Genomic DNA, 116,844 nt, shown 5'->3' with positions numbered 1-116,844 from the left:
GGGAAGCAGCCTGATGCTTTGGAAATGCCCCTGGCTGCAGGGACAGAAATGTGATGCAATGGATCCCGATCAGCCCATGCAGTTGCTCAGTGCCATCTTTGCCTGTTCTCTCAGCTGTGGCAAGGGAATGTGACAGTGAGATGGCTGTGAGGGCCAGGGCTGTGCACATCACTCTTAGCTACCTGTTTACCAAGGAGTTGAGTCACTAGGCTGTTTTGTGCTAGATGTTCTATGTGTACTTAAGTAAAACAAAATAAACAGCTCTTTCCTCATGTCCTTGATGGTCCAAGCTAAATAGTGCATAGCAGTGTCCTGTGTTATGAAGGTGAAAAATGATGAGCAGTGTGAGGTTTTAATGAAGCCTCTAGCATTTAGCTTGTTTGATGGGGAAGGGAGCATGTTACTGGGTGAGGTTCTAGCTAAATATTTGGCTGTCACAGTAAGGGTGATTTTTGCCAAGGGAAGAGGGAGACCAGAAGTTACAGCAAAGCTGTTGTTGACGATGAAAAATTTATGAAGGGACGGAAGTGATTTGTTTGCTGAGGTAGGAGGTAGGTGTGAGATGCTGTGTGCAGAGATCTCCTCCATGTGGCGGTGGAGCAACTGCCACAGATTGGATTGACCTGGATTGAACAGGCTGCAGCAGGCATTAAGGATGACACTTAAGGAATGGATCTGGGTCACAAAGAGCACTGCAAGGATCTGAGCTGCCAGCAAGCAGAGGACCAAGAATCAGCTGCTTGTTTGAAACTGGAAGCACAGAGGGGCTGGAGGATGGCTTGACTTCACTGTCACTCCTAGACAATACAGCAACACTGCAGGATGTATTTACTGCTTTGTCACATAGTTTTATGTAAAAATACAAATGGAGTAGTACTGTTTAAAAGTTGGTCCCCAGGGACCAGGAAATTGCCAATGGATTACTGCAGTGAACAGTGTTCTTGACCCAGGGCACAGCTAGATGCTTCCACCAGCAGGGAGTGAAGCTGTGTGGCACCTCTGATGTGCCCATGACATGACAATATGCCTGGAAACATCAACTCTGCCTTTCTCTCACCTTGAGCCTCCCACCCTGAGGTATGACCTGTTTTGTGCTCCAACCCAGAGTTGTGAGAAATTTGAGCTCTTCTTTTGAGAGTGCCTTTCTGTAAGTATTTACACCAATGGGACTGTGTAAGCCTTAGGACTCCAATCCGTGTGACTGTGGCTATTTTTTTTGCCTTTGGTTGTGCTGCTAAAGGCCACTGCATTCCTCTTCCTGTGCTGTCCTTTGTGCTTCCTTTGTTGCCAGGCCAGCCAGGGCTGATCTTCCAGTCCTGACCACAGCAGCTGGGTCTAGCTCCTCTTCCCTGCACAGCTGCATCAGTGACCAGAGGGGGCTTTGATAGCGTTGCATGGCCCTGTAGGCAGGTGCAAAAGAACTGACAGATGGCTACATAAAGTTTAAAGGTCTCTTTGAGTATCTTATTTCCTTCTTCAGATGTCACTTGGAATAAAAAAAGAAGGTATGTTCTAAGCAGAGGAATTGTGGCAGAAGTTGTCACCTTTTTCATATCCTGCTTCCAGGTTTTTCCAAGTCCTGTGGCTTCTGACTTTTTAACTTCAGGTTTCCAGGTTTGGCTGAAGAGGGCCTTAGTTGGTGAGGAGATGGAAGTGGGAGGTGATAGTGATAAATCTCTCTTGCCATAATGAAAAAAATCCTCTTCAGTCAATGCATAGAGGAAATGACTCCTTTCAGCAGGACCATCAGAATTTTCACATCTAACACAAACTTTTACATGCTTTTCTGAAATTCAGTAGCAAACTCACCCCTTCTGGTTCTAGTGGTCATACCCTGCACAGCCTCAGCTGTACCAGGGGCCACAAACTGTCACAGCATCCTCTCTGTACCAGGAGACACCTGGTCAAGGTCTTACCAGTGCCTGCCCAGGCCAGGCTGCACAGTACTTCAGGGAGAAACTAACAGCACTCCTTTGGCAGTGTCCTGGTGCTGTGCCGCTGGCTCAGATTTGCTTCTCACAGCTGACTACTGGGGGTTTCCCAGTTTCCTTAGTAGAAGCATCAGTGGTGTGCAGAAATGGACTTTGCTCTGGGGCTGCAGCACTTCTTTCCAGACCTACCATGTGTATGTGCCAGAGCTACTCTGCAGCAAACAGTGAGTGTTCTGCAGGTTCACATTCTCACTTTGCTTTACTTCAGCAGGAACTGCAATTAAACCAGTACTTGAGCAGAGTAGTTATGCTGTATTTGATGATAAAACATAGGTTCTGCACTATGTGCAGTACATATACTTGTAGTTTAAATAGGCAGTTTGAGAAATTTGGGACTTTCAAGTGGGATTGTGCTGAGGCATCATTTCACAAGAGTCCGTCATCTTCTAGTCAGTGACTTGAAGCAAATTTTTAGTAAGTGCATGGAAACTAATTATTAGCATCACAAATTAATTATATGCCCTCAAGGTACAGGCTCAGCACTAACTCCGGTTCGGTATGTCAGTAACTCCATGTTCTAAGTACTTTGAGTGCTCTACAATTTGGCAGCAGAGTTGGGTCCAAGAGGCAGATTTTCCCAGACTGCCTTCTAGTCCAGCTGTTTATTGGTCCCAAACGAGTTGCACATCTGTCATGGTGCTGTTCCTGGCTTCAACCCTTGAAGCAGCTGGGTGGGAGGGCAGAGCCTGTAATGATGCCTGCATTGAAACATACTTTTATTAATTATTTACTTATAATTTATTAATCTTGATTTCATTATCCCTGAGTGATGCACTTTGTGCTGTGCACAGCAACTGCTCTCTGGCCAGGTGAGTGGGCCTTCATGCTTGAAGGATGCTCTGAAAAACTCTGGTACATTGTCCAAAGCCTCTTCCAAAAGAATGACCATTGCTTCAGAGGTCAAGCCTGGCATCTTGGAGGACAAGGAGAGCAGCACCAGCAAGTGGCTTTCCGTTCCTGCATTCATCTTGGGCAACTTTGGGGTGCAAGTCACTTTATTTTGTCTGTCCACACTTTGCAGAAATGCACGGAAGGCAACTTTCCAGAAGTTACAGCATTGCTTTGGTTCTTTGCTTCTGTGAGGGCAGCACTGTGTAGTTGACTTCCTGGGAATGACCAAGAGCCAAACCCTTGCTGCTCAATGTTGGTTGAGCAAGGCTGCAACACCTCTGAAGAGGAGGAGCGGGGTCTGTGCTCTTCTTTGAGAGAGTTGCCTCCTGTGGTGTCAGGAACTAAGCACAGATGACTCAAAATGTTAAAAACCCAGGAGTTTTATTTCAAAGTATAAATTCCAGGCTTGTCAGACAAAACCCCACTAACAGTTAACACAGACACAAACTAATCTACAGTACATACAAAAATGGGGAAAGCCGGCAACTGCCCAGCTTAAATTGGACATTAAATCAGTCCTACATTTTTTATTTTGTATTTACAAGTCCAGCTGCAAAACAAAACAAGAAATCAGACTTGGAATTTTTCAACAAAGGATTTTGCACATTTGACTTCTGATAACCAATAAATTACTAAAGCTAAACAGGAATCTCTGAACAACTACTACTCAGCTATCTTATTTACAGCTACACCCTATTAGTTTAAGACAGCAGTACAAATATACATATGTGTGTGTATATATATATACACACGCATATCTATACATATATATATAGGCATATGTATGTAAAAGAAGAAAAGAATGCTCAGCCTGCATAATGACAAAGACACCTTTTTAAATTAAAAGGGATGAAAAGGAAAATGTATTGATTTGCTTTCTCCTAGCTATCTTTTATTTTTTCCTTCTCCTTTCAGAAGGTGTTTGGAAGGGAATTGATTTGCATGGCAGGGCTGGCTTAGTGTCATTTAATCTCTTCTCCCTCCAGTGTTTTCATACAATGCCCACCCCTACCCAAATCAACAAATTAAAAAAATATATATTTAATATATCAAGCTTCTATTTAAAATATCTGCATAGATATTTTTGACAAAAGAAGAATACTCAAAGGGTCTATAAGAAGGCAGAATCACAGCGTGATTTTGTACAGTGTACGCAATACTCATCCAGGGGAATGGCTGTCTTGGGAGCAGGATCAGACCTGACCCATCCCTTTATATAACATCAGCTTTTATTTACTGTACATTTAAGACTAACAGCATCAAGAAAGAGCTGAAGTGGCTATTTCTGTTACAGTACAAATGATGTTCAGATCCTACTACTGAGCTGAGTCATGGTCCCAGTGAAGACTGAGGGGTTCTGCCTTAGTTTTCAAAGGAAGCAGGGTAAGACCCCTTGATTTTACAGGGAGAACACCATGAGTGTTTCCAGCCTTGTGCTAAAAACCTTGGGAATGGGTGTCACAGTGCTTGTGCTTAGTGATCTAACATGGCCAAGGGCAGCACAAACAATTCCAAGGAGCAACGTCAGACCAACACATAGGGAAGCTGCTCAGAGCATGGAAATAATTACAGTCAGAGAGATCTGCATCCTTGTGTTTTCTGAAGCTGTCACTGGAGACAGTACAGATGCCATACCTGCAGTCTGCTCCCTCCTAGCATTTATGTTTTTGTATCCAGTAGTTTAGCCGTACTGCAATATAAGAGGCCAGTGAAGCTGTAACTAGGAGAAATGCAGCACACCATTTTGCCGTCAGCACTCCACAGCAGGGCTCCTCTCCAAGTATATGAACTCACTCAACTTACTTTCAACCTGGACATCCAGATGCCCTTGTATCACACACAAAGAAAACAATTCAAACCTATAACACACCAGAGAGGAAATCAGGATGGAAAACACAGCTGTAGTCAATGCTGTGTTTGCTAAAACATGGGCAACTCGGTTCCAAGGCAGTACTGCTGAAATGTCATGTACCCAGAGGCAGCAGCAAAACACAGAATCACAGAATTCAGAGTCAGGAACAACTTCATACCAAGCTATTGAAAGATGGAAAATTTTGCATTAAGTGCAGAGAAGAAACCAAACTCAACACTTCCACTTAAAAGCCATATAGAAATTTTTAGCGTATTTAAAAGTGGATTATTGGAAGGCTTCAGCAATTGATACTTTTCATTAATGAAGAGACCAGTATTAGCACACCTGTACTGAATGTTGCCAAATATTTTGGTAATACTTTCAAATAAAGTCTGTAACTGAAACAAATTGTTTCTGGTTGATTGTTGCTAGCAGAAAGCGTCTCGATAGTTTTAATCTTTCTGGGAGGTACAGGATAATAAAACCATCAGCCACTCAACTACATGGGAAAAACTGCCATGAGGTAAGGAATTAAGCACTACTCGTGTTTGTCAGCAAACTCACTGCAGAGGTCTGCTCCACAGTGACAGTGCACAAAACTGGCGTAGTTTTCTCTTTGGGCATCAGTGATTGAGGGACCAGCTTCCTTGGAGGTCTCCACACCAAACCAGGCATCTCAAAGTCAAGCCATGCTTTATCACATACTTCTCCACCAGTACTTGCTAAAGATACTGAAATCCAACCTTTAACAGCCCTGCTGGGATGAAACAACAGGGAAGTGATCGTTCTCCCCATAGCTGCAACGTCTTTGGTTAACAAGGGTGTCTCACAAAATCCTGCCAAAAACCCAGAACTGCTGCCATACAGACTAGAAATTGATCTGTTAAGACAGAAACCAGTTTTTACAGTCAGTTCAGTGAAGAACTAAATCTTTTGTAAATGAGTCTTCTTTCTCTAATGATGCAGCCCACAAAACCTCCAAATGGAATGACACACCATCCCTATTAATACTTCCACTGGAGGAAAGAAAATTCTCCAATGCAGGACTTGCACTGCCTATCCCAAAGGAGACAAACCTAACAAGGGATATCTAAATGGAAGCTCAAGCTATAACAAAGCTCAGGTATAATTTGGGCTGGAATCACAAATAATTGGAAGTTCTAGGTTGTATCCTCATGTTTATTTTAACTTTCAAACTGTAAAACTTCATACTACTGATACAGCCAAAGGCTCTTTGGTACCACCTCAAAGACACATTAACAAAAAATTGCCCAAGGACTTGACAGCCACCAACTGGAAATAACTGTTCTAATCTCTATTACAGACCCAAATTTAGTCTATTTCCACAAACAGACTAAGCGCATTTTTAAGTAATTATTCCTTAAAATAAGCAAACAAAACATTTACTTAAACACAGAAAAATTCAAGGAATTTTTGATAATAGCACCAGAAATACACGGACAACTACAGTTCAAAGGAAAGGTTACACATTGTTCATACAGTGTGAACCTTTGCTGAGGATACTTGGATTTAGCCAGAATTTTTGCTTGCCGAAATCAGCTTTTAAATGCAAGTTTCCACACAGAATATCCGTAACTCACCTGAGAGAAGTGACACTCCCAGCTACATGAAGAAGTGCAGTAAACCAGACAGAGGCCTACAGTGCCATTTCTTTCACTGTAAAGGTTCTAAACAAAGGAACAACAGCTACAGAACCCATAATCTCTCAGCATATTTCATCAACCCTGTTTGGGGATTTAACTTCTCTGATAATTTTTCAATCTTGCTTCACACTTCAACATGCTGGTTTTGAGAAAGAGAGCACTGAAATGAAATAATGTCATAGTCTGCAGCATTGCTATATGGTGAAGTGGATTTAAAAAAAATCTTTCCCCTCTAAACCCACTGTTTGGTTCTGCTGGGTAGGAATGCAGCTGAAAATTGCCAAAATTCAATCCTTGCATCTACTTTGTTGTCCAGGTGCGTTACAATTTTGTTCTGCAAAAAGCAAGTTTAACATGTCAATGATGGTGGGGGACATGCACCAATTTATTTTCTCAGCTCAGAAGCATCATGAAAGCATCTATTAACATTTACAGTCACTCAGAAGGTTTAGGCCAGTGTCTACAACAGTTTCTAAACCCCCTTGGCTATGTCTGCTTTCTGCAGAGGCAGGCAGGTGATGGGAGAGAGAAGCACACTGGGAAGCCAGCTCCTCCTTTTGTACTCACTGAGCATCCAAACGAGTGCAAACAGGTAGAAGCTTTCATGGCACCACACCACGAGGGTTTCTTCTTTGGCTGAATTGCAGCTTTCCCAAAAGAACCAGGAAAGGCTCTGGAGGAAAATAATGTCTGTATACTAAATATTCTTGACAGGACAAAAACAACTATTCAGGAATTACAGTAAGGAAAAGGTTGAGTGATATTGCAGATAAGAACAAATTCACCATCAGCAGGTAACACTTTCTTGGCTTGACATAAATAACAATTACTGCAGGCCTAGAAAATGAGAAGCACTGATAACAGACTAGAAGGGTAAAGGGAAAAATAACTCCAAGCAAATAACAGAACAGCACAAGGTATCTGGCTACATTTTATTTCTGAAATTATTCTTTAAGGCACAAAATAAATCTAAAAAATAGGGCTGGATGTATGAGGGGAGGAACAGAGAAATTGTCAGAACTATAGAGGTGTAAATGGAGTCTTTACAATCCAGTTTCAGATCTGGGAATGCTCCCAGGGTGAGTGGAGGAGGATAGTGAAAATAGAGGAGCATTCTTACTTAGTGAAAATAGAGGAGCATTCTTACTTAGAAGAAGTAGGAGGTTGTGGGGTGATTTATTATTTTTTTCCACCACCTCCAAATTTACACAGGTACCTGGCCAGACTCAAGTGCCCTTCCCTCCCCTCAGAGAGCTTATTACAGTTTGTAAGGTAAGACCAGACCACCTCCAGTACAAAGAGTGAGACCTTGAATCACCCTTCATATCACAGTCTGCTCACAGAATGCTGGAGGGGCAAGAGGCAGATCGTTTTTGGCCTTGTATTGGTGTCTCAATAGACATTACGGATGTGTATGTTTTACTTCAGACAAACTGCAATTTACTATTTTGTTTCCACTCTGAAGCAGAATCCCAGGCATTCAGGATGCTCTTGGATAAAGGATAGTAGGGATCTAGATGAAACACCTGTCATGAAAGGAAAAACAAAATTTTCAAAAGGCCAATGACATGAAGTATTTAGAAAAAACAGGCTCTCTTGCTGCAGGTCAGACTTTATTTTTCTTTTGGTTCTGAGTGCATGTAGTGTGTATCACACAACTGTCTAAAATAGTCCTGCAGAGTGGATTTAAAGGTGAATTACATGCATGGGGTCAACTCCTCCCAAAACTGGGGTAATTTTTGATAGCAGGACAGGTTTAGAGGGTCCAAAGATCTCTAGTTTAACTGCTCTGGGAAGAGATCACATCTGTGGACTGGGGATCACAGAAGGGTCCAAAGCGTCCATAGACATCCTTAGCCCGGACTGCAAAGTAGTATTTGCTGCCAGACACGAACTGTGTCAGAGTGCATGCCATGGGCAGCGGCAGCGCCTTCACCTCCCCGATCTTCTTCCACTGCGAGGGCATGGTGGCACTGGGGTCCTCGTGGTAGGCATACAGGTGGTAACTGTCCACAGTGGCACAGCTCCGGTCCACCTCCATCACGCTCCACGACAGCACAATCCCATTCTGGCTCTGTACCCGGGCCAGCTTCAGCTGTGGCTTTTGAGGTGGAGAAGTGTTGGCAGCTTCGGGGGGCAGACGTGGTGGCTGTGGTGCCTCTGGAAGTGGGGCGGGATGTATGGGGCGTGGTGGCTCCTAAGCAGCATAAGAACAATAAGGGAAAGGTCAGAATCTACAGCAATGGAAGGAGGCTTTAATTCATCATTCCCCAGGTAACTGGAAGCAGATGAGCCTGCAATCCCCCAGCCATCACAACTCAATGTCCCTGCCCTCTGCAGAGGCAAGGCAGCATCTGCAAATGATGGGAAGGGGTGGGAACAAAGATGCCATAAATTCTTATGTTATTCTTACATAAATCCCTAGTTGTGAAAACCATTATTGCCACAGTAATTTCCCTGTATCTTCTTTGCTTCCCAGCCAGGAGGGGATGAACTCAACCCTGTGCCCTTTACCAGGACTGGCAAGCAGGTTCACAATGACTTTGAACCAATCTATGTTTGAGCTGCTGTTCCCATGTTACCCGACACCCCAGGCAGGGCATTAAGCTGACAACTCATGATCTTTTCTACAGACAGTTATTCAGTCACAAAAGGAAGACAGGGTAATGATGCCACATAGATTCTATCACCTTAAACTGATCACAAAAGCTAAGCCTCACTTTCCAGAAAATTCTGAAATGAGGGCACAAATGTGTCTTTCCTGTGATACTTCTTTTTCGTACTGCAAAAACAGTCTTATGTCTCTAATTTATATTAGATGAGTTTAGGAATGTGGTTACTGTGCTTCAAGCCTGAGATCTTTCATGTTGGAACTGGAGATAGTTTTTGGCATCTTAAGTGTTCTGTGTGATGTTTGCTTCATTTATTCTCATTTTTTATCACTGGAGAGTGCATTGAGTTGATTGTGTCTAGACTGAAAGGATGGTAAGCCACCTTCTTGACAATAGTCACCATTTCAGGACACCGTAAGTAATGTGACTGCCCAACAGTGAGCGTACAGGCAATGTATTTGAAATGAAATTAAATGTGTCAGAGAAAATTCTCTAATTCTAACTAAAAGGGGTTTTAGGTGATGCAGAAGCAATCACCCTCAATGCTGACTAAAAACCTCTGGAGTTTGGGAATTGGCAACCTTGGAGATTTGGTCTGTACCTTGTTCTCCTGAGTTTTGCAAACAGCTGTATTAAAAACTGGTTATGCAATTCATAATCAAACCATGACAAAACATTTTACTGGCAGCTCTTCTGTACCCTTGACTCCATGAGTCTCCTGCAGACAACTCATGCACTAATTTTCAGTATTTTCTCTTGGTAATTTGGAGAAGGGCAGGGTGAGCTAACAGATTGCACAGCTTTTACCATTCTGGGCAGGAATTGCTGTAGGTGACTGGGTGGTGCCATGCACAAAACTGGCTGTGAAGTGTCAACAAGGCATTTCACTGTTCTGCAGCTCACACAAAGAGCAGCCTGAGGGTCCCAGTGCAGAGACAAGGCTGTAGATTGCATCAAGTGATTGGAAAGCCCCACTCACAGTCTGCACTTGCGGCGGCGGTCGATGGTGCACTGTGAGCTGAGGAGCTCCAGAGCCCAGAGCCAGCCCGTTGTTCACCACGTAGGTTGTCTGAGGCATTCGCACGGTCACACCTGCAAGGAGCACAACGAACACTGTGAGTATTCAATACTTACAGGCAGTTAAACAGAACATTGGAAGACCAACTCCTTGGTTCAGCTGCATAAAGCCAAATTTCAGACAAGACTCCTCCAGCTGCCGGCAGACTGATGAAGCACTGTGTAACAATAAAATTACCTCCCATCCCCTGAAGCTGTAAAAATGAGACAGTGCGAGCGCTTGTATTTGCAGAAGGGACAGAACATTGTTTTAGCACTTTGTAGCATGAAAGAAATAGGTGAGGAGGAGAAGTGTGGGAGATACAGGGAGCTTAAGTATGAAAAGAACAATTACATCATTTTGGGATTCAGAAAGGAAAAGAGAAATGCTGCTGCAGCACAATGTTACCCACTCAGAAGGTTGTGCTGTGGATGGCACTGAAAGCAACAAAGCTACGTCACTGCCTAAGAAGCTTGTCCTCCCTCCCAGAACAGACTCATGATGGACACTACTCACAGGCATCACCATTTCAGTCATTCCTACAGCAAACTGACCTGCCTGGAAGGAATAAACTAGACAGTTTTATAGCCTTGTAAATAATACCCAAAACTCTTGTAGGCTACCAAGTTTTTATTCATTTTATACCACATCTAATTCTCTTAAGTAACACTTTATCTATTCACTTTTGGAACATGTATGTTCTGTGAACTCAAAGCTTTTGCTCATTGTTATGGATTGCCTGGATTATCCCTCCATTTCTGTCCAGAAATACAAGATTTGAGGCAATCTCTACGATACCCTAGTTCTACACTTGTGTAAGACTGAAGCATTCTAATACTCCAGAAGACAAGCTCTCAGAGCAACACATAATCAGGAAACCACAGTTATTGTAGGGCAATTTCTTCTCTTGATAAACACACATCAAGCTACAATCTATAGGCGATGAGTGTCAGAAGTCTGTGTAATCTGTGAGTCTGAGGCAGGGAGCTCAGAGTGCTAAATCTTAATGCTTTAATTATAAAGTGCTAAACACTGGGTAGGCGCTTTATATCTTTTTCTTATTGGAATATCTCTAAGAAGTTGATGAAGCTGTGCAAACTCCTGTGGGATAAACAAGTCACCTGAGCTGGCTATTTCTCCTCTCTGAGAACCTGGTAAAATAATCTGGTTTAGTATGACTGTAGTTCTGTCTCAGGAAATTACAACCACCTGAAGATGGTCAGAAATGCCTTAGTAAGATACAAACACAGCATCACTTCTAGGTAGGGATACTACTCACTTGAGGCAGAAGTACAAAACTGCAATTTGCAAAACACTTTGGATGGGTTCTCACAGTCAATTTTTCAAAGATTAAGTGCAGCAATCTTACTCAAGAAGTGTCTGCTACTGGCACTAAAGGCTGTTGTAATGATACTATAAATCAGTATCCATCAGTAGCAGCATCACTACCAGGACATCACAAAAGTAGGTGCATACTCATAAAACAGGGAAATTTATGTTAAACATAAAAGTGTTAAAATAACCATAGTGCAGAAATTGTGGGGAGCAAAAAAAGGACAGTTAAAACCCACCACTTTGTAACAAAATATCATTTAAGTTCTTTATTTTTTGACATCTATTACTCATTTCAGAAAATGAGTTTACTGCTAGAAGGTATCAGTTATGCATTTGGAAAGTCAAGGGGAACATGCCAACATCTCAAGGAAACTCAAGCATATATCAATTTCTGATAAATCAGGTGAGAAATTTCATCTCTTGAGGCCTTGAGAAAGGAAAGAAATTTTCTGAGCACAGGACATCAGAGATTGTTAAGGAATTATATTAGGATGCCTGATAGAAATGTAACTTTTAGACAGGAAATCAAACATAATTTTCTACATAAGTATGTTTTAAACTTCCACCACAATAAAAAAACTGGTCTCTATCTTTCTCAGAACAGTGGTGCTTGTTATATTACCTCCCACTGCCTTGTAAAGTATGGGGCATGTCAACCACAGATGCTTAATTGGCAAAGCTAGTGTCTGGGATTACTTAAATCAAATTTTTCCTCATTCACATAGCTGCAAGTAGAATTTCTTAATAGCCTAAGAATTTTCTCAATTCTACAAACTGGGAAGAAACCCCTAAACTCTCTAACTAGAGCCAGTATTGCAAAAAGACCAAACAACACACCCAAATCAAAAACCTAAATGCCACATCCATCAGGTAGAACATACCAAGCTGTGTCCTGGTAAGAAGTGCATGGAAGGAATCATCCCTTACCTCCAGTCTGTGGAGTGACTGGCCTTAAGCCTGGGCTGGTCATGACAGCTCCTCTTACAGGATTCTGAGCTGGTGGTGCAGGAATAGTGGTATAGACCACCTGATGGTTAGCAGGGGTTCTTGGGATAGGAAGCTTGGGATTAGCTGGAGCCATGGGCCGATGAGTTACATTCACCGTTGTCGAAGCTGAAAAAAAGACAGAGCACACCCTAAACCTGAATTCCATGACTCAAAGCCATATGCCTATTCCAGAGTACACATCTCCTTTGGAAAACTGACTCATCTGACCCACGTAAAATAAAAACTGTCTATCTGCTTTGGGTACTGCAAGAAAAGTGAGAACAGCCTAAACAGTATTTTCATCTGAAATATTCAAGTCAATATATATACAGCTTCCCAACAGAAAAGGTAAATATAATATCTCCCCCACTCCCTGCAAAGGTCTGGCGTGTAAGACAAGAACAATATAAAATCCATCAAAGAGTCTGCAGAACACAGCAGTCATAATTCCAATGCCAACTGATCTTCAGCAATCATATACAGAAAAAGAATAAAAGAAAGAAAAAAAAAAAGAGGACCTACATTTCTTTAGAAAAGGGAAAACATAATCACACTACAAAGTAATATTTAACTAGGGCTAGAACTTCAATGTCAGCCTTGCCATTCCCTCTGCCAAAAGAATTAACTTCCAAGGGACAGACGTAGGAGTGATGCTGATAATGTTTTTTTCCCCATTACTTAAAGAAGGTACAGGTTTCTTCTCTTTAATTTTTACCAACAGTAGTATATTTAATAATTTCCATGACTATCCTTAGCAGGATTTCTTCCTCTCCATGCAATTAAATTGATCCTAACTTCTTTCCAAATCAATAGTACTATCTTTCCCCTTCATCAGTTTAAAAGAAAAAAATGTTATGGGAAACTGACTAGAATGAAAGATTATGAAGTGACTCAAACATTCTGAATATTCACTTAAAAAGATTAGCAAAATGTAGAGCACCCAGCAGTCTAATTCAAGAAAAAAAACAGCCACTGCACTCACACAGTGATGTCAAATGAAGTTACCTGTGGGTAATACATGGATGGTGGTCTGGGAAGGGCCACTTGTTGGCACACCTGGCTGCTGCACAGGGCTTGGCTGCAAAGGTGGCAAAGGCTGCAGGGGTCGAGTCAAGGGCTGGGTGGGTATGCTCAATCCTGTCACAGGTGCCTGACTCTGGTTCTGCTTCTGCTTCTTGCCATCTGCTTTAAAACAAACAAAAGATATAGACAACAGCAAACAGAAATTTTAATTTCTGAATCACAGTTCCAAGCATCACAGAATTTTACAATCCCTTCTTCCCCTATTTCCAGACTGGTGAGGATATTCAAAGCATGACATTTCTCTGACCTTTTTTGCTTATGCAAAGGAATCTGCAGAAAACTCATTTAATTCTCCTCACTTTCATCACTGCAATTTCCCCTGCCCAGACACACTCCACAATGTTTTATTCTATTATCATGAAGTCTGCATATTTCAGAGCAATTTGGAAACCTGAATTCAAGGGAACACAAGGGAAAAATCTTTAGAAGTTGTTATTAAAAAAAATCATCTTAAAACCTTTAAAGGCCTGAACACTGCAATACTCAAATTTTGTTCCCTAAATAAGTCTTGTCTACCTTTGATGTTTACATCTTTTTATTTGCTGACTCCTTTCAATCTGTTAGTCAGTCCTCTTTCTGCTATTTTGAATTTTCACGGTATTTACTTAAAAAGAAGGAAATTATTTTATTATTTATAGAAAACTTTAAAAAGAAAATTTGTTTTGCCACATTGACGCCCTCCTCAACATGACTTACTGACTTGTGATACTGACAAATATTGCCTGTATCTGTAGTTTACTACAGCAATACTTTTTCCTGCTTTAGTTTATTTGTGACTACATAAAATATTCATTAGAGTGCAAGTCTGTATCTAATCAAGACTTTGCACAAGTTGAATAAAGAAAAATTGAGAAGCTTTCATCTGGACATTAAAGGAGTAATGGGCACAGGAGGCACTCGTGAAGAATGAAAAAACAAGATAAAAGAATAGATTTTGAGGACCGACACTCAGATGGATTCTTCCCTAATAGAAGTGTACATCCATCAGCCACTAATTTCATAAAAAAGCATAGAATATAAAGATGAAAATATGTAAAACTCATTTTCTCTTGAGAAAACATAACAATATAGTGAGGACCACATTTAGAATGTTCAGTTAAGTATACCAACTAGATTTCAAAGCATTAAGAACAGGGTTAATGCCAGCATAGCTGAAAGCGTTGGGGTTTTTAGCAGTTTGAGACTATTTTGATGATCTCACGGAGCTGTGTTTAAAACTCGCTGCTAACAGCTTGAAGTAGCAGTACCCTTCACAAACTGCTGTATGATTCTATGAGACACAACTACAGAATCATCAAGGCTGGAAGAGAGCTTAAAGATAATCTAGTCCAACCATTAACCCAGCACCAGCATAATCACCCCCAGACCATATCCCCAAATTCAAGACCTCAAGAATAAAACACAGTATGAATTGCAGCCCATGTTGTCTTTCTGTAGACTCAACAGCCAAGCTACTTCACTGAAGCCATTGGATGAAAATATACTGTGTTTTGTTTGGTTTGTTTTCCCCTGAAGTCTATAAAAGGAGCAGTGAAGGGATGCTTATTCTGAAAACAAAAGATGAGATCCTTCCTGCTCTTTGATCAACTAACAGGCCTTGTGATTGGTTCAAACTTCTTTTATTGTCCATCATTATGAGAGATTTCCCAGTGTTCAACAAACTACTTGACTCCAAAAAAATTCCTTCAGAGATGTATACATCTGTTTACTTCAAATATTTAGAGACTGATGCACCATGGAATAATATTATGACGTGAGTGCATTCTTAGTCATGACTTAGAAGATACACTTACAATCCAACAAGCAAAAACCTTTACAGCCTACTTCTGTAAATGTGGTTCAAGGCAAGATGACGGTCTGAACACATGTGAGGGCTTTTCCAGTTTTGCTTTTGTTTTTGATTTCACACAGAGCAAGTTCATTCACCCTTGACAAATCAAGAAGAGCTCTGCTGACATTCCAGTGACTGGAAACTAGGTCAGTTTTGCACCACCCACAGGAAACGATGACAGATAACTAACTAGACTTCATTAAGTAAGTGGAAACAAGCAGCAAAGGCTATTTAAGTAAAAAAAAAAAAAAACAGCAAGGAAGACTGGGTACATAGTAAGCACAGGACTAAGGTTAGAAGACATTATGGAACAGTTTCCAATACTAAATGAACACAGCATCATATTCAAAACAAATGTGGACCCAGAAGAGACAGAAAAGTGTGATTTATGGAAATAAGCATAAAATGGAAATTGTTACTACTGGAAGTGTAAGCAAAACTCCTACTCTAATACACAAAACAGAAGAGGGACTAATTTCCATGCCAGAAACAGTCTACAACACTGCAGTTATAGCACAAAAGAGTTTTGAACAGTGTTCTACTTCATAACTGGTATAGGTGGATTACAGAACACCAAGCATGCCACAGGCATGTTCAAGAATAAGAAAAAAATTATCCAGAGAACTACAGATTTGTTAAGCAGATAAAACACCTTATAAAATAAAAAAAACTGATTATGTATTTCATATTTTTCATACAAAATAATTAAAAATCAAAACATATATTTTTTAATTTAAATTTTAATTTAAATTTTAATCTAACTTAAATTTTTAATTTAAGAGTACATATCTTTCTTTGACTAGAGACCCACTTTAGACTAACTCTATTAATTGTTTCAATATTCATACAAAATAATTTGATGATCCTTTTAGAAAAAGACCAGCAAGGTCCAAAGTGCAAGTATTGCAAGATACTGGCAGACAGGAAAGTATCTAGATTACTCTTAACATGGTTTCTCAAAAATTACACACCCTTTTCATTCATAATTTTTGCACAAATCAGAAGGTGTTATTACATATTAGCAGATATTAAGATATATTTAAATACCTTTTACAAGTAGCAGAATTAGGTTTACTTTTTATGTGGGTTACAATGCTGTAAAGAACATAATCAGGAACTGAGTGTTCCAAACAACACTGTGTAAGTGTTGATTTTCAATTTGAATTAGTATTGAGCTAATATTCTTGCAGGAAACACCATAATACTGAAAGTATTTTCTATCCTGAGGTTGTGTAAATCTAGGAGAAAATAAAACCTACTCCACATTTGCTGTAAATGAAGTACAGCAGAAAAAATATTTGGCCAAAGGTATATAGATGTTTATGATCATGCAAAAGCTGTTACAAGCATACTCTTCCTCCATTTAATCTTGAAGTTTTTATCAGAACACATTCCTGAGAAACTTGCTCCAAAATCCTAGTGCTGTGTTCTCACTGCATGGTGAAACTCAAGCTTTTATTATGGTTTCCTATGTTTCTACAGCATATATAAAAAACCACTGACTTCTCACACAAATTCTAAATATGAACTAATCTGCATTGGCTTCAGACTATCAGCTTCTGCTTTGCAGGGAAGAGACACACAGGAACTAACCCAGCACAAAAGTATTCCACTAACCTTCCTCCTAATGGAAGCACAGTATTCTAAGACCTGACAACTAAGGGGAAAGAATCTCAGAATATCCCACAGCAAAAATTTTTAAGATACGGGCTCAAGCCCCAACAAAGAAACTGAGGAAGAATTAAGCTGCAATAGAGCTACGAGTCTGTAGCACTCCTACCAACAGAAGCAGTCTTAAAATTGTACATGCAACTGTGGTATTGATCTTTTATGGCAATTGTGAGCTGAGCATCTACTTAATGCAATTAGGAAGAAAAAAGCTCTCTAAAAAATGTTATTTTCAGAAGCTTTTAAGATAGAAAAATATTAGCTGAAATATATTACAATACTGTGACATGCTACTTTAAAATACACCACAAATCCATTTTTATCTATCTGCTGGGTGTCTTCTACAAAATATTAAATAGGACTGGAGAAGTTAACCTTGCCTGACAGGCTTGCACAGTCCCAAGGCAACCACCTTTTTATCTTTTTGAGAACTAACCCTCAGAAGAGATTGACAGTGATAAAAACTTGATTGCCTCAGCTATTCTGCCACTCAGCCTGTCAAGTCAAAATCCTGGCTGAAAAGGACCTCTGGTGGTCCAATTTCTTGTTGGACTGTCAGTAGCAACTTATTCAAATGATATGTGGTTTTGCCCTGCTAAATCTCAAAAACATTCAAGAGGACAGTTTCTACCATCCCTCTGTGCAGCACTACGCTGACTTCTTGCCTCCTCAAGCTGAACTTGAACTTACTGAACTTGTAGTTCATGGCACAGCCCCTTAATGTATCACTTGGCAAAAGTGGACACCCTAGTTCAGCTGTGATTCCACCAGTGCCAGTTTGGGGGAATACTTAAATTGAAATGAGAACACGCTGTTGGCTCATACTCAATTCACTGTGCACCACATATCCTCTACTGATAAGAAAAGCAGACAGTCAGCTATCTGAATTGCATCATGCTTCCCTAATACTTGTATACCTCACACTCCCTTTTTGGTGATAACATCACATGGAACTGTTCAAGGCCAGGCTGGATGGGGCTTTGAGCAACATGGTCTAGTAGGAAGTGTCCCTGCCCATGGCAGGGGGGGGATGGAATGAGATCACCTTAAAGATTCTGTAACTCTATGATTTCTTTCTCACTGGAAGAGTGAGAAAGATTTGCCAAATCATGCCAAAATGATTTTCTACATTTGTGTAAGACAAAGGCAAAGCAAGTCAAGCTATTAAGAATATTTGCGTAGAACTTGAACGCACAAGCTAGAGAAATAACTATTGAGGTTGTCCAGACGAATCAAACTTCTTGGTGGCTGGACTTCAGAACGTAGCACGGGGACAGGCATTTAGAGACCAGACAGAATGAAAATTTGACCTCCAATTGTAGAAATATGATTTTTTTTTCCAATGGAAATGACAGCACAATACATGGTCTTAAGTAAAGACTCATTACTTCTGTGAAGTACTATCATTCTTCACTAATCCAATGCTAACTATAATTAGACTGGCCTACATTTACACAAGATTTTTATAAAAAGAAATGTGTTCTTTTAAATGATGAAGTGCATCCAAACTGCCGAAGTACATAAGAGCATGACTATATTTACTCTGCTCTTGGCATATGGTCCTAAACCAAACAACAGTTTGCATTTGGTCTTTAAACTCTTGCACACAAAGTGTTAGTTAAACAAAAGATTAGAAGCTGTAATACTCTAATGCCTAAATATCAGCTGTAGAATTAAAAGGCCTTTAATTATAATCAGTAAACAGAAAAAGTAAATACATCTAGAAGAGCTTTTGAAAAGATCATCAAGAACTCAAGCATCTCAAATTACTCCCCAAGCCTGAGGTACTTAAGCACAGATAGCACTAATGCTATATAGTATTGCTATGGAATAGTAAAAATCTTTAAGATTGTAAGCAAAATTCCTTTTCTTTTAACACCTAACAATTTTTTAACAAGAGTCCTATCTAACTGAAACACCAAAAAAAAAAACCAAAAAAAAACCACGCTAAGCAGAAACAAAAGTTTATTCCTTTCTGCCATTCACAGATTGAAATAACACTTGTAGCTCAATTATCCCTGCAGCTAGGAAAGTATTTTTCACCTACCTTGAGAACAGCTGTCGTCCTCTTCATCCAGTGTAAGATCAATGACACCTCCTGATTCACTTCCTGTGAACTTCCCGCTCTGAAAGACAAAACTCCTTTGTTTTGCAAAAGCAAATCCAGGGAACACAGGTGGAAAAGGGACACACTGAACATTCAGGAGAGGTCTCAGAATTGATACTTATTAGAAAGGAACTGATGAAATGAGCAAGAGAAGGTAATTTCAGACAAATATCCCAGGACTTGAAAAATGGGCAATAACCAAATGACTGTATTGCAGTAACAAGTACTAAAGTATTTTCAGCTTTGTAATTAAGGAGTAAAAGCCCCTGATGAATAAGTAGCATATTGCTGTTTTACAGGTAAATGCATAACAATTTACTGTTATAAACTGTATTTCAACTATGATTCCTAACATTTTAATCTGGTTGTAATCTGTCCTTTCCTCTGCAGTGGCCTAACTTTCTGACAGAGCAGTCATCAGGACCAGTGCGTGACTTATCTTGAGACAGCTTTGCCTTTGTACTTATAAAGGCACTGACTTCACATTAAGAAAAAGGGAAAGCTACACTGGAACTTGTATGCTTACAAAACACATCAAAATCCATCAGAAAACTCCCAGCTGCATTCAGTAATTTCATTACTGTGTTCTCATGCATAATGACAAATTTTAGCATTTATTATTCTACATATAAACCTACTTTTAACCTTCCCTTTAGAGAGCATAAAGGGATCTTTTAAGCTATTGCCCAGGTTATATGTTTTAACAAAACACCCTAGAAGACTACCAAACAAGATTTATCTTCTAGATCAACTGCTGTCCCTTGGCTGGTCAGACTGCAGAGATCACTAACATTTTCCCTTAGGTGATGAGAAAAGTATGGGGGAAATCTTACTTATTTCTGTGATTTTAAAGACACCTTCTAGAAAACAATCACAATTATATTAATTTCTGCTTCCTTAAACTTGCTACAAAAAGTAATTGAGGTTTCTTCTTTTTGTTGTTGTTTTGTGGAAGAGATTATTACTTATTGTTGGACTGAACTGCTACAGATCTACAGATCAGAGTCAACAAGTTTCCTTAGGACAGAGTTACAAAGGCACCACAATTACAAAAAAATCTCTGAGCAGTTAACATGGGAGAAAGTGTAAGTTACCAGACCCACATGGTCTGTACAAATGCTGACATACCCTAGGAATATTAGAGATTTTTCTGTGCAGTCAGATGGTGACAGATGCACAAAGCCTAAGCACTGAGACTATCTGCTCTGTGACCTTTCATTTGGGAAAAACGAAGCCTTTAAGGAAGTCCTAAAGGCAATCTTCACACAGGCAAGGCTCTGAGGAGAGGCAAAAAGAGGTATTGTATGAGTAGTAAATGCATGTAGAATCTGCTTGAATTATCAGACACTGAATTTGGAGTGCCTGACATGCCAGTTCTCTTTATTATCCATTATTACAACCTGATTTCTTTTTTACTTAAGTTCTGATGCTGCCATGCTTTTTTACTTAAGTTCTGATGAAATTCTGCTAAAAATAGAATACCAAATTTAAGTACAAAATATCTAACTACTTATGTTCACAGGTGATAGAAGAGATCTCTATAGGGACTCATCTTTCTAATACATAGAGAAATGTATTTCAGAATTATTAGCCACAGAATTCTTCTGTTGAGTGGTTGCTATTTAAAATACTTTCTAGCTTCAGTTTTCTTAGTATGATGAGCTGATTTAACCACTTGAAGCTTAAGAAAAAGGCACATTAAAATAATCAATGATAAATTGATTAGCATAAAGTCAAGAGGAATTTCATTCCAGCTGGATGATCTTCCCAGCCAACAATGTGTATTTTGAACCATGGCTCTCTCTGCTATGGAGAAAGCAGATTGCTCTCTCAGGAGAAAGCAGATTGATAAACGGAGAGGGAGATTTAAAAGGAACCAGAGAAAGAAGAAAACCAAAGAAAGAAGAAAGAAGAAAACTGAATATCAAGCTATTAATTTCTTCCCACTAAAAAATACATTAGTCTGAAGTAATTTCCTTTCAATTCTTCCTCTGCAAGGACATCAAAATCCTTAGAAAAATACTCTGTATTACAGCTAACTGCTTTGAAGCCCTACTTGACTGTGCCAGTTGAGAAAGTTATTTGAATTTCCAAGTCAGCAAGCGTCACAGCATGCATTTCTTTATTTTGATGTGTCTGGAAGGCCAAAATCCTGAGTTAGTTAAACAGGCTTATTAAATCAACTCAGTCAACAAGGTCTCATACATGCAATTCTCCAGAAGAAAGACCTTCTCTTGGCCACTTACAGTATTCAAGGTTTTTTATTAAATGACCCTGGACAGCAATCTCCTCAACAGGAGCTATTCAGAAGCAGTTAGGCTCTTTCTGCAGCCCACCCTAGAAGCTGCAGATCTGCAGGGCAGCCTTTGAGCAGAGCTGTGGAACACCCTCTGTGGTTCTGAGACACACATTCCAGTTACCCCCAGCAGATGTACTCAATACACAGCACACCATGAAGTCCCCAGCCTCCCCAGATAGATCCCCCTACTTCACCAACCATGCATTTCCCTCAAATGAAATTTAGGGGTACAGGAAAATCTTAAGGAAATTTGAAAAACTAAAAAGGTTGAATATTGTGTTTTCTACCTAGAGGAGCATGGTGTAGGCAGGATATCCCCAAACAAAACAGACTGCTCATTATGCCTGTCATAAAGGTCAGGATTTTGACTATTTGCAGCATCCACCCACACTCATAAGAAGGAAGAGGAGTATCCATTTCTATATCTCATCATGCTGGCACACACAGTTTTTAGATACTTGTAGATATCTCAAATTTGAGATTTCATTCGAGAATGTAAAGGAAATCCAGGAAGAACTGGTGTTAGAGGACTGGTCCACACTACTTCCCCATGGTGAAATGAAGCATCTCCATGATCTGAGAGAGCAACTTTATCACCTTATCCCAGATGTTTTGGAGTACTTGACACCACCAGAATGGTTAAGACCTACAAATTTAACCATAGGCCATCATCTCTGTGAAATGCAAGTAATAAAGAGTTTTCAGAAAACCCTGTGCCCAACCAAACAAGAAAATAAAACCACCCTTTTTTAGTATTCTGACTATTTTAGTCAGAAATTATCTCAGGGACATTTTTTTTTGTAGTACAAGGACTTGTGAAAACTCCAGTTTACAACAGAACTATGTCTGAGGAAAAGACTACAGAGATATAACTGCTCTTTCTTCCTTAAAAAGGAGGAAATGGGATTCTTTGGAGAAGATTGCCATGTTACACATAAGAAATGGAGATTCAGACATGCTGCTCTGGGCAAAATTAGAAGACAACTTCAGAATGCTTGCAGCCCTGATGAAGTCAAGGGGGAGCCTGGCACTGGACTTTTAGTCATATATGAACAACACTTCCATTTGTGTCAAAAACTGAAACAAGAGAACAAGAAGTCTTTCAGCTCCTAATATTAGATTTCAGCAAGCATTTGGGTAGAAACTGGTAAAGCAGAGAAGTATAGTCAAAGCATTCTGGTCTGCTATCACTTTTTAGCTACCCCAAACAGTGGAAGCCAACAACATGAAACTGCTTCAGCTGATCTCTGCAGAAGAACATCTTTCTATCAGTGCAGCCACATCAGTGAAATAAAGAAAACCATTAATGAGAACCTCAAACATTTGCTTGGCAGTTTAGTTTACATACTGCCTAGCAAGTCTTAGCAACAAAGGATTCACACACCTTAGAATACAAATAAGCTGAAACAGAAAAAAAACAAACAAGGAATCATGAAGTGATCTGTATATATTTAAAATGTCACAGTTACAAATAACAAACACAAAACCAAACAAACCCAACCAAAGCGAACAAAATCACAACCCCACAAGCCAACCTGTCATCCTGTGTCAGAACCTGTGCACCTGTCTCCTGACCAAACAGAAGCTGCACTTAAAACTGATTGCTTAACACAGCATCTGGACAATTTCTAGTAATCTAGCAAAAAAAGTTTACATTGAGATTTAAAAGAAATGTAAACTACCAAACCCCCATTTCCATACTTTTACAAGTCATGTATCTTGATGTATGTGCTTTTAAATTCCAAGTAGAAATCCTCCAAAATACTGTCATTTACATTGCCATTTTGGACCTGTGTTATCACAGCAGGTGAGCAAGGCTTGTATACCCTGTAAGCAGCAACATCATGGACTGAACAATCCAGTTGATCACAACTGTATCTGAACTGCCTTAGTTTAAATATCTCTCCTTTCATATGGCAGTCAGCAGTGTAACAACCGTAACACACAACAGTGGAATGAAAGAAGTGAATTAAAAATGGAATTAAAAATTCAACCTAACAAATCCCACTCTGAAATGCCAGAGTTTTAAATACATACGTAAAAAAAAAAATTAGGAAGAAAGTAAGAAAAATACAAGACTTCATCTTTTCCTGACTTCCCAGTTTTAACATGGCCACATGTTTAGTCTTCAGCTGGCAGATGCACTTCAAATTGCAATTTAAATGTTTTGCATAAAAGCAATGTGTCCTGTAATTGAATATTTCATACTGAAATCTAATGTAGATCCAGCCCAAGACAACACACATAACTTGGAGTTGAAAGGCAAAACACAAGGTGAAGTGAGGGGGAGAGGACCGCAAGGTACAACTAAGAGCAGAAACAAAGGTGCAAAAAGGAAGCAGGAGGAAGAAGGAAGGTAGCAGGGGAAAATAAAATAACAAGCCACGCAGCAGTGTACACATGCAGCCATGAGAGCCTGCACCACCACAAATATGGAAAGATGGGGTAAGTGCACTGCAAAGTTACTTCACTGTTTCCAGTGCTGTGTATTTTCCCTGAAACAACCCACTGAGAAGAAGGCCCTTCACATTTACAATCTTGATCTGTTTTGAAAAGTGTGTTCTTTAAAGAAAACCTTGTAAAACTGCAGGCTCTCTGCCCCAGCTGCTTTAGTCTGCAAAGTCATGTCCACACCTATTGCAATTACCAACATGAAATGATCTGTTTGTGTGTCAGATGCCTCAGGCAAGCATCTAACTTGGCAAGTGTGAAGGAAAAGTATTTTAATAGCAAGCACAGAACTTGTGAAAGCAGCAACTGAAAGACCCTAGAAGAAAGGACAAACTGAAAGTGTAAACACTCATCTCTTTTAAATATCTGAGTGAAACCTGTCAAGTCCTGAAATACACATCATAACCTCTTCTAAATTTCTCTTTATCAGTTACATGGGAACTGCTTTATAGTGCATATGGATGTGAAAACAATGAAAAGTATGAATAAAATGAATGCAACTATTCAAATTTGTGCATTTTTTCCTACTTCACATTAGAAAATGGTACTTCTAAGTGTTCTACTAACATTTCCAGATTTTCTTGACCATGACAACTACTAGAAAGAAAATTTTGATTTAATTAATTACACAAAATCTCTATTCATATTTTAGTAATTACACTTCAATTCAGGGTTTTCTAAGAAGAATCAGTAAAAATTACGTATGCTCACAATTTCATGCACTTTCTACTGTGTATGTGTAGGTAACATGGTATCTGCTTTCTTCCAATCCCAGCCACTAAAGTCTTTTTAAGAATGGAAGAAAGTACTGAGAAATAGATGGACTGACAAGTAAGATATACTTATGGGGATAATTGCTAGGAAAAAGCAGCAGTAAGACAGTTTCCCTTGAAAAAGAAAATAATTATACATTTATTTTCTAAAACCAGTGGATATCATATTGATATTAAAGAAATTTAAACAGTAAGTATAATGGAAAAGGGGTTCTTAGAGGTAACAGAAATCACAGAACTTGTCAAAAATGGATAAACACAGGGTCATCTGAACTTGATGTTACAATTAAGATTTGCAATAAAACCAATGCAAATGTTTTATATTTAGGAACTTTTCTCCTTCTATTGGAAAACTGTCATAATATACCATATGTCATTAACTGCAATATCAAATAACTGATCTTGCACACTAGAAAACAGTGTATTAATAAAGGGAAATCAGAAGGGCATCAGCCTTGCAATAAATGAAGGGCTGTCTCTGGCGTTCAAGTGATTCTGAAGCAGTTTCCTCAATTTGCCTCTAGAAAAGTAGGGACATTCAGACAGACTAGTACCATTATATTTGTTTTTCCACTTGCAGAGACCATTTTACAGTGTTGTAAAATACAAAGGAGTGGGAGAAAGAATATTACCTTAGCTTTGCTATCCAGCAACTTTTTCAGATCATTACTGCTGCAAATTAGGTTGATTCATAATTTGCAATTTTGAAAAGAAAGAGAAAGCTTTTTTACGGACACCCATCCCCACAATTGTTTTTTCTATTCTTCTTTTCTATTTCCTTTCTACCAAAAGGAAAACAAAGGTAAGGAAGGAGACAATTTAAGGACCAAAGCACATATTGGTAGACATGATATTGAGAAAAGAAGTTACCTCCCATCACAACTGCAATTGTGAAATTCGCCACAGAAAAAGTTAAAACACCACAGAACATATAGGCCAATGGCAAACTACCGTAGAAAACTGGGAAAGTTCAAATGGAACAGCTCAACAACATGCACATGGATTGCACTAAATGAAAAACCAAAAGCTACAACTTGGTATTTTGAAGAAAGTTCTAAATATGCACTTCTCTATTCACATATAATACATGATTTAAAAAGTTTTGGTATTATATAACGCCACAGCTCCGTTCATCACAAAGAGGTAACAAGGTTATAGATTATAATGCCACCTGCTTTTCATAAAGGAACATTTCAGTATGTAAAAGTGAAAAATTAAGGGGAAAAACCGCAACAATGAAAAAATACCTTGCAAAGTAAAAAAATAATTTCAGGGTAGTAAGAATCGAAATTCTGAAGATTACTTGTGGCACACTGACACAGTGCAGACAATTTTATTAATAGTTTCTACTATAACAAACTAGAAAAAAATCTGGAGGTTGTAAACCAGACGATTAATGAAGCATCACACCACCACAATAACACATGACGCACCAAGGCGTTATATAATAGCAAAATCAATCTTAAATTATGGGGAGTGATGTTAAAAATACGTCTTGGGAATGGAATACATGTAGAGAGGGTGGCAATACTGTATTTGTATGCATAATTATAAGGTCAATATTTCATTTTGAGTCATCTGTATACAAAATTACAGACTTCAAGCACAATTTAAGCAGTTGTGAAAATTACTTTTTTTTATACATTTTTGAGATTATTTCAGCCAGAGTGTTTCAGTGTCAGATTTATCACTCCTCAACCGTTATTTTTTCAATGCAGTAACTCCCACAAAATTGAAGTAATTATTCCAGCCTTCCAAAGATGTCATGATAATCTACTCAACCAGGTACCAAACATATTTGTCATCTCTTACCAAGATAAAACAAAAATGATAACATAATAAAGGAAGCAGTTTACCAAGCAAAGTTCACACAAACAAAATTTCACAGTTTGCAATACATGCTTTGATAGTGTGTGGTTGCATATTTGTGTAATACTCAAAAATACTTTATGTGTTGCATTCACATGATTGCTCCATTCCCCTCACCCTTAACTGGTAGTGTGCTACTCTTCCTACAGAACACGAACAATGCAAGCACGGAAAAAATGAATAACCAGTTATACTAACTCCTACATATTATATACCCTCTCACTGGTGCAAAGAGCAGATACTGGCCATCTTATTGAACAGTAAATATATTTATAATACTTTTCAGATTAGTTTACTGCAGCTTTTAAAAGCTATTATCCATGCCTGGAGTAATGGCATAATCAGTGAGATTGTTTTAATACCTATCTCAAATTTTTTGGCCTCAAATGACAAATCTGAGCCTACAATATACAAGTACATTTACTCATTAAAAACGGCTCTCAGTAGTTGGGGGTAGTTTAAGCAACACAGATACAGTTGCAGGGAAAGAATCACTTTAGAAGTCACATGAGAATAGATTTACTTTAACTGTGTTCAATAAAACAGCTGTCCAATTCAGCTACATGACATCCTGCTAACAACTTTATAATTTAGTTTTCTAATTAGTCTCAGGCAAGGGTTCCACCTCACAGATGAGAGCTAGTGGCATTTTAAACAGCCTGAACATAACCCCAGAGTTAGGCACAAAAGTCAAGCAGCCTATTTTACATATATAACTATATATGTTTATTTTGAGTGACAAAACCGTGAAATGCAAGGAAACATTCATCAATAATGCTTCAACAACATAGAATAGCTGCTTATAAATTGTAAGCTGACATAACCACTTTGCTCACATTATTTCCTAAGAGACACTCACAAAGTTTGTTGCACATTGCAGAGTAATGAGATAGGAGTTATAAATATACTTTATTAATGTTTTCCAGATGAATTTCCAATAGTCAGTAAAATAGCTTAAATTAAACTGTAGTATAACGAAAGAAATCAAGGTATGTCGGAAACAATGGGAAATGGGTAGGACACCAGTGTACTTTTATTTAATAAACTAATAGTAGCTGTAAAATGAAATGCACAGATGAAATTTAGACTAAAAACCAGATTTACTCCTTAAGAGGGTAAGTTGCATGTGAAGTACGAAACAGGAAAAAAAAGACTTTTCACCTGACTTGGTGTTTTAATAAATATAATGCAAGCAATTCTTGAAGATTGACTTATGCCAGACATTTTCAACACATTAAACCCTGTTCAGATTTGTTCACTGTTACTTTATGTTACAGTGTAATAAAACTGCTTTCACAGATTCTCTCAGTATACCATAGCTATATTCATATATTATATATAATATATATAAATCCTGTACCTATAACTGGGATTCATACTAAAATACTTTTAAACCATTCTAAAGATTTTCTATATAATTCAAAATGTCTTTGCCTCTGCAACAATAACATTTGCCCCAGTGCAGTAAAAGTGCTTGTCAGGTCTTCAGAAATGCATCTCAAGGACCCGAGGCAGTGGAATGGCCATTGGTAAAATGACTGGGACCAAATAACAACCCTTAAATTTCTGTGTACACAGGAAAAAGTTGAAGATGAAAGACTAAGACAAGTAAGATGCTCCCTTCCCCATCCCTGCAGCCACTCCTTTTGGAACAGGAAGCAGAGAGAAAGGCTGAAAAGAAGAAACAGTCATACAGGAAAACTGTACAACCAAGCTGCATACTGAAAGCTTTAGCAACTACTGAGAAGCAGTTCAGTTCAGGATAACCAGAGGCACTAGACTAAAACTACAACAAACCCAAGAACAAATTCAATTTCAAAGCATTCTTCCAATGCCTTCAGGTATTTGACACTGTGCACAGTGGAGCTCTTCACATGGTACAGAGAAGGTGCATATAAGCAAAGAAAATTTAACATATACCGTGTCAACTTCATAAAAACAAAAAGTAATTAGAGTACCCCTTAAAGTAACAGCTGAGATTTCCAAACTTAACAGGAAAACACAGGGAAAACAAGTTCTATATTCACAACACTAACACCAAAGCTGAATTATGAAAATGAGATGCAAAACTAAATTTATGGAAGCATTATATAAGCAACCAGTTATTCTCCGCTCTTTTCAGGGTCATCTCCATCAAAGAAAATGGAATTTAATCAATAACATAGCAGTCAATATTAATTTAGTTGACTTAGATGAAGTGCTGGTTTTTTTTTTTTTTGTGTTTTTTTTTGGTTGGGGGTTTTTGGTTGGTTGGTTTTGCTTTTTAGGGATTTTTTTTTTTTGCAACTGAAATGAAAAAGTCTTATTTTAGGAGAAGATCTAATTAGAAAACTCAATCATAAAAGATAAACTTCTTTCAAAGAATATTTGTTATATTTGGATTTTTAAAGTGAATTTTAAATGATGACTGGTGATTTTGCATTAAATTTGCAGCCAAAGTATAAATCTAAGTTTAGACAAACAAACTATATCTGACCTCTTGGTTCACCAAACAGGTTCACTTATAGCAGAAAAATAATGGGAAAAAAACCCAAAAAACTGTTATCCTGCTGTTTTGAGGTTCTCTGCTGATACTGCAGCTGAGGAGTACAATTCATGTCCATTTTGATAGAATTCCTTATGTTCACACAACATACATAACCTGTACTGCCATGAACAGCACTGACTTGAAACTTGACTCCCTGCTCCCTGTATCACTGTACTCTCAGCCAAAACTGACTTTACAAAAGCTGCAAAACATGCATTTGCTTTATTTTTTCTAGAAATAAAATACACATAGGAAAGATTTATTTAACACTCTAGGTGGGAGAGGAAACAGGAGAAAGATTTTTTTTTTTGTTCTGGAAGGTTAGAAAGATATTCTGCTAATTAGAAATAAAAAATTAACAGAAAGCTTAGTAAATAATGATCCCAAGTGTTGTGAAGCAACAGTACTTCCAGCCCAAATGAGGAATACTTTCTTAATAAAAAAAAACAAAAAAAACAAAAAAAACAAAAAAAAAAACAACCAAAAAACAAAAACCAACAAACCAAAAGAAACCCCACTAAACCAAAACAAAAAAATTCTCCCATACAAAAACTCAGAAGGTAATAATACTGCAGTCAGTAGCTTTGATGTATCAGGTTCAAACTGAAGGTAGCAGGAGGACACTGTATAGTTGGTGCTAACAGAATTAGAATTTAACAAATGAGAATTCAAAAATACCCAATTATAAGGCAATAGAATGGAAGTCAAGTTAGAAGCCAAATGATAATCAGAAAGAACGAGAGACATGCCAAGATTGGCCAAGATAGTCCCTTTTTCTATTGTAATCACCAGCTAGGTTTGTGTTGAAGAATGAAGCCATCAGCAATTTGCTGTTGCACTACGTCATCCAGATGCAGTTAGAACCAGAGCAGGGCATGTGGTCAGTATGACCATAGCATGCAGCAAGAGGGAACACAGAATCATCTGGCAACACACTTTTCTTGTTTCTGTTCAATGCCAATATGCTGGAAGAAGCAACTACCTGAGACAATGATGGAAACATTTTTTTTGAGGGGGAACAGTAATGCATACCTGTCCTGGTAGAAGTTTAGATTAAATTTAGAGATTAATTTTGCCAGTTTTGCTGAGTTATTAATTCTATGAATCCCTAAAATTTCAAAATATATGTTACCCTAAAATAACCTAGAATAAGTTACTGCACAGTTCTATATTTTCAGAACTGTTTGCCCTTTGTTTTTTCACTTTTTCTTCTTGCCATTAGAAAGGATCACTTTCTCAACTATCTCTAATTGATTTACTTTAGGCTTGAGAAAATGACCCACGCTTTCTTTCCTCTAGTCATTTATGTCATGAATTAATGCTCCTACTAAGGAAGCAGAACTGTGTAGAAGCAATTTCTAAATTAACAATTACCTCTGATCAACTATCTCAACCATAGATGAGTTTAATATTACTAAAGAACTTTTAAAACCTTTTAACCTTCATCATGATCCATTAGAAAATGGAGCACTTTGTCTGTCTTACACTTTGGAAAATTGATGCAGTAAGTATGAATAATTGACACAAGGCCACAAGGGTAACTATTATCAGCCAAGATAAAAACTGCAAAATTCAGGCATCAAGTCCTCTGTATAGACTATAGTAGTGTCTATCTAGACTATACACTATAACAGAGTGATAAATCTCATTCAAAATTTGAAAGCCTATCCTAGCAAGGAAGTTCTCCACAGAATTAAGAGTTCATAATGAAATTTGTCATTTCAGTTGGGACTTTTCCCTATTTTGTCCATTGTTGAGTAACATCAACACTTCAAATGAAGTCCTTAGTGTGATAAACCATGTGAAATGCATCTGTGTACACACATCTGAAAAGGACAAAGCAATTTCTATTTCATTGTTAATAAATGGAAAACAGTTTTAAATGCTACACTGTTTCTTCTTCCAACGATAATCTGTAATTCTATAACCAGTTTTCTGTTTTTATTTTCTGGAAGATCTCTTGTCAGAATCTATGATGGAAATTATTCATATCCACTATGCTGAGAATTTCTAACCTGTAAAAATCAGGGAAAAGATAATGTCAGGACCGGTTTACTGATCTGAAGAAGTTAAAACCAAAAATAATATTTGGACAGGGTTCAGTGGGGAAGAACAAGATGTACTTTGTACTTCTTGTGAATTATATATACTGGTAAAGACTAGAGCGCAAAGATGATGTGACATGTAATGAAGGGGGTTGGTGCAAAAAAAAAAAAAACCCTCTCACAACTTAGGCACAGAGACAACACAAACAGTAATTACCTGGCATTTAAACAAGAAATTGTTTTCAGCTCTTTTGAGAATGTTTTCCCCATTTCATGCACAACCAAAGAGATTTGAATTTTAATACCACACGTATCAATAGTGACCTCAGAGAACAGAATGACTGGAATCTTAAGCCAAAAATATTAAATAGGAAAAGGAAAGACCTGCAATGCCAATCTGCAGGTCACAGAGAAAATCAATTTAGAAGGAGGCTTAAAAAAAAAAAGGAAACAAAGGCACAGTCCTCTGGTAGGTCTGACAACAATTTGAACAGAGGGTGACAGTGCTTAAGCAATTCCAGGTGTTTTCATGCGCATGTATATATTTGTAGTGCATCTGTGTCTATTTCATTCAGCTTCTACTTTCTTGGTGCTTTTCAGTAATCAAGTATTTGATTTGTAAGATGCTACATTAGTGCCAGCAGTCACAAAATGGTATGATAAATAACACTCTTCACAAAATATAAAAGCCACACTTAGTGAAGAAAGTGTATCTTCAGCTAAGTGGAAATCAGTATCTCCCTTTAATATTTTTTAAATAACTCTGCTCAGCCACTTGGAAGAGTCCCAGCTGCCAGAAAAAGTCACACAAACTCCAAGCCCTGCTCAGTTTAAATTTCTGCTCCATAGCTCACATCTTGAGTGCGAATGTGATACTTCTTGCTGAATTAGACCATAAGGAATTTCCTTCGTAGACCAAGTAAAAAACCAAATCTGATAATTTGTCCATTTTAGCAATTCATCTGAAATCAGTTCTATTACAGAAGCATCAAGTCATAGGTTCTTGTTTTATCACACGCTTTATAAAGACAGGTTTGCTACAACAGCCTTGAAGGGGACTGGCAGTTAGGTTCCCACTGGTCATGCTCTTGGGGAGAAACACCTTGGATGAACTGCGGTTCAACAGGACAGGGCTTTTGCAATTCAGAGCTGAGTGTCCCTCAGGGACTAAAGCCACAGAGTTAATGCCAGGTGGCACCACAGACTTTGTAGGGAATAAAATTTTATTTTGTTCTAGAACAGCACGTTTTACAGAGGAGGTGGATGCACCAGATATTGATTCTTTTATCACTTCATTTGGGATCTTGCTAGATGGATAATTGGGGGCATTATTTTCCATTTTATCTGACCAGGCCCTGTAGCGAGCCTCTGCAGATCCCCAGTAGTGCCTAATCGCAGACTCGGAGCGATGGCCTGTCACTGCCATTATTTCCCTAGGCCCCAGTCCTGCTTCGCAGAGTAGCTGGATGGTGGTAGTTCGGAGAGAATGATTGGTGTAGCGCTGAGAGAGCCTGGCTGCCACACTTATCCTGGGCATCATGGTACCCAGGTAGTTCACACCCATTGGTTCTCTTTTGTACCAGACAGGCTGTTCTTGCATTTGCTCTGATGTTAGCTTTAGAGGGTGCAGGTAAAAGGCAGGGGGCTCTGGAGGCAACTTGGACAAATAAAGTTCCAAGGAAAATACAGGACAGTTTGGGTCCCCAGGCATATCATACATTTTACCCATTTTATGAGGATCTTCTCCATTTTTGCCTTTGCCAGGATATCTAAACATAGCATATCGACGCCCGTTCTTGTCCTTCTCAACAACAAATGCATCCGGAGCCAGATCTCTTAGAATTTCCCTCCCTCGCTTGGCAAAATGCAACTGCAAATCAAACCACACCTTGTTGACGAGTGCCAGGGGACTGTGCAAACCCAGCACACCAGATTGCTTAATCTTACGCAGGTCCTCGGCAGCTATAGGAGGATGGTGGTGAGTCTCATCCTTTCCCTGCATGCGCAGCATCTTCAGCACACTCACGAACACCATGTTTGCACTGGCAAACTCTTTGTCCTTCATTAAGCAAATCTGACGATTATAAGGTGGCATTTTGAGATGCCGGTTTAAGCCAGCACGCATTGACTTGTAGCTTGCCACACTGTAGGTATTTCCATCATGATTTCTTATTGTGTAATAAAACTCTCTTAAGATATCATTGAGTTCACTTACTGGGACCAATTCAAAGCTAGGATCCTTGCCATTTTTGGCCAGCCACTGTTTTAATAGGTTAGCTGCCCAGCCAGTCTGCTTGTGGGTGTTTTTGATGCTCTTAGCATCCTCTTCCTCTTCCTCCAAGCCAAAGAGGACATCCTCAGGGAAGTTAAAACTCGTCTGTGCTGCTTCTACTGCTTCTTTATTTTCTGATGGAGTTTCTTCCTGTTTCAACTGCTTTTCGAAACAATTGATCAAAGTTGTACCATCAAATATGCCACAAGTATACGGCACACAGCGAACTACTTTATGATCTGAGAGCTGCGAAGTGTGGAGTAATACATAATATTTTGGATTTTACATAACAAAAAGCAGGTGGCATTAACTGGATTTTTCAAATGCATGGCATGTCAATTCCATACCTCACTAGCCAATTAAAATGCATCAGGTCCTTCTTTTTTAACCATGGCATTACACATGCTTCAACTGATTTCACGGAAAGCAAACCTAGAACATACACTACACAACAGAAGACTGAAAACCAGAAAACATCCTGTGTCTTTTATCTCCCACCTCCTATCTCATCTTCCACTGCTAAATACCATTATCATATACAATCTGTTTTTCCAAATTTTTTACAGGTTTCAGGCTCTAACTGAAGAAAAAATGCCAAAATATGCATCTTATACTGTAAATTACACCTTAAAACTCTACTACTGTCATCCCTTATGGTACTGGATTTCCTACATATCAAGTACTGAAAGGGGTTTTAATAGCTATAATCCACAGGTATCTTTGAAAAATGGAGTTCCAAACAACCTTTCTTTATCTTAATGGAAAGACAGAGTGAGGCATAGTTTCTACTCTAAAATAGTGGCTAACTTTGCCAGATTACTTTCAGCAGGTGAAAGCCAGAATATTGTCCAGTATATTTTCTTCTCGCTTTGAAATACAATTTAGATTAAGTGTACCTTGAGACACTAAAGAATTTGGAAATGTTGTCTAGAAGAAATTAATTTTATTCCTTCTAATAACACGACTTCTGGTTAATAGCGAGAGTTAAGCATGAGGCGCTTTGTGAAACATCTATAGACAGAAAGAAAATTATTTATGAGTAATTTTAAATAGCTTAATTTCAAACTTCAAATTTCAAAGCAAGTTCAACAAATTTTAGACAAGGAATCCAAAGTATTGCAAGTTATCTTTTATCATGAAGTAGCTGAAGAAGCTTTCTTTTCCTTTTTTCTTCTCCCATGATATATGGGAATCAAACGTTAGAATTAAAATTTTAACTTCTGGATTAGTGTAGGAAGGAGAGTACTGCAATAATTTACAAAATATTTGTAGCTATATAAGTTCAAGCCATTCAGACAAAGATTGGGCAGTCTTTTCTTTGTATCCTAGCTCTGTTTTAGCAGACAACTTTTAGTCTGCTCCTGATTTACCAACTCATTTACCTACAAAAATCCCATCAGAAAACTTCTGAAAAAATTATCAGAAGCTCACGCAGCAAGTAACAGTGAATCAGAAGAATATAAACTGAGAGAAATTAGAAAGGATAGCACAAAAGAAACTAGAATTGTTCAATTATAATCAATAAATATAATCTCCTGTGGATTGTAACTTTAGAATTTTATACAGAAACAATCAACAGCCTACCTGTGTTGTTCCCTCAGCAGGTCGCTTGTTTCCCGAAGTATCTGTTGGTGGCCTGTTTGTCTGGTTTTCTGAGGGGTCAAGAAATTGTTCATTTGCAGCATCTAATCATTACTAATTATTGCTACCCACCAGCCATATTTGAAGGCAATGTTCAAAGCTGTTTGACACTAAACATTCAGTATGTGACATATTTTACATTTGGCCCCAGTTTTCAATTTTAAGTATCCAAGTTTCATTAATGTGTTCCTTTCTTTTTAAGTGTGACAGTATATTAAAAGCATCTTATGAGCACAAAGTATAACTCCAACTTCTCCTCCCTCTGTACGCATATTAATAAGCTATTCAACTAAAAATTAATAAAATTATTAACTATTTCCATAAAAAAAAAAACCTGACTGAAAAAAGGATGCTTAAACAGACTGCAAAATATATACCTGAGGCAGGGAGACTGAGTACCTTTAGTAGCTCAGACAAACATTAAACTAGTAATTTAAGAAGCTGCTCTAATATTTGATGTAAATATATAAATTCAAATTCTGTTCTCATTCCTTTTCATTTTAATGAGAGCTTATCAGCAACAGTGCTGGCCCCAATCAGTGTTTCAATTCTGGTGAGAAAACTACTAGGGTATAAACAAATCTACGGAAACTGCATAAAATGAGACATTCTTTGGACACATGGGTCCTCCCTTTTGTCACTGTATCTCATCAGTCACAACCCTTTTTATGTTATCTTAAATCACTTCTATTTGCTTTAGAGCTAAGAGTCAATATAAAATATAAATGTCTAACTCTACAGAGCATGTATTTTAGCAGAGGTAACTTAGATACAGGAAAATGAAATGAAACTAGTTCTGATGTCAAATTCTGCTTGAGTTCCTTCTAACATTATACTGTACCAATGAGGCACTTGCTATAGCTCCAACACTTACAAATCTTGAAGACCTCTTATAAAAAAATTCAAGGTATGCAAAATCAGAAGTGCAGACAACCATCAGGGCAGCACCAAAGACTGAGAAAAAGTATTTTTAAATAATTAACCTAATTATTGTTATTTGAACACTTATTGTATTTAGATACTTTATTTAAATACTTTAAGTGTACTCCTTTGGAACTAGGTTCATATTCAGTTGTTTTTTTTCTACCATTTTGTTTACTTTTAAGTGCTGTGAAAATTAAGTTACAATTATACTTTCCTTTCAGTATGCCTTTGCTTAGAAAGATAGTTCGTATTATTCTGAGAAGCTGTGTTAAAATTAAATACCAAGTTCTTAATGACAGGAGTTTCTGACTTCACACTAGGAATTACACAAATCAAATTCTAAATAAAACAAAGCTTACAAAGCCACGCTGCTGACTCCAAGGGGAGTTTACTTTCAGCAATGTCTGAAACAGATCTGTCGTAGAGATTATTTTGATTTTGAAAATTTCAACAGAAACACAACCTAGAAGAACCATCTCTGTAAAACATTAAGAAAAAATTTTCCACAGAGCACAGTTTTATGTTTCCCTGTGACCACTATCTTCCTCCACCAGTGTCAACATTCAAGCATAACTTACCAATCTTGGATGCTGCAATGGTGGGTGGTTCAGTAGGAGCTGTACTACTCAATGCAGGGAGAGGAATCTTCATCTGTAGCGCTCGACTGGCAGTCGCATTATAAAGTCCTGGAGTACCCACTGTGGGCAAAGAAGTCCTTGTGGTCTGGGCAACAGGATGTGTAGTAGGAACAGCCTGTACTGCCAACGTTGTGCCTATTGACCCAGCACTGGCTGTAGAGTTCCTTAGAATACCAGGACTGGGCACATGTGGGATGTTATTTGGTTTAGTTGTGTTAGTTGATGCCAAAGACACTGTAGTTTTGGTAAGGCTACCAACTGTAGACGAGTTTTGTACAGATATAAATTCCACGTTGCCTGATGGCTGGCTAGAGACCAAAGTCCCTGTGTGGCCTTGCAGAAGCTGAGTCTGGGATGACACTGCCACAGGTACGTGCAGGATTACGGGCAAAGACTGCAATGAGACAGACACTGACTGAGCGCTGCCAGTGGGCACTTGGTTAGTGCCTACAACTGTAGCCGTGTTAGCTGTGGGAAGCACTGCTGTTGTCAAAGAGCTGGTGGAGGACACTGGAGTCTGAAGCTTAGGGTGTCCACTGACAACTGCTGGAGAAGCAGCAAGGCTGGAAGCAGGCACTACACACAAAAAAAAAAAAAAAAAAAAAAAAGGAAAAAAAAAAGCACTTGAATTGAGTGGGAAGTTTCACTGCAACACAACAAATGGAAGCAATTTATGATGAGGGCAGTGAGTCACTGGAACTGGTTGTCCACAAGTGACTGTGAATGCCCTATCATTTTAAGTTGTTCAGCGTCAGACTGGACAAGGCTTCAAGCAACTTGATCTTGTGAAAGATGGCCTGTTCCACAGTGGCAAGGTTGGACTAGGTAATCTTTAAAGGTCCCTTCCAACCCAAATACTTCTATGAAAGAAGTAGTGTATAATTACTTCTTTTTGCAAATAAAGGCTATAGGTACTGTTTTTCTGTTGTACACTGTCACGTTCAATGGCCTGGTTAAAGATACAGTCAATACTACATTTCTGTTTGTAAGAAATGTCAGGAAAAAAGATATATAAAGAATTATGTCACAGGCTTGAAGAAAGCTCCAAGATTTAACTGCTGAAAACATAAAATACAGCATTTTAAGCACCCGTTATAGAAATGGCAGAGCAACTGGTGCTTCACAAACACAAGAAAAGAAAAACTATGCCAGTTATGACTAACTTGCTTTGTACAGGTAGGACCTTGTATCCAGAAGGTTCTACCAAAACCAAGTATTAATGTGTCAGAGAAGATACTGACTTTTATGCAACAAAATTTCAGGATTAATTCTAAAGATCAGGAGCAAAATACACTACTGAAGGCCAGTACATGCAAACTATAAGATAATCCTGTGGGAAAGATTCAGCATTTGATATTAAACTATTTTTACAACCAAGGACAGTGAGACTATAATTAATAAATTAAAGGTGAGTTTGAGTCTATATATAAAATTTTAGTCTAAAAACTCCATTTTTCAACATGACTCTTTTAAGAAATGTGGTTTATAATTGCTGTTTAGTTTCCTACTCAATTTCTATATTCATTAGGTAGAGGGAAGGGTATCATCAGCATCCTATTATGATCAAGTACAATAAGGGGCCTGAGACATGATTCAGTTCTTGGCAGCCAGTTTTACTGCCATACCCAGCATGCAGTCTCTACTGAAGCATCTAATTTACCACAAGTTCTGCCTGGCCAAATCAACACCTTTTTTCCCATACTTGGTACACATACTACACAAATATAAACTGGGAATGCACTAGAGAACTAAAAATAATGATTTCTTAGATCAGAAAAAGGAATAAAATCAGTTTTGCTCTGTTTGGTTAGTTACTTCTTTAATGGAAAGCAATAAAACTTTTAAGAAATGTGTTTATAGTCCCTAGGGAGTTTCTCACCTGGATTCACAGGGGCTTGAAAAGTTGCTGGTGTGCTCTCTCCTACATTCCTCTTTGACTCCAGCATTTGCCTTACTGTGCCAGCATTTCTAAGGAACAAAGTTTGAGTTGGCATTTCTCTCAAAAAGCCATATAAAGTGTATTTATGAACAGTACAATGGTGAAAAATTCCCTAATTTTACAGCTGTTCTTTTCTTTGAGATTTTCTTTTCAAAACCCACTTTTTGCTTCTCAGGCAAATTAACTTGGGATATTTCCCAAAGAAAAAGAAGTATGAAATTATTTATAAACTTTCAAGTTCTTGCACTAAGCTTGTCTTGCACCATGAGAATTTTCCTGTTCTTGAAATTAAACTTCCACTATTATATATGATTTTTTGAACACTGAAACTGATGCTAAATAGATTTAACCAAGAATGTCCAAGAATGGGCTCAATTCTGTCAATTTATGACTTCTGTAAAATCAAATTAAATTTTAAAAATGAAGAGCAATGAAGGAAAAGGAAAAACACTTTAATTTAAAAAAAGGAAATACAGAGATTATCTGAAGTGTCCTTGCACATTCTAACACTGTCCCAGTGATGTGCTTTGCTTACCGATATGTGGCATTGTTTACATTTGCAGTGTCAGGTGCTGCTTTCCCTGGAGATACAGGTGCATTTGCCACATTCTACACAGAATGAGAGAGAGAGAGGCCATAAAAAAACAACTCTAAGTCATCTTGCAAACTTATGCTTTCATTCTATTTCATATCCATTCACTGTTGTGTGAGAGACTAATTTTCTGAAGTCAACACTGCAGGAGAATTTGACATATTTTACAACTACACAAAATCTCCTTGGTCCTACTGCCTCCATCTCCTATATCCTCTCTTTCCTCTTTGCCCTCTCATCCTCAGAATCAAGGTAGTGGGATGCACTTTTATTTACCCTGTACTCTTCATACTGAAGTAAATTAGATTGTTATATACAGTTTAAGGTATTTTCACACTAAAAATGGCTAAAGAAGCTTCTGTATAATTCAGAATTACATAACAGATGTTAAGATTTCTTTAACCAAACCAGAAAAAACCTGATTTGTCAATGCCATTGAATAAACAAGTCACATCTTTCTGCATATAAATTTTCTTTATTTTCCAACTGAAGTTTTAGGCTAACTCAGAAACAACCCCGAGACCCCAACAAATCTAGTTCTTACTTCCTGTCTCTTCTTCAAGTCCTCCTTAGCTGCTCCAACCCGCTTTGTCAATCTCGCAATTTTAGCCTAAACAGGAAGAAGATGAAAACAAACAAAACCATAAATCCTCAAGAACCATCAACGAAATCTTATAAACTAAAATATATATAACTAAGACATCAAGTCAAAGGCTATTTTCATATCAGGAAAATTATTCTTCCTTGAAATACAGTACAACTATGTTACTTTCAACTGTATTACAGCAGAAAGACAAACGTACACATCACAGTCAAGGTATCTTAGAGACAAGTTTAATTATTTTTCTTCCTATTCACAATTGCACAAACTGAATCCATCTGGCATGTTCACACAAAACTACATAAATAGAAGCTTTACATGATATTATTAATTTGACACTATACTTGATGGCTAAAGACACTGGTAAACAAGTATACTGAAAGCATCTTAAAAAGCACTTAAAAGGTCAACATAAAATGTCTGTGGCAACAAGAGGAAAGAGTTGTACAGTGGGAACTGATCTGGCAAACTCCTTATTTCTTTTAATGAAAAAAAGTAAAATGGCCTTATTGTTTGAATTTGTTATGAGATAAGCTTTTAATTGTCTTATCAGCTCAAAATTCTTTTTTGTGATGTTCTTAATGACACCTCTAAGTACGTATTTTCTATAAAAAAAACAGGAAAGTATACTGCATTCAACACTAGCTATTTGTCTCCTTGCTAGAACATCAACTATTTACACTCTGGGGAAACATGTGATGTGGAATGTTTGAAGTCCAGTGCTCCTTTCTGTGTGTTCCCATTTTTAAGCAAATTTCCAGCTTCATAAAGACCTTAGATATTTTCATACTTGCATTTTTAAAAAAATGTCTAAATGGAACAGAAGAGTGGAAAAGCAGTCTACTAACAGTTAATGAATCAGTTTGCCAGATGGAAAATACACTTTGGGGTTTCTGTATGATTAATTGGTTGCTTCCCTCATTCTGAGTAGGAAAATAGTTTTACAACTCAAAATGAACATTAGTGTTTGCTGCTCCCCCCACCACCTCCTCCCCTTGCAGAGTCAAAATGGTTTTCCTACTGGCAACTGGAGGAACCTTACTACAAAGCATTGAGGAAGTTATTTTTGAATTTGACCCTAGTATGGAGCTGAACACACAAACACTCACCTGCATTTCAGTAAGCACAGTTTTATGCCTTTTGTTGCATTCTACTTTCTCCATTCGGGTTTTCAAGTCTGCCAGAGTCTTGTCAAATACTGCACACTGTAAAGCGGTAAGTTTTTCTTCTAACAGTCTCTGGATAATCTGCAAAATTGTTACACATTAAAAAAAAAAAAAAAAAAAAAAATCAATGCAATCCCAAAATTTGGGGGACCACCTATAATAATATTCTTAACTCCTAACAAATATCCTGCTATAAACAGAACAATGACAATTGTTGTGCCCTGTCAATCAAATAAATCTACAGTCATCAATAAGCATGTGGTTGCACAGCTAAGTTTGGAAAATACAAATTGTTTGCCATTAATTCAACAAATTAATTTCCTTGCAGTATACTAAGGGTATAAAATCTTATTATGTATAAAAAGAACGTTAACAAAAGAAGGTATTTTTTTAAAGTGCAGAGCTTAAGCATGTTAATTGCTCTTCTTACTTTTCTATTTTTGAGAGCGACATTGGCATTCAAAGAGCAGAAACTTAAGACATTCAACAAAAACTTTTTTCTTTGATATATTTTCTCCTAGCAAAAATTCAGTGTTGCCTTTTTTGCAGAAGCTAAAAACGTAAGAAGAAAAGACTGGTTTTCACAAAGTTTACTTGATAAAAGTTATTATTTAATGTTTCTCTCCCTTCTATACCTACTGCAATGTAAAAAGCTTTCCTAGGAAATGAAAATAAATAAGCCACTAATGTGGTTCAGTTTTTGCCATCCTAATCCTAAATTAATGAAATTACAGCACATGCTAGCTAATGAATTAACAGAAGAACAGCACAATTTTCTTTTCTTCAAGACCATAGGTTCCTTATACAGCAATGGTGCAATCAGTCTATTAACTGCTCTACAAAAACCTGCAAAATGCCAGGTGGATTACACTCTTCTTTGGAGACTGCCTTTTTGAAAAGCTAGGCAAAGAATAAAGTGCATCACATAAATCATAATGGTGAAATACATCCTTTACTAACATTTTTGGTCTAGAGTCACATGAAACTTCAAGAATTTTATACATTTCAAATATAACTCCTGTAGTGTAGTTTTCAAATGGTACTTGGTCCCATCTTAAAAGGCAAGTTATGTAGAACTTTATATGAAATAAGCACCTTTGTTATTTGAATTACATCCAATGTTCAACCACAAAAGAGAAAATGTTTGGCGACACAGAGTGTGTGCAGAAGGACTGCTAATTCAAAGATGGTAACACGAATGACAGGTGTGTGTTTATGTTCTTTGCTTTGCACTTCTATTTTACCTTTTGTAATTTTAGGTCAACATCCTTTCTGGCTGTAATTTTGACTTGGACTTCTGCTTCATAATCTTCTCCCATGTACCGACGATGTTTAGAATGAACATTGTCCATGTCCTCAGATTTGGAGCGCTTTCTCTTTGAGGCTTCACCTGGAACAATTAGATACAACTGCTCATGAGGAACTCCTGAACAAAGAGGTATCTTCAGAATGCCATGATTACTATGAAGTTGTTCTCAAGTTTAAGCTTTTTCATGCTAAACCAGTAGGAATGCCTTTGGAAAAATATGCTTGATGACATCAAAGTACAAAACCAGTCCTTCTGGTATCTGTACATTACTGCCTTGTCAGTGACTTCTGCTTTGTGATTCACCCAGTCGCTGCCCCAAATGCAAAATGGTTCTAGTGCCACCACTCCTCTTACAAGAACCTCCCTCCAGTTCTTCCTGCTTCTATCAGCACCATCCTATAATGAAACATGGCATCTGAGAAGCAAAATAAAACCTTCTTCTGAAAAAAGAATCCTCTTCTCAGAATTCCAGTCAAATAAAACTACATCTCATTTAACTATGCCAACAATTAACTGTATTTAACTGCCATGAAGTTTTAACTTGTACCTCCAACACCTGACTGAAAAACCATTCAAACTTTTTTTTCACTTCTTGGTTAAGATGGAAAGTAAAAATCCAACAAAAGAACAGGCTCAAAACAGAACTAGATTATAAAAGTCATTTTCATCACAGTGATGAAGCACAAAAGAACCAAAGAGACCTCATTCACTCCTCCAGCTCCTGGCACTGTGTCCAGAAGGTCCTTGAGGACAAGAAGGACATCTGCTTTTAAATAATCTTCAGATTATGTAACAAGGACCCAGGGAACTACAGGATTAGCAATTCTACCTCAATCCCTGGGAACACGATGGAGCAAGTAAATGTAGATAGAAGTCATCTCAATGCCTATCAAGAAGGTGGTGATGGGGAACAGAATGGATTTATCAAGGGGAAATCATGCATCATCACCCTGATAGCCTTCTACAGTGAGACCACTGGCTTGGTGGATGAGAGGAGAGCATTTTTAATAATGCTTCTGACACCCAAACCATCCTCAAATTCTTGATGTATGGCCTAGATAATTGTACTGGCTCAACTGTTGGGCTCAAGGAGCCATGATTATTGGCACATAGTCCAGCTGGAGCTCAGTAATGCACACCAGCAGATGCTACGGGCACCAGCACCACCATCTTCATTCATGGCCTAGATAATGGGGTAAGAAGATATCTGCAGCAACTTCCAGGTGATACAAAACTGGAAGGAGTGATTTGTACACTCCTAAGTGGTTATGCTGCCATTCGGAGTCACACTGACAAACTGGAGAAATGGGCAAACAAGAACCTCATGAAGTTTAAGAAAAGGAGATGCCCATGTGCTACACTTGGGAGAGCAATAGAACCATGTATTCATTAGTACAGGCTGGGAATTCACTGGCTGAAAAACACCTTTTGAGAAAAGGCCCTGGTGGTCTCCATGTACATGAAGTTGAACATGGGCCAGCAATGTGCCCTGTTGGCAAAGAAGGCCAACAGCATTCTTGGTTGCCTGAGTACTGACAGCAGGTTGAAGGAGGTACTCATTCCCCTCTACCAGGGAATGTGAGTCTGAACCTTGAGTCTTTTGTCCAGTTCTACGTTTCTAAATACAAAAAAATATGTGAGCATACTGGAGAGAGTGCAGTGTAGAGTCACCAAGATGTTTTAGAGATAGGTGCATTCATCAAGAGCTGGAATTGTTCAATTGGAGAAGGCCACTGGGGGAGATTTTTTCGTGTGTGTGAATTACCTGACAGGTGGAGAATGAACAGAGCAAGACTCTTAGTGAGTAGCAGGTGACAGGACAAGAGAAATGGATGTAAATTGAAATACAGGAATTTCCACTCAAACATTTAAAAACTTTTTTTACGGTGAGGGTGGTCAAACACTTATGATCAGACCAAGGGATATTTGTGGAATCTTCGCCTGTGGAAATACTCAAAACCTGTCAGGACATAGTTCTGGGCAAACTGCTTTCTAGTTGACCTAGTTTTTTACTGGGGCAATAGACTAGATAATCAAAGGTCCCTTCCAAACCTAATGATTCTGTTCTTCTAACACATACAACACAGTGAAACAATGGTTTTAACATGACATACTTTTTTCTATTTGTTTCTCTTCTTCTTTGTGGGCCTCTTCTCCTTCTTTATCTTCACACTCCTTTTTTCTCTCCCCCTCCACCTCTTCTATAAACAGAAGAAAGAAATCCACGTGACACTTTCTCAGATCTACAGAAGTCTTGTAACAGTCCTATTTTGACTAATGAATTAAGAAAACATGTGAAAAAAACGTGCGAGGGAAGGCAAGAGAAATAAGCATGACGAAGGGGGGATGCAAATATGGAAAAAATAAGGGAATACCCTCAAAACAAGAATTTGAACTATCATTCAACACATTAATTAATGAGTCACTTTTGAATTTGCTTAACATTTTAACAAAAATCACTGAACTGTAATTACGAGGGAAACATGTTTCAGTTACCTCTGAAACAAAATGATGTTATTTTTAATGCAGTTGAAGTTCTCAGTAAATTATTTTAGCTTACTTTTCCACTTAGGAAGAAAGCATAAAAATTTCAGTAACAAAATACTAAAATACTAATATGTTTCTCTATTTAAAATTGGCAACTTCAACCATAATCTTAATGGTAGAAAAGGCCTAGATTCAGATTAACAAACATGACTTGTAATTTTAAGTTTCTTGCTAATACAAAGTCTCACAGTTTAGGACTAGCTTTTAAAAAATATTCAGTTTAGGAAATGCTTAAAAGAAGAAAAATCTGAAGCCACCAAACACACAAAAGATAAAAATGGTAACACTTCCTGAAAATTTTTATACGTTCCATGAGCTTCCATTATGCATTTCATACATATGTGAATGAAATGAGCTTCCATTATGTGTTTCTGTGCTTGCTAGCTACAAGACATAATTACTGCTTTCAAGATTACAGTAAAATCTATCCAGAATATAAGAGAGCAAGTAAGCACTGTTATGCACATCTTGATCTGTACACTTCTTCATTTTCCTATATTCATTTTGTTATTACAGCAGAGTTTTCTAAGGAAAGTTCTGGTTGCAAAGGTACGCTTGATGCTCTCTTAACATTAAGTCTCCCTTCTATTACAAAGAACATTTAAATTATTTAAAACAAGTTACCTAATAAATCAGAAAAAGGAAGGAATCAAAACCCAACAACCTGGCATTATGGTATTTTTTCTTATTAATGTAAAAAAATAATATTCATAATACAAATTTTTGAATCCAAATCTGATTTACTTTTAAGGTAATAACATAATGCCTATGCCACCTGCTTTTCAAGACTTACAGATAAGCTTCATGTATTTAATTGCTATGAATAAAATAGGACTCATTTACCTAGCGATCTAAAGGAGAATTGCTAAGTTCAAGACAACTTTTCCCACAATTCAGAGATTTTAATATTCAGCTGAAAGACAAAAATATTCCATGGGAAGATACACATACCTAGAATGTCTTTAAAACATGTTACAAGCTTCAAAGCTAAGTTTTTTTTCGGTTCTTTATAGAGGACAAGTAATTTCAGGGATGAGAAGGTCCTTTCCTTACTAACTTCCATTACCATGAACAAATCTAACTCATTTAACTAGAAGTGGTTTAAACATGATGCACAGCTAAGCTCTCTAGTTAAGGAGGAGAACATTTCACAATTGGCTATCAGCTTGGTTTCCACTGCTATGATGGGATCTCTTTATCCTGATGCTAGACAAACAGAAGCAATTAATGCAACCTTGTCGGCCTCCTATGAGCTTGGTGTATCACAGTAAAGTTTTCCTGTTTCCTAATTTATTCCAATCATTTTTCATTTGATTTCTTTAACTGCCATTTTATCAATGTTTCCTCAAAAACACCTACTATAATCCTGAAATATTCTTATTGAGTGGTGAGTCAGTTCTACCTTCTGATCAAGTTATGAGTTTTGTACTCATGCGCACCACTTTGTAGATAACCACTATGAATTTCACCTGCCACGTTTCTTTCTCAGTCAATCAGCACTGTAAATTTCTTCTCCAGTTCTTCATATCAGCAAACTGTGACATCACTAGCTACCATTCATTTTAGGCAAATTATTAATTCTGTCACAAGGCACAGTCTCTGGAATTCTGAATTTATTTTTTATTCTTCAGTTGATTATTTCCTCCACGAGGACTTTCCATTTTACTGTTTCATTTACAAAATTTCTTGGTAAGAAATCACTTGTGTTTGGATATCCAAGAGAATTCATATCAGGGCTTCCTTGTCACATGCTTGTTTGCTTACCCAAAAAGCTCCAAGGCTTTCTGATGTATGATCCTTTATTACAAAAATCTGTGACAGCACAGCAATTATAGTTACTAATTCCACTTGGGAAAGACATTCTATTAATCTGTCCATTTGAATAAAGTCTTCTAGTAGCATTTTTTTTTCACTGTTGTTTAGCCATATTGGTTTTTATCTAGACTTGTTGAAATCTTACTTCTTAACTGAGCAGTTTGCGCCTATTTCTCCAACACATCATCTTGAAATGATCTCCATGTGGTCTCCACAGTTTTAATTTTCACAGACTCTTTCCAAAAGTTACTTTTTATAAGGCAACTCTACCTGTTTTCTCATACAACTGTTTTCTGCCTGTACAACCTCTCTGCTATTATCTTTGTTGCTGGTTAAGGCAGAACATAATTTCTTTCATTTCATGAACAGTCTCAGTTACAGCCACACAACTGTAAGAGTCAAATAGTTATTAGCCAATAAATAAAACAACTAGTCAAAAGAATTTGTCTTGTCACCAAAATATAGAATCTTAAAAATCTATTGCTAGATACATTAATTTTAAACCTCTGCAAACTGTAGTCCAGTATTTAATATTCACTTCAGTCTTTTTGCTCCATAGCAAATTCCTCTGTGACCCCAGAGTGTTTTCTCCTTGGATAAGATGAAAAAAGTAAACTTAATGGCTTCAATGAGAGAACTGTTAAACTGCAGTGAAAACAAAGATAACCTATTTATTTGTACTGTTTATTTCATAAAAGGGACTTGTAACACTACAGTTCTGACACAACTACAAACAGCTTTCTTTCCCTCTGGTTTCAAACCCAGCTCCAATAGTTTCTGGGAGATTTTATGTGCACAACAATGGTATCACTTTTTCAATCTCATTACCAACAGCTAATGCCTAAATAAGATCCTTAGCAGAAACTATGGAACCTAGCTCATCTCCATTTAACTAGCATTATTTAAAGGTAAATACTAGAAAAGGAGGAGTCTAAAACAGGGCTGGTTCTTATCTCTGTTTCTCTAGCTGTTTTAGAGACAGAAGACTCAGAATGCCACAGTCTGATCATTAGTAAAACAAGATTCAAGAAACTGTGGTCACTAACTTCCCAGAGACTAAAACCTGAATCTTAATTAAATTATGAAATTTCTACCCAGTCAGCCATATTTAAATACTTGGGTTAATATGATCATAATTTAATAAAAGCTATAAGGCGGGGGGGGAAGGGAGAAAAGGGCGAGGGAAAAAAACCAACAAAATAATTCCAATCCCAAGATAATCTGAAACATCTTTCTTAATTACAGATAAAAGAACATTGTCAACTTATCTGTAAATTATTATTTTCAGAAGTGCAATAGTATAACAATGACTGCCCATTGTCAGAAAGAGAAAAAGCTTACAAAACTGTATTAAACAGTACACTACAAAGGACATCCATTGAGTTTAACTTAAAAAAATGTTCTGCTAATTACATTAAGAGATTCCACACTTAACATTTAAGAGCACCAATCAGTTGCCATAGTTATCAAAGAAAACTTAGATAAAACCAGTGAATTAACTGAATAAAAGCTATATGATATAAAAACAATACATGACACACATTTTTCATTAGCCTTTTCCAATACTGTCTTTCAGTGGAGAAAAAGAAAGTTAAAAGAGATGATGAGGCACACCTGGATTATATGTGTGCTTTCTTTATCATTTATTTACATGCTAAAGAAAGCTGAAATACTTTCTTCCCTGTGAAAGCAGTAAATGAATGCAGATCCTCTTCTCCCAAACCCTCCTGCCCCATCTCTGACAATTACTCATCTTTCCTCTTTTTCTACCCAGTATCTCACCCAAGTTGGCAGCCAAATTTACGGAGTATGAAAAAAACCCAAAGCAAACCGACAAGAAAACAACAAAAAACCCTGAAACCAAAATCCAAAACAAATGAACGAAAAATCAAAACAACCCAAATCTGGAAGATGACCACTTTTTGATGCAAAGTTTTTTTCCTGTGCCTCAAATACCACCCTTGAAAACTAAGACTACGTAACATTACTGGTGGGTAAGATTGCCTCTTTGATTTAGAAACCTGATACAAGTGTGTCATTCTAAGAAATGAACATCCCAAACCTAAATGCAAACTAACAATTTAGAAAATTCTTACCTGGAAGACTTGACTTGTTTGGCAGTGTCCCTTCAACAAGTTCCTCCTTCTCATCGCATGGATCGTCTTCATCAGACAGTACTAAGAAAGCCTCTTTTGGCAGACTTTCATTGCTTTCCTGCTTGGATGGTGAACCCAAACAATTGTCTATTTTCTCTTCTAAATCTGGGACTGTGTCATCCACTGGAAGCAGAGAACTTTTAGAAAAACAGCTCAGATCATCTTCAGCAGGGGCTAGTTTTTCCAGAATTGGAATAATGTCATCTGTTTCCATACAGTCTGTATTGTCCAAGATACTTTCACTTGGCTCATCTACTGTCTTCGAAACAGTGGTTTCTGAAAGTTCTGCACTGCCTTCTTGTTTTTCCTGGTCAGCTTCCATACTGCTAGAGATGGCTGCTTCTCCAACAGCCTCTTCAACAATTCCTTCTTCAGTCCTCTTTTCCTCACCAGATGAACTGGAATTAACAGGTAAATAATTTGTTTCTGCCTTCTCTTCAGAAGAGTCACTAATATCACAGACTGATTTACTTCCGCTTTCCAATGGGATATCATTCTTTCTTTGGTCCGAATGATCTTTTCTATTATTTTCTTCATGGAAGTTATCTTTACTGCTACCAACCCCATTTTCAGCCTCACATTTTACTGTGATGTCAGTATCTTTAGCTTGCTCAGGAGTAACATTTTCTGAAGACAGCATTAGAGGTTTGGATTCTATGTCATTGATTATGTTTCCTGCCTTACTTTCAGGGCATTTGGTCTCACCAATTTCATCACAAGCTGTTCGTCCTTCTTCAGAATTAACACACAAGTCAACCACGCCATTAATTTCTTTCTTGACTTCCGTACAGTCTGCATTGCTTAAAAGGGAATTTACATCAGAATCTCCATTCTCATGTTTTCCATTTAACAGTTTCACTTCAGTTGTCTTCAACAGCTCCTCTTTAACCTTATAGACAGCTTCAAGTTGTTGCCGATCACTTACTCTCATTGTTTTTCGTGCTTTAAAGACTTTTTTCTGAGGTTCCTCTGTGCTATCCATCTTAGCCCTTAAAAAAATTCAGAAAGAACTGTGAAGATAAAAATTTATCATTGTCATATTATACTGCTACTAAGAAAGACTGTAACATTTAGCACATTTTAAAGTAAACTAGTTGAAATAGTACTGACAAAAACAAACAAACACCTGTCAACACTTAAATTTTATCTGACCTCCCAAAAAGTAAATCCAAGTTTCTCTGTATGCTGCACAAACACATTTATGCAAAGGTCACAGAGGTCACCCTAAGACATCATGAAATAATATTTTAATTACACATTTTAGACCACTTGTCTTGTAGTATTCTATTAAAAATAGGTATTATACTAAGGTAAGAGCCAGCAGCCTCTCTTCTCATAAAAAGTTAAAAATAAATGTAAACTAATGGATCAAGAATATTTCCATCCTAAAAATGTTTAATTTCTTAAGTTACAAACAGAATTAATAACTGGGGTAAATGACAAGATTTTTATATCAAGTCACTTTTAAGAAAATTTCATTATATACAAAGAATTTCTCAATGTATCATTAAAATATCTTTTTTCTGCATAAACACAATAGACTTTCATCCTCCACATCTATACAATAGTTAAATGAACTTGGATTTTTAGACCATTTTCATTCAGTTTGCAGTAATATTTTACTAAGACTATTTGTGGCCATAAAAACTACAGGTATTGGAGCACCTTGTAGGAAAACTCTCTTTCAAGGAAAACTGCTGGGTTTGCCCTCAACTGTTATATTCATTCCATCCACCCACACAAGTATTAAGAAAAATATAAATTTTTATAAAAAGTGTAAGAAAAATGTTACAAAATGTATTTTATCAAATCAAAACATGAAGTTAAATCCAGCATTACCTAGGAAGCTATAATGATTTTGTTGAAATACAACAAAATCTGTTTTCATCTGTTTCCATTAAACAAAACAAATCCATAGGAATTTTTAAAATATACTTTTTTCTCCACGTGGTCTTGTTTAATGGCCTAGTTTTAAAGGATTAGATATGATAATGTTCAGAAGCAGAAGGCAGCTAAGAAAGTTCCCATATCCTAAATGTAACTCAACTACTAAGATCTTGAATCAGCTGGTGCTAACCAATTTAGGTCTGCTGAAGCAGATCTACAAACCACCATAAAGTTACTCCCATCAAGCACACAGCTTTATGAAGTTTCTCAAAAATGTACAAAAATTATATTAACAGTAATTAAAAAAGAAAAATAATCAGACAGTTATCTCAATATTACTTTTTTTGCCCACAAGGACCAGATAGGCAAATGTTTATAACACTGACACAGCAGAATTATTAGGCAAAGGATGCACTTTAAATATGTATATGATTAATTTTGTGTCAGCTCCCAATTTATTTTCATTTAGAGAGCTAAGAAATTAATAGACTGCATTTTGTCTATTCAGGTGGGATATAAATTATTTTACTTTTTTTTTGTAAAAGAAAGCAGGACTACTGCCAACACTAGATCAGATCAATGACAGTTTTGTGTAACCACAAACTCGAGCATTTGGACAACCCTGTTGGGCAGGTGGAATGATTCTTGGGGGTGTCCTGTGCCAGGCGAGGAGTTGGACTCAATCCATGTGGGTCCCTTGCAACTCAGGATATTTGACAATTCTACGAACCAAGCTGCAAAATTCAGACCACAGATGCCACAGCCTCTAAATAACAATGGCTCTGCTCCATTTTGTAGCCGACCGCATCAACAAGTTTTATTTAGGCAATGCTACTATTGCCCTTTAGCCTTGTCTTCAGCAGACTAAAGCTGTCAAGCTCCCTCAGCATCTCACCATGGGTCATATGCTTTAGCTCCTATCATTTTGGTTTGCTGGATCTTTCCTAGTTTATTTGGAATAATTTTTTGTGAAGAAAATTACTTAACATTTACCCCTAACTACAATATTCTACATTGTAAGGTAAGAATATATATTCTAAAGTACAATATGAATGCTACTGTAAACCTCACAATCATGACGTACATTACAATTCTACGGCTTATTTTATACTTAGTTAACATGACCTGACAAAAACACAGACAAAACATAAAGCAATTTTTTATATTTCCTTTTAACTTAGCACTGAGCTTCCCTTACCCTTTTTCGAGTTATTTTCAGCAAAACAATCTAGAATTCTCAGATTTGAGTTACTGATAGTACTTAACACTTTGACACACACCTCAGGAACAGATGAACAAATTTTGACAAAAAGTTGTATCAGGTCTATTTATGAACTCTCAATAATACCATTATGATGGGTTTTTTTGCCATTCTGACCAAGAACTGTCTACTACTGCATTGCCACTAGTGGGAGCAAAATATAACACCTACAGAAACACTGATCTGAAACATCAGTTTACTTGAGTTGAAAAAAGGTTCTCATCACAACCATTTTCAGTCAGATGACTTATGAACTCCAGGTGAGCTGGCTGTTAATGCCTTTCCAGAGCTGTCTATATGCTAAATACAATTTCTTCATATTCCTTCAGAAGAGAATATATTTAATGCAAGAATTTTAGACCTGAGGGTTCAAGAAGCATGTAAAAATCTCTAGTATTTTAGAAGTGCAAGTGCAGTTTTTTGAAGCATATCCTTTCTGTCTTCCCAAGAACTTAGAATGGAAGGCAGACATTTTCATGTCATTATAAAAGCATGCATCAGACTTTAATGTAATAGAATACTGACCATCATACTCATGTTCCATGCATATAAACCCCTATAACCAACACACATGCTGTTACAGATTTTTATCTTGTAGAGGCAATTTGGGGAAAAAAATAATCAGGCTTGGCTAACCTTGAACAAGTCCAAGAACTCCTAATAGGTGAGCCATTAGTGAGAGCGCTCTGGTAGCACAGAACAAGAACAGGACCTCTGCATCAAAGTTACAATAGGATAGTTTGATCCCCCAGACTACATACAGTGTTTTCTTTTATAGGCATTACCCAGAATTTATGAAATATATTACAAAACTCAGTCTCACTTTTCCTATGACCAAAAAATACACAAACAGATTAATGTAACGTTTACAGATGTCTTAAAATCAAATCTGTATGTGCATCACCTGAATAACCATATAGCTTAAAATAAATTAATATTTGTTGTTCTAATTTCCGCAAGTCATCTAAGCAGTTTTTCATTGACATTTTTAATACAGAGTAAACACAAAGAAAATAAAGGACACTTATTTTTACATTTGCCAAGAAGAGCAGTCTTAAAAAACTCAAACATCAGAATCTCTTTCTATTGATGCATCCTTACTTTTTATTGAAAAATAGAGGGATGAACAAGCTTGATTTGCTTATATTTTTAAAAATTATGTTCACTTCTTATCTTCAGATATTATCCAAAAATTTAGTTAAAAACCAAGAACTAACAGTTCTAGAAAGAACCTGCAGGAAATACAGACTTCTCAAAATTCCAATGTTAAATGGTTATGGGAGTAACTCGGGCATATTTTCCCGCAGTCCAATCTTACAGTCTTTTGCTACCAAAGAGTACTTGATTAAAGCTACCAAAAATATTACATAAAAACTACTGTGACAAAATTATAAGCACAGATGAGACAAACCAGTGTTTTGGGTTCATCTTTGAAAATGATGCTGTAAAATATCTTTTAAGGGCAGATTAGTCTTTAAGCATTTCCAGCCATACCCACAAGGGAGCACAGTACAGCCAAAAACAGACTCAAGTGAGAGCTGAGTGTAAGAGAAACAAATCAACTGGTAGCCAGTCCAGACAGGCTTGGTCACACCAGTGTAAGCCCATCAGCCACCATTTGATGAATACTGCTTTCCAGTCATTCAAAGGGCCAAGGTGCACCCCTTCAGAGAGCAACAGAGCAAATTACATGGATTCAGTCTTGCACAAATAAAACGTATCAAGCTTCTACTACTCTAAATGCATGCATTTTGGTAGTCTCCCTTTATAGTTAACAACATGAAGTTTAGCTGTGGTTGTTAAACACCTCCCTTATCTGATGCTTGGGTGTTTTCTTTTTTTACTCATCCTGTGACCAAGTTACAAGGAGGAAACCAATGGCTCAGGCACCAAGCCAACAGAGAAGCACCTTTTATTTCAAAGAATGGCTTTTGTATGTATCAGCACAAAATGACACCGGCACATACAGCTACCTGTGTAAGGGTTAAATGCTGTAAATAAGGACATAGGCTTTGGGCTGATTTTTTTTTTGTTTTGATTTTATTAAAGTAAAAAATTTTGGCAGGCCAACATAAACATTGTGTTCATTTATTTAAATACAAAAACTCCCTTTTTCATTTTAAGCTTTAAAGTCATACATAATTACTCGTGTGAGACATGAACACATCATTAGGCACCTCCCTCCAAAATTCAGAAATTCTTCTCATGACAAAATGTGTGCTAAATGGCACAAAATGTGCCAGTGCAGCTAGGAATATGGGAAGGTCTCTTTTCTGAGCCATTTTCCCTCTACTTCCTAATTTTTTATTATTCTTACTCTGTAAAGACACCACAGCTCTAAAGCAAAAAGGATTGCATTAGCTGGTATGCATCAGCCTATGATCATGTGCTCAGGTAAGCAGCCCATGAGCTGCTCAGAAAGAGAAGCCAATCAGTATGGAGCTCCCTGAATCCTGCCTAGTGACAGGGAGCAGACAAAGGGAAGGTCATGGGAAAATGAGGGAGGGGGGGGAGAGGGAGAAGCTGCAATCTAAACAGTAGTGCGTAATGGGGTTTGCATAACATCATGGGTCTAGAACAGCACCAGGAAAGGGCTCCTCGAGGGCATGCAGCACTAGCCAAATGCGCCACAACCATAAAACATTTACCAAAGCACAAGAACTACATGGAAGAAGTAAAATTCACTGATAATGAACATCAGCACTCAAATGTGCAAGCCTACTTAAAATATATCATAGCCAAATCAAAGAAAGTGAAACAGCAAATGGTCACGAATATTGTGTTCTAGATGGAGACTTCCAGAGAATGAAAGTGGTGAATAAAACCTACCTTTTAAGTAGTGGTTCATAAAAAGCAGTTTTCAGTTGAAATCCTCCATAGCAATTTCGATTAAGTTGCCAGAAATTTACAAACTATCTCCAAAGAAGGAAAAAAAAAAATCTTGTTTGAGACCTATTCTTATAAAAGACATAATTAAATGATGCACCAATGATTTGGTTTTCTACCAGTAATACAAGTCTACTGATCTGGCTGAATGGAATACACACCACCAGCCTAGTGAAGCTCCACATACAACTGTGCCTTTGTTTTTAAATGTAATAAACAAAACAGAAATCACATTATTACCGTATGTGTGCAAATAATAGTTCTTCTAGCACACCACAGACGATTTCAGTTTTTGTCCTTTTTAGGTTAAAGTTATGTTAGTGTTAGCTGAGAGTAGGGAGAAAAATATACCGTTTTCTAAGAAAAAAAATTACGTCACCATCCTGCCCTATTTCAACCTAGTGCACACACAGCAGAACAAGGTGAACTGTAATTTAAAACCCCTTCAGCTCATTTGTGCCCGCCACATCCCGATCTGCTGCGGCGCGCAGAGCGGGGAGCGAGAGGCACGTTCCCCTGCGGCGGAGCCCTGCAGTGTCGCGGGCGCTCCCCAGAGGGCGCCCGCGGGGCCCCGCCGGCCGCAGCCCGCGCGGCGACGGGACGGACTGGCAGGCCCGCCTGCCATTGGCTGAATGGAGCAGCCGCGCGGCAGCCAATCAGACAGGAGTGCCTTAAATTCCACCCAGCAACAAGCCCCACGCGGCGGGCCTCGGGCGCGGGCACGAGCGCGGGGGCGCGCGTTAAACGAACGGGATTTTCCAAACGGAGCAATAGAAAGCCAAGGGCTTTCCGTCCGAGACCCGGAGTTGCACAACAGCGCTGACCCACGAGTGCGGGTGCACAGCCGCGCCAACCAACAGGTGTTTAATGCGCGGGAGCATCTTTAGGCGATCACTGAATTTCTGTGATCTTGAATGCTGAATCAGAAAAATCTCTTGAAATCCAATCTGGGTTTAAGTATGGCATTTGGAAAATCTTCCTTTCTTGAGATCCTATGCAGGAACACTGGGGTTTTTTTTAGTATTCCAACAGAAAATTGGTGTTTTGTCATGACTGCAGTATGACTTCTGCCTTGAAAGGAGAAACCAATCTCCCCCACCTTTGCAAAAAACTGCCTTCTGAAATTGAGCAAAACATCATGCCCACATATGTATCCATGCCTAAGAAAAACAGGCACTTAAATGGTTAAGGCCTTCTTAAGCCAGAGTAAACTCACAGTACAATTTCAAAGAGGTTGGTCTTGTTTATTGTATATGTGATAGTGTCAGGTACAAACCTGAACTATGCTCTCATCACGTTGACGTCACAGTAAGTTAAGCACTTCTCTTGTGTCTCCTCTACCTCAAGAGGATAACACCTCCTCTGACACTGGCTTATGAATCTATTTATCATACCAAGTTTTTGAGGTTTTTTCCCCCCATGATGCTTTGATGCCTTGTGGGAAAAATGAATTCATTATGGGACAGAAATGACTGACAGGTCTATTTACCTGGCTAAGATATTTCATCTGCTGGTGGTTTTGCAGAGTTGTTCTTACATCTTCATCACTTTATACCTAGGTAACTGCATTCTTTGGAGAACGGAAGAATGGAAAACAAGTAGAAAGTATTTCCTATACAACTTTTACAAGCAACTCAAGTCTCTTAAAAACACTCACTATTTAGCACATGGAGCTTAGGCTGATCCTCCAAGAAGAACTTTTTCTGTATAATGAATTTTAACAGCTACTTAGATTATTAAACTAGTAAAACTGCATGACTGGAACTCAGCCAGAGCAACAAGGCTATGATAATATGTTTTCTTACTTCCCACAAGTGTTAGAGATTTCAGCTTTTATCAACAACTCAAAACATCAGCTTTCAATTCAGCTGTGACATCTCCAAACACTAAACAAATCCTGCTGTTTTAAACAGAGGTAACAGCAAAATTCAGCTTTCTTACAGAAAGATTTTTTTAGCACAAGCTAAAACACTAAGGAAATCTGGTGGTTTTTTTTAATTTTTAAAGAAAGGATTTACGGACTATGAAGTTGAATTTATGCATTTAAAGATACATTTGATGAATATTATTATACACAGTCTCAATGTTAGATTACAGTTCCATCTCTGGCACAGGATAAACAGCTTGAATTTCCTTTCCATTATCCTTGAATATGAGTAGGACCTAATAATTCCATAGATATAGTCAGTAACTGCCAAAACACATCTACAACTAAAAACTTGCTCGAATTCTGATATTCCTAACTTAACACCTGAACAACCTGAATTAATTGTTCATGCACATACAGATCAAAAAATATGAGACATTCTGTGGAAAAAGAAAAATCTCAGAAAAAAGGCAAGATGTTCTGATCATGCTTAGGCTTTTCTCGGCATTATAAAATACAGTATTTTTTCCTTTTTTGAGAAAATTTTATAAATTTTAAATGTATAATTTTCAGTAATTCAACAGCTACAGCTTTGACATGGTATCACTAACATATGCAGATTTGTATCCCTTGTTTTCTGTTAGATAAAATGCAGAATAACACTACTGTAACGAAAAAACAAACATATTTACCCTGAACAATCTGTTGTCTAGATTGGTTCCCATATCACATAGGCAACTAGCTGTAGTGATGTAACCTTGGATTTCCAACTGGCAGCTCAGTGACATGAGAAGTCAGAGGCGAGCTACCTGATGCTGACAGTGATCCCAAGAGTCACTTCTCAAATGCCAGAAGCAGAAGCGAAAAGAAAACTTACAACAAAAGCGGCGATGCTGCATTGAAACATTAGTTTGCCACACATATAAGCACCTTTTTTTTTTTTTTTTTTTTTTTTTTGCAAAGATTGCGTTTAAAAAGCAAGTTTAAAATGTAACTAAACCAGCAGTTGGTAAGTTGGGTGTTGGGAGGGTTTCCCCGGGGAAGACACCGTTTGTCGGCAGGGGCAGCACACCCTGCCTCGCCCGCACCAGACCTGCCCCGAACAGGCACAGCACACAGGTTGGAAGGGGCACGTAATCAGGGCGCGAGGAAATCAGCTCTTCCATAAACTGAAGCCTGATGGGGTCTCTGAGTTGTTCGGGGCAGGAACGCTGTTTCCCGTTTCCCACATGAAAGGATGAATTTTCTTTCCGTGAGTGTCTGAGGCAGGCCAAGGCAGCACCTCGGCAGCCATCTTGTCCTCTCGTCGGCTCCCTACCCGATGGCGAGGACAGCCAGAGATTTGCATACCCGCTCGGGATTGGCTGCCGCAGAGCTGCTTTGCATAAACCAAATCTGCCTGGCAACAGGCTAAAAATAGCCAGCGCTGCTGCTGCTGGGAGCGGCACCGCAGCGGGGCGGGAGCGCGGCGCGGCCAAGGCGACGGGCCAAGGCACGCGCAGCCATCCTAACGTGACGGTACGTGTGGGCACGGCGCACTCCATTCCCTCAGGGTTTCGGTGGGGCTTTTTAAGTGACAAAATTTAATTCTGAGGTAATTATCTTTTCAAATCAAAACAAACTCTTATAATCTGCACACTATCTTCTTTCTCACTTTCGTTTCTAAGCAAGCTGGAACAGAAACCATCTTTCTTACTGTAACACCCCATGTCGGTTTGGTGAGATGACAATGGAGTAATCCACAACTGCAACAAATGCCACCTAATCCTTAGTAGATGTGGACTCCTACACAAAGTTCTTGGCTCCTCAGTTACCCCTTGTTAATCACACCTCACCAGAAACACACCTGTACCATTCCATTCCTCCACTTGAAACTAAAAACTGTGTGGGATTTGGAAGGGCAAGGAGGATGAACTAAGAAAAGAAACTCTGTAAACAGAGAAGGCATTTTAAGATTAAAATTTAGATATAAAATGGAGTCAGTAAAGCACAAAATCTTTAAGCTGCTATGTACATACATGTTCTATGATAGTAACTCCAGCAGTAATCTACATGTACAACCTACAAGACAGGAATCATCTACAGAAGTTTCATTTTCAGCAGTACTGAACTGATAGCATAAACTCTTCTGACTGCACCAGAAGCAAGTAAAGAGGTTTCCACACCTTTCTATTCAATGCATCCGCCCCCAGTTTCTGTTTCATGGAACTGGTAAAGGCAGGTGAAAGTGAACATCTTAAGGTGAATGAAGCACCCAGTGCACACAGGACATGTACAGCTGTCTAATCTAGCTCTTGGGCAGCCTGAAATGTGCCATCTGATACTAAGGTACATACAAGTACTGCTAGAATGAAAAAACTGTTATTTTCTCTGTCGCAATTAAATAATGAGAGCAGGAAAAAAAGTGGCCAAAAAGCAGGTGGTTGGTCGCAGAGATCACTGAAGACAGTTGATATCTTCTGAATGACTCAACAAAACAGAATTACAAAATTTAAACAGAAATACCAATATGAAGTAAGTAAAATTAGACCAAAAATTGCGTATAAAAAAGCTTAAAAAAAAATTAAGGGGAAAACCCCACCATCATCACCACCAAACAGACCAAAACACACAAATTTTCTTGTGAAAATTACAATTTACCCAAACTTTATTACCTGTACCTACTGTTAGGACTGTTTGTCACGAGCATTCTTTAAGGAAAGGTAGCTTACTGCACAGACGTTAATTAGCTACTCCTAATGCATTTCAGTAGAAACTGTGTCTCCTACCACAAGACATTTTTTCATTTATCAGAGGCTAAATGTTTTCCAAAGGAAACTAATGTTGTGAAATGATGGGAACTAGAAAACAAAATGCCAAGCTAATATTAATTACTAGATACAGAAGAAGAAAAAAAAGCACATTAATACCAGTAAAACTTTGTATTAATATGCTAAGGATCCCAGATAAAGCATGTAATTCATGTTTAGACAATGATAAACGGTTGCTCTCTAATAAAGTTCTATGGCAGTCAATTTCTTACTGTACAAAGCATGCAACCAGAGTAAGACTAATTTACTCTAGTGAAAGTCTGTAATAGCAGATTAAATTCTCTTGGGTCAGTGGGTGGACAGTTATTTTTCTGTATTTGGTCATAGGCAAAGATTTGTCACATCTCGCATTTGTAAAGACTTGTAACAAAAATGACCCAATGTGTCACCCAAATGGTCCTTTAAATGTTTCATAAACTAATATGTAAGCAACCATTGCATGGAGGATTCTTTAACTTTAGCTTGTCTGGAACAAGCTCTAGAGACACAGATTGCCAGATTTAATTCTTTGCTAAGCTGCCCAAGGAACAGGAAGCAGGAAGTAACAAATGATTTCTTTATGTAGTTCCAATCATAGAAATAAATTATAAGAAAAACAGAACTAGCTTTGAAATGGGCTTTAATGACAATTAGCAGCCTGAAAGGGTACCAATTCTAACTGTATTCTTCCTTTCTAGAGCCTTTGACACACCCACCTACTCACCATACCGGCTGCATAGACAGATGTGTGATCTCGTTGTATGCTATTTACCTGACTTGTTAGGAGACCAAATGCAATGTCCTAGATTGCAACTGTTACCATATAAGAAACACTCTTTTCTCATTATTATCTTGTGGCCAGACTTCTAAATTCAATACCAGTAGGAATAAATTTTGAAATGGTGCCACACTAGTTTTAAGTGGCACAGTTGTATTGATCTGTATCAGCAGCACCTTAAGCAACAAAGCACAAGATGTTAATTTCTGAGATGCTTACACCTAATGCTAAAAATTCTTGTCAACTCACATACTCTGAAAAACAAAGATATTTAAACAAAACCAAAGGAAGATTATAAGAGGAGTGTCCTGAAAATAATTACACAGTTGATGGGAAAATCCCTTTTTTTTTTACCAGGGTGGGGCTAAAGTTTGGCTGAAATCAGTTGGTAGGTAGAAAACCAGGAAAACACAGGACTTGTGTGCCAGTATAAGACAGACACTTTTTTCTTCTTTTTTTTTTTTTTTTTTAAACAAGGAGAATGTGATTCACTGAATAACCTCCCCAAGGATGTGGCAAAATCCCGATCACTAGAAGTTTAAGATGCAATTGGATGCCAGATAAGGCTCTCTTTCTCAAGAAAGACCAGACCACATGATTTTTTAAGGTTGTTTCCAATCTAAGATATTCTGTGAACTCAGCTGTACAACTGATTTCATTACTAGATGATCAGTATTAGCTGTCAGATATTAAAACCCCTCTAAAATGGGACTTTTAAAAGTAGTCAGGTGACTACTCCACTGGTCTTCTGAAGGACTGTTACATCTTCAGCAAGAGAGCAGTAATTGCACAGTTGAGAGGTACCTTTCAAGATAATCAATATTCTACTTATAAGCTAAGTCATTAAAGAACAACAACAACAAAAAACCCCTCTTTTTTGAATATATTATATACATAGACATTTTACATACTTCATGAATTTTGTATTTATATAGATACATATGGTTGAGGAAAACAATCAGATGGCTTACAATAAGAGAAGTCTAAAATGGTAATTAGGTTGTGGACTTGAGGATCTAGTTTTATTTGCATAGGGTTTTAAATGTAATTCTTGTATACAGAAGCTAAAAATTACATGGAAACAGTAGATTATCAGGCTCAAATAACCATAAGTGAACTTATCCTTAAGGCAAATTTTCTCCCAGAAAAGCAAATCCATCTTGTTTGCTATCTTTGGTCAGATACACAGAAAAATTCTTACACCTGAAGTAAGATTGTTTCTGATACTTAGTTTCTAATTAATATAAGAAATCTACTTTTCCTCACACCTTGAGATATGAATTCCAAGCACATCACTTCCCCTTCTCTGGTCAAACAATAGAATAAGTGGCTCATTTTGCAAATTTTTCTCTAATTCATTTTTTTGACTGGTTAGTCTTCTGACATAGCAATATAAACTATTAATTGAGTAAATATGGCTGCTAAAAATACAGAGAAATATATTTAAAGACACTGCAAAGACTATCAAGTTTGACAGGTACAAAATTATTTTCAATTTTTATTTATATATATCCATAATAACATAGACAATAGGATGTCAAATAAAAACTGCTATGAATGTCTTTGTTTCTAGGACAAGGTACACTGCAAGGCCCAAGAATCCCATTCTAGAAGGGAAAGGTTATTTTTGGAAGTCCAGACTAGGGGACACCAAGCAACGGACAAAGTCTTTAAGTGCCTGTCAAAAACATAATGCTTTTTTGGGTGGGTTTTTTAATTCTAAGAATTCAAATTTATAAAATCAGGATAAACTTGAAGTGTAATGCAATACAACACACTTTTTGTATAAGCTCCTCATGCCTACAAAACTTAATTAAAATGAACACTCTTAAAAGTCCCACAAATTTAAACTGTTTCCATACATAGGTTTCAACCATCACAACCCATCTTCCACCTGCAAAATTTCATTTCAGAAGAATGTTTGAAACAGCTTACAACAGCTAAGAAATTAGATTTCAAAATATGGTGCAACGAGGAAAAATATTGAAAGCAATTTATATTATTCAGGTATGATAAAATACTTTTTTCTCCCCATTCTGTAACTGCAGCCCATGCATGACTAATCCAGTATAATCCCGCATCAATAGCGAAGACAAGTCAAGGAACAGGAAAACTGGAGTTTATTGCTACTATAATATAAAAATGTAAGACCAAAATATTTGGTAGAAAGTCTTCATCTCTAGAAAAACAAATTTGCAAAATAAGTTTTATTGCCAGGTTTTTGTTTCCCATCCCTGACAAAGGCAGTTAAAAGGTTCACCAAAATGAGGAACAAATCAGTATAAAATTTAATGAAGTAATTTCCTTAGAAATCCTGCTTCAGACAGACTCACTTTTCAGCAGCAATGCTGCTGTTAACATTCACTGTATTCATCTGTGGCTACTAGAGACTACTACGGTTGCTAAGCAACATCTTAGTTTCATCTCAATTTTGATATTTGCCATTTTGGCATATTCACTGGAACCCTATTTATTCTTTAAATAACCTAATCTCATTCCACTTCTTCCAGAACTGTTTTATGAACGGCAATAAAATAGATTTTTCAGAGGGGAAAAAGGGGGTGTGGGTGAAACTTCCTTTTTCCTATGTTTTTCTAAGTACCTATGTGTAGATAAAATATCTTAGAATATTTGCATGTGACAAGAAAAATTGCTATAGTGTTAAGAAACCCCACAGACATTCAGCAGTCATCTTGCTTTTTCTGATTTCTGGTTTCTCCACGTAAGTTAAGCAAGGACAGGAAGTAGAGAATTTCATATTAACTGGAATATAAAAAAATTCATACCACAGAGCAATTAGCATATTACCTAGATTTATTCTACAATGGAGTAAAATACTACTCTGATACATGAGATTGAACCCCCTCAGTTAAAGAATGTGACACATGAGCCCATCATGCATGTTCTCCTTCTACCTTGCAAAAAAAGGACCAATATAAATGACCTTCAGTGACTCTACGAATACACAGACATCAAGCAGCAGATTTCACAGTGGCAGGAAAAGAAAAAAGACTGCAAAAATCCATGCAGTCAATATATTTCTGTAGATAACACTGCTATGAGGTCACTGCTACCTGAGAGACTGCCCACACTGACACTCATCTAATCCAGAGGGGTTTCCTATGCAACAAGACAGCATCCTCCGCCCTGGACAGCTACTCTGCACACTTTGCACACAGTAATAATATTCAAAAGAGGCAAGAAGCTTTTCAGAACTCTAAAAGAAAAAGCACCACCACTGTTATGCAGTACCATTTAAAGTAGCTTAGTCTATATCCATACAGAGAGTCCCATTCTTTCCTGTCCTTATTAAGTAGCACTTAAAAGTTAAGAAGTACTCTTCAATGTCTTCTTAAAAGGGTTCTGTTACATTAACTAAATACTGTGACATCTCCCTTTGGATGAAGTAACCATTGAGGAATAAAGAGGAGAGGATGAAATGCTAATAATTAGGTGTAGACTCTTGTGATGAGAACTGTAAATAGCTATGTTTTTATGAAATACTAAATAAGTGGAATCATGCATGCACTTCAGGCAACAGTTCTTCAAATCATTACCTTAAAATGATCCGGGAAAAAAGCAAGTGCTTAATTACCCATTTGAAACAGGAGATGGTAAACCTAATGTTAAACAGACGTTTCAAAGATGTAGAGTAAAAAAACAATTATCTAAAAGCAACCCAACTACTGGACTTTTCTCATCTTGCAGTATAAATCTTAATAAAAGGGAGTCAATTAGCAAGTGCTGTATCACTTTAGCTGCTAAGTACTATTTATTTTTTGTGCTGTGGGATGACCAAATGTCAACAGCCATCAAAATCCTAGTAGAAGGAATGTGAAGTATTTTCTGTGAATTACAGCTTGTTGCTAATATTACAAAGGAATATGGCCTTCTAAACATAAGAAACTGAAATTAAAATCTGTGGTCTGAAGGCATTTCTTTTCCATAGTGATGGAAGAATTAATCTTTGTGTTTCCTTGGTTTCTTAGTCTAAGATCCTTGAAGAAGAAAGCAGAAAAAGATATGCAAAGTGTTCTTTGACCACAGCAAAGTTCTCAGGCTACGTTTCTTAGAGGATACAAAAGCAAAGTAAAAAGGAAAATAGAAGAGATGTTCCATCCAATAAAGACCTTTGTCTTTTAGATTAAGAAGCTACAGGCCTCAAATGAGATCAGCTTATACTTCCCAAAGTATTTCTTATGCCTGTTTATTAATGACCTCAATGAGGCTTGCCACTATGCAGGACGCACAAGTAATTCTGGAAGGCTTTCCTGGGTTTAAACTTCACATCTAGGATGACAGGCTTTGATTTTTTTTCCTGATGAATTCTTTTCAAAGTCACCATAAGCCCTAGTTTGCAGTTGCTCAACACCTCTGCATGGTTGCTGGCAGCAAATATGTGGACTGAAGTCAGCCAGCAACATTTTGTTCATGCTGACTAGTGACATCATACACACTAACTTAGTGAACTAATGAAAAGCACCTAAATACATGATCTGTTTAGGACACCAGAAAAAACAGGTCTAGAGCCACTTCCAATGCCAGTGTTGCATTCCTCAGTGAAAAGGATGGAAGTGATCAAAAGCAGAACACACTTCTTCCAGTAATGAGGTCATTGTTTTGCTTGCTAATGCAAATTTTCAAAAATAAAGAAAACAATATTATGAATTCATGAAGCATTGATAGTCTGCACAGCATATTAAACTAGGATTCACAATATAATAAAAATAATAAAAAATAATAGCAAAAAAAAAAAGATGCAAGTTTCCCTCTACTGATAAATTATTTGGGAATTATTTTGCCAGAACAGTGCGTAAAAAGTTTTTGAGTCTGGTCCGAAAGACATAGTGGCCAGGCTGTACTGATACTCTCCAATGCATTCATGAGGTGGTAGTACTTGGTCTGCAAAAGACTACTTCTTCAGTGAAGAGCTCAAAGCAATTCTACAAAAAAACATCCTTTATTTTACTGTTTTGTGAGGGGGAAAAGCAGCTGATGAAGCAACAATCCAGTAATACCATTTCAGAAACACAGAAGTACATGAAGAATTTATACAGCTATTTTAGACTGCTTGCCTTCTCAAACTTCATGAACAATCATAGGGAGAAAAATGCATCTGCACAGTCACGCAGAGTGACCATTTACAAGAAGCTTCATTTTTCTTGTCTAGAAGTTTCCCAAATGCAACCCAGAGTTAGATGCCAGAAGCAGACAGTAAGAATTATACTTAAAAATGCCTCCATTGATAAAATGTATAAAAGACACAAAGGATAGCATCTTTAATTTTGACCAATTAAGGTCTGGTGTAAGTCATCCTCCAGAAAGGTTCTGCCCAGAAACCATTAACATCAAAAGGAACACTTGTCCACAGTCTGTCTCTTGCCTGGTGAGCCGGCAAGCCAACATGCTTGCCTGCTTCCTGGAAAGGACAGGCTGCAGTTTCACCTCATCCAAAAAATCAAAGGCTAGATTTCTCTTTGAGTGAGTGAAGAATCATTATAAATCCTTTCTTCATGTGCTGGCACATAGCATAGCTGAACTGTTTCCTGATAATTCTTCAGAATACCTACAGACTTCTCCTGATGTATCTGTATGCATGACCACATCTCCCAGGCTTGCATCTGCAACTATAAAATTATTTTATTTATACAGCCCCAAAGGGAATGTGACCAGGGCATAATCATTCTTGCGCTTTTTGCCAGGATCCTTCCTGATTTTTCAACATTGTAAAAAATCAATACAAGCAACAGAACTGCAACCTGTATTGAGGCATAATTCACATCATCAGCATTTAGTGTAATCCAGGAACATAACTTTATAAAGAGTATGGCTTCCTTACTCTTTCTCTGTATGCTACGGAATTTCAGTCCCTCTGCATTACCTGTCTGTTTTGGGCTTTAGCTATGTATTTTGTCTGTGTGATCCCCACTTACTTCCAGGACAGAGTGTTTATGCTGGATGGTCTATAGATGTATAAATCAGATTCTGGTGTGCAAAGGTAATACATTTACTTTAATAAATCTAATAAATGGTGTTTGGGTCTCACGAAGCAAATGTTCCTGATGACTCTGTAAGTTCCATCCTCTGTAATTAACATAAAGTAACTATTTTACAACACCAATAATAAATTTTACTTGGAGCATGATTGCTACCCTCTCCCCTTCAAAAGCCTTAAAAATCAAATTAATGTTTTTTTGATAGAGAATTTGGGGACGGGAAGTTGTTATTTGAGGTGTATCAAGGAGTAATTGTATCAAGGAGTAAGCACATTACAGATACTGGGTATTTACACCAAGGAATTTCGTTCTAAAACAAATTAATTAGGATATCCATTTTATAATAATGTTCCAGCAATTAAATCACCTCTGCATTAATTGAAATAATATTCTTTTGCATTTACTGACACACTGTTAATCCTCCATTATTTTTCTCCAGCCCTTTTTTAAAACTCTTCAGGGTCTTCCACAATTCCAACTTTATATGGAGTTACTGGGAGGGATATCTCAGAATTCTCAGCCAATTCTTTTAAAACTCCTGGATGCAGATTACAGAGACCTCCTTATAACCTTTGCTAAGAAATACCTATCATGGAATGTTTAGTATCTTCCTTGTAACTTCAAGGCTTAAAAAACTTAAGTTATCTACATGACCTTATAATATAATCTCACTTTCATCTAAAATAACACCAAAATATTTACTGTGATATACCTTTTTTTCTTTCACTATAATTCTGTTATTATTATCACCTACATTACTGTTAAAATTCTCAATTCTTAATAAATATCACTTTTGTTATTTTTTACTTTACCAGCCAAGGTTTTCCTCTCAGGAACATTTTATTTTAATCAGTTTTCTACATTTTTAATGCCCCACTCAGTGCCATTTCTCCTCTACCATCCTAACACTCACACTTCACAGAAAGGAGGGAGGGGCCCCAAACTGCTTCCTTCATATAGCAATGAAAGCAAGACTGGTTCTAATGGAATTTGACATTTACGGAAAACCTTATAGGCATTAAAGGCTTCTAGTATAATTTATATGGGGAAATCTACCATACATGTGTTTTTGCCCTCACACACACGCCCATTTTTGTACTTTTTGTAGTCTGTATATGCGTATAAGCAGACTTCTAAATGAAAACCAAAATTCTGTCCATATCAAATCTTAAGTTAGCACTAAAAAGTTAGAAGGTTTCAAAGTGTATGAGCTAACTACAAACTGCAACTCATTTGGCCCATATTGTAGGCATGCAGCATTTTTCTCTGCCATTTGAATGCAGAGGTTTACTTTTCTCTATTACCATTAAATTCTCCCCTCCGCAGTATCAACCAGTTACGGTTCTCCTTCCAAGCATATTTACTCTATAGGCCTTAATTCCCAGGCCATTTCAGAATGCCTCCAATACCTTCAATATCTATCACTGCCATTTTAAGCTGTAATAATTTATCTACTTACTTTGTCCTTCTACATCTTTAGTTTCATTCTCTTCAATTAATCTTATTTTTCCTTCAACCAAAACAGGCCTGTCTACTTCCAGTTCCACACCCCTATCTTGAGCTGATGTCTGCCTTTAAGTGGCCATGTTTTTGGCTTGTTCATGCATCTCCAATTATCTCTTTTCTCTAGGTCAGTGACCATCCTTTCAAATAATTTTCTCCATCTCTCCTTTCCAGTCTTCCATGGTGTCATTACTTCAACTGGTAAAACAGAAACAATACAAATGTATTTGTGCAGAAATAGCACATCTGCCCCATGCAGCCATTTCATGCGCTACATTAATAACCACAATAGAGCATATTATGTAATTAGCAATACTTATATTCTGTTAAAATTTCCTGCTTTAGGGCAAGGTTATTGTCTTCTCGGGGGGGAGATCATAAAAACACCATATTCTGATCTAATTCCCTTCTTATGAAAACAGCTTTTTAAAATGTACCCATAGGCATTTAAGAAAGTATATATACTAAAAGATACATGGACAACAGTGCAGTATCTATTTGCTTTAACAGCTTTGTAATCTCAACAAGAAGAAAATTCAAACTACAACCAGCATAACAAAGATCCTTCATAACACCATGAAACCAAAACACAATTGGTGGATTCAACTTTGTCAACTCTGCATCATCTCCAGGGTAAGCTTGCACTATTGCTAAGCCTCCATGTGCATCAACCAGTGTCACTATAGAGACAAAAATAACACACTAGCAAAACAGTAGAGGTTTGAATCAAACAAAAGCAGTAACACTACTAAAGAAAATTACACACTCAATTTTTGAATGTTTTTTAATACTTAGTTTTACTAAAGTAAATGGTCTACAATAATCTCTAGGTAACATTCCCCCTAAAAACAGCAACCCCAATATAATTACAGCCAGAACAAATTACTTTTGGGTTTCCCAGAAAATGCAACTTACATTCAAATATAATTCCTGGCATTGTGCCAAAGTGGGGGAGTGGGACCTAAATGAAAAATTAACTTCAGAGTCCTCTAAAACACAAATGCAGAAAATTAGTTGATTCTCTTACCTGGTAAGAAGATGGCACGTGCAAAATGAGCTTCCTCCTCTGAGTAAGCCACTGACATGCAGCTCATTTGCATAAGTCTTATAAGCTACAAGTAAACTTCCAGGTCGGCCATCTTGATACTAAGATCTTGTTTTGTTTACACAGCAGCATTAGTACTGGTTTTCAGCCAGCCTGAGCTATGCTGTTACACCTCTCAGCTAGTAGCCTACATCTGTACCTTAAAGCCTGCTGGAATTCCTACTTCTCCACATAGTAGCTGGATGCGTCAGAATGCCCCTGCAGCTCATTGAGCATGCCACAGCCTCTAAGGAAACTGTTGCAACTGCAAGTGCGTCCAGTTGTACTCTTTGTACTGCCTTCTGTGCTACCAGCTATTAGTGCTGCAGCAACTATGTGCAGTGAAGTACCTCCCACATACCACACAGTAGTACCAACAAGCAAAGATTTTATTACAGCACAGCACAAGACAGCACACTGAAAAAAAAAACCAAGAAAACTGAATTTTTCTCAGTATTTTCACTTACTAGCAATCTAATTACACCTAGATTCCTTTGTACATCTTTTCACATTCATCAGTGCTGCTTTTTCTGTCTGGAAACCAGAGTGCTCCTGCAGCCCGTGTGAAGGAGAAGTCCATGACACATGTTAGCTGCTGCCGACACGGAGTCAGACTGCAATTACAGCTAGCTGGCGCCAGTAAAAATTTACATAAAGGGGCCTGATTTCAAGACTAAATTGCAGCAGGATATTGCTCAGCAAAGCCTTGCCCCTCCCCACGGGTTCTAGAATATATCTTTCTAGGTATTTGCTTACTAATAATCCAGATCCCTATGAGAAGTGCTGCTCTCATTGTTCATATAAATGAAAATTGACAATAATGTCTGCAAAATTCTGCAAAATTAATTTCACCTTGCAGCCTGTTTCAAGTAGGATTCTACACACACTGTTCACAGTTGTGGTCTAGTAAAAGAAATAACACCAGAAAAATTACACTATGCTCAGCAACCAGGTATTCTTAATCTAGTATTTCCAGCATTTTGCAGATTTCCAACAAGAAATAAATGTTAGTTCCAAGTAAGACAAATTCATTTTTAACCTAATACTGAAAAGTAACATGTCTGGCCATTTAATTTGTTGTCTCTATTTCACATTTAGCTTTTCTTAATTAGTGAAGTGTAGGAAGAAAAAAAAAATCTCTCAACCAGAATTATCTTTTCAAGTACCTGTAAGGTACAGTGACAGGTAGTGGCAGAAGCTTGGGTTTCAGCCTCACTTCGACTTTTAATACGTAATTTTAAAAATTCTTACCTTCTTCTTTCCAGTCAAAGTCCAATCAAATAAATGAATAAGTTACATTTGACAGATGTTTATTCTAAAAGTCACTGTACTTTTCTAGGGGAAAGAAAAAAGAAGGCAAGCTTTAAGCATGAGTGTGTGTGTGTGTGTAAAGGATGATTCGCCAATACCTCTTGCCCCCTCACCTGCTGCCTTGTAAGAACTCAGGGCAGGAAAGAAGCAATGCAAATAGGTACTCTATTTGTTATACTAGCTATAAACACATATTCGTGAAACCTTAAATAAAATCCAGTTTGGCTAGCTACATATTTAGCAATAGGCAGCTGTAGTTGCAGCCTGGCACCAATTTGTGAAAAAGCAAAGTAATGGAGACAGGGATGCTTATTAATCTGAACATGGCAGAGCATCTCAGGACCAAAAGAGCCTGCTTTATACCCCTGGCCTCTTCTAGTTCCCTGCATTGTTCCTCTTTAGAATGCCAACAGTGTCAAGGCTATATACAGTCAAATTGTATGTCCCATTTTCTGCTGCAAGCATAATTTGTTCATTACAGCTGGTTCTAGGTTATTTGAGCATAACACAATATGCTCATCTGTAATGTCAAAAAAATACTATTGTTGTATCTGAAAATATTTAGCAATGCAAAGTATTCCTAACTTCTTGTTTTAATTTATCCTCACCTTTGCATCCACAACCCGGGTGATTTGTAAGGGAAAGCTAATTATTATTCCAGAATGCCTGTCACATTAAAGTGACAATCAGTAACATCCCTTTTATGTTATATATGTATTTTGATTTGTCTTTCAGACTGATTTATGTATGTTAGTGCATATATAATACATCTTTCAGTGATTCTGTTGTCATTTGCAGAATGAATAATTGGATTAACAGCTTCTGAGCTTAAAAAGAAAGGGTACCAGTGCTGCTTTAAAAAAAAAAAAAAATTAAACCCCTTAGATTTCCCAAATACAGTCATGTTCCTACCCTCCCCCCAGCTCTATTGCGTTATGCATGAAAACCTGAATAATAGTATGTTTCATAACACATTAAAACACATACTGCAGAAATAAGAGCCTTGGAGCATTTTCTGTTCCAGGCTCCAGTCCGCTATGGGAAATCCATGCCTGAACTTGCCGGCAGCCCCCGCGGGCGAGCGCTGCCACTGCAGTCTGCGGGAAGCACCACCCCGCTTCCAGAACGTTCGGGCAGAGTCACCCGCACCCCCTGGCTGTACCTCCCTCCCTCTCACACCACTGGCTATGACAAAGCTCAGTTTCAAACACAAAACGTTTTCACAGAGAGGAGAAGCCATTGATTTGGGAGTTAGAAACGCACCAACTCGGTTACACGGGGCAGAGCGGGTGCTTGGGGTAGGGCTGAGCCCCTGGCCAGCGGCAGCCTCTGTCTGCCGGGCATAGAGCTGGCCACCGACCCCAAATAAAGTACAGGGAACCTTCAGCAGCCTCCAAAGTACTGGATTTGGGCGGCATTTTTTTTCTTTCCAGCTTGGGATTTCCCCCCCCCCCGCCCTCGGGCGGGGGGTGGGGGGAAGGGTAGCATAGTTTATTTTGTAGTTTGTTTGTTTTTAATAGGAGACTCTGAGACAACAAGCCATAATGTACTCAATCATAATTCTCCGGTGACTGCTACTACAGAAAAAAGCTAAAATGTCTGCCTGCCTTTTCCACGTTTCACCCCTGTCGGTGGAAACGCCTAAAAGCTATTCTATTATTCTCAGAGTCAGTTCTCTTCCTCCAACATGCGAACGACTTCCTACTCCCCCAGGAGAAGTGACCTTAAAGAGCAGATGTTGCAGCCAAAAGTAGTAAGACCAACTGTGTTCAAAATAACTACTATTAACAGTATGGGTTCAATAGGTACTAATCAAAGACAACATCTTAAAATATCAGTTCAGTTCTCTCAAAATAGGTAGAGAAAAAAAGTCACACAAAATTATTTCCCCAATCCAGACAATTTTAAATATTGAAGCATTTAACTCACAGAGTTTTTGTCTAAAAAGGAAAAAAAAAACCCCATAAATCCAACCATGATGAAATCTATCACTAGTACCTTGACCTAAAAAAACCAAACAAAAACAACAACAAACCTTAAACAAACAAAAAACACCCACCACAGAGCAAATGAAAATGAAGAGCTCTGAGCCTTCTGACACAAGTCCAAAACATTCCTTTCCCCGACTTTTCTTCTCCAAAACAAAACAGATCAAATTACTATTCACTTAAGAGTCAGCTAAAACTTTAGTAATTGCCAAAATTTTCTCACATTACTGTTTGAAAGACACAGAAAAATATGTACGTTTCTGAAGCGGAAAATGGTCTATCAAATCATTATCTTAGCTGCTGTGGTTTATTTGAAGATATTGTACAACAAGAGCCTGTATCAGCAGAAAGAACAGGAAGGGCAGGAAAAGGGGGAAGACTGAAAATAATTCTTTCCGCTTTTCTGTTGTAAAAAAGGGGTGAGAAAGTGTCTAAACTGGGTAAGTTCCAGGCTGTAACAGTCTAATATGTTGCACCCCCTTTCTTCTAGAAATGGAAAATCCTCATTATGAGTATTCTCATCAACTTCAAAACTCCCACATTTTGTTAACTTAAATTTACATGCAGAATTTTGTTATTTACTAAGCAGCTGACTGATCTCAACCTGAAAATCAAGATGATGGAAGACAGTAAAAAAACTTGGCTTACTCATAATTCCTTCAAAGACAGTACATGCTTTAAAAATCTATTAAATTTTACAGCTAAAATATAAAGGAACAATTCAACTGTTTAATAACAGTCATAACGTGATTAAGTATTTAAGATTCCAAACAGTTCTAAGAACTTGGTAACCATTTATTTCCACCTAAAGAACCAAACAAGTCAGCTGTTTTAAAGTGATTTCTATATATTAAACAGTATTGCATTCATTCAACAGTCTGTTCCAGTCCATTTCAAATCCTGCCTGAAATGGTTTGCTCCTGAAATTTTTATCAAAATAGAAGATGCAGCTGTGCAAATTGAGACAATTCAGAACTTTAAGAGGAACATAAAAAATAATCAGACCATGTTAGAATGGTTCCAAGCAACTATGATTTAGTAATGCAAAACTATCCAAATAAGTTGGTGCATAAATGAAAAAATAAAGTCATTACAAAGAAATTCTTCTTTTTAAGTACAGTATTTGCGAGGGGGGAAAAAAAGAATCTATACACTTTTTCAGAGTAAACTACTGTTTTTCTTTTGGAAATTTTGTTTCTCTTCAAAAATTAAGTAGATTTGAGACTACTACCGTAATAGGAATTTATTTCACTCCTAACAGTCTGTCCTTAAGTTTACCTATCAGCAGTATGAAGCTAATTCTTCTAGAATACACAGATGCAGAATACTGACCGCAGTCTGACAACGCATCTTGTGTTAAAACTGTATTGCAATCAATTCAGTTGAAGTCATTACTTCATTACACGAATCTATTTCTAATTCAAAGCATATACATCTAATTTATGTATTTAATAAAAGTTGGGGGGGTTAGGTGTTTCAGCATCCACTCAAGTACCCTGTTCCTTTGCACATAAATTGGTGGTTTCCATTTTCTTTTTGATTAGTAAAACCCAAAGTATTAACAGCATGGGAGTGAAAAGGGATTACGGCTTTCGGCTACTAGTACAACCATAAAAAAAGCCTTACAATGTACTTGGATTTCTGAAAATGGCATGTACCCCATATGCAAAACCCACCATACTTTTAGCATTCCAACACTTACTTTAGGAAAGAAAAAAGAAAACCAACCAACAAAACCCCAAACCAAACCACACTACCCATGCAGTTCATGGAATAAAACACTACAGCTCCCTGCTGTGTCAGTCATTTTGTACAGCACTTCCAAAAATGGATGTGTGTTCAAAATGGCCTGTTAAAAAGCAAAGGAAACCAAAGAGAATGGGAAACACAGAGACAAGAGCTTTTATCTGTGCTGGGGTAATCGCTCCATACATTTTCTGCAAAATGGGAGTAAGCTTACTCAGTTCACAGGAGAAAAAAAACCCATGGGCAACAAAGTCACTAAAAGGTCTGAAAATACAGTATTTTATTCAAATGTAATACATATGAAAAAACACTCCTTATAGTGATTCTCCAAAATACTCTACTTTTCATGCTTCCGTTAAAGCAGTTTAACAGAAAAATTTTAGATCAACAAAACAAATAGCACTAGGCTAACATATATATATAATATATATATTTATATGCCTGCTGTTTTCTTTAAAAAAAACACCAACCAATCAAAAATCCAATCCACAAAAAAACAACAAACCACCACAGGATGTGTATGGTAAAGTATGTTTTAGACATAAAATTTCATCCCCTTCAGAGATTATAAAGTAGGATTTTGGTAACCTCAAAGAATGAAATGTTTCTGCTTCCTGTGAACAATATAAGTTACTAACATCTGGAACTAATGAATAATAACTGACTAAAAACCATACAAACACAAATATCAGTAATCATTTATAATATTGGGATAAGGATAACTCAGAGTATCTTGCAGAAAAACAATAAGATTGTTGTTGCACTGCATTATTAATTGATATTCATTAGATGAAGTAAATGTATGTCAAAACTTCACATTTTATCAAAATAAGTGTGTTTAATTAGAATTTGTGGTTTGAATTTTCAGACATTTAAAAGGACCCAAATCTTCCCAGGATCTTAACTATCTTACCCAATCAAAAAAGCCACTATGAACTAAAATCTGCTGTAAATCAAGTTCACCTAACAAAGCTCCACTAGCAACAAAAATAACAAAACTAACTACCTTCTTTTCATCACCACCTCTAACCACATATTTCATTGCTCTTCTCTTACCCTAAAGCAGAAAAATTCTATGACAAATTACTTAAAATTTACTGTTAATTGAAGTCACAAAACCATCTCACCTTAAAAATTCTGTATTTTACTGACTTTATTTCTTTTTATCAAATGAACAAAATAAACATGGAGAAACAACATCTCCTGAGAATCGGACATGCAATGTCTGCGCAGAATACTCAGTGTCTTTATAAACACTGTGTTGCCATTAACTGTGTAAGATAATATATGAGAACAGATATTTAATATTAATTAAACCACAAAGTGCTTTGTTATAGATTATACTGAAAGCATCAAATTAACGTGTAGAAATTCTAAGGAAGGACTAAACTTGTTGGCATTGAGACTAGCTTTCATAGCCCTAGCACTAAGTTCAATTTCAGCCAGGAAATACTATGATCTACCTACTGGTGAGTTACCCAGCTCATCAGCTGCTCCTGATATTTCTGGAGAACTTCAAGAAGATTCCTGTTTACTTACTCTTGGTTTAACTTATGTGCAGCTTAGAGAACCCATGAAGACCTGAACTAGGTTAAGACACAGAAGAAGAAAATTATAGAAAGTCATAAACAAAAATGCCTTCTTTCTTCTCTTCTGTTTTCCAACTGCTCAGCAAAAAAACCTTGAGCATTACTTTTCTCCTACCTTCATCTCCCAGGACACAAACAGTACCTTCTAATGAGTTTTAAGAATGACAGCTAGGTCACCAACCAGAACCACACAACAGAATACATGAAGCCATGTGAAACCATTACCACTTGGAAACTCAGATTTCAATTAAGTTATAGAAAAGAAGTAAGAATAAGCCTCAAAACTTCCATCTTCTCATTTGCAGTAATTCCATAAAATTTGTAGTGTTATTCTTGAGTAACAAGTAAGTGCTGCAAAACAGTTAAGTGCAAACCAGTTAACATTTATATAATCACTGTTTATCTAATGTATTTATATAGGCATGGTAATTATCTACCATTGGAAAAGTTGCACATTGAAAACATGATAATCAAATCTAATTGCTTGGTTACAAAAATTTAAGGAAGTTTGTAAAGAGTTTATTTCATTTTTCAGTTAAAGTACGAGGAAAGCATTTGAGAAACGGACAGCACAGAATGAGTGCTCTTCTGGTCTGCTAAGAAGGGTAAGCCAAAACAAAGTAATTTTATTAGCAAGACAGATATGATACTTAACCTGTTCTGTCCCATCTAATCTATCCTGTAACTGAGACAAGACGTGTCTATGAATTAGTTCTGTGCAAAAGCAAAGAGAAAACAAAAAAAGCACAAGCCAAAAAAACCCCAAATACCAAAAAAACAAAAAAAACCAAATGAAAACTGAACTCCAAAAACCAAACCACAAAGAAAAAAAAAAAAATCAACAAAAAACTGAAACCCACTAAAATTGACCGAAAAAAAGACAACGGCATTGCGACGTATTTTATATAGCTTAGAATTAGTTTTAACTACGCCTAACAAAAGTTTTAAATTGCTTCTCAGCAAAGTAGAGCTGGTGCTCTCTTCTAAGGTCTGAAGCATGTGATGCTAACAGCTCTGCTCACTTGCACACAGTCAAGCTGAACTGCTACACTGAAAAGCACTTTTTCAGCCATTCTGAAACTGCTCTGTCTCAGCTGTACTGAAAATAAGACTAAGATGGCTGCAACGTTCACTAAAGCCAATCAGTGACATCTCAGCAGCAGGTAAAACATTTACACAGCAAAGCACCTCTGTCTTTACCACACTGCAACAAACTGCAGAGGTGGAAGGGGTGGGTCTGTGTGAGCAGTGGAGCGGTTTCTTTGACAGGCAGGAAGTGGTTAATGCACAGCTGCAGCATTGCAGCTTCCTAGCACCACTGGTAAAGAGAAAATCAAAATAAACCAAAAATGAGCAAGAGGCAGCCCTACTAGGCCTGTGACCCACGGTTTGTCAAATCTCCCACAAGTGCAAGGCAGTTCAGAATTCATGCCACATACTGTCACGGATACAGAGCCGACAAACATTAGGGAGTAGTTTTCAAGAGCAGGCTCACTTCAATGCTTCTTAAAAAAACCAACCCACTTAAGAAATTAATCTATAGAACCTATAGCTTTGTACTGCTCCATCTACTTCAAAATAGTCTGTAATATTAGTTGCCCAATAGAAATTTTACTTGGGGAGAAAAAAAGGATATTCACTTTATAAGAAAGATAGCAAAAATCTCAAGAACATTCTAGAACTTCAGCGCTTGCAGAAATCAAGCATCTAATTCTTTATGACTGCAATGCAGCTTGTTGTCTAAGCTTTTCAAAGAAGAGCTGTATCTAGAATCACTTAAGGAATTTTGATGGAATCTTGTAACACAGCAGTTCCTGAAGAACTGGTTTGAGAACCTATGGCAGGGAGAAGGGGATTGTTAGCCAAAGACACAAGTTTAACACAAAATTAAATCGTATACGGGTTTCGCTCTACTATCTGTTTATGGTAATAAAAATAATGATGTTGGTTATTAATTATAGTAATATAATAAATAATAACCAACCACACACTCTCATAGAGGCAGCGCTGGATCTGGAGGGAGCTCCTCTATACCTGCTTTACTTCTCTTCTACATAATCAAAATTCGTCTATTTTAAAACAAAATACCTCCAAGAATCCATGGGACAATTCTAAAGAAAATTAGTGTTGAATTATACCTTGCCTTCTAACAAAAAATAGTCTTGTGATCCAAAATTAGCCCGAGTAAGTCATTCCCCCCTAAAAAGTAGAAGAACATGCCCTCCAACCATGAAAAGGTCTAGACTTATGTAAGTGTTCATGTCTGCTGCCAGCTGTAGCTAGTTATTTCAGGATTGATTAATCATGGCAGCAGTAGTTTTCTGATGCACTCATCAGCACTACAGTCAGTATTTTTAACTTAAAAAATGGCAAAATACACCATCTGGCTTTTCCTTTTGTCCTTGTATTAGCATGACCTGCAGTACAAGAAAGGGCACATGCCACATATGAGACAGGTCCACTGACTGTCTCTGATAGTATGGTACAGATTTCGAAAACTAAATTAAAATATACTTGAAGTTCAAAATACATATTTCTCAAAAAACAAACTTGTGAACATTGGAGAACAAATTCATTACAGATAATTTAAAACTGCCCACTACAATGAAGCTTTTCTTCACCAACACCTTGTACTAAAGTAAAAATTAAGTCTACAACCAATTAAAAAGAAAAATTTTCTATTATCTGATTATATACTCCATGTTGCTTACTCTGAATATCATATATACCACACCTTTAGCTTGTAAAAATTTACAGTAACTTGTAAGATTTCAAAATTCAAACTTAAATATTTCATTTGTGTAACAAATATACATATACTTTGATTTCCCCAATAGAAATATAATTCTGTGTTCAGTATATCTACAAAGTTTGTACATCAAAAGGTGAATTCTGACTTCAAGTCTTTATTTCAAGAATATCACCAAAACCACAGGGACATTCTAACCCAGAATCCAAGATGTGCTTGTACAACACTGCGTTTTATGTAACGCTTGCCGTATGGATGACAATGACTTAAATAGGTTTGAACAGGCAAAATAACAAGTTTGCAAAAAAGGTTCACAGAACTCTTTCTCTGAGCCAGAGAAAACAGAATCCATGTCACAGTCCTGTTGCTATAAAATATCCTGCCTTGTCAGAAAGCTTCAGCGACAGGCAGAGGCACTAATACATTAACACAGACACATGGATGCAAAAAATCTTACTGAATAGTAGGAAATCATATGCATTAACTTAAATGTCCAGTTCAACATATCTCCATTAACACACGTGTTACTAAAATGTGTTTTAAAGTGTGTTAAAAGTTATTAATCAAACTGATTTTAAAATAAAATCTGATGTTTAAGTAGATATAGAGTTATGAATGGAATAAGTCCTCCAAAACTGCTTTGGCTCAGAAAATGTTAAGCTAAACCTACACTAATGTGTAATTCCATTCTACCATGGGACTACAATTTTTTTCATTGCTGCTTAGCATGGCATTTCTACAGATTCTCTAGTCAAAATGCCAAGAAAATAAAGCATTTTTATAATTCTAGAGAACGGACGTTAGTCTTAACACATTATGATAAGACTCCAAACAACCTTTAATCCTGCCCTCTTTTGATAACATGCCAAAACACTCCAATATCATCTCAGTAAGTTCACTTGCTGTAGTCATAAATTAAAACAGGGCTTCCATTTCCCCAATTTCTCAAGAACTTCAAACAAAAATTGCAAGAGAATGGCATCCTCTTGTTTCTCTAAGTATTGCTCTGTGTAAGTAATATCACCTTTGCACACACCTCTTAAATACCATTACATAGAACTACAGTTCATACCAGGGCTCCTTCCCTGAAGAATCAAGGGCAGGCAGAAATTTCTGCCCTTCAGACAAGATTTTATGCATTTAAACATAACAAGGGCAGGAGAGAACAGCCAAAGCACAAACACTTTCTTTTGCTCAAATTAGATGCTTAGAAAACAGTTAGCTACGTATCATCCACAAATCCTTGTGTCCAAACCACATTCTACCCACTTTTCTCACTTACCCTCTTCCTTTATTGATCATTTTTGTTTTGTTATGTAGGGTTTTATGTGTTAGTTAACATTAAGTAGACAAAACAGTTCTTACACTGACAAAATTCAGGAGAAACTACTATTCGTACACATTTCAACTGAAGTCTCTAAACAGTATCCACTGAAACCCTTTTGTATTCCTATTTTCACACACGCCAGTAGACTGACTTCAAGAAACATCTTGGCTCTCACTTACGACTTCACAAATAAACACTACCTAAACTGCTGGGGGAAAGAAAAGAGCTCATAATCATGAGATAAGGAATACTGAAGTTAAGAAAAACAAACGTCTGCACAACATTTAAGGACTCTTCATTATTCCAAGCTGCTTGATGGTAGGACCAAAGAGGGAAATTATCAGTGCATTGACTGAAGTTAGCAAGCAGTTATGTTAATGTGTTTAAACACATGTCTCAGAGAAACAAAAATTGAATGCAACTTCTTTTAAAAATGACCTTATGGAAACTGCAACATATTGGAGGCAAAGCTATAAGTAACATGGCAGCTTTTGGATTGTTTGGCTGGGGTTTTTCTTTTGTGGGGGGAGACAAGAAGGATGTGTTTTTGTTTGGGAAATTGTTTGGGTTTTTTTTACTATAACATTTCTTTACACTACTGTGAAATGAAAGATAATGATTGAGACAGCACAAAATGACAGTTGCTAAAATAACCTGTGTATTTATTCTATCTCTCATATCCGTAGCCATATAATTAATAAAATTTGTGTATTGACTATGGGAGTTTACTTGAAAGCATTTTCAGAAACCACATCTGGAAGAGGAAAACATTTTTCCTGCACTACAATAATTCATGTTACCCATAGCAAAGTACCTTTATTAGTTGAGCTAAATATTTTTTAAAATAAGTTTTAAAAAAGTACTTTGCACGCAGCCATCTAATTTTCTAAGTTCTCAAATGATTTGATGTTGGTTCATGAAAGAAATAAGAGCTAGTATTTCCTATGTACAGTTTTTAATAATTTTTAACAAGCACAGCTCAAAATATAACAAAAGGCATAGTTTACTTTCATTTCCCAAACAAAAGCTTTCCCAAAGAAACATAAAAGGTATTTAAACAACATACAGACATTTACACAATGTTGTGAATTGTTCCACTATGATGGGATGGAAACTGACATACCACTAAAAATCAGGCAGTTATTTAATACCGTATAATTAGTACCATGCTCTCAGCTACACCTACAACGGAGTCTTTACTTCCAAAAACACCCTGAAAGATGGGGGAAGGAATGGAAAGGGGAGGGCAGATTTTGCTGTTAAATATACAGGCAATTAAAAAAAATATACACCAGCAGTACTAAACAAGATAAGGAGTGAGCAATGGAACTAGCGAATCCACATTTCCTACAGATTATAAACATTGTCTTGCTACTTCTTACTCGGGTTATCACTGGTGCCTTACTACACCAAGGAAGTGACTGGACACTGGCTTATGTACTGACTGACAGCAAGTTATCCCCCCCAAACAACACAGAATTCAAAGCTCCCTCACTGCCAACACTGGTAGCCTCTCCTCACTCCAGCTGTTTGTTTGCACAAACTTTACAGGTATTAATAATTAATAATTATTAATAACTAATAATTATTTTTGATACTTACTACGCTTTATATTTAGTGAAAACAAACAAGTTTTGTAAGAACTACTATGAATAGAACAATTGGCAACAAATGTTCACATAAAAAAGGACATGAGCCTGTTGGAGTGAGTCCAAAGGTAAGCAACCACACTGATTAGAAAGATGGATCACCTCTCCCAAGAAGAAAAGCTGAGAGAACTGGGATTGTTAAGTCTGGAAAAGGAAAGACTCTGTAGACACTTTCAGGGACCTTCCAGTGCTTATAGAAGGAGTCTACAAAAGAGCTGAAAAAGACTTTTTACAAAGTTATGTAGTTATAGAATGAGAAGTAATGGATTCAAGCTGAAAAACAGTAGGTTTATATTAGATACTAGGAAAAAATCCTTTAGTGTGAGAGTGGTGAGGCACTGTACTGTGGGGCGGTTAAGTTGGGAATGCCTCACCCGTGTAGGTTTTTTAAGGTCAGGTTGGATGGGGCTCTGAGCAACCATGTCTAATGGATGGTCTCGCTGCACATTGCAGGGCAGTTGGGACTAGATGATTTTTAAAGTCCCTTCCAACCCAAACTATTCCATGATTATGATTTATTTTTCAATTAAAGCATTCTGGCTTTTTTAACTCTATCTACTACAAAACCAAATGAAAGCATGAAATACAAAGCTACATAAAAGTCACATGCAACTGAAAAAATCTACTTTCAACTTTGGAATGCTTTTTGGCCTATATATATGTTCAGACAAACAGTCAAGGAAGAACAGCATTAAGAACTAGAACGTTCATTAAAACCAGAATATGCAATTTAAGATAAAACATTCCCCTCCAAACTAACAAAACAGACTCCCCTTTCTGAATCACACTTCCATTGTTCACCACAGTAAAAAAAATTATTGCATTCTGAAGATACAGTTTCTAGATAATGAATATCAGTGCTTTATATTTACAACTAATGACACTCACTTTTATAGACTGATACTGTACTTCACTTAGATGCTTTCAAAGACTTAAGCATTGTACACAAAAAATCAAGAATTTCTTGACTGCCATTACTATAAAAATACAAAATGGAAAAAAAAAGTCAGAAAAACCTGAACATGAACAAAAAACGAAGACCTCTAAAAACGCTACCAACGATACACTAAATCTTTTCAGCCAAATAAAAACTAACATCTCCACAATATCATGTAAAATTATGCTCTTAAGAAGATAACCAGAACTCAGAAGTTGACACAATCTATGTTCCAGATTCTCCTAACCAAGTATTAAAATATTTTAAGTTACTTTCTTTGGCATCATCCAGTAGGCTTTAGTATCTAAACCAAAGCCAAAGTAGAGAAATGTTCAATATTAGGTATTACGCAAATTCATACCAAAACCATATTCAGAGATTAAGACATTCTACAGCTGACTTGACAAGAAAAAGATGACTTTAGAAAACAACTCAACTTTCTGCTTTTAATTAGCTGTCAAAAAAAAAAAAAAAAAAAAAAAAAAAAAAAAAAAAAAAAAAAAAAAAAAAAACAAAAAAAAAAAAAACAAAAAACAAAAAACCAACAAAAACAAAAAAAACCCACACTTGCCACACACAACAGCCCAATCTTACTCCCCATCCTGTATTTGGATAAGTGACTGTTGCTTGATAAACAGTTTCTTACAGTACAGCGGAACTAGAATTTTTTCATGCAGTACACACAGTGCAGTGAGTAGAAGTGAAACACCAGGACTACAAATATACATCATGAAAGCAGCATTATGTTGACCAGTTCACGAACTCCCACTTATTTTGTGTGAATAGGTCAATCTCTCAGAGTAACGTCACGTACTAGAGAAAACCAAGGAGACGAATGAGAGATGTTTCTCAAAATTATAAATAACATTAGATTTCATTGCGTTTAAGAGCAGTATTAAATAAAAATGTATCAGGGAGGGGGGGGAAAAATCCCAATTCCCCATACTCACATAACGGTTTTGTAACTTGCAACTTATTTTCTTCATTTATTACCCCTTATGAAAATTGTGATGAACATGTGTCATTGTCATAACTCCCAAAATAAAATCATAATGTAAACATGGAACTATCCCATAATACAGAAAAAACACCAAGGGTAGAACAAATAGAAAAAAAAAAAAAAAAACCAAAAACATTAACATGCAAACTATTAAGTAAGAACAACATACTGGTTTAAAGGATCTTCTGGCTTACTTTCCATGAATAAACTTGACATTTTTGCCATACATATAGTTTCTGACAATTAAATTGAAATAAACCTAATATATAGTTGCATCATTAAAACATCTAAATGAGAAATAAAATTTTTTCCCCTTATTTTGAAAACAAAATACAGTATTTGGCTTATTCAGCTCCTTTTCACCGTAAAAAATATTTCTAGTTTGTAACAGGAAACACAAATACAAGGCAAATTAAAATCAAGTTACTAATGACAAATCAGTATTTTAGAACTCACTGAACATGCAAAACGTTTCTGTTTGCAAAGAATTCTGTAAAATTAGTATTTAAAATTAATAATTAACTAGTAACTTTTATTAAGTTGTTCAGGCTCTTTCTTGGCTGTCAAAATCACCTTCCACCAATGATGGTAAGAAAGCATACGCTCATCTGTTTTATGTCCCCAAGGGAAGCGTTACTAAAGGAGCTTTTATAGAGAAATTCACATGCTACAGTTAATGTTGATTTTTTAAATTTGCGAAATGACTACAATAATACAAGCTACAGCTTATAAAGGTACAGGAAATGTGGCAAAAAAGATGTGTGTGTCTATTAGAATCAGCATCTCCTTGAAAACAGACTTCATATGAGGTAGATTGGAGGTTTTGCAAAAAAAGCATCAAAATAACTATTTAAATTGATGCATATAGTTATTGTTGTATCATTTTACAAATGATGCTATGACTAGTTTCAAGTCTACATGACATCCAAGACACTCTTGATAAGTTATTTCATACAGCAAAATACAACACTGTTCCACATTACCACAGAAAGCACCAGCTCAGCACTGCTACAGCTGGTAGAAAGGTTGCAGCTGATAAAAACACCATTTACTCCAAAGCAATGTTCTAAGTATTCTAAACTAAAAATGTAGTAAGAATCTAAAATTATTAATATAATGTTCTTTAGATTATATACACACTGAAATTTAGCTCGGTACTTTTGAAGCACATAAAATAATAACTGCCATATGTCAAAAATAGTGGGTGCAGTTACCACAATTCATGAAATGCATAAATCCTCACGCAATTATTAGCAAATTTATTTTATAATAGGCCTGACAACAACCATTAGCCCCATTTCATAAATCTGAAACTGAGACATTACCTACCCAAGATCATGTATCAAACAGCAGTGGTTTTTGTGTTTGGTTTCTTCCCCTTCAAGAAATTCTTAATACCTGCAGCAACACTCTCCTTCATACCTTCCTGTAGCACTGCAAAAACCAACACCTAATTAGAAAACCACTTATTTTTTACATTGATAGCTGATGGTTGCATACAGATTTCTTATTTAACTTATTAATTCCACATTTAAGCAGAGATTAAGAACGTTCTTCACTCTTCCACTTTTGAAAATATAAGTATTCTGAACTGTAACAAGCGCAAGCATATATTTTAACTTCCAAAAGAGAGACAAATAGCATGCTTATAAAATATTCTGATCCTGCAGAATTAAGTTCTAATATTCATACTAGTACTGCATTTCCTTGTATAGTTTGAGATATTAAACAAGTATATCTACTAACATGCTCTTACTTCCGCTGGTTAGCATAGTGGATGTCTAGAAGTGTAAGTGATATTTTTCTGTGACTGAAGCCTGCACTTTAAAGCTCACTGACTGCTTCCTGGAACAGCAGAGCTGTTCACTCCTTTATTTTAAGCAAGTATTTTTCTATCAACATTTCCCGCCAACTTTTCCGGTAAGTCTATCTATGTTAAGGATCACAGTCATGTGACACTACTTAGAATGATTTCAAGATTACTGTTAAGCAACAAAATATCCTACTATCAGCATTCCCACGGAGTATCTGCCAACGACTGCAAAATCCAGAAAGATGGATTTGCTAGAAGAATAAACTACTCAAGGGCAGAGTTACACCAGGCCTCAGAATTAAAGAAAAAAACCACTTAACTGTCAAGAGTTTCGATATTTAAAATACTTAAGCTTAAGGAAGAGGAGAGGTTCGATGTACCTTCTTTAACTTAGCACATGGCTTAAACTCTTTTGCCATGCTGTCTGATGTGGGCGGCCATGACAGCTCGAGGAGCCGCTTGGGCCTTGTTTACTGGTGGCATCACACGAGCAAGTACAACTCAGCTTTCTCTGTTCTCATAGAGAAACTGTCTGGTTTCCAATAAACAAGCATATCCATAAAGTAGAGAAATAGCGCCCTGGTGCCTACCAGTATAGGAACACCACCAACACTTTCCCCTCGTTGCTTCCACAGTCCATGCCCTGCGACGTCCCACGCCCGCCGCGCCGGCGCGGCCCTTCCCGGCGGCGCCCAGCACCACCCAGGCCCCGCCGGTCCATTTCCGGCAGGGAGCGAGGGAACGCTCTCGAGGCGCCGGACGCGCCTCTGTCCCACCCAAACACGCGCCTTCACCTCGCCTCGCCTCGCCCAGACCGCGTGAGGCGGGTCGCGCCCAGGCGGGTGCCCGGTGCTGCCCGGCGCGCGCCCCCGTCAGACCCACCTGTGTCCGCGCCGCCGCCGCCGCCGCCAACGCGCGAATGCAACGGGGACGCGCACGCGCGCCACCGCCGCTGCACTGGAGCCAGGTCACGTGCTCCCATGCATGCGCGCGAACATCGCTGCAGCTTCCCGGCGCATGCGCACTGATGCTGCAGCAGCTGCAGCCGCCACCGCCGCCGCCGCGCGGAGCAGCGAGCAATGCCGCCGCTGTGCCCTGCCCGCCCGGCCCCCGCGCCCCGAGCGCGCCCCGCGGTACCTGCGCCCTCGCGTCCCGCGCAGCTCCCGCCCGAGCAGCCGCCGCCGCCGCCGCAGCCGCCGATTCAAACTCGCAACGCGCTCCGGGCGCCAACACCGCCTCCCCCCGTCGCACACGCCGGGCCGCTATGCAAATGAACCCCGTGTCTCCTCCCCTCTCTCGGTTGGCTCCGCCCCCTCCGTGGGCACAGGGGCCGGCAGTGGGGGGCTGCTCCGGAACCGGCCAATCGCAGGGCCGGCCATCTTGGTGGCATGCAAATACGCCCCCGTGATATTTAAATGAGCAGTGGCCCCGCCCCTTGGCGCACAGCCGTGCAAGGGTAGACGCATTAAGCGCCGGGGCGCGCTGCGGCCGTTGCCGCTAGGGGGGGCTGTGGCGCACCGAAGGGCGGTGCCGGGAGCAGCCGGCCCAACCTCCCTTCCTTCCTGCCTTCCTCCCTTCCCTTCACAGCTTCCCGCCACAGGAGCTCCGGACTATGTGGCTCTGCAGCCCCTCCGACACCTTCGAAAGTCCGCCTGAAATCCGCCAGGCTGCATTATCAGTGACCTGCAATGCTCACTGCTTGTTCCTTATCACATCTCATGTCCCGCTTCTGGGCTAGGGCTGTGCCTGACCAAAGCCCAGAAGTTTGGAGTTGTTTGGTAACGCACGTTGAGGTTCAAGAGGGCCAAGAAACCAAAGGGTGCCTGTTGGCTCTGCTTTTAGGTGAATCTGAAGCACATGGCTTAGCCTGGGTGAGCTTCAGGTCAAAACCACAAGTGGCTATTCCTCATCCACCCTCCATTTCTGCCTCAGGCACGGGGGAGAAAAACACACAGCCTGCTTTGACATGAGCTAGAACTTGGTGTTCTTTGTACCACAGCCACAGGCAGAACTGACCAGCAGGTGGTCTGTCCCATGAGGCATGGGTCAGGTCTAGGAGAGAGACCCATGGCTGTGTCCTTACACAAGAAACTATAGAACAGAATGTGTGTTCAAGAAGAACACATATTCAACAGAATATGTTCAAGACTTCTCAGCAGAAGTACCAGTCACCTACTAAGCTGGTAATGGAGAATCCTGTTCTCTCTTGTTAAGGCAAAGAAAGATCACGTTCTTCCTACTGAAGGTGTGAAAAACAGCATTTTTGTTTTCTTGAAAATTAAGCTAAATATGAATAAAATTTTTGTCTGTCATATATGGACCAGACTGACCAATAAGCTTCTCTGTGCGTGTATGTCGTGAAACAGTATCTATGATGCAGCTGTTGTAAGAGTCCTGTCAGGTGTGCTTGGTGGATTGGCTAAGGAAACTTTCCTGTGTGACTATCCAGGAACCACTCTGGCAGTGACACTTGTACCACCAAAGCTGGGACTGAAGCTGCCTTGCACTCGCGGCTCCAGCAACCGATTGGTGCCCCACTTGAGTCCTACCCTCACCACACTCCCACAGTCAGATCAGGTCTCCTTACTGGTTTGACCCCAAGTTTCCAATAGCAGTCTCCAGCATCTGGATCCTTAAAATAATAAAACCACAGTGCAACAACAGAATAAGAGCTGGAGTTGGTGCCTTGGAGAAGGGATCCTGAATAAAGGAAGCCCTGAGCTTTTATACCCTCCCATTCTATGCGCACTGTAGTCTGACATATTCCAGCTGTGTCCTTGGCTCCTGCCATGTCTCTGAGTGTCCTGATCATGAGGCCAATGCCACAAGCCCTTTGCTTCCATTGTTGTGCAAAGGGTTGCCACCAGTTCACAGCCTCCTGCCCCTCTGGTGCTCCTGCCACCCAGAGCTCAATCTGCAGCTGCACTGCAGCTACACACTGAGCTACCTGCACTGAAGGTTTTCCTCAACAGATTGAGGGGCAGTGGTTTAGGGTTCTGCCATTCCTAGTGGTTTGCCTGATCTCTCTGCTACTTGTTTCCATTGCACAGCCAAGATGGAACAAGGAAATGTGCACCTGCCCATAAATTTGCAAATACATCTGCAACAGGGCTTTAAGAAGGGATACCAACCTGAAATTTGAACAGCTGAAATGGGAGTATGCATCTTCCTCAGCTGTCTTTGCTACAGGCATGACAATTTCTAAGAGGAAGTGTGGCAGAAACCTGTAACCATAATGTCTTAAACTTTCATTGTTGAGCTACAGTTTCATAGTGAAATCTTTTGTCTTGAAAAAGGGATACATTAATTTGAAGTTGAGTCTTTTGAGCTTTTGTGTACAGTCAGACGACAAGGTTTTTCAGAATGAAGAAGCCAGAACTACCCAGAAGTGGGCAGTTCATAGCCATGCCTATTGTTTAACTCGTAAATTCACTTCTGGTGATCACTTTTGCAGGGTCCTTGCATAAAAATCCTTTGGGAGTCAATCAGGATTGAATGCTTTCTGGCTAAAAGGTGAGTTTCCAGAAGCCTGTGAATCTCTTCAACCTCTATAATCTCTTTAAATGACAACTACTGTTATTCCAAACTTAATTTAGTATAGAAGCCATTACAGCAAGGTAGTTTTGTTCAATGCAGTACAATTCATGTAGTAAAGAGAGTGTTAAGAACGAGAGCTGGCACCAATCTCTTCTCTCTGGCAACCAGTGACAGGACCAGAGGGAACAGCATGCAGAGGAGTCAGGGGAGTTGTATTAATGTAGCTGTCATAGCAAGTTAGTGCCCTGCTATGGCATTTTAGATACCAGCAACAGTAGTATGACTGTATCCTTAAATTTGAAGAAAAGATAATATTTGAATTACAAGATTAGGAATTTGAGAAAGTGAAACTCCAGATTTTTATCAACCGTTCTTCCTATGACTGGTCATAAATTTGAAAAAGCAATAGTATCAGTTTATATTGCTCAGCATCTTTGCAACAAGAATGTTAAAATAAAAAAATTTCAGAAAAACACAACTTCGTCAACTTGTCTCTATTTGCAAAATGTGAGGAGTTTGCTCTAAAAGGAATGTGCAAAGCGAACAGTACACTGGAATTAAATTAACGAGATACAAAATTTTAACACTGCAAAAAAGTAGATATCCATCTAGTTTCCTGTCTGATTACTCTGTTAATGTGTTCAAGCATTGTAATGATAAACACAGAGAAAAAATATATTCCAATGCACTTTAGAAAAATAATGTTAAAAATTGGGCATCTTATGTGCAACAGAGAATTTCTTGATTTCCAATTCTCCGTTGAACTTAATGCTTAAAATCTGCATACAATATTTAATTTTCTTATTTCCAGGTAGTATTATAGGACACCTTCCATCCTATGAATATCACTAGAGCTCTGATTACATGATCCTTCTCTCTGTATGTCAAGTTGTGTTAGGAGTGTGATATTAACACCATGAATATTTTCAAAATATTAACTCTCCCCATATGATTTAGTAATTGCTAATGGAGTCATTGTAGGGTCACAGTGGGAATGCTAAAAGGAAGAAAGGAAAGTGATGCACAAAAAAAAGGTACAATTCTCAATATGAAAATGCACTTTTTATATAAAGACAACTGCTGACTTTAATAAAAACAAAAGACGATCGTAAGAAATATTTAGCAAGAGGGGAAAAGTAATTTTATTTCCAGCAATTTTAAATAGTTACTGGAGAACATGTAGTTAAAGACCTCACTTTGCTAAATGGATGACACTTTTGAGCCAGTAAGATTTATATTAATTGTTTTTTGGTAAATCACTCGATTAGTCAGTATTTCTTACATATTAATCACCTAATAGGATTGAATGATTAAATTTATATGATTATAAACAATTCCTACACAGGTCAAAAGAAACACCATAATACCAGAAAGTAATTTCACTAACAGAAAAATTTTTTGTAAGAAAAAAAGAAATCCCTATCTGACAACCTGATCCGTGATTTGGCACTGTTACGTTAATGGTTCAACTTGCTGATCATAGAGGTCTTTTCCAACATTAACATTTCTCTGATTTCAGTTTTCAAGAATTTCACTATGAAGGCTTAAAATGTCACTGATAAAGGAATTGCATGTTAACTTTCTGGTGAAGGAAAACAGAAAGCTTTTAAAATTTCCTTTTCATAAAAGGGCGCCTTTTTTTTAATACAAAACTTTAAGTACATTTACAAATTTATGTTAAGACATTTTATAATTCTTCTAGATATATTAACTTTACAGTAGAAGAACAAAGAGTAGAAACAAGGAGAATATAACCAAAATACTTGAGGAAATTTTCCTGTAATGAATTAAAGCTAGTTAAGGTATTTGCAGTTAGGTTATTTTTCACAGTAGATTAAGCACCTTCCTGTAATGTGAATTTTGTAAAATATGTTGTTATTATCTATTATCTTTAAGGCTAATAAGAGGATTTGGGGAAAATTCCTAAATCTTCTCTATTCCTCTCTGATTTTATGTTAGTTTTAAAAAATAAATTTTACTAGTTATGAAATAAATATTCTCCTGCTCAGCTGTTTTTTGATCAAACTTTGTTGTGACTTTGGTGTAGTAACTAACTAATTTATTTGCTGAGCAGACATTTAGTTTAAACACCTACCATAGTTTAAACACCTACCAGTCATTTTTCCCATGGAGTTGTCCTCTCTCACTTCACTACCTTCCACCTCCACCTTAACAAATTATATCTAACTTAATTTCTGCTTTTAATTAGAAAATCTTATTTTGTAGCAGCGATATTTGTATAGTTCAGTGGTAAGTACAAACTCCAGTTAATGACAAAACCATGTTTTTACAGCTTTTAAAATTTGTTCTACTAAACTATCAGTATTTTGAGATACAGGCAAGTATCTGTCAATTTTTATGCTTAACATCTAGTAAAGAGTCTATCAGACTTTGAAAGAAAAAGTGATTTTAACAAAATGTGACGTGACTGACAACTGGAATCCCTTAAATGAACATCCTTTCCAAAAGAATCTAAAAATAAAGTCAATTCTGAGCACCAATCAGGAACATTTTTTGGAAGGAATAGCTTGTCTCCTATTGTCTCATTTGATATGAAAAACTTGGGAAACCTAGCTGTAAAACCAGTACCTAATATAAAGGATATAATCACTAGAAGTATTCATTTGGCCATGAAATAAGCTGGTTGTCATCAAGTGTGTTGACTGAAACTCAGTTCCTGAACACAGTTCTCTTTCCATAACTTCAGGAAAATTGCTGTAGGAATAGCTTGGTTTGGAAGATGTCTTTCTCCCTCTAAAAATGCAAAGTAAAACAAAGTCATCAGGTAAAGTAGCATTGTTATTGCAGTACAAGTTGAGGAATTAGTACTCAGTTTTAGCTCCCGTAATACTTCTTAGATGCAGCATGCTTTATCTTTAGACTACAGAGTTTTCTGAACATGTGTCTCATTAAGTATTATCCAATATAAGTATTTTTAGAATTGGGTAAAGAAATGTAAAGAATATTTTATATGATTCCTCCTTGGGAATACATTTTGACCTGTTGGAGGGAATCTCTCTGAATATGTCTGGAATGTAATGCATACCGGATGTTTTCAGTAAATAAACTGATCATCTCATCTGCAAACCATCTGAAATGTGTGAGTTGATTTTTGTCTATCCTAAATGTCCCTTAGTCTAAAGAAATGAAAAAAAAAAAGAAAAAAAAAACTGACCTTGAATGTTGAGCAACAGAAATATATTAGTAAAAAGGCTTACCCTCAGGGTGAATCATTCTTCTCTCAGTTTTCTTATGCTCAGCTCTAGCCTTAAGGTTTTTTCAATATCATACCTGCTTTAGATCCTTCTAGAAAGTGGAAGACTCATGGGTTAATAAATTAAAGTGGTATGTCTCAATAAATTATATGTACCTGGAGGAGATTGCCAGTGAAGAATCAGATGCCGAGTGATTTACTAACAACTTTGAAAGGTAAAATACTTGGGCTTAGCAGCAGTGAACTTTTCAAGGTGATGTTAATTACATAATAACTGGGACTTAACATATTTCATAATCTCAATTGTATTTTAAAAGGTCTCTCTTTTTTTTTTTCTTCAATCCCAGTACAATCAACCTTCTACAGACTTGCTGGAGACTTTGTAAATAAAAAATTGGCTGACAGATGAAGGGTGGGATGTAAGAAATAGCTTGTTTGGATTTACTTACTTATAATTGTCAGTTTTGTTACTTCTGTATTTCCAGCTTGGGTTGAATTTTCTCCATAATGTCTTAAAAGTGGAAATGAAGGATAATTTAAAACTTACTGTATTTGTACAAATCTAAAAAAGCAATCATATTTCTAAAAAAACCCCATCAAGTTTTGGGTTTGACTGTGTTCAGTTGGCCATTGTTTTTACTAAAAGTCATTGTCTTCCTTTAAAGCCTCTTCTTAATTGAAGTTGTCATCTGGTATTTTTTAGCCAGATTCTGAGTACTTTGTCATTACTTCCTCCTGTAGGGTTTTATTATGTGGTAAACAAAGATGAATATTTCTTGTATAAATATAGCTTTGATAATATCCAACCATTCTTCCAATACTGAGGCACGTAATCAACCAAAACACATGATATTCAGTGGTACAGATTACAGTCATCAACAAATGGAGGAGTCAGCACTGCCCATTGGCAGTTACTGTGCTGTTACTTAATCATGTATTTAATTTCCATGACTTAGTAGAATAATTCTGGATGATTTCTCCAGAACATTGGTGTACCTGGGGAAGTGAGGAAGGAAGGAAGGAAGGAAGGAAGGAAGGAAGGAAGGAAGGAAGGAAGGAAGGAAGGAAGGAAGGAAGGAAGGAAGGAAGGAAGGAAGGAAGGAAGGAAGGAAGGAAGGAAGGAAGGAAGGAAGGAAGGAAGGAAGGAAGGAAGGAAGGAAGGAAGGAAGGAAGGAAGGAAGGAAGGAAGGAAGGAAGGAAGGAAGGAAGGAAGGAAGGAAGGAAGGAAGGAAGGAAGGAAGGAAGGAAGGAAGGAAGGGAAGGAAGGAAGGAAGGGAGGGAGGGAGGGAGGGAGGGAGGGAGGGAGGGAGGGAGGGAGGGAGGGAGGGAGGGAGGGAGGGAGGGAGGAGCCACTGATGAGAAAACCTACTTAGAATTTGGCTAAAAGGCTAATATGTACATATAGAAAAAAATCATATCCCTCTACCACTGTAGCAGAGCCCTCTCACAGAGACATTCCTTATGATACATGGACCTGAAATCACAGACACTTCTGTCATTAAAATATACATTAATCCCTCATTCTTCACAAGCTTCACATACAACATGAAAAAAAAGCTCCCTGAAATTACTCCACTCCCTGGCAATGTCCAGTTCAAGTTTTGTGCGCTGCCTCGCCCAATTACTATCATTATCTCTAATTCCTTCAACCACATGTTGGACAACAAAACAGACTGGGGTGGCTTAGCCTTGTTTAACAGTTAGATCCCCATTCAGCTGATCTCTTACCCCCCCTCTTCCACAGGACCAGTTGGAAAAAATAGGGTGGACAAGCTTAGGACAGTCAAGATAGACAGTGAAATCACTTACCAGTTACTACTACTGGGAAAAGAAACTTGACTTGGGGAACATTAATCTATTGTCCATTAGAATTGATTAGAGGAATGAGCAAAATTAAAACACCTTTCTGAGAACTGGAATTACCTTACAATTATACTGAAAAGGAGGTGAAGCTGTTTATCCAGGAAAGCTACCTACATGTTGCAAAGGGGTCATAGATTTGTGCTGTTTCAGATTTTGCTTGGATGAATAATTTTCTTGTGCTTTGCAGGCTTGTGCTTTTTTTAGTGGCCATGCTTCCTCTAATTTTAAAGTGGCTTCTTCAAATTACTCAGAAGTAACATCCATTTGCAAGAAGGGTTTTGGGTTTCCATTATACCGTTCTGCTTCTTGCCAAGGATTAGCACCATGTTTGTACTTCCTACTTACTTGCTAATTCACTGGTGGAGTGATAAGTGGTAAGAGTAGCTTTCCTAAAAACGGAAACCAAATGCTTTTAGGGATTTATTTCCCATTCAAGATGATCCCTTCACTATGTCTCCTCTCTGGCCAAGCACAGACGTGAGCACGCACGTGTGCAAATGCTCTTCAACTCCCTTAAGTACCTTCAGAGAAAACTAATTCCACCAACATATGGCATTAATGGAAATAACACATCTGCCTGTTGGCTGAACCGTGACCACAGTGGGATGCGGTTTATTATGATGATATTGGGTAGTGCAGCCCTCCTGAATGTCTGGGTTCTGCTTTTAGTGAACAAAACTATGAACAAGATGTTTTCATCATGCTTTTCAGAGCCATGGAGTGGCCAGTGGTCACATAACCATGTAGGGCAAGGCAGGGAATGCGGCCTGGCCTCGGTGACGCTGGTGTATGGACAGAGCCCCAGGGACCCAGGGCCATGGCAGCCTCAACGGGACCCATTCCCTGGCAACGCGTGAGGGATTCGGCATTGCCTGGCACCCGGGGCTTGGGACATGAGCTATCTCCGGAGAGTTCGGAACATGGCAGGGAGTGTGGGGGGGGCAGGGGCCCCAACAGGGCAAGCAGCAGGAGCAAGGATCGGCTGAGGCGGAAGCATTTTAGAATTGTCATTTTAGTATTGACTTTCCTACTATCTGTGAAGTGGGTACATTAAGGAGCAGCTGATGGGGAGCCAGGCTAGAAGCAAGTATGTAGGCAGATTCACTGCCATAGTCTAAAAGTAAATTTGTGAAGTCCCAGATGTAGTGCTCCCGCACGCCCCAGTTCCTGTACTGCAAAAAACCACTAACTACCCCAAGTTCTTCAGCCATCAGAATTCTGCTGGAAGTGCAAATCACTGGGGCTACAGGTTCTTTCTATGATTCATGAGGACACTTTGTAGCATTTCTGAAGTGTAGAATTTTATCTAATGTGATAAAATGTGATAAAATGCCCTGCCTTTCTGTCTCCCTCTTTATTACTGTCACCAGCACCCATCAGTCAAATTATGGTCTTCTGCATTAGAAAAAATGCATGCTCTTCTTTTTCAGATATATGGAAAAGAATAATTCCATCTGTATAGAGACCTTACTTTACACTCACCTTGAGTTTAAATTGAAAACATGTTTAATAGCAAGCACAGAACAGTAACACTTTTAGAGTCAACTGTGCTATTGAAAGCACCATATTTTATTTCATGTATCCAACTATTGCGTGTGCCCTCGTTCGCTATTTAGCAATGCTAAGCAGTTACATATGAAGGCGAGTGTTTCCTCTGTCCCACGCTTTACCATGTGTATTGATACATTGATTTGTTAATGTACAATTCTGATTTTGTAAATGATGCCATAAACTTTGGAGTAGTGAGGCCCTGAAACCCATAAATAGGGTAAAGAGAAAGCAGGACTGCAGAGCTTTACACTGTTATCTGGCATTTGCACTAACAATAAAACATTTTAGGAATAAACAGGCTATGGATCCCTGACTCAGGAAGCTTCAGGCTGACTCGAAATCCTCTTGTCTCATTTTACATCACCCACAGCTCACGCACTTCTGGCGCAGCGCTGCTGCCTCTCCTCACTCTGACACCCAAGATGGCTCATGCATGTCTGCCATGCGGTGAATTAGGAGTGGACAGAGCCATTACTCCATTAGGAGTAATGCCAGGCCATGTCCATGATAAATGTCTCTTAGTGTGCTGTTCTTCCTGAACAGCAGCCTGGGATGTAACCTGTCCCTTTCCTATTGAGGGAAACTTGGCACAGGACAAAATGCAGATCATTGAACTAGAGGGTTTATTGCAGCTGGACTTCAGAAGCTGAGATGCCTATGCTTCAGGAAAACAGTCAGCTGCAGGGGGTTTCAACTAGAGCTGCCATACTGTGCACTCAGACAATCAGCAATGATGCCCTAGTTTCTGAGCATCCTAGGCTGGGTTGCTCTACTTTAAGAATTAGAAGCTGGTTTTACTGTTCAGCTGCAAAATAAAGAGGTCATTTCTTAGGGACATATAACTAAAGTAACTGCCTTTCATTCACGTGAAAAGCAACAATCATGCTTGTTTATATTAATTCACAATTTCATTGTATGTTTTGGAAATACAAGGTTTTGTGGCCAAACACCACTGTAGGGATCCTTTTATTCTCTATTTCTGTCTCAAGATGCAATGTGATTTGCACGCATCTACAGTAAAATGAGACATGGAAATAATAAATATTAGAATTATATTGATTAAAAGTAAGATACAAAAGGCAAAGCATCCTATTACAGTATCTTACAAAGATGTATTACAACAAAATTTTGAATTATTGTAAAACCATTCAGAAAAAAATACAGGTAGTATTTAATAATTTTCAACTCTGCATTTGAAGAAAATGGCTAATTTCCCATTTTTTTTTTCTGCTGGATAGATTTCATCGACATGAATTATTCAGTTGCCCCCAGATTCTTCTTTTTAATTATAAAAAAACCCAGGAAAGGTGTTTGTGTGAGAGAGAAGGAGGAAACCTTCATAAAATTAAATAATTTTCAAGCTCTTTTATGCAGTGGTTGCACTTAAATGTTCTATTGTTGGAATGGTTGAAAGTATTTAAGTTTTTACAGTGCAATAACACTTTTCAGTATGGAGCATAAGGAATGCTTAAAAGCTAAGGAGAAAGACAGACATGAAGCACAAAAAAAAGATAAAAGTAGAACAAAACAGTAGCTGAGATTTTTGGTTCCATGGTTTCTGTCTTGGTTTTTCAATTTCAGGCTGTGCCTTTATATATATCTCTATCTGCTTTATATGGCAGGAAAAAAAGGGGAAGGGCTTGGTTGCAGGAAAAACAAAGAGAATGTGAGTTGTGAAGGACCATTGGAGACAGGAAGTGCAATGTTGATTAAAGAAGGAAGTGAGAGCCATAAGGGAAGCAGTCCATCAGACAGGCTCAGGAGAGTTAAGAACAAAGAGTACTGTGCAATGACATCATCACTGTACCCACTGAAATTATTTCTGTGTCTCCCAAACCCAAAGTCTAGTGGAATCCTTACAAGAAAATGCTTAGCCTTCCCCTTAGCTCGTATAAACCCCGAGTGGTGGTGGCTAAGAAAATGACTGCATGGAAACTACAGCACTGAATGATGAGGTGTGAAATGATGACTTTTCTCCTAGAGCAGGGCTGAACTACAGCTGAGAATAGAATGCAGATAAGAAGGACCTATTTGCCAATGTCCTTGCAATTCTACTTCTGCATATTTTGTAATTAAAGTAGAAATGTGTAGTTAAGTAAGTCAAAATACACATTTGCCAATTCAGGATGCCCTTGCAATGTCATCTCTGTTGTGAAATCCCACTGTTCACAACAGTTTAGTTTTAACAACACGTTCCTCTAACTTCCTTTTCTGAGAGGCAAGAAAACTAATGCAGCCTTGCACACTGCATACTCTCCTGCATTACGTTACTGCATATATATTCAAATCTTTTTCATGGCTGCATGCCTGCACAGTAGTATCACAGAGTAGTATTAAATACTTAGAATAAAGTTCTCATGAGTGACTTCTTAAGAGACTTACTTTGTAAGCTACCAAGCCTAGTCAGTCAATTAACTACTAAGCCTAGGTACTACAGTGCTCATCTTGCCTGCATGCAATAAACTTGGGTTAATATACCTATGAAAACATGTCTCCAAAAACTCTTTCATGTATCCAAACCAAGCAAGGCTTAGCCATATTTATTACCATTACCTCACCCTATATATATTTTTTTTTCATCCATGAACAGACATGTATGTTCCTAATTGGACCTTCAGCAGGTGTCCCACATAGGTAATAATTATTTCATGGGTGGTTCTGTTTTATTAAGGCATGCCAAAATATGCAATGCTATTGGTATGACCATCATAGACAGTTGAGGAATGTCACAACAGATGTGTAACAAATAATTTCCGCCACAGACCAATGATCACAGTACTTAATTTCTAATGTGGGAAAACTCTCATTCTGTAATGGAAGCCCGTATGAAGTGGAATGGTACTGGACATTAATTCAATTTCTCCCTTTTAAAAAGGGAGAATTTCTCCCTTTTAAAAATAATTCAAGGTCTCTTTAAATCTCTTTAAATCTTTTTAAAATTAAAAGCATAGAGGAAAAAAAAATCTAGTCTTTTAACTGAAGCAAATGGGTTTTCCTTGGCAGTTTCCCATGTAAACATGCTAGCACATGGGAATTTATTAACTTGAAACCCAACACAAGATCCTTAAAATTTAACTGCTCTCTCTTATAAATATCCAGTGTCAAAGAGGTAGAGAAGAGACAATGTGGAATGCTATGACAAATTGCACCCTGCAGTTACTCCATACTACCTCAGTCATTGTTGGGGGCAGGGCCGGGGAGAGAAACTCTCTTGCTTCCAGGGGAGAAGAGTTTCCTGCTGGTTGAGCAAGCGTGGTGGATGGAGCAGTGGGGTAATGCTGGTTCTGCGTAGAGGGAATGGTCAGCATGGCATCGCTATGATCAGATCAAACTCTGCACTCTCTGTTTTATACACTTTTGTTATTAATATTCTTTCTGTTGCTGTTCATTTTCTTATTTCAGCCTGTGATCTTTGCCTTTTGTGCCTCCAATTCTTCTCTCCAATCCACTGCAGCATGGAGGCAGAAAGGAAAGGGGGGAGCGGACTAGCAATGTGTGGTCAGGAGTTTCAGTGGAAGCACTGAACTGGGGAGTGCCATTCCTACAACAGCATGTTAATACTAGAGTATCCTACCAGCTGATCAGTGAATATTATATTTGCCTTCTGATCTTAAATAAATAAATGACAAGATATTTTTAATTTTGAGACTGCCATATTGTAGGCAAGAAAAAGTGTAAGTCCATAGGAGGCAAGATCTGTTTGAGAACTTGGAAATATAGTGATGCTCTATTTATGTGCACCTAAATCCAAGTCACTTTTTCTAGAAATATTTTTGAGGGGCCAGACCACCAGCTTCCTCTCCATATTGCAAATGTAATTTCCCTATCTAGGTACTTTTCTAGAATTATGTGGTATTTTCCTTTATGTGCCTTGGCTTCAGCTGGGTTAATTTTCTTCTTAGTAGTCAGTAAGTGCTGTGTTTTGAATTAAGTATGAGAATAATAATGTGGTTAAACCATGACACCAGGGAAAAAAAAAAAAAAGATACACCGAAATCTATGAATGTATATGACAGGAAAAAACCCAAAGAAACAAAACCAAAACAAAAACCCAAACGTGGTTCTGGAAGGCAATGGTAATTATGATGCCCAGGTTTTAACATCAATGTACACCTCTTAAATGAACATGACTAACAAAGAAAAGGCTTGGAAGATATTTTAAACAGACCAACGAGCCAAAATGAATGTACAATTGCCTTAGAAGTGTTTCATCTTTTGCCTTAGAACCCACTTATTCTTTTTAAAGAAAACCAAAGGAAAAGTAATGAGTCAGTAGGACTCACATAGTTTCAGGAAATGGCTTTATACCCACTGCCAGATTATATCAAGAAGAGAAGCAATGACCTCATTACATCTGAAGACCAACAAAGAAGAGACCTTTCTAACCTTCTTGCTGGTTTCTGGCTTCCCACAGCAGCACTGACAAATGTATCCAAGAAACGGTCTCTGAGTCATCTCACCTGTTTCGGTGCTGTACACATGGGAGTCCTGCAGGAAACAGGGTCACGCTGAATCCATGTGTGTTTCAGATGAGCCATTCTGCTGCCTATCGCTCTGCATCCGGCATTCCTCCGCACCTGGAGCAACCTCTCCATTTACTTGTGTACAGCTTTCTCCTGTTCTGAAACTGTATCAACCTGATATTAACTTCCCATCTAAACACAAGTGCACCGTGCAGTACAAGTGCCTGCAGTTGCAGAAAACCGTACAGACCCCTTTAGAGTGGCCACACCTTTCTCTCCTGTGCTTCAATATAGCGCCATCATGATCTCCCTGACAGATCCCTGTTCTTTCTATGGAGGATCCTTTAATCATTAGACCTTGCTCAAGCCAGCTGCAAAGATAAGCAAGGGGTCCAGCTCATGTTTTTCTCAATCAGCATCATAAATTCCTCACCAACTTAGAGCAATGCTGCACAATTCTTATCATTTACTACAAGGTCTGAGTGTGCAATTACAGTCACAGCTGCAGATTCCTCAGATGCTCTCCAAGTGAATATCAACTCCATATAGGCTTGGTGGTTGTGTAGAAATGAACTGCAAGTGAAAAAAAAACTATGTTCTTTTCAAGAGCACTTCAAACTGGGAAAAGAAATCATCAAAAAGTGATAAAGAAAAGAAAATGTTGTCCTTGCTGGCACTTGCCCTAGTATTTGGACAATAAAGATTTGTTCCATTTTCTTTTCTTTATTTCACCTGCATACCTCTATAGATAGAGACTGTCACCTGCTGAGTAGCTGATAAAGCTCCAAGAAAGAGAGGGGGTTGAAGGGTAAACTTCCTGAGTTCATATCTGCATCTCAGCAAAATGGCCAGAAACCTGACAAGTTAAGAAAGCAGGTATTTCATAGCCCTCCTGTTAAGGAAACATTCCTGTCTGACTATTCAGGAGCACTCTGGCAGTCACACTCACCACCAGGCACTTTAACTAAGGGGATGGAGGCCCCTTTGCAGCGAGCAACTCCAGTGAGCAGCTTGATGCCCTACACACCCCACTCTCAACACAGTCAGTCCTGGTTTCCTTACTGGTTCGACCTCAGGGTTCTTACAGCTCCCAGCTCATGCTGTGTCAGGCTATTTTGTGATCTTAAACCAAAAAACCCAACAACTCAGGATCTGGAATATTGGCTGGCAGATTTACAGGTTAAAGAATTTGCTGGTTTTCTGGGTTTGTTTGTTTGTTTCTGTGTTTGTTTGTTGGTTTGGGTTTTTTTTTCTGTTGGAAATGGTGTTATGATAAACCTCTTTTGACTATGGAGAATTTTGAAGAAAATAGAATTTTATCCATTCTTGAACATCAGGGTTCAAACCTTCTTCCTTTTATTTCCCTGAAGTTTTTTTTTTCCTGTGCTGTCAGCAGAAACTTGAAGGGGACAAATTTGTGTTATTACAGCTGAATGCTGAAGTATGTTTGTTCCTGAACTATTAACAGGATCTGAAGACAATCAGGAGATGAACCAATGGAGATTATCTATCAGGATGATGAAGAAAATGTCAAAACCAAAGTCTACAAAATTTCCTATCGTGTTCAGGTTCTCAATTGGAAATGCCAAATCTGAAAAGCTCAAGCTCACGCAGCACCGAGCATGACCTGTAAACATCATGCTACAGTTTCAAGATGTTCTTGGTTGAAATACCCTGCTAATGGAACTTGTTCTAACAGCATAGTTCTTGTTCTCCTAACTGCGTAGGAGAAATGGTGCTTAGCAGTTGAAATCTCTTGCAAAACTATAAGGATCTGTTTTAAAACCTGGGCTAAAGTAATTACATAGAATCCAGAATTTACAGTATAAAAACCAGATGGAGGCCATTTCCAAGACACAGTGCAATGAAATCTGTTCCCAACTGAGCACAAGCACAACCCTCAGCAGATGAGGCTGGCTAAGAGAAAGGTATGGCTGAAAGGAATTCACTGATCTGATTCCTCTCCTTGACATAACTGTTGAACAAGAAGAAGCCTAACTGGGTGAAGCTGAAAGAGCAGAGATGGATAGCTTTCTCCCAGGACCCCAGCTGAAACCCTTTCTTTGCAGAACAGAGCTCATCTCAGCCTCTGCATAGTTCATTTGACTCTCATCAAACCCCTATCTGTGTGACTTCTCTCCAATCTGAAACAAAGAGTCCTAACCCCTGAAATGAGAGGGGTAAAATCTGCCACTTTACAAGAGGTCTCCTGACCATTGTAGATTGCTTATGTTTTGCAGGGACATTGTGTGCTTTTGATAACTGGCATTTTCTTAGACACATTTTCAATGCTCTTGTGAGGGAAATATACTGAGTATGTCAAACAAGAACCTGAATGATTTTTTGTTTTAGCATTTCTCTTTCTGTGGTTGACATATAAAAGAGTGAAACTATGTCAGACTTTGTCTCTTCCCTGTGCTTCCAACTTTACTTCCAACTTGTATCACTGCAGAAAGATTCAAGGTCTTAAATTTATCCAGCAGCATTTTGTAGTTTTGTTTGCACCAGTAGAAGCAGATAAGATTTGGATTCCTTGCAGTCTAAGGAGTGTTTTAAAACATATTTCTCTCTGATTAGAAATTATTTCTGACAACCAGTGTTCACAGTTCCAGGATAGATAAATTTTCTGGCACTTAAGGGCTGAATAAATAATAAAAAAGGTAGATTATTTCCAAAATGACCCCAGGAGATCTTAAGAAGCTGAGAGGATAAAGCATAAGATCACCATAATTAACTGGTGTTATATTTATTCCCAGTTCAGCTGAGAGAGGTTACTGGCAGGGAAATTTATGCATTATGAACCTGTGAACTTACCATTTTCTGCACAGTCAGAATCACAGCTTGTCTAATCAGTATTTGTATTGATGGAAAGAGAATCTGAAAACCAGAAAAATTTAACTGTCAAAAACTGATACAGTAGAATCATACTCAGAAGTGTAACTTGGAAAAAGTAACTTTGAGGTTGGCTGCATCAGTGTCAAATTTTCTGTTCTGTTTTAAAGTAGTAACCAGCTTTACATCAGCCCAAAGTCAGCTATCTGCAAAGTCCTCAGAAGTCTGTTTAAGTTCCCCAGGCATGACTTCTTGCATGAAGTGGATGTTGGGACTTTCTAGAAGTGAAATGGCAAACCAAATTACATTATTTGGGGTCTACAGATCTGAACAAATCATAAAAGTGGTTTTTTTTTTATTTAATCTTCATGGCTAGGCTTCACACTCTTTTCCACATGAGTCATGGCTGATACTGTTGGAAAATGTGACTAGTGTTTGGACAGAACTTCTCAACGCATACAGGCTGTAACTCTCTATGAATCAAAGATAATTACCTGTCATACAGCAAAGGCATGGAAGCAATGGAAAAAGCTGGACAGTGGAAAAAGTTATTTGGGTCACCACACAAGTTTATCACTTATTTAGTTTTAATCAGAATTTGCGCACTACCTAAACGTCATTATGTTCTCTAGTTTCTGAACCTTGAGAGAACTTAGCAAAGAGTAATTTGAAACAAAGTGGTTTCTCAAAAAGGAAGGCTCCAGATTTTTCCTAGCAGATGACATTTCTTGCTACTGGATTTCCCTTTTTTTTCTTTTTTTCCTTTTTTCTTCCCCAGGACAATAGTGTTCCACCAGTACTTGTAGTACTCTTGAATTCTAAGTGTAAGCACTCACAATGTGGAATGCCTAGCATTCTAGTTTGCAGGACATTCTGTACATGCTCTGTTGACCTACATATGCCTTCTGGGGCTTGCAGAAGGATACAAGGCAGCCCTGTTTCCTGCCATGAGTCATCACACAAGAATTATATTTAAATGGGAGGGGTGGGGGAAAGGAAGTGAAAAAACAACTAGCAGATTCCAGAGAAAAGCAAGTAGCAGCCTGTCTTTTTTACAGACAAAATTAGAGGGGTTTTCCGTTTTAGTAACCATCTTGCTAGGAAATCCAGGGAAAGTCAGAGCCTTGTGGGTTTTGTTACACTACATCTAGCCCGATGAGTGGAAAGACTGTATCAGACTGTATTAGAGCATAATGCTGACCTTGTCTAACTGTACTGAAGTAGTCATTGTCCACGTGTTTGTCTCCTCTAGCATTTCACAGATAAATTTTAGGAATGCACACAAGCACAACCCCTTTTTATCAACAAAGATAGTCTTATCTTAAAGAAGAAACTTTTAGAATCTGGGTCAGTTGTGTGATGAGTGTGTAAATTAACCTTTATAAATATCGAGTTAAATGGCCAAAAAGGTAAAATCAAGTGAAGACAAGCTCTGTTGGGCTGATGAGGAGTGTTAAAGAGACTTTTTCTGGTTTAGTCAGCTTGTACCTTCCTCTGAAGCAACTAACACTGATTACTGTAGAACAGCGCATACTAGATTAAAACACTTTACCAAAGTAATGTTTTCCTTGCTGTAGAATGCCCAGATGAATGTTTTGCTAGAAACAACTCTTCCTAATGCTTTCTGCTTTGTTTCTGTCAAAGTGTTTTTCTGTCCTATAGGTGAGGTGATCTTCTCTCTTTGGACTATGGGCTGGCAAACAAAATTACCTACTTTTTTCCAGTGTTGTAAAAATTTAAATAGTTTTTTTTTTTTGTTTTGGGTTTTTTTAAGTAGTAATTTTTGACAGGAACAGAAAACAACCCAGAGGGATTTATGTGATAATTAAGATGTGCAGGGAGGGAAGGGAAGTTCCGGGAAGGGAAGGGAAGTTCTGGGAAGTTCCGGGAAGGGAAGGGAAGTTCTGGGAAGTTTTGGGAAGGGAAGGGAGGGAGGGAGGGAGGGAGGGAGGAAGGGAGGAAGGGAGGAAGGGAGGAAGGAAGGAAATCGGAGTCAGCTGGCCAAGAAAAACAAATAGAACAAGGTAGATGAACAGCAAGAGGTAAAAGGAGCAGTCAAGGGTCCTTCTTGTGTTCTTACTGTGAGAAGGCAGGATGGTGTCACAGGTGTTAAAAAACTAAACTAAAAGGATTAATAAACCAGAACCTGCCACCTTGGTTTTTCCAGCTGTTCTCAGGCTAGGAATGACTGAAAGTTTTTAATTTGCTTGGTGGCTCTGAGCAGCCTGTACAAAATGAGCTGACAGTTATTTTCTGAGGAAGTAGTGTTCACATCCCTCTACTTCATGTACAGAACAACTCGAGATGCTTCTACAACACAGTTCTTGTGTTGGGAACCCCTGCTGAAAGGCTTACTACAGCAAAACCATGGCAACAAAACTTCTTTTTGCTTTAACAGGGGTCTTGTGAACATGTCAGAGAAGACCCACAAGGGGAAGGAAAAAGTAGATGGATGTAAAAGGTCATATATTCCTACCCACATTTCACCTCTTCTGAGATTATACAAAGACTGTCACGTTAGTGTTCTATCTGAGGCAGAGAGTTCTCCTTCAAAAATAGCTCATCCTCAAAAACACCTCATTCTACTATTATTAACACTCAACTGGAGGAGAAGGACAACACCAGCTGCACCATCACACCACAAGCTGGCTTTGGGGCTGATGTCACCTTAACAGGGATGAAAAGGTTAGCTGATTGCTCCTATCCCTAGTTGCTTGCCACCCCTTTTCCTGTACTGATAAACCCTTTATGGAGATGTACTTTACACCAGACAACAGAAATTGTCAATTTGAAATGTAACTTTACAGAGGGGAATATACTTTGTGTTGGTTTTCTTTTTTTTCACCCCCCCCTTCAGTGACCTATTAACAGTGCAGCTTCATACACCATTGCTCTAGATTCACTGAGGAGGGATAAATTGCATTAGTGAGGGAGAAATATGAGGAGGAATAAACACCTTGAGGGTTGGTATCTGATGCTGAGAAAACAGTATTTGGAAGAACTGTTTTGGGTCACCTGGTGAAGGGCTGTCTCTTTGTGGGAGCACTGGGAGAAGCTACGTCAGATGAAGTTTTGAGGTCCTGAAAAGCTCTTCCCTATGACACCATCCTTGCTCATGGGTCTGGTCACCAGCAACTCTATTGCTTTCCTCACAACTGTTTCCATGGCACTGCCATGCAGATATTAGTCATCCTGGCTGGAGAAGATGGTGTACAAAGGTTCAGGCTCCAGTGCCAGTCAACTCTTGTGGGGGAGGGCAGCAGAAGGAATCTAGACAGAACTGGTTTGATGAGGGTGTGGCCTCTTTCAAGAGCTTGTAAGGACAAGGTCCATATTCAATGCCTGCTGTGGTATGCATTCAACGCATTCCTTCACTGGTAGCTGCAGTAGTAACAGAGTTTCATTTAAAGCATGAGATAGCAGGATATTGTAAAATGCAGGCGAACCCAGTGGGAAGAAATTATGATGTCCAACCCCACTTCAGAAGGCGGAATGATTTCTTTATTATAACTATGCTATAATACATTAATATACTATATAAAGGAAGATACTAAAACTACAAATCTACTTGTTCTAACTACCAAATCTAACTAACTCACAGCTCGTGACCCTGTTCTCGAGAGTCCAGACACAGGTGGATTGGATTGGCCATCAGGCTCAATCTTCACCAGAATCCAATCAAGCAATCACCCCAGGTAAACAATTCTCCAAACACATTTTACATGAGAAAACAAGAAGCAGAAATAGAAATTGTTTTCTCTTTCTGTCCTCTGTGCTGCTTTATGAAAAAATCCTGAGAGAGAGAAGAATGTGCTTGCCACAGCAGGAGCTTAAACCACAAGCAGTGGTTGGAGGAATTCTATTGCTCAGAAATCTCTCCAGAGATTCCTTGGCATTGAAGCTTGAAATCAGAAAAAAAAATGTGATGACTTCTTCCATCCACTTTGGAAGAACATGCCACAAGCAGCACTGTATGTAGGCCTTCCTGCAGTGACAAAACAGGAGGCCTCCAGAGCAGCTCTGGAGCGTGGTAGTGCCTTGGAGCTGATATACTTGTGTAACAGGTTTAGCTGGCTCTTACATAAGGCTCTTGGAGTTGTCAGCATTTCCAGCACAGTAGCCATCACCTTCTGGAAGCTGTGAACTGACAAGATCTTCTTTGCCGCTTGAAAAAAAGAAAAAAAAAGAAGATAGTTACAAGGCTCCTCTTTATGCCTTCCCATACAAGGATCTGTGCATGTGATTGCCTCTCTCCATGGGTTGGGGAAAATCCTTCATTCTAACAATAAAGAGCCAAAAAGATAAAGGCAATGGGAAACCTGTGTGCACAAGACTATACCTCTGTCCCCTCTGAAACTACTTTGATCTGCTGAGGCTGGGAGATGGCACTGATGCTGAATATTCTCAAATATAACAAGTAAAAAAACTTTTGTGACTCAATACTTCTAGACCCAGGGCTCATCAACATGTCTGCTCAAGGATCTCTAGCTCTTTAGTGCCTAAGAGAGCCCTTCTTCATGGTTAACTGCATCTTCAGACCTCTTTTGGTCTGGCTTTAAGATGGCTCCAGAGGCAGGGGGAAAATGAAAGATGGCTTGCAGACCTCCTTTCCGACACCTTGCTTACGTAATGCTCTAATTTGAGCGTAGGCATGGTCTGGTTCAGTTTCTTATCCAAAAGAGTAGCTTGGATTCAGATCTTCTAAGTGGAACAAATAAATAACTGCTCTGACTGACAAATTCTGTCACTTAGATTCTAAGTAAATACTTTATTAATTAATACTTGTTTACACATGAAGCTATTTCTGATTAGATCTACGTGTAGATACTTTTGTTCTAAATAAGGAATATCCATGTGCAGTTACTGAAGAGCAGCCATTGCACTTTTAAATTCATGGCCTCTCTCAACTCAACCTCATAGTGCTGTTAAAACAAACATTGTAATTGAGACTTTGTCTACCTACCAATATAACATTGATAATCAAAACCAGAATATGAATGTTCTTCATGTTAGTTAAGAAGAGATGAGAATAGCTGTTGTGTTCTTAAATTTACACCCGAGCTTATTTCATACTTTTTAATTTACATAGACAGCCCTTGTCCCTTTTGGTTTTTTTGCTGTGTCACCCTAAAATACTGAGCTTTGGTAGGGAAAACTCTCTTCATTCCACACTTACTATGATGACATGATATAAAGAATGTTTATTGGGCAAATACAAATATTTCAAGGGAAAAATATATCTCCATGCTTATTTGAATAAAAATTCCTGTACAATAGCCAATGTCACTGGGCTTAATTTTTTCATCTATTTATAGATGTTTAATGTTATCATATTGCCATCATGTCACTCTACGTCCAGCCATTTTTCCAAGTAATTTCCTTTGCCTCATCACACCTAATTCCGTGGAAAGGAATTAGGAATTCCTCCTTTTCCTTCTGGGAAAGGTCCTCTTCCAGTTAAATGTAAAACTTATCTGGGAATCTAAATAAATTCCAAGCACAGTGTGCACACATTAACACAAATGCTTCAATTATGGTTGATGATTAGTAGTGAGTGAATATTCATTGCCAAAGAAAAGATGTCAAAGAAGAAAAGTAAAAATGTCCTTGGCTTTTGTCCTAGTTTAGGGCAAAATTTGGGAGAAGACCTCCGGAAGGAGCCCCAGAAAGCAAACCCCCCACGGCCCCTCCCCCACCTGGTTCAGGAAGGATTTCCTCAGAGAGAAATGGAAAAAACCTGTTTATTTAACAAGCAAAAACACTCCCCAATACAAAAAAAAAAAATCAACACCAGATGACAAAACCCTTTCACCGTTCTGAAGAGATGACAAATTCAGAAAATCTCTCCTGGGAGTGGTCGCCCAGCTATCAGTCTCCAGCGCTGGGGATGGCTGCTGCAGGTCACAAAATGCAGACTCTTGGTGTTTCTTGATGTTTCCCAGGTCCAGGTCCAGAGCAGGTTCAGATGATATTCAGGAAAGGGAAAGGGAAGGGAAAAAGAAACAGTCCAGGGTAAAAATTGGACTGCCTAGCTAAACTAACTAATAAGCAAAAGCAAAAGCAAAAGCAAGCAAGCCAGCAAGCAAGCAAGCCACCAAGCCCAAGCCAGCCAAGCCTCTCCTAGACACATACCATGGGGGGAGGTGAGCCGGCTGATAACAAGACAAAACAAACAAGACAAAACAATCCTTCACTTTCAGAGTCAGTCCTGAAGGCACAGAACATAATATCAGGCATAAACAGAACACACGATTTGGGATACAAACACCATACCATCACCCTAGGACATTCCACCCCTTATCTCCAAATCGTCAACATAACTGCCAAACATCATGTAAAAACTTCATCAAGTAAAACTTCCATCTTTCACTTACTCAGACCTTCAACACTTACACATTTCCTTCTATCTCACTTGCTCAAACCTTCGACACTTACACATTTCCTTCTGTCTCATGTCTGTGTGGTTTAATGTACAAACAATGGCAGTAACATCCAGCAAATTGAGATATTTGCATATGAGTCTCACCCCATGATCAGGTCTCCCTGAGGTACACATCGTGTTCTTCCATCTTTCTGCATTATCCACCATGTACAACCTGGTCCCTGAGCAAAGACAATCCCTCAAATGGGTCTGTCTGTACTCGAGGCAGAATTGATCCACTGTCTTCCCTAACAAACCTTTGATATGTGCCACTGGGACTTTATCTCCGTCTACTGTATTCAGGGACTCAGACTGGGCAGGACCTGCTCGATTGGTGGAACCTCAGGTGTTAACTAACCAGGTGGCCTTTGCCAAATGCTGCTCCCAGTTTTTGAAAGATCCCCCACCCAATGCTTTCAAGGTGGTTTTTAACAGTCCATTGTACCTCTCCACCTTGCCTGCAGCTGGTGCATGGTAGGGGATATGGTACACCCACTCAATGCCATGTTCCCTAGCCCAGGAGTTGATAAGGCTGTTCTTAAAATGAGTCCCATTGTCTGACTCAATCCTCTCAGGGGTACTGTGCCTCCAAAGGACCTGCTTTTCAAGGCCCAGGATGGTGTTACGGGCTGCAGCATGAGACACAGGGTAGGTTTCCAACTATCCTGTGGTGGCTTCCACCATTGTGAGCACGTACCACTTGCCTTGGCGTGTCTGGGGCAGTGTGATGTAGTCAATCTGCCAGACCTCCCCATACCTGTACTTGGACCACCGTCCCCCATACCACAGGGGCTTCACTCGCTTGGCCTGTTTGATGGCAGCACACGTCTCACAGTCATGGATAACCTGAGAAATGCTGTCCATGGTTAAATCCACCCCTCGGTCTTGTGCCCACTTATAGGTGGCATCTCTACCCTGATGGCCTGAGGCATCATGGGCCCATCGTGCTAGGAACAACTCCCCCTTGTGTTGCCAATCTAAATCTATCTTTGACACCCCTATCTTTGCAGCCTGATCTACCTGCTGATTGTTTTGCTGCTCTTCATTAGCTCTACTCTTGGGGACATGAGCATCTACATGGCGAACCTTCACAGGTAGTTTCTCTACCCGGGTAGCGATGTCTTTCCATTCTTCAGCAGCCCAAATTGGTTTTCCTCTACTCTGCCAGTTAGCCCCTTTCCATCTCTCCAGCCATCCCCACAAAGCATTGGCTACCATCCATGAATCAGTGTTGAGGTAGAGCTTTGGCCACTTCTCCCTTTCTGCAATGTCTAGGGCCAGTTGAACGGCTTTGAGTTCAGCAAGTTGACTTGATCCACCTTCTCCTTCAGTGGCCTCTGTGACCCGTCGTGTGGGGCTCCATACAGCTGCTTTCCACTTCCGATTCATCCCTACGACGCGACAGGAACCGTCAGTGAAAAGAGCATAGCATGTTTCCTCTGCTGGCAATTGGTTGTAGGGTGGAGCTTCTTCAGCCCATGTCACTGGTTCTTGTTCTTCATCTGTGACACCAAAGTTTTCACCTTCAGGCCAATTTGTAATTACTTCCAAAATCCCAGGGCGATTCAGTTTACCAATACGGGTGCGCTGTGTGATGAGGGCAATCCACTTGCTCCATGTAGCACTGGTGGCATGGTGGGTAGTAGGAACCTTTCCTCTGAACATCCACCCCAGCACCGGTGGTCAGGGTGCCAGGAGGAGTTGCACTTCTGTACCAGTCACCTCTGAGGCGGCTTGGACTCCTTCGTAGGCAGCCAAAATTTCCTTCTCTGTTGGGGTGTAGTTGGCTTCAGACCCTCTGTAGCTCCGACTCCAAAATCCTAGTGGTCGGCCTCGAGTCTCATCAGGCACCTTCTGCCAAAGGCTCCAGGACAGACCATGGTTCCCGGCTGCAGAGTAGAGCACATTCTTGACCTCTGGTCCCGTCCTGACTGGGCCAAGGGCTACAGCATGAGCAATTTCCTGCTTAATCTGGGCGAAAGCTTGTTGCTGCTCAGGGCCCCAATGGAAATCGTTCTTCTTGCGGGTGACCAGGTAAAGAGGGCTCACGATCTGACTGTACTCAGGAATGTGCATTCTCCAAAAACCTATGGCGCCTAAGAAAGCTTGCGTTTCCCTCTTGTTGGTTGGTGGGGACATAGCTGTGATCTTGTTGATGACATCTGTAGGAATCTGACGCTGCCCATCTTGCCACTTCACTCCCAGGAACTGGATCTCTCGAGCAGGTCCCTTAACTTTACTCTTCTTGATGGCGAAACCAGCTTCCAGGAGGATTCGGATGATTTCCTCTCCTTTCTCAAACACTTCTGCTGCTGTGTTCCCCCACATAATGATATCATCAATATACTGTGAATGTTCTGAGGCCTCACCCTTTTCTAGTGCAGCCTGGATCAGTCCATGGCAGATGGTAGGACTGTGCTTCCACCCCTGGGGCAGTCGATTCCAGGTATATTGCACTCCCCTCCACATAAAGGCAAACTGAGGCCTGCATTCTGCTGCCAGAGGAATGGAGAAAAACGCGTTAGCAATGTCAATAGTGGCGTACCACTTTGCTGCCTTGGACTCCAGCTCGTACTGGAGTTCCAGCATGTCCGGCACAGCAGCGCTCAGTGGTGGAGTCACTTCATTCAATGCTCGGTAGTCCACAGTCAATCTCCATTCTCCTTCAGATTTACGCACAGGCCAAATAGGGCTGTTGAAGGGTGAGTGGGTTTTGCTGACCACCCCTTGGCTCTCCAGCTCTCGAATCATCTTATGGATGGGAACCACAGCATCTCGAGTTGTTCTGTATTGCCGGCGATGCACTGTTGAAGTGGCAATTGGTACCTTTTGCTCTTCTCCCTTCCCTTCAGAAGTCCTACTGTAGTTGGATTCTCAGACAGACCAGGCAAGGTGTTCAATTGCTGGATGCCCTCTGTCATTGCAGCTGCTATCCCAAATGCCCACCTGAGTCCTTTTGGGTCTTTAAAATACCCCCTTCGGAGGTAATCTATACCCAAAATGCATGGGGCCTCTGGGCCAGTCACAATAGGGTGTTTCTTCCACTCATCTCGAGCCATGAGTTGGGTGCCAAAATATTTGTCCTAGTTTAGGGCAAAATTTGGGAGAAGACCTCTGGAAGGAGCCCCCAGAAAGCAAACCCCCCACGGCCCCTCCCCCACCTGGTTCAGGAAGGATTTCCTCAGAGAGAAATGGAAAAAACCTGTTTATTCAACAAGCAAAAACACTCCCCAATACAAAGAAAAAATCAACACCAGATGACAAAACCCTTTCACCGTTCTGAAGAGATGACAAATTCAGAAAATCTCTCCTGGGAGTGGTCGCCCAGCTATCAGTCTCCAGCGCTGGGGATGGCTGCTGCAGGTCACAAAATGCAGACTCTTGGTGTTTCTTGATGTTTCCCAGGTCCAGGTCCAGAGCAGGTTCAGATGATATTCAGGAAAGGGAAAGGGAAGGGAAAAAGAAACAGTCCAGGGTAAAAATTGGACTGCCTAGCTAAACTAACTAATAAGCAAAAGCAAAAGCAAAAGCAAGCAAGCCAGCAAGCAAGCAAGCCAGCAAGCCCAAGCCAGCCAAGCCTCTCCTAGACACAGACCGTTGGGGGAGGTGAGCCGGCTGATAACAAGACAAAACAATCCTTCACTTTCAGAGTCAGTCCTGAAGGCACAGAACATAATATCAGGCATAAACAGAACACACGATTTGGGATACAAACACCATACCGTCACCCTAGGACAGCTTTATAAAACTTTTCTAATACCAAATTTTTAATTTCAAGTTTTGGAACTGTTCTTCCTGATTTCTTAGAGTTTGACTGACAAAGCTAAAGAAAATTCAGCCATCCCAGTCTCCATGACTAATAGAGCCATGAGGCCCAAAATGCAAAGAAGAGATGCAGCTACAATGCAAGAGGAACTGCTGCCAATTTGCTTTTGTTCAAAGCTGGGGCAAAAGACCCTCTACTATTGATGCATATCCACTTGCAGTGTCTGCTGGTACAAAATGTAAGTACCTAAATAAACATTTCTTTGTAGAGGCAAGACCTGCTGTTAAATGTCCTGTACCCAAGGACAACAGCGTAATCTTGGTGCCCTTTTATAAATTTTGCTTTTATTGATTCATGTCTTCTCTGCTGACCAGATGTAAGTAGACTGCCTAAATCACATGAGAACAATAATCTGGATTTGGCTTTAAGACTTAATCACATGAGAACACAGGCACAAGTTAGCTGCCATGACCTACTCAGCTTTCTGGGAGGAGATGCAGCCTCTTGATCATGATAAAACCCTCGTGTAGGTGGGCACATGTGATGGTTTTTATGAGATTTGCTGTACCAATGAGGAATAGCAAGTTCATCTCTTATATAGAAATCTGTCTTGTCCTGTGGGGAGTGGGGCAGGAGGGGGCAGTTAATGGTTGCACCTCTGTGAGCAAATAATGCATTCCTCCTGGCAGCTCACAGTCTGCTGGCGGCCAGCTCAGGTCTGAAATATGAGCTATGGTAGATGGGGGGAGGGAAGGTCAGTCTGGAAAGGTGTAGGAGAGGATTTCCATTCCAGGCACAGGCTTTTGGTTAGAGCACTACTGTTCACTTGTGAGTTAGCTGAAGGATCAATGAATAAAATTCTTCCTCCTTCCCTCTTTTTGTAGCAATCCTAACATAAGCATAAAGGAAGACAAACACTTTTTGCTATTTTTCCCTGATTTCATAGTCCTGATTGCATTGAGCGCTTCACAGTAAGACTTCAATGAACTTCTGCCTTTTCATTTTACATATGGAAGTACAGTTTGCTTGAAAATATGTGTCCTGCTCAGATTACATAAAGAAAAAATTTAAACTATGACATATGCCCATTAGCAAGACATAAATTAGTGATATTTTGAATTCCTCTGCAGTGTCTCATCAGTTTTTTTCTCTCACTCTGGGAAACAGTTTTTTATATATCTCTGTTAGCATTCGGAAAGTTATACCCTATGTTATCAAACACTGAACACTTTGTGTAACCTCAGCATTAAAGAACTTACAAACAATGAGAGCAAAACAAGAAATAACTAGTTTAAACAAGTGAATTGCTGTAGTAAGAGGCACTGTTAAAAAATATGCATCTGAAATCCATGACATTCAGTACATACTTTCCTTTCTTCTAGCCAAGGGATACACAAGTAGGGGGCAATGTGTGATTCAGAACTGGTGCAATAGCCTATATAATTACCCAAATTATTGCTCAAACTTCGAGAACTGTAATTTACTTCTAGTAAAGGTTAGAAATGGTAGCAGGTAAAAAATGACAATTGGAAGCAAAAGGTGCTTTGATCAATTCCACTTCTTCAGAAAAACTGTATACAGTAATACTGCCTAAAATCAGCAAGAACCTAATGACAGGAGACATCTTCTTAGAAAATCACTGGCAAAATAGATTTCTCCCATACAGGTCTGATATATGTCTGTTTTATTTGCCAACACATGCATATATCTGGTGACAGAACCCATTCTCTGGCATTGTAAAACAATGAGTACAAACTTTTCTAATCTTGGTTGAAACAAGGTAGTTGTTGCTTAATTAAAGTGAATAATGAAAAATTAATCCTGGAAGTTCCTTAGTCCATTTCAGGAAAAGAAGTATTACAGAGCATGTTCATTAAAACACCCATCACCACCACCCATGAGTAAACTATGGAAATCAGAAATATGCATTCATAAAACTTTTAACTTCTACAAATGCTATAGTCCAATCAATGAATACCATTCAAAAGATACCTCCAGGAATATTACATTACTAACCTTATCTGAGCTCTGAGGCAAAGCCCAATAACTAAAGACCAGATGAATCACAATTACTTGGTTATTTCATAGCTTAAAGACCTGTAAACATAGATGTTTATAAACCACGGTCTGCACTGCTGTACCCAAGATACATCATGTTCTATGGTATGAACTCTAAGCTAGACTATGCCAATCAAAACCTTTTAACATTTAGAAGATAAATCTGTGAGAAAAAAAGTAGACCTTATACTGAGGTCTATGGAGGTATTTTGACCTCCAAAGGATTTCTGGAAGTAAAGCTGCAAATCTATTTGTTCATTAATTCCTACTTTTTCCTCTGTTTTATTCTTCATTTAACCTTCTTCCTGGTTTATTCCTTTCCTCTGTGTCAAGTTTAATTTTTTTACAGTATTCTAGAGAGGGTAGTACTAGGACCTGGAGGTTATTCAATACCACCTCGTATCATTGCCAGGGCAGGGGAAAGGGACTCTCTTCCAGGGAAAAGGTTTCCTTCTGGTTTAGAAGGTTTCTTTCTGGCAGAGGGAACCATCCAGTGCTGTCTATTATCATTCTTTTTCTGTGACAATAATTTCTTTTCTTATACCCTCTGTGGTTAGTATTGTTGCTGTTCCTGTTTGTTTTCTTATCCCATTGCTGTTTCCAGTAAATTGCTCTTATCTCAACCCATGATCTTTGCCTTTCATGCCCTCTCTAGCTTACCACATTGGGGAGGGAGAGGGGGAAATGGGGGAGTGAGAGAGGGCAGTGTGGTTTGGAGAGTCAGTGGGGATGCTGAATTGAGGAGTACGAGTCCTAAACCACAATACTCTGCCAATCTCCATCATTTATTGTTCTTTTTCAATCTACAGTTCTTTTATTCTTCCTCCTATGCCTTGTGTTGTTTTTCCAACCTGTTCTCTCTTTCCATTCTCTTCACCATAGCTGCTTATCTTCTGGTGCTGTCTCACAGGACCTGTCCTCAACTCTTCTAACTTTATGTTCCACTTTGCAAGAAAGGAAACAGACGTAGTTTTGCATTCTTCTCTTCCTCCTTCCTTTTTTTTTTTTTTTTTTTTGTCAAGTTCTGAGTAACCAAAATACTTCAGACTGTAAAAAAACCAAACACATTCATGACCGTGCTGTCATTTAAAATTAGGTAACTGTGTAATGTACTTGCTAATGTAAATTCTTAATCAAGACATCTACAGAAAGAGAGGTGTTCTTAATTCTTCTCTGACCTTCTTCAAGCAACTTTTCAGAGGTAGTCAGGTCTGGATGTGGCCATCATGTGAATGAATCAGGTGGTGTGCAGCAGATCAGGTTTCTCCCCCTGCCCTCAGGTAATGTAAAAGAGACTGCCAGACAATACCAACTGTAGGTTAGACAATTAAAGAGAAGACTTATGATCCCCTAAGTCTTTCCAGCAACTCTATTCTACTGCAAATAACCACAAGCCAGAAAACACTAATGTAAGTTTTAGAGCATGGGACCTCTGGAGAAAAGAAAAATCTAGAGTCTTTACCTTTAAAACTTATTTTTCATGAGTCCCTATTATTTGTTAATTGTGATTACTTTTATATTAACAGACACTTTGTAATACATCATTACTGAGGGTTCAGAATATTTTTAATCATAACAAATTTTTATATATGGGACTTTGAAAAGTATTTTTATGTTTTAGCTGTCCACATTAGGCCTTGAGAATTTTCCATGTTTAATTTCACCTGGGAAGTATTTTTAAATGCTCCAAGCAAAATTAATTCATCAGGGGTTTTTGTTTGTTTTGGTGTTGGCATTTGTTGTTGTTATGTTGTTTTTCCATTTGACTTAACAGCACAGGAGAATAAGGTATTTTATTCTCTAAATACATTATTTACCAAGGTTCTTATTGCTGTGCTCAAGAACCCAAAGTGGAGAATAATCTCTCTTGCTCTCAAAGATTTGGAGAATTTTGGAGCAACAGTAAATTTGCCCTGAAACCAGACAACTTCTAGTCTCAGTTATCCCAAGGGATGTAACACTCCCTTTTCCAGTGGGAGGTTGCGGCATGGGTTTTTGCTCTCCCCGGCTGCACGCGGCTCTTGGGAGCCTGGCTGTGGCGTAGCTTCCACGTGCTGCCGGGGTTTGCTGCCGCGGGTTCCCGGACACGGCTCCGTGTCTCGGGCGCGTGGGCTGGCCAGCCTCTGTTACCGTGTGCTAGGGACCCGGCAAAGAGGTAAGGAATTTGTCCATTTACTCCGTGCTTGGCAGGAACGGTTTATTGGTCACACATGGCGCGGATCGATGGAAAGACGCGACCGCTCCCGGCACTCGCATGGGAGAAAATGGCGCCTTACTGCCGGTGGGATAGGGTTTTATGGAGGGGTGGGGCGAGAGGATCCACGGCCTGCTGTCCAA

General features: G+C 38.5%; 1 protein-coding gene and 2 long non-coding RNA genes across 17 annotated transcripts; 2 read left to right on the top strand and 1 right to left on the bottom strand.

The window, feature by feature from the left end:
* Positions 1 to 3,246: 3,246 nt before the first annotated feature.
* Positions 3,247 to 87,069, bottom strand: ATF7IP (activating transcription factor 7 interacting protein). Of its 15 annotated transcripts, none has more exons than XM_053943676.1 (15): positions 54,620 to 54,702; positions 48,583 to 49,631; positions 44,239 to 44,325; positions 42,060 to 42,205; positions 40,759 to 40,896; positions 39,593 to 39,658; positions 38,992 to 39,065; positions 38,397 to 38,485; positions 36,458 to 37,093; positions 34,899 to 34,966; positions 19,019 to 19,097; positions 13,395 to 13,574; positions 12,330 to 12,515; positions 9,990 to 10,102; positions 3,247 to 8,595 (listed from the first exon to the last, which is right to left on the bottom strand). In XM_053943676.1, the coding sequence occupies exons 2-15, from the start codon at positions 49,622 to 49,624 to the stop codon at positions 8,179 to 8,181; spliced, it is 3,321 nt and encodes a 1,106-aa protein (XP_053799651.1). In that variant the 5' UTR covers positions 49,625 to 49,631; positions 54,620 to 54,702; the 3' UTR covers positions 3,247 to 8,178. The 15 variants fall into 15 exon arrangements, with proteins under 15 accessions (XP_053799651.1, XP_053799652.1, XP_053799645.1 ...); XM_053943677.1 differs by having other exon boundaries at positions 13,395 to 13,571; XM_053943670.1 differs by lacking the exons at positions 3,247 to 8,595; positions 9,990 to 10,102; positions 12,330 to 12,515; positions 13,395 to 13,574; positions 19,019 to 19,097 and adding exons at positions 31,200 to 33,476; positions 84,319 to 84,423; positions 85,685 to 85,891.
* On the top strand, positions 55,376 to 56,444 carry LOC128788554 (uncharacterized). Its single transcript, XR_008431122.1, has 2 exons — positions 55,376 to 55,536; positions 56,236 to 56,444. It is a non-coding gene; the product is annotated as an uncharacterized LOC128788554 (long non-coding RNA).
* Positions 58,060 to 64,230, top strand: LOC128788555 (uncharacterized). Its single transcript, XR_008431123.1, has 3 exons — positions 58,060 to 58,137; positions 61,977 to 62,117; positions 64,100 to 64,230. It is a non-coding gene; the product is annotated as an uncharacterized LOC128788555 (long non-coding RNA).
* Positions 87,070 to 116,844: the final 29,775 nt, after the last annotated feature.

The sequence above is a fragment of the Vidua chalybeata genome, chromosome 5, assembly GCF_026979565.1.
Source record: "Vidua chalybeata isolate OUT-0048 chromosome 5, bVidCha1 merged haplotype, whole genome shotgun sequence".
NCBI classification, from domain to species: domain Eukaryota; kingdom Metazoa; phylum Chordata; class Aves; order Passeriformes; family Viduidae; genus Vidua; species Vidua chalybeata.
Note: the sequence above shows the minus strand (reverse complement) of the source record. Positions and strands in the feature narration are given on the sequence as shown.

What these genes read in the sequence shown, in the direction of transcription:
- ATF7IP (XM_053943662.1), bottom strand. An exon ending in TATGAACCACTACTTAAAAG is followed by an intron (nt 49,632 to 54,619) that starts GTAGGTTTTATT and finishes AATTTTTTTAAG; the next exon opens with GGCTAAGATGGATAGCACAG. An exon ending in TCAAGCCCCTGTGAATCCAG is followed by an intron (nt 37,094 to 38,396) that starts GTGAGAAACTCC and finishes TTTTGTGTGTAG; the next exon opens with TGCCTGCTTCCAGCCTTGCT.